This window comes from Monodelphis domestica, chromosome 3 (assembly GCF_027887165.1).
Source record: "Monodelphis domestica isolate mMonDom1 chromosome 3, mMonDom1.pri, whole genome shotgun sequence".
NCBI classification, from domain to species: Eukaryota; Metazoa; Chordata; class Mammalia; order Didelphimorphia; family Didelphidae; genus Monodelphis; species Monodelphis domestica.
This window is the reverse complement of record NC_077229.1, coordinates 287,670,028-287,814,206: the sequence shown is the minus strand read 5'-3', so window position 1 is coordinate 287,814,206 and position 144,179 is coordinate 287,670,028. Positions and strand designations below refer to the sequence as shown.

The 144,179-nt window shown below is 36.1% G+C and overlaps 1 protein-coding gene and 1 long non-coding RNA gene across 2 annotated transcripts; one reads left to right on the top strand and one right to left on the bottom strand.

The window, feature by feature from the left end:
- Positions 1-31,219: 31,219 nt before the first annotated feature.
- Positions 31,220-75,898, bottom strand: LOC100031050 (meprin A subunit beta). Its single transcript, XM_016432610.2, has 11 exons — positions 75,779-75,898; positions 74,964-75,039; positions 66,065-66,182; positions 61,428-61,606; positions 50,596-50,814; positions 49,194-49,346; positions 45,343-45,558; positions 41,761-42,201; positions 37,515-37,700; positions 34,623-34,770; positions 31,220-32,350 (listed from the first exon to the last, which is right to left on the bottom strand). The coding sequence occupies exons 1-11, from the start codon at positions 75,896-75,898 to the stop codon at positions 32,119-32,121; spliced, it is 2,088 nt and encodes a 695-aa protein (XP_016288096.2). The 3' UTR covers positions 31,220-32,118.
- Positions 75,899-76,638: 740 nt separating this feature from the next.
- LOC103106149 (uncharacterized) lies at positions 76,639-84,804 on the top strand. Its single transcript, XR_008917206.1, has 3 exons — positions 76,639-76,856; positions 82,959-83,159; positions 84,184-84,804. It is a non-coding gene; the product is annotated as an uncharacterized LOC103106149 (long non-coding RNA).
- The last annotated feature ends 59,375 nt before the right edge of the window (positions 84,805-144,179 follow it).

Genomic DNA, 144,179 nt, shown 5'->3' with positions numbered 1-144,179 from the left:
CCAGATGTAAATTAATGGAAAACTATTAATTATTTATGGGTAGACTGAGCCAACACAATAAAAATGACAATTCTATCTAATCTACTTATTCAGTGCCTTCCCAATTAAATGATCAAAAATATTTTTGAACTAGAAAAAAAATTCATTTGAAAGAACAAAAGGTAAAGAATATAAAAAAATTTATGAAAATACATTTAAAGGAAGATCTAGCATCATGATGTCAAATCTATGGCACTTATGTTAAAGATGACATGCAAAGACCTCTCTGTGGGTATGTGCACCATCCCCAGCAGAGTTAGTTACTAGAAAGGCAGAGGGATTAGAACAGAGCAGGTCCTTTCCCTCTCTCCACCACCCTTCTCTGCTTTTCTGTACTTATTCTCTCCCCTCAGTAGAGTGCTCAGGCTACTCCCCTCCCTTTTTTCTTCCACTGTCTGGGATGGGGGGCATCATTCAGTCTCTTGGGAGGCACGGCACATGGTCTCTAAAAGGTTTGCCATCACTGGTCTAGCAGTACAAGATTTTAAACTTTATTGTAAGGCACCAATTGTCAAATCTAGCTGATCTTGGGTAAGAAATAGAAAAGTCGATTAGGAAAACAGAGTGTAGTACATAGAAGTAAAAGATTATAGCAACCTTGTGTTTGACATACATAAAGATTTATGCTTTTCAATAAAAATTAAATATTTTGCAGAAAATTCTTGGGGAAATTTGAAAGCAGCATGGCATAAATTAGGTATAGACCTACAGCATTTACCAAAATAAGGTCAAAGTGGATTCAAGACCTAAACATAATGGGGGATATCCTAATTAAATTATAAGATTTTCTAATTTAGAAGAATATAGGACATATTACATATCAGATTTATGATAGGAGAATAATTCATGAATAAACAACAGAAAATACTTTGAATTATAAAATGAATAATTTAAAATATATTAATTTTTTAAATTTTTATAAAAATAAAACTAATATAGTCAAAATTAGAAGAAAAATAGTTTCTCAGAAAAAAATTCATATCTCAAATATATAGAGAATTTTTTTCAAATTTCAAAGGATATGAGTCAGCAGTTTTTTAATTAAATTGACTCTATATATAGTCATATGAAAATGCTCTAAATCATTACTAATTAGAAAAATGGAAATTTAAAGGACTGAGCTATTTCACATCTATCAGATTGGCTAAGATAACAAAAGGGAAAAATGAGAAATATTGAATGGGATATGGAAAAATTAAAACAGTAATATACTACTGGTGAAACTGAGAATTGATATAACCATTTTGGAAAGCAATCTGGAATTATGCCCAAACAGTTATAAACTGTGTGTACACTTTGAACCAGAGATACCACTATTACTTTTCTTCCCAAGGTCATCAGGGAAAAAGGAAAAGAATTGATATGTTCTGAAATACTTAAAGCAGTTTTCTTTGTGGTATAAAAGAACTGGAAATTGAGGAAATGTCCATCATTTGGGGAATGGCTGAATAAATTGTGGTATGTTAATTTGATGGACTACTACTCTGCTACAAGAAATTAAGAGCCAATAGATTTTTTTAAAAACATGGAATGACTTGCATGAAATAAAGAAAAATGAGATGTATACAGTAATAGCAATATTGTTTGAAAAATAACTGTGAATGATTAAACTATTTTGCATATATGTATCTCTTCTCTATTATGACTTTTCCCATCATACCTTTGATATATTGCCAGTTGGCATAAAAACTTATATGGAAGTTTGAGAATTTTGTGGAAGTGGCAGGTGACATGCAAAGACCAACAAAAAACACAGAAAAGTTTAGTAACTCAGAAATGCATAAAATATATGTATATTATTGTATAATATCAACATATTTTATCTTTTAATATCATAATATATGTATAATTTCTTTTTTAAAGTTAAAATAAGTAAAAAGTTAAAGTTTGTGAAAAGAACACAAAAGTCAGCAGACCACACACAAAGGCTAGAAATATAAAGAGATATCTTTAAAAGTTTAGTACCTCATAAATACATAAAATGTACGTACTATTATATATAAATATATCACCTCCATAAAGAATGTATTTTACTATTTAAAAAATTAAATGAACAGCTGCATAATTTTTAAAATTTCTTTTTCACACAGTATTTTTACTTAACATTGACCTATCTATAGCCTATGACCAAATAGTTAACCCAATTTTATAATAAGTCACTGTAAATACATTTTAAAAAGAAAAAAATCAGACTTCTTCTCTGGTACAGAGAGGGCCAAAAAATGTTATGCAGATTTTCCAAATTGCTGGGGTTCCATGGTCCTAATCCCCACAATGTAGAAGGCAGAGCTGTATTGTGGCTATTCAAACCAACTTCAAAGAATCTATGAAGGAAGATACTGTCCTTCTCCAGAGAAAGAATTAATAAGTTAAAGTATGCAAAGTATGATTTTATATATTTTTATATATCTATCTATGTTAAGTAGTAGCCTTTTCTTTTTTTTCTTTTTTGAAAATTTTATTTAGTCAATTTAAATTATTTCTTGATTACAAGAATCATATTCTTTCCCTCCCTTCCCTCCTCCCACCCCTTCCCATACCCAATGTGCAATTCCACTGGGTTTTACATGTATCCTTGATTAGAACCTATTTCCATGTTGTTGATGTTTGCACTAGGGTAATCATTTAGAGTCTACATCCCCAATTATATTCCCATCAACCCATGCAATCAAGCAGTTATTTTTCTTCAGTGTTTCTACTCCAACAGTTTTTCCTCTGAATATGGATAATGTTCTTTCTCATAAATCCCTTCGAGTTGTTCAGGATCACTGCATTGCCACTAATGGAGAAATCCATTACATTTGATTGTACCACAGTGTATCAGTCTCTGTGTACAATGTTCTCCTGGTTCTGTTCCTTTCACTCTGCATCAATTCCTGGAGGTCGTTCCAGTTCACATGGAATTCCTCCAGTTTATTATTCCTTTGAAAACAATAGTATTCCATCACCAACATATACCACAATTTGTTTAGCCAATTCCCAATTGAAGGGTATCCCCTCATTTTCCAATTTTTTGAGTAGTGGCCTTTTCTATTGTAAGGTGAAAATAGAGAAAAGATACCCCAGAATTTAAAATATGACAAATTTAAATTTTATTTTATTTTTTAAATGGATTATCAAATCTATGTAAGAAAATCTAAGTGAAAAAACTATATATTATGCATATTGTTATATGGGCAGGCAGCCTATCAAAAAAGGTGTGCTTAGACATGAAAAGGATAAAGATGGTTGAGTAGGTTGTATTTGTATAATTGTAAAGTATTCTCAATTGTCTTAACCTCCTTGACAGCACAGTGAATATTTTAGAATAATATTTTTTAATGCTATATATCTGCTAATCATGAAGAAAAATGTTCTCTAAAGAATTGGCATTGTAGAAGACACAAATTCCAATGTAGAGATGAAAAGTGGTGACTGCAATATGTCATCAATAATGATATAAACAAAACCAATGCAACCAAGATTAGAAGGACAACAAAAAACTGGGCGGAGGGGGAGGGGGTAGAATGGGAAGGATGCCCATCAATCAGGCAAGGGCTAAATAAGTTGTGGCATATGCTTAAACTAGAAAATTATTGTGCCATAACAAATGACAAACAAGATGACCCCCAAAATGAAGTGATACAAAGTGAAGTGAGTAGAACCAGGAGAACATTGTAAATAGTAACAGCAATAGTATACAATGATCAAATATGAATGACAATGATTATCATGAATTCGAAGATCCAAGAAAACTCCAAGGGATTTGTGATGAGAAAAGCTATCTACCACCATAGATGGAACTGATAGAGTCTAAATGCAGATTAAAGCATACCACTTTTTCCTTTATTTTCTTCATTGGTTTTTTCTTGTATAAGTGATAATGTATCTTCTTTCACAACACAGTAAACATAGAAATATATTGTATTATAGCACATATATAATCTACATCATATTACTTGTCCTCTTGAGGAGATGGGAGGAAAGAAAATATGTCTTGCAAAATGTCAGAAAATGATTATTAATAATTGTATCTACATGTAATTGAGAAAAATATAATTAAAAGTCTTCCACCAAAAAAGAGAAAATTATGACATAGACAAGATTTTGCCCAAGTTAAATAATCCAAAGGAAAACTAAGGAATTGGACAGATATCAAAAGGAAGAGATAACAAATGGACAGTACAAGGATTGTACTTGGAGCCAAAATAATGTGAAGAGATGTAGAGGAAGGCTTCTAGTTTCCAGAAGATAACTCATCTGTGTAGTACTAAGGGGAGGTCACAGACAAGAATCTTATAGAATTAGAGGCTGTAAACTAATTAGTACTCACATCATTGAGCTCAGGGGATCCAAACTGTGATGTTTCCATCAATAACAGTATAATAATTTCATTCCTGAATTGATCAACCCTCAACATAAATTCCCCAGCAAGATAGACAATTTATTCCTTGGCTTCCCACATGTTTATTTCTCCATTTATGTAGTATATAAATATATACACATTCAAACACAACTTGTTTTCAAAAACAGAATATTCAATCATTCAGAATGATAGCATTCTAATTCAGTCTTGGCCAGATAGAGCTACTTAGCAACAATTATTTATTTAATACCTACTATGTGGAAAACATTTGTTGAGGTATTAGGAGATTCAAAGTGTAGATATTCCATGGTCTCTGTGCTCATTAAGTTGACAGTCTTAAAGAGGGTCATGAGATATAGACATTTCAAAACTTTGAATGTTTCCAGGTTCTGTTATTTTATCCATGAGATCATAGTCTTGGGTCACCCCTTTACAGGCTAGTTCCTGGTCTTCTGTAGCTGTTAAAATCATCACTTTGCCAGTGGCCTGATAAAGAGCCTTTTCACCTTTAGCCAAGCTGACCTTTCCATAACAAAGCTTGGTACTATCCTCAATTAGGAAAACTTTCCATCTAAAAAGAATCTGCCTTTGCTTGTGTAGTAATAATATAATAATCTTGGAAACCTGGAGTCGCCTTCACACAAGGAGAAATTAAAGGAAGTTTATTCTGAAGCGACAAATACAAAGGAGTCTAGAAGTACCTAAGAAAGGGATTAAGGGCTCTGTGAGCATCCATCTCATATCCGTCTCACTGACTGATCTAGAACTGGAAAGAGGCTGAGTGATCATGTACTCTAATCCTATTATTTGACAGATAAGGATCCAAAGACTAGAAATCATGTGAAGACTAGAAACCATGTGACTGACCACTAAGTTGGCTGATGAATGAAGCACAGGAAAGAGTAATGGAGCGGGCAGCTAAGTGGCTCAGTGGATTGAGAGCCAGGCCCAGAGACAAGAGGTCCTCGATTCAAATCTAGCCTCAGACACTTCCTAGTTGTGTAACCCTGGGCAAGTCATTTAACCCCCATTGCCTAGCTTACCACTCTTCTACCTTGAAACCAATACTCAGTATTGATGCTAAGATGGAAAGTAAGGATTAAAAAAAAAAAGGAATGGACCTGGAGTCAGAAAGAGCTGAGTTTAAATCTAGCCTCAGACACCAACTAGCTGAGTAACCCTGAGCAAGTCACTGCATTTCTGTCCACCTAACTTTTCTCACCTACAAAACAGGGACTATAATAGCAACTACTTTCAAGGCTTATTGAGAGAATCAAAACTGATAATATTTGTAAGTCAACTTAGAAATTTTATAATACAATTAACTGCTACTATTACTATTATTGTCCAACATCACAAACTTGGTAAGTGGCAGTCGGAATTTAAATTCAAATCCTTGGACTCTATGTAGATACAGCTTTCCTTCTAATGAAACCTTCCTATTTCCCTGATCCCAAGAAAGGGAAGGAAAATCATCTTCCAATTTTAGAACCAAATAGTAAGCATATTTTTAAAATTTGTAAATAACAATAGTTGTATCTAGGCTTCTGGTTACTTAAATGTAATGTACTTGACCAGCCATCTCAATCTTCAATCTAATGAATTGTATATAAGGGCCACATATTTATGGGTCATAGAATTTAGAGGACCTAAAGGAATAGGAAGGACCTTTGTGATCATAGCTTGCTTCTATGAAATCGAACAGTAGAATTAGACATGTGATTTTAGTGCCTGCCTTTTTTTCTCTCCCCAAACCACCCCCATTCTAAGGTTAAAAACAAAAATAAAAATCTGGTTTTGCCTAAAACAGGTCTGAACTCAGTAGCTCCTGTCACCTACAGTACAAATGAGGCCAGAGTCTGGTATAGAGGGTGAAAGGACAAGAATTCTATCCAAAATGATATACCTACCCAAACTATCTTCAAGGAAATAAGGGACGATGTGAGGCCATCTATGTTTATCACCAATAATAGAATTTCTGACTCTCTGAAAACTAAAACAGAATGTGCTTATCCAGAAGGCAGGCATCAACTTGGGAAAGGAGAGGTGTATTTCCTACGAAGGAAAGCAATCCAGGCATATCCCAACAATCAAAAAAATAAAACATTCTTGCATGTATGAATGTGGTTTTCAGTAATTTTGTAAGAGGTCAGGAAGAGAACTGTGTATCTGTAGTACTGATTTGGGGAAGGAAAATTGGGGAAAGAGGCATGCAAAGTTTATGTCTAGTGATGATTATGGGAGAGATCCAATGCCATTGGCAGAAAAATTGTAATGAAAATTATTGTACTCAGTTTGACTAATTTTATGGAAGGTGAAAATTATAGTAAAAGCTCATTAATTTGAGCTTAAATATTTCAGAAATCATGGTAATTCAGATATATGCTGGTTTTAAAGTCTACCACTGCACTGTGAAAATGGAGTTTACTTTAAAAATTGTTTAAAAGGTAGAGCTATGTTTACGGTGGGGTTATTAGGTGGTGGGCCTAGAATCAGGAAGATATATCTTCCTACATTCAAATCTGGCCTCAGATACTTAATAGCTTTATGACCCTAGACAAGTCATTTAATCTCATTTGCCTCAGTTTCCTCATCTGTAAAATGAGCTGGAGGAAAAAATTGCAAACTATTCCAGTACTTTTGCCAAAGAAAACTCAAATGGGGTCATGAAGAATCAGATCCAACTGAAAAACAATAATGAAATATTTATTGTAAATAAACTCTTTCCTAGCACACTTAAATCCTTGTTTTCATTAAACAATGTGTAAACGACTAATAGTTATTATTCATGACTGTTCCTCAAATGGGTCTGATGGTATCTCAATGAAGTATCATTTCTTTAGCTTAGATTATGCTATTTTGGATAAACTCTTCGAGAGTAGTACTATTTCCATTTTTTTATATCCCCAACTCCTATTATGGTATCTGGAACATACCAGAACTTAATAAATGATTGTTAATTAAAAGGCTGATTTCTTGAAATCAATAAAATGGGCCCTTTAAAAGTACTTTCATTTTTAGGCTTTAAAATAAATTAATTAGACTTTAAAGTAAACTAATTTGAACTGACCTTTCTTCAATTCATCTAAATTGGTAAGGTTTTAACATACAACTAAAATCTTCCAGTCTGTCAACCTGATATAAACACAGCAAGCTTCTTTGTAATTGTAATGACCAAGAAGCTTGGTCCTGGAAAAGAATTTTTAAAACATCTCTCTTTCTCTCTCTCTCCCTTCCTCTCACAAGCAGAGCACTATGGGTATGGAAATGACATACACTGACAGATTCAAGTGATGTGTTAGGTATTCTGAATTTCTTTTTTAAAAATTCTGTTATAAATGTAATTAATCAATTGACAAATAATTATTGAGTGCCTATTCTGTGTCAGGAACTGTGCTAAGATCTGGGGATAGAAAAAGACAAAAGACAGTCCCTTTCTCTCAAGGAGCATACAATCTAATGGTGAAAGCAATATGGAAACAAGGATATATAGCTAGGGATAAATGCATATATATGAAGAAAGTAAGGTATATACAAGATAAATAGTAAACAATTAAAAGAAGGAAAGCCATGGAATTAAGATGAGTTTGGAAAGGCATCCTATAGAAGGTTGTATTTTAGTTGAGACAAAAGAATTCAGAGAGGTCAGTACTGGAAGTAGAAGAGTGTTCTAGGTATGCAGGATAGCCAGAGAAAATGCCTGGAACCAAAAGATGGAGTGACTCTTCATGGAAGATCTAGAAATCCAGTGTCACTGGATCTAAGAGTATGTGGAAGGAAGTAAAGTCTAAAAGGACTAGAAAGGTATGAATGAGCAAGGTTACGAAGGGCTCTGAATGCCAACCAGAGCCTTTTATATTTGATAATAGTGGCAATAGAGTTTATTAAGTAGAGTCAGGAATGATTAGACCAGTGTTTTAGGAAAATCACTTTAGTGACTGAATGGGGAATGGACTGGAATGGGGAGAGACTTGAGGAAAGCAGACTATTACAATGATCCAAATATGATGTGTTGAGGGCCCATACTAGAGTGGTGATGGTGTCAGAGGAGGGAAAGGGAGGTGTTTGACAGGTGTTGCAAAGGTGAAATTAATAAGCCTCGACAACCACCTAGATATGAGGTGTCTGTGTAGGGTGGGGAGGGCTGAGAGATGGTGAGAAATTCAGAATGACTCCTGGTTTACCAGATTGAGGACTCTGCAGAGACAGCTTGGTTGGTCTGCTGTGTGGAAGTTTGTAGCTCTTCAGTTCAGATGCCATTCTGAGATGGTTAGATGGGAAGTAATATATTTGGAAATGAGAGAGCCACGTCTGGATAGGGAGGTCCTGGGTTCAAATCTGACCTCAGACACTTCCTGGATACACGACCCTTGGTAAGTCACTTGACCCCCATTGCCCTCCATTATCAATCTTCTGCCTTGTAAGCAATACTTATTATTGATTCTAAGAGAGAAGGTTGTTTGGAGTTTTGTTTTGTTTTTTTTTAATAAGAAAGACTTCTACATACATATATCAAAATGTTTATAGGAGCACTTTTTATAGCACCAAAGAAAAAGCGACAATGTCATTGCTCATAGACTGGGAAATGGTTAACCACATTGTAGTAATGGAATGTAATAGAATATGACTATGCTCTAAGAAATTGTGACTGAGTTACAGAGATGCATATGAAGACTTCTATAAATTGCAACAGAACCTAGGAAACAATTTATATAATGCCTGTAATAATGTAAACATAAATATCAATGCTTCTGCCTCTATTTCTTTGATTCTTATGAACATGATATAAGATGCAGAATCATTGTGAATCAATGACTGAGTGTGTAGTTTCAGATTAATGTTATAAAATTGTTACCCAATGTATATAATACACCATCATATTTGACACCAAATTATTCTACCATCCATTAAGCATATGTGTGTAAAAAGAAATATATGACTGCACAAATATACATATGTGACAATTTAGTTGTTGGTTTAAAGATATTCATTACTTTTAGATATAGTAAATATTTTAAAAGAAAGTATCTACAAGTCTTTGAAATATAACATTACTTTAAAACCAAATTACACTTTCCTCCATATTACCAAATGCTAATTTTGACAAAGTGAAGTAAAAACAAAAACAACCAACTACATTAAAGTCTCTTCGTCCTCTATTTCTTTTCCTTGGATACTTTCCTTTTCCCCAGTCCCTTGGAATCAGTAAGTCTATCCCAAACAATAAATTTTCTTTGCTTGCCCTGAAAAAAAAAGCACTTATTTCATTAACCCTTCCCGATTACCATGAATGAAAAAGCAATGCCTAACAACTTTTAATGCTGCTAGCACCCCACCCACGAAGAAGGGAGGCCCTTTCATTACTTGCTGCTCTCCAGTTGGCTTGTTTCTTTTGCTTTATTTTCCATGTATTTTGAAGCATATGCCTTTTGATTCCTTACCATGCCAGAGACCACAAGAAGACCTTCACAGAGAAGAAGCCAAGGCAAACAGCGTGAATCCATGTTGCATCCCCAGCTAAAAGCTTCAAACTACAAAATTCTGAATGGCTTGGCTTATACACATCCCTAAATTATAAATTAAAGTCTCTAATCTGTGTGAGGCGTCTTACAGATTAGCCTCTTCCTACACCAAGCTGAATACCTTTCTGAAATTGGGAACTTTTTACCCATTTATTTTAAAGAGGCAAGTGATTGGAAGGAACCAGTCTGGGAGGGTAAATATCTTATCTTTATTTCTTTTTAAATTACAATAAATCACACATGATGAAAAAAAGTCAGCTATTAAACTAATTATCTCATTAACTTTGATGATTGACATGAATGAAAAACATGTGATCCAACTTTTCATTTTATTTATAAGTGAACTAAGATCCATGTATCAAAGGTCACAAGTATTAAGCATCAAAGGTGGGATTTTAACAATAATGCTAAGGGAAGGTCATTGCTCTTTCTCCAAATTGAAAGGTTGTTGAGCTGCTGAGATCTGTCCCATGGTATGAGAATATTTGCTTAAAACATTTAGTATTCTTTAGATAATTCTCAACTGGTTGGGAAAACTTCAATCCCCTCTACCTCTTTTAGTTTATTTTTAAACCCTCTAAATATAGTTCAATCTGTAACCTGACTTAGTTTGCCTAGAGTATCTTTAGTATTTTTTAAACCCTTACCTTCTGTCTTAGAATTAATACTAAGTCTCAAGGCAGAAGAGTAGTAAGGACAAAGCAATGAGATTTGTGACTAACCCAGGATCACACAGCTAGGAAGGGTGCGAGGCCAGATGTGAATCCAGGACCTCCTGTCTCTAAGCCTGGCTTTCTATCCACTGAGGTGGGATTTGAACCCAAGTTTTGACTCCAGACTCAGTCCTCTTTCCACAGCACCACACTAATGTTATCCCTCGATCTTCATGAACTATCTAAAATGATGCAATGAAAAGCAAGGCATATTTATCAGTATTGGTCACATTTCAAGCGCTTGTCCAAAAGGGATTAGATAGAATTGAATTGAATTTGACCATCAATCTTTGGCCTTAGCTGGCCAAAAGAGTCCCTTCCAATAACTTGGTGAATGGGAGTATACTTCTTTATATGTTCAATGAATAGGGGTTTTGTGGAGAATTTCTTAAGCCATGTTAACATTGGGCAGATGTAATTCCCTCTTCAGGATGGGCAGAAACTGTGCAATTAAATCCTTATTTTTGGCTTTTGTAGATAAATAGGGACCCCTGGGTTAGACCAGGGAACTGAGACCCATGCTCCAAAAGGTTCTTAAGCCAAAATTCACAAAAGTAAACAAGAAATTTGCAAAAATGATACAAAATATCTTGAAGGGCCCTTATTTGTTCCCATAAAACAGTCATACAATAATGGAACCTTCATTGAAAGAGTGTGAGGCTCCATCCCTGTCCCATGAAAAATATTTGTGCAGAATCCTGGATGTACTTTAGTGTTCATCATTCTCAATCTGCAGGCCCAAGACCAGAGTACTGCCATTAAAGAGGCCACAAAAATGCTCCTCTTCCAGATTTCTGAAGCCACCTGTATTATCTCTACCCTTTCTGTCTGGAATTCGCCTTCATCTTGAGGCTGAGAGATCTCTTCTAATCCGAAGTGTATTTTTTCCATTAATGACCCGCAGGTAGTAAAAGATAGGAGAGGTGACTTCAAAATGATGACAGTCATTTGGGGATATGGAAACCAAAGCCCAGAGAATTGGAATGACCTGTCCAAGGTCACACAGGCATTAAATGAGAGCCCTGTTTATAATTTTTTTTGACTGCACCACAAAGCTATATGTGCTATGATGGTGATGATGAAAAACTATTCTTTGCCTAGATTTTCCTTTTTCTTAGGAAATATTTGCACTTTTACTTGGAAATGTTTTAACTTGTTATTACCTGCATAACTGTATTGGTCCTCTCCACTATTCGCATCCTCCTCTTTAGTTCCATTCCTCAACCTTGACCTTGATTTCTTTTGATCCTACTAACTTTCCAACCTTAGATGCAGAAGAAGTTTCAGGATATTTACCCAATGTCAGCAGCATCAGCACATGTAAAATATTTTCTTTTAACATCCATAAAACAATTTGTAAATTCTATAAAACTTTCTGGTACACTTCATCTCCAAAATGATAAGATTATTGACTAAATTCATTGTTTGCCTTATGACAAGCTTAAAAATGCTTTTTCTGCCCTAACTTCAAATTAATCAACTATAAAATAGGATCTGATGAGGAAATGTTTCTTAGCTTTCTTCTAATCACTGTGTGAGTAACCAACTGGACTTTTTATCTATCTCTACATTTTTTCCTTTGGTGATTTCTTCAACTCCTATATGTCTAATTGACATTGTTGTTTTTTAGTATTTTTTTTATTTATTTATTTAGTATTTTTTCACTAGTCCAATTCATTGCGATCCCATTTGGGAATGTTTTGGCAGAGATACCGGAGTGGTTTGCCATTTCCTTTTCCTGCTCATTTTACAAATGAGGAAATTGAATCAGCACATTAACCTGAATGTCCTGTTTGGCATCTTACTTTTAGCATGACCAATCAATCTTGAATTTCATTACTATCAATCATAGGATCATAGATCTGGAGATAGAAGGAACATCAGAGGCCATGAAGTCAAAACCTCTTATTCTATAAAGGAGGAAACTGTGACCCAGGGTAGTTATTGAACTTGTCTAGCATTATACTGGTAGCAAGCATTAGAGATGAGATTTGAACCCAGAGCCCCTGACTCCTCGGAGTTATATTTCAGTATCAATTTTATGTCATTCTCTGTGCCAGGTGTCAAGGATACGAAGACAAAAATAAAATAATCCCTACCATTAGGAAGCTTTACATTCTAACATGGGAAAACATGCAAATGTAATTGTATGAAATGTAAAATAAATACAAATTAATTTCAAGGGAAAGCAGTAGTGGTTAGAACAATCATAAATAGGGGGCAGCTGGGTAGCTCAGTGGATTGAGAGCCAGGCCTACAGATGGGAGGTCCTAGGTTTAAATCTGGCCTCAGACACTTTCCCAGCTGTGTGACCCTGGGCAAGTCACTTAACCCCCATTGCCTAGCCCTTACTACTCTTCTGCCTTGGAGCCAATACACAATATTGACTCCAAGATGAAAGGTAAGGGTTTTATTAAAAAAAAAAAAAGAACAATCATAAATGGCCTTGGGTAGAAGTTGGTATTTAAACTAAAAATTAAAGGTAGTTAGAGATTCTATGTGGTAAAAGAGGGAGGAGAGTGTTCCAGCATAAGAGGCAGCATATGTAAAGGCACAGAGATGGGAGATGGGATGCTTTGAGTAAGGGACACCTAACAGGCCACTTTGGCTGAACTGGAAAATACATGAAGGGAACAAGTATATGTCTGAATAGGTAGTCTAAAACAAGATTGTGAAGGGCTCAGAAGAGTGTGTATTTGAAACTAGAAACAATAGGAAGCAGGGACATGAAAAAATCAGGCCTGTACTTGAGGAATATCGCTTTGACAACTTCATGGAAGATGGATTAGAGTCATCATCTTATCCCTAAACTTTTCCTGTTTCAAACTTTCCAGTTTGTTGAGGCTCCAACCATTCTTCTAGTAATTGCCTGGCCCATACCATTTTCTGCCTGAGGTTTTTTCAGTTCTATTGATGACTTGTTTTTATATCATTTTCAGTTCTATTTCTGTCCCTCATAATAAAAGAAGATAGTCAAGCAAAAGCATCAACTAGAATGACCACATGCAAATTTTGGCCCTTGTGATCCCACATCTCTATAACCAGTGAAGAGGGGCATATTTTATTATCTGTCATGTGACCAACTTTCATTATTATAATGACATGAATATGGCTTCCCTTTAAATTTTTTTCTGTCATATTTGTGCATAATTCCCTTTTTAAGGTCATATTCAAAGTATTGGCATTGCTCTTTTACAGAATTTCTTTAGCCTATAAACACTGACAAGAGTTTATATCAACAAAGCAGCAAATATAGCTACAATGAATGAAACTGGTACAACTATGGGGTCATGGGTAGAGCTATTGGTCCCACATTTTTCTCTCATCTACCGTCAGCCTTTCCTTGATTAACATCTACCAAGTAAGAAACTTGCCTCTGAAATATTATAGTAAAATGTAGATCCTTGGTTATATTCACCCAGCTCAAATTCATAGTGGTGTTAGCCACTTAACAATTGGGAAGACCATTGGAAACATACATGTTTACTCAGTTGACATTTTTCTTTGTATACCTTCTTACTATAGTATTGGGAGTCCAAATATAACAGCAAGAAAAAGAGAAGCATAACTTCAAATTACCTGACTTTAGGAAAGATATCACAAGTTATAGAATGCCAAAGGAGGCAGTATTGGGGGAAATGGTGAATACATTTGAGCCTCAGACATGTTCCAAAGTTCCATAGCCTAAACCCAGTAATGAAAACCATCAAGATACAGAGAATCAGACAATAAAATTGATCTCCAGTGTGTACTAGGAAAAACTCCAAGGATCCAATAAAATGAGCCCATGAATGAGATGTTATCTGTAGGACACATCATAAACCCACTCCTCCACAAAACACACACACACACACACACATCAATCTGTGTATCTGTTTTATTATTGATGCCTTTTCCCTTTAAGGAAGCAGTGTGGTATGCCCAAAGGAGCTCAGTGTAGGGGTAGAACCACAGAATTTATAGTTAGAAGGGACTTTTAGATAATCTAGTTCAATGCCCTCATCTCATAGAGGGGGAAACTGAGGCCCAAAGAGTTGAAATGATCTGCCCAAGGTAGTATAGCCAATAAGTGTCAGATTCAGAAACTGATATTTTAACAATCCCCTACGGTCCCCTTGTCTCATTATTCTAGTACATTCTACATACAGTAGAAAGCAAAGTGACTCTACATAAGTGAAGACTATGTTACTACCATTCTTATTCAATTCTAGTGCCTTCCCATTACCTTGGAACACATTATAAACTCCACTGTTTAGATTTTAATGCCATGCACAATCTGGCCCCAACCTTTCTTTCCACTTTCATTGGATGATACTCCCCCTCTTGCAGGGTAAATCTCAGCCAAACTGTCATCTCTCTGATCTTCATTAACAATACATCATTTCTCACCCCTGGATCTGTTTTCCTCACTTTGCAAAGGTCATGCCCCAAGCCTATGATCCAACCCCTCTTATCTCCACCTCACTGAGTTGCTTGGGTTGCAAGTATCCCAATTTGTCCCCAAGTTGGTAGAGCATCTTGTTGTTTTAGCACAGTCTCTGTATCTGCATTCTCCCAAGCTTGTTGTTGGGGTGGGAGTCATGGCAAGGATGGGTGAAGCTTTCTGGAATCCAAATGTGTGTGGGAGTACCTGGGGGAGGGGGAGCACAAACAGATTCTCACCCCCAGAAGAGGGCTGGGACTACCAGTGATTAATAATGATATTTTTTCAAATGGCACTTTGTCTGGGGAGTATATGGGATTCTTGTCTTTAAAATTAATTTGAAGTTAGCAAGAGCTTTGGATGTATGGGCTAGGTCATTATCTGTATTAAAGGTTTGGGAGATGCAGAGAGCATACTGCTTCAGTAGTATGGATAGAAGTAAAAATTGGATTAGAAAAGGGATCCAAGGGTATGTGAATGGAGGAGGAACAGCCAAATAAAGGATAATGGGTGATGTCCATCTGCCATAGATGGGTAGGAAGGAGGCCTTTGGGGTTAATGGCAATAGGAGGTGGACTAGATAGTGTAGGTGAACAGATGGTCAGGATTTAACATCTATTCCAAATAGCAATTAATAACATTGATGAAACTTTAGCTGAATCTTCTTTTATTTTCATCTTCATGGATCTTGTCTGTCTGGACTCTCTGATCTATGAAGTCCAGGTTGCTTTGAATACATCTTTCATTAAAATTTTTTTTGTAAAAACGAACGTATTTTAAAACAAATTCTTCTACTTCAGGAGACATAGAAATTCCTGAGGTCCTAACCTTTAATTTAAAATTTTAGATTACATTTCCCTTATAAATAGCTAAATTATACTTGTGACATTTAATTGTAAGCTAATCAGAATCTCAGAAATGCAGGGGAAAAAGATTTTGCTTAGAAAATATACATGTAAAGACTAAGTAGTAATTATCAATAAAAGCAAAGTAAAACAGATGTGGTTATTTTCTTCTTAAAGAACAAAAAATTCCACCCATAATCAATAATACTCCAATTCCAATCATTATCAGAATTGGAAACAGGTTGCTCACATGCTTACATAACCTAGTAATTGCTAAAATATTTACCTCAAATAAGTGTAAGGTCTCACTAACTTTGCTGCATAGAAGCTTTATTTATGCATATGTCACTATAGTGGTGAAAGACTATCTTATCCTATCTTCATCTTTAAAATTAGTATGAAAGAAATGTTTAGTGCTCTCTAAGAATCCTCTTTCCTGCAGTAGGAAAAAGGAGGGGTGTGATGAGACAGGTTGACTAAGAAAAAATAAAATAAAATCTTTAATAGTAGTGTTTTAAAATAATAGGATTTTTTCCCCAAAATTATATGTGGATTCCCATACGTAAGGGTGGATAATGAAATCCCTTTTCCAATGATCAATGAAATTATTTGTAATCAAAAACTGCTTCTGATTGTCAGCCAGTGTATGTTTATTTAACTCTAGCTGTGGGGAGGAAGAAAAGAGATGGAGCATGGACTCAGAATGAATCATCTAATTTAACATTTAAGTTATGTGTTTTTAAAACCTTGATATTAAATCACTACCAATATACTAATTAAAAACTTAACAACTTGCAAATTGACTTTGATTAAAATCCCTTAACAAAGTTTAACCTTGAGTTTTGCCTTTATTACTCTTACTATAAATAGGGGAGAGGTGACTACTTTTTATCTAAATTTAATAACCTAATAATAAATCTTATATGATTTCTGGACTTGTCAAATTTCCTTTGCCAATTTCTTTATACACAATTTGCATGAAAATTAATTTTCTTCACAGCACAAATTCATAAATATTTTGTGTATATCCATCATGACATAAAAAATTATATCTAAGTAGATATAAATCTCTTTTTATTCATAGCACATATTTTCCCAATCAAGAATAACATTGTTTAAAACTTCCAATCTTAGCCATACACCAAATTCTTAATACCTATACAAATTCACATGTTCTGATTACCAAATTTAAGCTTCTAAAATCCCAATGTTAACATGCAATCACTTGTTGCTATTTTTGAAGGACATCTCATTTTAAAATCCAACATTTAAATCTTAGAAAAAGTCTCCTCAGTACACTATAACTGTTGTCTGACTGAATTTTACACATAAAAATCTTATGTTTTATTAAGCATCCAGTATGGTTTTTTGCCTTTTAAAAGGGAAACTTCCCTCTTGGTTTCAAGTTGTCTATTAATTACATTCAAACAGTTCTGAGACTTGTTGCAATGGTTATCTCTTATCAGTCCTAGTGATGATAAACAGATCTCTGGCTATAGGCATAGAGCAGAATTAAATTTAGCTAACCTACCATTTTAAACTGATATACAATTATCACCCTAAAATTACACTTATCATACTACATTTTCAGGTAATTAGCAGTTTTCCAAGATTACATATATAGATCTTTAATATTAAATCTGGGAGAATAGCCAATTTATGGGATAAAAATCAATCTTCCTCCTCTTTTCCTGGATGGGCCCTTTCCAAAATAAAAAGAAGGAAGATTTATGGAACAATCTGTCAAGTTTAGAGTGCCAAAATAAATTACCTCTTCTTGGTGAAGGACTTTGAAGCATTTTTTGTAAGTGGCCAATTAGGAAAATACAAAGACAAGACTTGTAACGCAGACACACATAGAGACACACAAAACAAACATTAAACAAGGACTAAGGGAATCATACTTTTAAAATTAAGGTATTTACTCAAGATCTTGAGGAAGAAAAAAGGAAGAAGAAATGAAAAAATCCATCTTGCTTTTTCCAAGGTACTGTCTCTTAAAAAGTCGTGAGAAGTGAAGAAAGGTTTTTGGCTCTATGAGACTTAAGCATAAACATTTGAAAAGGTGGGTGACAAAGGATTGAAAGATGGACTCTTCTCTGCTAGAGCCCAGGATCTGTGCATCATAAAGGTAGAGGAGGAGGACCCTTCATTCCCATCCATTTACTCCTCCCTCTCTCAGGTGGAGGGGTTGTCAGTGGCTGCCTAACCCAAATGGGAAAGCCCCAATCAGGGTAGTTATAAGATTTTAAGTCAAGGCTAATCTTTTCCCCTGTGTCTAAATCTACCATCCCTACATCAGGGAACAACAGACTGCAAATTTAAATAAAATCCAAGAGCTTAGCCAGCTGTGACTTGCTTACTTTTCTTTTACTCCCCTTTTCTGAAAACTGTGTTTAATTATTTCAGTGAATAGCTTGATTTCTTTTGATTCACTGTACCCCATGGCACCCTTTTCAACTTCTAAGTTCTGAATTCCCCATCCCCTTCCCTATACTTCTGACAGCGGGGTCGCGAGATCCACTTATGAGTGGGATCCTAGCTGCCTAAGTTTGTAGAGAGCCTTTTTGTTTCAGGAGAAGGGCTTACCTAGCCAGGAGCCTCCCTGTGTCAGGTGCCAGACTTATGCCTCAATCTCAGATCCAGCTTAGCTCACGGCTCTAGGGGGTCCTCGGCAGGTGGAGCGGCTAGGCAGAAATGAATGACAGAAGACAGCTGTGTGGGTGTATCTACTTGGGGCCAGGCTTAGAATGGCTGCTTCACCATGCCCAGGTTTAACCTTTATTTTTATACCCATTTTCTTGACACACAGTTACATTATTCAATATACATGTTTGAGTAAAGGTAATTGGATAAGTGATACATTGACTTTTAACAAATCATTTGATTAACATTCTGAGATCATTCTATACACTTATATTGTGACTTTTGATTCTGTCAGGATACAAAAAGGTTTTACACAAGACAAAGGATTTTGTAATAGGTGGTTTAATTTTCTTATTAACTTGTGAGGAGTTTTGGCTTACAAACAAGGAAAATCAATTATTACCTTTAATAAAAATAGATAATCAATCAGAAATCATAAAGACAATTAACAATAAAAGCAGTGAGGTTGAAAGTTCAGAGGGGTACTGGGAACACAATTCATATTTAATGTTAGGCTGATCATTTTTTAGGGTTTGTTAGGGAGTTTTTCAGGGAGGGTTTTGGTTGGTAAAATCAAGTCACTGAGGCATGATGAAGCATGGTATACCAAAGCATTTTGTACAGTCCTCTTTTTATGAATGATTTATGTACTGGCTTTGGAGAATAAATTTCAGAGCATGGGAGTAGGGGATATCTGGGCATGGCTTGTGGGAACAGCTTTTGCTGGGAATTATGTACCTAAGCAAAAGTTAACCCATGATAGTCTTTTGGGTTTGTTTTTTTGAGTCTGGTCTTTTGGTGGTATTTGGGGAAATAGTGTGCAAGTATTTTGCTCTTACATTACTCCTTCTGAGACTAGGGAGAGGTCAATAATCATGTCAATTCCATTAGTAAGGGATGTTGATGAGAGAAGTCATACAGAAGGGACTGAGTGGGCATGTCCATCCTGCCAAGGAGTCACTTTGTGACCTCCTGGCTTCCATGAGTGGCCATGTCAAGACATTGTGACCCAAGCTCCCAGCATCTTCTACCTATCAGATACAGTTCAGATACAACTGGCATAACGCTTTTCCTGATCTTACCAACTGCTACCGACTTTTCTTTCAAATTACCTCCTTTTTTATTTCATTGCATTTATTCACTTTTTAATTACACTGATAATAGGATATTTTATTCTTTGAATTTATATAACTAGCATAGTGCCTGGCATCTAGTGTATGCTTAAAAAATATTTGTTGATTGATTTCTTGATCCTATACTATGAAAATATCCCTCAACCTTCCTTTTTGATAATGAAGTATATTTCTTTCTATAGCCAGCCATATAGTGACATGGCCTTTATTTTGTTAATATTGAAGTTCTCTCAGATGAAAAAGCTCTCTATTGATGGATATCAGCATCTTCTTTAGAACTTAAAGCCATATAGAATTGTCTAGAATCTAGAGCAATGAATGGTTAAGTGACTTGCCAAGGATCATATAACCCCCATATGTCAGAGACAGGACTTGAAAACAAGTTTTCCTGGCTTCAAGGAAAGATCTTTATTCAAAAGGTCACACTGTTTCTCATTCTCCATTTTAAAAAGTGAATTACAAAAACATATGTGAAAACTGGTAAGGTGTAAGTCCTCTGAACATATTCTCCCCATTTCCCTTTGGCTTTAGGACACCAGTAAGTTTCTTAACAAACACAGTCATAGTCTTTATGCTAATCTAAATTGTTTTGTTAAGATTAGGAAAAAAAAAGATTAAAATATGTACAAGTATTGTCTTCATCCTTTGATACAATTTAATATCTAGATTAGTGCTCAAAACCTTCAGTCTGTTTCTGCTTAGCTAACAAATTGTTATGTTTATTAACCCAAATGAGATTTTATCATTGATGAAAAGCTTACCATTCTTCACTTTATTTCCTCCATGATTTTTCTCTAGTGTAAGTGATATGTGTCTTTCACAATATGACAAACAACGAACATGTATTATGTAACACATGTACAATCTATATCATATTACCTGCCTTCTTGGGGAGGATGAAAGGATGGGAGGGAAGGCTAGAACATGAGTTACAAAATGTCAGAAAACAATTTTTAATTATAATTTTAAATACATGTATAATTTGTAATACATGTATAATTTTAAATACATTTTATCTACATGTAATCTGAAGAAAAATTAAAATTAAAAATATATATCACTGGTGAAAGTTTCCACTAGATGGATAAACTGTTTAATATGTTTTAGTGGAACCACTTTATTTTATGTCTTATTGATATAGAGATATGTACATTATGTATGTATATCTAGTCATATGCCTTTAGTAATATTTTGGTATGACTCCTTTGATTTGAAAGCCATACTCAGTTCTATTCAGGAGGAATAATACAGTTAAGATTGCACAGGAGACCACAATAGGCTCAAACATTCTCCCTGAAAATGTTTTACATCAATTGCTTTTGATACATCATTGGGAATAGGTTTTAAATAGTAACCAATTTTCAACATAGGCCTCATATGCCAATTCATTCTCACTCCTAGGGTCTATTATACATATTCATAATACATGAGAAGTCATGCATTCACAACTGAGTCAAAGGTTTTGATAAAATCATCAAAAGAAGAATGTGTTATATATCACTTTTGAATGATTTATTCAATAATTTCTGAATTGATAATGATTTGGTCTTTATTCCTTTAGGACATTTTAACACTTTTTTTTATTCTTCAAGCAGTTTGTTATTTTGTATATTTATAGATGTTTCTAGGTAGGCAAGCTTTTAATACTATGTTTAAAGTGAATGAACTTGTAATTAGCATATATTTAGTGGGTGTGGGTTAGGGTTCTTACCTTTTGGCAACTGATATGTAATATATTTCAATTCAATTAAAATGGGAATGAGAGTGTGTGGAAAAGTAGCAAAGGAGAAACAGTCTGGTCTTGGGCATAGTTTCAGGGAAGAAGAAGTGATCTGTCCCTTCCTCCTTCCCCTCTGTTCCTGCCAGTAGCACATCTTTACTTCTTCCCTACCTTAACTCCATCAGAGTGCATGGATTGATAGGAAACTGTCAGGTAGAAGGCATGGAGATAATGGCCTCTGAACTATAATGGTAAGGAAGTTATCACACCAACACTCATTGGAATTTGGTGCCTGATACAAAGTTCAATTAAAATCAAAGACTAAAATTTAAGCATACCTCAAATGAGAAAGAAAAAATTTGTGTTGTCTTATGAGCTTGGTCATTGTATTATTTAATAGAACGTCAACTCCTGAGATTAGGGACTATTTATTTTTGTCTTCGTATCATCAGTCCATATCAGTATCTGGTACATGGTTGGTTTGTACCTACATATTGTCTTCTGGGATAACATATTTTAAACTCTCTGTTCCTGAATGTACATATGTTAGAATCCTCTTCAGTACTGGTGCCCTGACACCTCAGTCAACATAATAATTAATTTCTGGTTTTTGCTTATTTGTTTGCCCATTCTTCCAGGCTTTATATCTTATGTTAGGGTTAGGCTTTGACATAGTTCAGTAGAGAAGGTCTGAGCTGGTCCTGTTGCCGATTTGTTGGATACCCCAAATATTGTGTATTTTGTAATTTCAGTACCTCAGAGACAGGCTAGGAACCTGGAAGCTTTCAGTGCTCCCTAAAGTAATTTGATACAGGAAACAATCTAGTTGCTTGCCTACCTGTTCTGAGCTCTGAAAGATCCTGACAGGTTTGGGTCTATGCAAAAGTAGACTGCTAGACTCTGCCCCTATTATTTAACTGGAAAGCTCTTTTGGTTCAAAGTGGTAGAATTAGAGGCTTTCCTTAATCTTATATTCCTGCCTGAGTTATTCCTCTTCAGTCTGAGCTAGGTATTAAAAGTGAGATTCTGCTTTGAGCTTAGAGTTTGAAACACACTTCTAGGTTCAGCCTTCTGAATTTTCTCTTTTCTTGGTAAACTGCCTAAGGCCTCCTAGGCAGGATACCTCACTGACTCCTCTGTTGATCCAGATCTGTGACTCAAAACTAGGTAGTGAGTGTCAAAGCTTCTAATTGGCATTTTTCACCACCATGGTGCCCCAGTATGGCTTTTCTGGAGTCCTAATATGGCCTGGTATGATCCTATTACACTGGAGCATAGCCTCTACTTGGGTGCTAGAAAATTCTTCATATGATGTATTCCTGGTGAACCCAGGTCCAATGTCTACATGCCTCCCTATCTGTCTCCCTGTAGTGAGCTTGACTGGACAAGTGACTCACTGTGACTTTCTGAATTTCCCCATAAGAATGCTGTCCAGTGCATTTTCTAGATCTGTTTGAATGAGTTTGTGAAGGGGAGCCCACCATACTGCTTCTAACCACTCTGACATCTTGGCTTCAACTTCCAGAGTGATTTTACTTAGTGCATCCCAGAAACTATTACTAACAGCAATACATTTGGCCTGACCATAGCTGTCCAATCACAGGTATCTCCCAGCTTGTCCATTTAGATTAAAGTCATCTCTCTTAATGTTAAAGGGAAAAACAGAAGTGAAATACTACATGTGCTGGCTGTGTTGCTGCCAACGTGCTATTGTCCCCTCTCTTTTTTTCTTTTCTCATATTCCTTGAGAATTTCAATCTTCCCCCAAACTCTTTTTAGTCCTAGAATAGAATTTGGAACTAAAAAAATATATTAAAAGAATGTAAAAAAAATCCTGGATATAATAGTGAATGACAAGAGTTTATTAATTGGGGGTATAATGGCCAGAAGTAATGAGGAAAATCATTAGGAAAAGTTGTTTTTCCACACTCTGAGTGGAGGGCATGAATGGGAATTTCTCCTCTAAACAATTCATTCTAAGCTCATTGGCACCCTGGGAAAAACATATTGATTGAATCAGTGATGAACCAACTATTTTCTTGGATAAATGATACCAATAGTGTTATTATTATTAGCTAAATAATAGCTCACTCCTTTCACTAGGGGAGTAGCTGTCTTTATCACTACTTGTGATCCTGCATAGGAGTTCAACCTCTCCTGGGTATCATAAGGATTACAACTTAACATGGACATACCCAGTTCCCTTCATAATAGCCATTTTTCCCCCATCTAACACACAACTAGGATTCATGACCACTATTATTATCTTTGTCAGAGGTAGTGAGGAGATACTTACTGATGGATTTTGCATAAGAGAGTGAAATGGTCAGACCTATGCCTAGAGTATTATCCCTTTGCTTCCCCCTCCCCTTCCCTCACTCCTTAGGTCCCAGGATCTTTGGTCCCTAAGTGAGAAAGCCAGCCACTCTCCCTCTTGCTTGGTCTACTCTGCTGCCTGGGAATAGCTTATCCTGGCTGTAGTATCCCTGAAGGCATCAAACATGAAAGCATAAAGCTAGACCTTCTATCACTTGGTTGCTTTCCTCCCTAAATTCAAACTATTCCATTTCTGAAACATAGTTTAGACCACAAAAATCAATAAACATTTATTTTCTCTCTAATTAGTACAAAGAATTGTGCTGGGCTGATACCAAATTTAGATAAGTTACACTGTCTCCCACAAAAAAAGCTCACAATCTAGTGAAGAAATAGAACAGAGACTTTAAAATCAACAAGTACATGATCATTGCATTGGAGTATTGTACAAATAGAAGGCTTTATGAAGTATGAGAAGCAAGGTCACCAATGGATGTGGTGAGGAAGGTTAATTTAAAGCATAAGTATCATAAGACCTGGCCCACAGAACTCCCAAGTGCAGCCTGAACTTGCTTAGAGTTTGATTCAGATCAATTTAACAAAATAAAAAAAAGTACAACGAAACCAATAATGTTGATATGGGGTTTTCTAAGTCAACATGTGGCCCAAAGGGATTCTTATGTATAAATTTAGTGGCCCCCTATTTCTTTTTGAGTTTGACACTGCTGCTCTAATGGGTGGGTGGTATTTCAATAGGTAAAAATGGAGGTATAAGTTGCATTTGAGGTGTAGGAAAGAGCTCAAGCAAAGCTCTGGAGGCATGGGAGTAGAGGGTATACTTAGAGAGGGGAAGAGATGGCTAGTTTGGCTGGAGTGTAAACGCTTAAAGATGACAAATATTAAATGAGCGGAGGGAGCTATGGCAGGGCAGTGCTAGGTTGTAGAGGGACTTGAATAACAAGCAGAGAAGTGTAAACTGTATTCCAGAGAGAAGAAAGAATTTCAGAAGTTACATTCCATATTGATATATAAGAAAAGTCCATTTGAAGTGGTTGTGAAGGATGAATTGGAGGAAGGGGATCTGGAAGGAATTTATTCAATAGTCCAATCATGTGGTTCTAAAAATGTATTGGTCAAGTAGAGGCAATGGGATTAAAGAGGACTCAAAGGATAAAAGGAGTTTTACAGAAATGGATACAAACAGTATGAATATGAAGTGGGAGAGAGTACAATACTCTCATTCTGTAGATAAAGAAACCCAGGCCCCCAAGAGCACTTGCCCAAGGTATAGATTAAAAAAAAAAATAGTAGTAATGGATTTCAAACCCAGTTCCTTTTTCACCAAATCCAGCATTCATTTCTCTCATGGTTCTGCCCAATCCCACATCCTTATTCCACTTCCTATCTCTGGCATAGAAGGTGAATCCAAAGGACACAACAGCTGGAGCTGTAAGGAGATGGCATTCCCCAAACACCAAGGATTAACAACTTGATTTGAAACTTCTGAAGTGTTGTCTTGTGATGGGTAGGGATTTCTCTAATGAACAGCCTGAGCTACCTCTTTCCAAATGCATCAGTACAACTGAAATGACACTGAAATTTCATAACTTTTTTAAAATGTCCATTGACAGTATCTCCAATTATTTGCAGAAGGTATGTTTTCAGCAGAACAAAGTGAATATAGATTATGAAGAACTGTTATTTCCAACAGCTGAAAATTGTTTCTGGGTGAATCCATGAGTAGGAGGCAAGGTGCTTTCCATTCTATTGTCATTGTTGTCATTTGTTTAATAGCTTTAAAATTGGTTTCAGGAAGGTGTATTCTGCTAAGAGGAGAAAAAATAATTCATGACAATTCATAAATGTAAAAGCTTGTTATTTGAATGGATACCAATGAAATGGTCTAATTTTTAAAGGAACTCCCCATTAATGGTTTTCTGGAATCATTCCATCATGGCATCCATCCATACCCACTGCCTCTGAAATTCACCAAATTCAACTGACTGAGTTCAAGGAACATTTGTTAAATCTTTTGAGCAAGGCTTTATATTAGGCATTGAAGGTACAAGGGAAAAAAATCACCTTACCTCTGCTCTCAAAGGACTTACAGTCCAATGCAACATGTTAGAAATAAACATGATGAGAAAGGGACAAACAAGAATCAAATATAAAGAACTCCAGCAAAATTTGAAACAGGCAGGATTGCCAAAATGATTGCTCTGTCCTGCTGGGAAATCTTTTGGCAAATCTCTTGAAAGTCTGACTTAATTATCGCTCCCTGTCCCACTCTTCATGTGCCTTTCAACAGTGAGATGGCAGTGTAAGTTTATACACTGGGTAAAATTTAAAATGGTCCCTCACTTGTAGGAAAGTATTTAATTAAGGTGAGTATCGATATCCAGCATTTAGCCAGAAGTACCTGGATTTTGGTTTACCGTCCTCCCATTAAATATCCCCCCAGAATCTCCCTCATTAACATATTTCTTTCTTTCCAGGCCCTGTTTCCTCAGAGGATATCAGTAGTTGCATTACCTTCCTTCCAAGGTTATGAGAAAATATCTTTGTAAGTCTTAAAGCACTACCTAAATGTGAATTGTTATTCTCACTCCTCTGTTTAAAAAAATCATGTGTTCTTTCTCCCTTTCTCTTTATCTCATCTGTAAAAGAGCACCTTCCTGAAAAGATTATTGTGAAAATCAAAATGAGATGGTATGTGTTGAGTATTTGTCCTAAATTAAAGAACTATATCAAGTCGAGTCAAAAAGCTTTCCTTTTTTAATATTTTATTTTACCAGCTATATGTAATAACAATTTTCAACATACATTTTCCGAAATTAATAAATACTTTTTAAGCACCTACCTACTATATGCCAGATATTGTGCTTCAGCACATTAAAAATACACACACACACACACACACACACACACACACACAAATAACCCTGCTCTCAAGGACCTCACAGATTGGAAGAGATAACATGCATAAAAATAATAAAAATGCAAGATAAATTGATGGTAGTATCCAAGGGAAGGTAATAGTGTTAAAGGGCATTGGAAAGACTTTTTGTTGAAGGTTGGACTTTAGTTGGCACTTGAAATAATCCAAGGAAGCCAGAGACTGAGATAAGGAGGGAGAGTTTCAGGCATGAGGGTCAGCCAATAAAAATTTACAGAGTTAGGAGAAGGAATGAGTATCTTTCATAAGGAACAGCAAAAAGGCCAGTCACTGGATTGCACTGTACTGGGAAGGATATGAAGTGTGATAAGATTGGAAAAGTTAGAAAGAGTCCAGTTATGAAGAGTTTTCAAAGCTAAAGGATTTTCTATTTGATCCTAGAGCTTATAGAGAGTCATTGAAACTTGGTGAATGGGTAATGGGAAGATATAATCAGATCTATCCTTTAAGAAGATCAATTTGACAGCTGGATAGAGTATGGAGGGTGTAGATGCAGGAAGACCAATTTAAAAAATGGTCTAGGTGTGGGGTGATGAGGTCTTGTTCAGGGGGTGGCAATGTTAGAGGAGAGTAGGGAAATATAAAAGAAATATTACAAATATAGAATTATAATAGCACTTGAAAGTTGAAAGGATAGGGGGAGAGAGTGAGAAGTTGAGGATGGCTCCAAAGCTGTGATCCTGGGTAAATTGAAGAATGGTGGTACTTTCAACAGAAATATGGACATTAGGAAAACAAGAGGTTTGTGGGGTGGGGGCAGAATAATGAGTTCAATTTATATGTTTTATAATGATGATGATGACCTGTTTATATTGCCTAGACTATGGTCTTCCCATGTCTTAGACAATATTTTTCACTTTTAATGGAAAATGTCTTGACTTGCCCCATCTGCATAACTTTATTGATCCTGGTTACATCACTTTTTCACTTTCTTCTTTAGTTCCATTACTCAGCTTTGACCTTGATTCCATTCAACCCAACCTACCTACCTGGCAAACTTAGCTGCTGGAAGAAGTTTCAGGATATTTATCAATTGTAGCGAGTGTCAGACAGTGTGAAATTTCTCAACTTCAGATTCATCATCCATAAAACAATCGTAAACTCTGTGAAGCTCTCAGGTATATTTTATCTCCAAAATGATAAAGCTATTGACTAAGTTGGTTGCTTTCCTATGCCTTGCTTAAAAAAAGATCTTTGCAGGGGCAGCTGGGTAGCTCAGTGGATTGAGAGTCAGGCCTAGAGACGGGAGGTCCTAGGTTTAAATCTGGCCTCAGACACTTCCCAGCTGTGTGACCCTGAGTAAGTCACTTAACCTCCATTGCCTAGCCCTTACTGCTCTTCTGCCTTGGAGCCAATACACAGTATTGAATCCAAGATGGAAGGTAAGGGTTTAAAAAAAAAAAAAGATCTTTGTGCCCTAACTTTAGGTTAACCAATTATAAAATGTAGTCTGCTGAATAAATATGACTCAACTTCCTTCTAACCAATGTGTAAGCATGTGAGGGTTGGGGCTAGGATTCTGTCTACATTCTTTCCTTTGGGTATTTCTTCAGTTCTCATCTGTATAATTATCATTTCTGTTTATATGACTCCTCCAAGAGATAGAGAGAGAGAGAGAGAGAGAGAGAGAGAGAGAGATGGATAGATGGATAGATAGATAGACAGACATGTAGACATATAGATCGATGGATAGATATGGACACAGGTATATATAACTTCCTTCTAAATAGCTATGTCAATATAAAATATATATAAATATACACATATTTATCCCTAATTCACCTTTTGCATTAAATTTGTCCCATGCTACATGAAAGTTCACTTGGACATCTTGTTGGCATTTCAACCTCAACTTCAACAGGATCAATCAATATATCTTGAATTCTATTTCTATCATTCATTCATAGGATCATAGAATCATAGATCCAGAGGTGGAAGAGACCCTGAAAGCCATCTAGTCAAATTCCCTCACCTCATAGATGAAAAAACTGTGGCCCAGGGAAGTTTCTTGACTTCTCTGATGTCATACTGGTACTAAGCATTAGAAGTGAGCTTTGAACCCAATATCTCTGACTCCACAGTCAGTGATCTTTAAATTCCTGTTATGTGCTAGGCACTTATTCCAGGGGACCTTTCCAGACTTACATAGTTCTCCCTTTCATGCATTCTCTAGTCCAGCCAAACTAGTCTATTAGATGTCCCTCACTCCAGCCATCTCATTTTCCATTTCCGTGTCAAGCTGTTCCCCATCCCTTGAGGGCTCTCCTTTTTCCTTGTACCTCAGAATCACTCAACTCCTTCAATGGTCAGTTCAAAAACCATTTTCTACCTGAGGTCTTTTCTGATCCTTCTAGTTTCTAGTGCTTTCTCTTTGACATTAACTTGGGTTTTATTTTACATTTTGGGCAATTAAGTGGACATGATTTTCTCATGCTACAATGCAAGTTGCTGGAGGGCAAGGACTGTCTCATTCTTCTTATTTTCTCATTGCCTCCTAATGGTATCTGTATTAGGGCCCAAAAGATCTACTAAGTCTTTTTCAGGCATAATTTATTCATGATATTCTATCCCCTCCTTTGGTCCTCTGTAAACATTGTTCTTTATATCTATAATGCATTCTTTAAATCCATCTGCCTAATAGAATTCCCCATTTAGTGTAAAATGCAACCCGTGTGCTATTTCCTACAGGAGTTCTTCCCTGACGCCCATAGATATTACCTCTCTCTCTCTATTTCTTTGTCTTTCTGTCTCTGTCTCTGTCTCTCTGCTAATCATTTAATCACTTAAGAATTTACTCCATGACTTAAATGCCTTCTTTGCTTAAGACATTGCTCTAGAAACTGGGGATACCCATTTTTAAAAAACAGTTTCAGTTCCCCTTGGACCTTGCCTTCTAATGAAAAATATTCCCACACACATACATGTAAATTGTTGTTGAGTCATTTCAGTCAATTCCAAATCTTTGTGAGTCCATTTGGGGTGTTCTAGGCAAGTATATTGCACTGATTTGTCATTTCCTTCTCCATCTCATTTTAACTGATAAGGAAACTGAAGCAAACAGAGTTAAATGACTTGCCCAGGGACACACAACTTAGTCATTTGACTAAGGTCAAATTTGAACTTAAGTCTTGCTTACTCAAGGCCTGGCTCTCTCTCCACTGCACCACCTCACTGGGTGGGCATAAATAGACATATATGTGTGTCTGCATGCCTGTACATATACACTTGTACCTTGTGTGTTTGTGTGTATTCATGTGTATATGTAAAATGCATTTAAAGTAGATAGGAGGCTTTGGGCAGAAAGAGAAAACTTGAACTGAGTCATAAAGGAAACCAGGGATTTAAACAGTCAAGAGGGGGGGGAAATGTTTCCAGGCATGGGAGAAGGCTAATACAAGAGCCAGGAGATGGAAGGAAAAGAGTCATGTGTGATAACAGCAAGGAAGCCTGAATGATAGAACACTGAGCAACAGGGGGAATAATGAATGATAAAGCTGGGCTGGTCCATTGCAATCAAGATACGAAGGGCTTTCAATGCCAAGGAGGGAAATCTGCATTTGATCCCAAAAGTAATAAAGAGACCATTTGAATTACTACAGAATAGCAAAATCACTTTGGCAATTGTGTAGAGAATGGATTGGAGTTAGGAGACATAAGGCAAGGAGACCAATCAGGAGTGCAAGGAGAAGAGATGACGGCCTAAACTAAGATGGTGGCTAAGTGTAGATAAAGGATTGAATATGAGAGAAAAATGTGGAGTGGAGAGAGAAGGTGGGAAAATGTGGTGGAGAGAAAAATAGAATATTTGTACAACTGAATATAGGAAAAGAGAAAGTGAGGCATCAAGGATTATCCCAATGATGAGACTCTAAGTTGTTGGAAATTTATGAATTATGTGAGTTCCATCATGAACATGTCTGTTTATCCCTTACATCTTATTACTAACTCTGAATGAAGCATTTAGGAATCCCCTCTAGTGGGACAAATTCCCAAGCCTACTCATTCCTGGATTGGGCCAGTGAGAAAAGCCTTTAAGTAGGCTCAGCTATCTCAATTTGGAAGGTGCCTCCAAAGCCATCTAGTCCCATTCCCCCATTTTAGAGATGAGCCAATAGGCTCAAGGAAATCAAGCAAATCCCCAAGCTCCACAGGTTATAAGAATCAGCTACAGGAAGTTAATAGAGCCAGGTTCTCCCATGCTAGTGTTTCCCAGTATCTCACACCTCTCAATACTTAATCAGTGTCAAACCTTAACCCTTTCTTAGAGAAAAAATGAGTCAGTAGGCAGGAAATCAGGGAAAACAGTGGGAAAAAAGACCATGCTCTCTACTCTCTGTATGATGACTGACCTAACGTTGTCTATCCCTTCCATAAGCTGAATGAGAAGCAGGAAGAACAGCAGAAAGAGTAATGGAAATGGCCTGCCTCCTCCTACTGTGGCTTATTGAGTCTGAACTCCTAGGACATCAGATTTATTCATATTTAAATATAAATTTTTAAAAGAACACTCCAAAATCAAATTATTTCCTTTTTATAAAACATTATATAACTTTTATGGGCCAACAACTAAGAACTTTACATTATAAACATTTTTAATAATATCAAGAGTGCTAGGCATTAGGTCAGGAAAATCTGATTCAAATCCTCTTTGACACTAGTTAGTTAATATGAACACATCTCAAACCCTTAAGAGATATCTCAGTGATACAGAAGATAGAGCACTGGGTCTGGAGTCAAGAAGACCTGAGTTCAAATCTAGATTCAGACACTTATTGGTTGTATCTGGATAAGTCTTTAATAAGTCCTGGATAAGTCATTGAACCTTTGTTTGTCTCCGTTTTTTTTCTTTTGTAAAATGAAGATAATAATAGTAATTGTCAATACTTCTTACATATAGAAGAAAAATAAATTGAAGATGGTAGAAAGAAATCCTTAGAGCCCTGTGCTTATCTACTATGTGTAGTACATATAACCTCTGTCTTTCTTTTTAAAAATAAGTTCAGGCTCAGGCGATTAAGAGCCAGGCAAAAAGACCAGGGGTCCTGACTTCAAATTTGGCTTCAGGTACTTGCTAACTATGTGACCCTGGGCAAGTCACTTAATCCATATTGCCTAGTCCTTCTCATTCTTCTGTCTTAGAACCAATACTTTGTATTGATTCTAACATGGAAGGTAAAAATAAAATAAAATAAGCTCAACCAATAACTGTTATTTTCATATCATTATATATGTGGGTATGGGTGTCAATTCAGAATTCAACACCCTTATAACAAAGAAAACCAGATAAAGAAAAGTGAATATTATAACGACAACATGCAACTTTCTGCCCCATAATGCTCTCTGTCATACCTCTCTGCCACAAAAAAGGGTACATATTTCATTATTTATTCTCTGGGATCAAGTTTTGTTATTATAATGACTCAGCAAATGGCTTTCTTTGAATATTTTTGCTCCGTTACATTATTGTATTACATATTGCATACTTACATTTTCTATGGTCATATTTGATGTCCTGGCATTTTTCCTCCTCCCATATTTCTTCTTACCATAATAGAAAGACAAAAGAGATGCTACAACTGCAACAGCAAATGAAGTTACAAGGAATAAAGCCTCTACTGTACTTTGAAGCGAGGCAAACATCTGTATCTGACATTTTTCTCCAACGAACCACAAGTCTTTCAATGATCGACACCTAAAGAAGAAGAAATTGGACTCTGAAATACTATTAAAAAATATGCTTAAAAAGTTATTTTGTTGCCAATCAGTCTAGTCATTTTCATAGAGGTATCAGCTATTTCACAGAAGGAAAGACAAGTAGAAAAATAATATTTACAGAGTGGAAAGTAATGAATTGTGTTATTTCTGACTATAATATTTAAAGCCTAAGATACATCTTCAGAGGAAAGAGAGCCAAATATCATCCTTCCCCTGACTTTGGGGAAGATGAAGGAAGTTATAAGATGCTAAAGTATCCAGTAATGGGAAAAGTAAATAATAGATCTGAACCTAGTACATGCACCCAAGCTTTCATACCCTGGGCCCTTTTATAAAAGCAGTAGGACCATGAAACGATTCTCCAGATGAAACTAGAAATACTCCAGAGCTCAAGTAAAATTAGTAAATTAATGGAATTGCTAAGTGTATCACAAATCCAAAGTACTCCCAACACATATACTCATCAAGTTGTGTATATGTTCTACAGTTGTGACCTTTTGCCTTCAAGGAAGCAGTGTGAAATGAAATCATGAGTTGTTTAATGTGTTTTCAAAGCAACCACATTGTTTTATGTCTGAGGTAGATAGATAAATCAACAGAATTGTCTTGACATTAATGTATTGGTGGAGTGTTTAAAAGAGAAAACATTTTTCTGCATAGATATTAATTGCTATACCATTTTAACTTTTTGTTTCTATTGTAAAATTAATAGTGCATGAGTGAGTCCTAAGCCCAGATGAGTCAAAGGTTTTCATAGCATCATTGAAGGAGGAATCCATGTAATGTATTTAATAAATTCCAGAGATTTCAAGTCAAAGAGAAAATACTTCAAGCAGCCAGAAAAAAAAAAAAACACTCAAATATCACAGTCAGGATTATACAAGATTTAGCAGGTGCCACATTCTAGGAATGAAAGGCTTAGAATATATTCCATAAAACAAAAAAGCTTTTATAACCAAGAATAACCTACTTAGCAAAATTGAGTATAATCTTTCAAAGAGAAAAAAATTTAATTTAATGAAATAGAGGACTTTCAAACATTCCTGATGGGTGGGGGGGGGGAGGAAAAGAAAATGATGTATGTCTTTAACGAATAATGCTTGGAAATGATCAAATAAAATATATTTAAAAAAAAAAACATTCCTGATGAAAAGACCAGAGCTGAATAAAAAATAGAACTTTCAAATAGAAGACTCAATAGAAATGTAAAAAAAAAGATGAAAGAGAAAATATAAAGGACTCAACAAGGTTAAAATGTTTACATTTTTCTAAACAAAAATGAGACATGTATTGTCTAAGAACTTCATCATCATTTGGACATTTAGGATTCTACATAGAAAGAAGGTGCAGTATTGAGACAAGGTCAAGATGATAGACCTCTGGTGAAAAGAGAACAGCAACAAAAAGGAGTATACATTTTTCTTAGCTTCACAAAAATTAATCATGTATTATAGCGTAAAAGCATTTAGAAAAACTAAATGGACCCTTTTCAATTTACAATATAATAAAGATTACATTTAACAAAGAGTTGTGGAAGCTCAGATTAAAAGCTAGTTGAAAATTGATAATATTTTCATAAAGCAAAAATTAAAGACCTATTCAAATTAAAACAGTGAAATGGGGTAGAGTTAAGTGGTTTGGACTGAGAACCAAGATGTGAGGTCCTGAGTTCAAATTTGACCTCAGACACTTCATAGCTAGACTTACACCTAGACTCTGGGCATGCTACTTAACCCCTATTGCCAGCCCTTACTGCTCTTCTGCCTTGGAACTAATACACAGTATTGATTCTAAGATGGAAGGTAAGGGTTTTTAAAAAATAAAATAAATAAAATAGTGGAATGCTTTTCATGATTTCATAAGCAATAATGTTATTTTCATTGAGCCCTTAGAGGATACAAAATAAATTACAGTTTAATGGCACTAGCAATGAAAAAACTCTATTTGTAATCAAAGCATTTAGGGTCAGATCAGATCCTTGCTGCTCTCCTACCTGTCAGATCTCTCTGTTCTTTAATTTCCTCATCTTTGAAATCAGAGGGTTGGACTCAATGACCATACAGGAACTTTCTGTCTAAGCCTGTGATCATAAGATTATATGAATATTCTTTGAGCAACACTGGGAGGGTTATAAGCAGGGGAACATAGCTTTCATCAACTTGTAAACCCATTTTTTTGCAACTGAAGAAACCTCACGAAGAAGCCATATAGATCAAAATATGCCTAGAGATAGTAAGCTGTCTTCTTACCTGCATTCTGCTTTGTCCTTGTAGATAACACAGACACCATCATTCTCACAGTGGAAATTTTCACAGAGATCTGCGCCAGAATCTCTTTGAAGAGTTGGCATCTTTAGAGGGATATGTGATGATTTATTGGAACGGAGATGTGATATATCTACAGGAAAAAGAGGTACATAGGTAGAGGTTGGATTTGATTTCAATAATCACGGAGTCTTAAGTTTAGTGATTGTGGGTGTGGCAGGACACTTAGAACCTCGTAGAAATTTGGGTGAAGTCAGTCAATAATTTATCAATATTAAGCACCTGATATGTGCCAGAGATGGCGCTAAGAGTCAAGGATACAAAGAAATGGAAAAAAAATTGCCTAGCCCTGCCCTCATTCTAAAGGAATAGGTAAAATTAAATAACTATGTAGAAAATATAAAAAGAGTAGATGGGAAATAATCTGAAGGGTGACCTCTCAGCAGCTGAGTTGCCCATCAATGGCAGTCTTCAGGGGCAGGCCAAATGACCACCTGATGGCAACATTGTAGAAGCTATGGACATTCCAATGCAGAAGCACATGCTCTGTATTTTGGGAGGTTTCAGAGTGGAGGCACTGGCAGAAATAATGTGCATTTGCTCAGCACTAACACTTATGTTTGTCAGAAAGCACCTGTTTCTTAAGTACCTACAATGTGCCAGCACAGGGGATACAAAGATAAAACTACAAATGGGCAATGAATGCAGGACCTGGCAGAATTGATGAAACTGTCACTTTTATTACTGATTGAAGTTTTTCCTCTCTCACCAATAAGAAAAAGACAGTGCAAAAGCATGAATGCCAAGGGATATTAATCTGATTTTTACTTCTATCAAATATACAAAAGTCAAACTTTCCTAATACTTTGAATTGGGCCACCTACTATCTTAAGACATTCTCAGGGGCAACTGGGTAGCTCAGTGGATTGAGAGCCAGGCCTAGAGATGGGAGGTCCTGGGCTAATTTGTGGCCTCAAACACTTCCTAGCTGTATGACCCTGGGCAAGTCACTTGACCCCCATTGCCTAGCCCTTACCTCTCTTCTGAATTGGGACCAATACACAGTAGTGATTCCAAGACAGAAGGTAAGGGTCTTAAAAAAAAAAAAGACATTCTCAACTCTTAAATTCCTAAGGGAGAGAGATCAAAGACTAGAGCATTTTAGCCAGGTACTTTCAATTACAGTTTATCCTATCCCCTTTATTAGCTGACACCCAGAGAGAATCAAAGGTATGGTAGGTCATTTGGTGTAGACCTATAGTTTCATAAGTGTACAGGACTCAGAGTGAACTAACTCCCTCTACCAATACAGATTGACAACTTTTCTTTACAGATGAGGAAACTGAGGCCCAGAAAGGGCCAAGAATGAAGTGGATGGTTTGGTGTAGATTGTAGATCTTTGTTTCAAGTTTTAGTCATTTTGTTTGCTTGTTTGTTTTATTCTGATTTAGACATAAAATATATCATAAAATCTGTTTGACATAATTTACCTTTTCTTCTGCATCTTTCTACAACAAACCTCAGACAGTCCCTTTCCGTCATTATGAGTGTTCTCAGCAACAAGATAATCAAGAGTCATAATTTAATTTGCTACTGAAATAAAAATCACAGAATTTTACTGGTAAAATATACCTTATAGATCACCTTGTTCAACTCTCTTAATTATACATGGGGAAAATAAGGCTTAGTCCTAGAAAAATATACTATTAAATTACATGGAAAATTAATAGCAGAGTTGAGTCTAGAACCAAGAGTACTGACTCTCAGGCCAGGGGTCATATTAATATCCAGTCCTCTCCCCCAGTTGACTGGGTGGAAGATCTGAATAAGCTGGACAATATTCTTCCATACTTCCATGACATCTCAGGAGTAGATGGAAATATCTCTTGTCTTCCTCTCCCCACCTTTTTGTCCTAAGACTATACCTTATATAGTTGAAAATAGAATACAGAAACTACAAATAAGTCACACATTTCCCACAAAGAAAAATATTTTCCCAACAAAATCCATAAGCAGAATGAGGTAGAAAGAGAAATTCCATTTAAAATAACTATAGACAAAATAAAGTACTTGGGAGTCTACCTGTCAAGATAAACTCAGGAGCTATATGAACACAATTACAAAATATTTTTCACACAAAGACAGAGCTAAAAACTGGAGAAAAATTAAGTCCTCGTGGGTAGGTTGAGTGAATAAATTAAAATGACAATTCTACCTAATTAATTTACTTATTCAAATTGCCAAAATTATTTTATAAAGTAAAAAAGTAACACTTATCTGGAAAAACAAAAGGTCAAGAATATCAAGGGAATAAAATGAATAAAATGTGAAGGAAGGGTGCCCAGTAGGAGCAGATTTCAAAATATATTACAAATTACTAATCATGAAAACAATCTGATACTAAGAAATAGAGTAGCAGATCACTGAAATAGATAAAGTACACAATACACACTAGTAAATGACCATAGTAAGCTAGTATTTGATAAATCCAAAGATCCAAGTTTGGGGGGACAAGAACTCACTATCTGACAAAAATTACTAGGATAACTGGAAAGTAGTTTGGAGAAAACTGGGAATAGACCAAGATCTCACACCATATACTAAGATACTGTCAAAATTACTAACTATTTGGGCATAAAGAATGATATCAAAAGCAAATTAGAGAAGAATGATGAATTTTGCCATCTACTCTAGATAATGTAGAAATGCTTTGCATGGTTTATCATATATATTTGATAGGACATTTCTTGCTTTCTCAATAGGTATGGAAGAGGCAAAAAGGAAAAGGAGAATGCAGACCTAAAAATTGTTTAAATGAATATTTAAAATAAATAAGAAAAACATTCTCAACAGAAGAGCAATCTTGTGTTGACATACCATCCACTGTCAAAAGAATGTAAACATTATCTCCTTTGGCAAAATCTCTTCTTTGCATCCATTTGTGGATTATGTAGTCTTTGATTCCAAATGCTGGACCTCTACTGTATGATGTTCCATTAGGGAAAGTTGCTGTCACTCCTACTTTGGAGGGCTTATCCCAAAAAAAGGTTTCACTACTATTTTCTGAAAAAGCAATTCATATTCATGGGTTATGTCAAGTAATGTCATGTCTTTGTAAGATAAAAAATACAACTGATGGTATAATTATCTCAGCATAAGGTTAAGAAGATCAAGCAACTAAATGGTGCTTATGGCCTAAGATATTTTCTCTGTGAGATCTTTGGACCTTGTTACCACATACTTGATGCTAGAGGAATACATGGTACATAGAGGCCAACTCTGTAAGTTGAGTTGGTCATCTCCAGTGTATGTAACCGGAAAGTTGCCAAAAATCCTATCCCAAAATATCTGCTCCAGGGACCTGCTATAGTCTCCACCATTGGTATCAATTTTTCAGTGCTTTCTGGGCATGTGCTCATTTTAAATGTGCTAAGAACATATGATACCTGGATACGGTAATATATTCATATAGATTAACTTAATTTGTTTAAGATTTTGTTGTTGTTCAGTCATACCTCACTCTTTATCACAGTATTTTGGGTTTTCTTGGCAAAGATTAGTGGTTTGCCATTTCCTTCTCCACCTCATTTTACAGATGAGAGAACTGAAGCAAAAAAGAGTTAAGTGACTTTGATAGTTCTGACTTTGCTCTTCCACAAGATACATTAAAAAAAAAAAAACCACAGAGAGCCCATTCAAGCTTATGGAATCTACTGATGAAATAGGAGACTATTCCCTACTTAAATCTCTGTTTAAGATCCAACTGAGGGAACTTCTGAAATAGATTCTTATGCTCAAAAGAGAGTTAACTCTATGACTTATTTTTGTGTTCTGGCTAGATCCTTTTTCAAACAGCACCAGGACCACCTTGATTCCTACAACATGTAATGCTCATACAATCATACAATACTGGAACAGAGGTTTTGGTATTTAGAACCAGAAGGGATGTTAGAGAAGATCCATCCCAACACCCTCATTCAAAGAATGAGGAAACTGAAGCCCTATAATGTAATGTCATTTGCCCAAGATCATACAAGAAAAACTCTTTCCAATATGTCATATGTTCTGAGCCCAATATTACCTGTTTTGATTACTTAGCACCACTCAAAATGGGTTGAGGAAACAGAAGAGGAATCAGTACTGGCTGTGGAAGATAGTTCCATTCCCTTCTTTGTGGCTCTAAATATGACACAATCTACTTAAACCATCAGCTTACCACAAGGTGAGCTTGCCCCCCATATTTAGTGTGCAGTGCTCAGGAGCATTGAATTATGAGAAGAGTATGGGAGAGGCACTGCTTTATGGCAGAAGGTGGTAAGTGTGGACAGGAGAGAGACAGTATGCATTGCAAAGACTTGATTTACAAGGAAACCTCATGCAGGAAGGAAATTAAACTTTGCTGACAACGGGGGATGGGGCTAGAATCTCTAGCCAAGAAAAGCAGATGGACAATTGGATAGGAGTTCTTTTCCCCTTCTGAACTGAAAAGGAGAAGAGCAACTTACTGAGCTTAACCTGCTGTGATCCCTCACTGATAAGAAGAAATCAGATTAGCCATCCTTCCTCAACAGTGGTGGATAGAGACTTTTTCCCTTTGAGGAAGATAAGAGACTATCCACCCAAGAAGATTTTCCATGGATACCTTCAATAGCTGTATCTCTCTATATTCTGAAACCAGCCTAACTCCACAATGTCCTCAGGGACCCAGGTTCCCAGACCTGAGCCCTCAACCCCTGAAGGGAATTTAGGTTGAAATAGAATTAGGGACTTCCTATTTTTCCCTCTTCCCTAAATTTATCAATCCTGAATCTCCAAATGATAAATAGATCTTATTAATTCAGAAGAACTGAACATCTCATTCTTCAAATGTACTAAGGGGATCAAGATAATATCCGTCCAGGGAAGAAAACAAAAACCAGAGACTGAAGATTTCCTTTTTACCTTTCAGCTCTGGACATTGATCCAATCTCACCTTGGGCAGCTCTGCCTGGAAGAAGTGATGCTTCTATTTATCTGTTCCCTCCCTCTCTTAGACCTTTCAAGCTTTGGTTCCTGATCCCCCGCTAGTACATAAGTCAACATCTCTGAGCCATTCTTCAATGTAATTTGGATGAGAATGATTTCATAACATCATTTCATAAGGGGCCTGAACCATGTTTACTTCATTCCTATCTCCCCAAACTTTTCTATCTCTTCCCTAACCTAACTTCTTGTCTGCCTGGGATCCTTCCCTCTCTCCACTCCCCTTTCTAGTTCTTTTTACAGTATTGTCTTTCTTCTTTAGAATGGAAGCTCTTGGCAATGGGGACTTTGCTGTTTGCTTATATTTGTATTCCTTGCTCTTAGCACAGTGTTTGACATGATTGATGTTTATGTGTTCTCTCTACCTATCTATACATCTATCTTTCTATTTACTAATCTAGCTTTCTTTCTATCTCTCTCTCTATCTTTATCTATCTACCTATCTCTATGGTGAAGAAATCTTCTGGATTGCAGTTCATTGCATTCATCTCCCTCTAAGATTACCATGTCTTTTACCTGCTCTATCACAGAAGTCTAGCCTTTTTATAATAACAAGCTAAGAATAATCCTTTGGGATAAGATCTTCCTTTATCTTTACAAATGACCCATAGTTTACAATTTAAAAAATGATAGAGTAAAAAGTTCATTCTCTAAATATTAATCCTTTCCAATAATTAAAAAAAAACAGGCATGAAGGTCAAAATCTTTGGCAATTTTTCAATGAATAAATTATATTGATATATAATTTAAATTTAAATTATTTTTAGTTCCTCTCCTTCAATATATTTTTTCTCTATTGCTCTTGTTAAGTTCATTCATTCATTCATTCATTCAACAATAATTTATTGAATATGTCTCTTCTATTAAAGAATTTAGTTATGTCAATAATGTATTGAACCCTGGTAGAAACAAGGTAGCTAGATAGCACCAAGAGTATCCAGAGAAGGGGGTAGCTGGGTAGCTCAGTGGATTAAGAGCCAGTCCTAGAGACGGGAGGTCCTAGGTTCAAATCTGGCCTCAGACACTTCCCAGCTGTGTGACCCTGGGCAAGTCACTTGACCCCCATTGCCTAGCCCTTACCACTCTTCTGCCTTGGAGCCAATACACAGTATTGACTCCAAGACGGAAGGTAAGGGTTTATTTAAAAAAAAAAAAAAAGAGTATCCAGAGAAGAGAAATTACCAGGAAAGAGGAGGGGGAAATAAATCAGAGGTTGAGCATGAATTGGGGAGAGGAGTTACCCTTTGAATCAGCACATAGTTCTCATTTGGCCATCCTTCTTGACATGGGCACTGTACCCCAGAAACCCAGGCCAACTATTATCAGGGAAAACTCCTTTGCCCTAGCATCCTTGTGACTCTTAACCTAGAAGCACCCAATGACCCCACCCAGGGTCCTGAGATGTTTACCCTCTTTTGTCCTCTAGATTTAAGGTGGACAAAGAAATGAATCTTTATGCCTCCAGGCAGACCCCAGTCAGATGACCACCTCACCCCACCAAATGCCTGAGGGACTAACACTCACTCTGGTCTTGTCCACACCAGGACATAGCATCTAAAGAGTATATAAACCCCAGAACTGATGTGGTAGGGGGGACAGCCTCTCCATCCATGCTGTCCCCATGGAGGAACAGCCTTTCCTTTCATGCTGTCCTCCCAGGGAACTGCTCCCCACCTTGCTGTTCTACCTTGCTATCCTCCTGGCCACTCTCAACATTACTTTCTAAATTAATAAATCTCTTTTTTGTTTTTAAGCTAAGTTTGGAGTCATTGCATGCTTGCAAAAGGTATGGTTCCATAACCCAAAAGGGTATCCTTCCATGCCCATAACACTTCTCATTCCATGTTTCTCTTTTGGAGCTTTTGCTGTTCATCATTCTTGACACTCACCTTCCTATAACCACTTCAATACACCCTCATAAACTCCCTTCTTCCAAAGAGTCCGGAATCTTGTGTCAGACTCATTGGTGATCATTATAAAATGATTAGCAATCTGATTTTCACTTCTTCACCCCTTCCCTCTTTTCTCTTCCCTCCCACGCTGGCTTTCCAGTAAAACAAATATATTGTGTCAGCAATAAAGGGGAAGAAAAGACACAAACCAATTTTCTTAAATGGATCTGTAGTCACACTCCTCTGGTGGGACATGGACCGACGAATATCAGGATTTTGATCCAATAGGGTTACCGTGGCTTGTTGCCATGGACACGGCCACTCTAAATATTCATCATTGGCTCCAGAGATCAGAGAGAAATATATCCCTATCTTATCCTCATTTGTTAAATTCAAATGAACCTGAAAAGCATAGCCTTTAGGAGAGTAAAATGGAGGGCTAAAAATTATTTCCCTTGAGCTATTGAGTTTTGTAAAATTGCTTATCTTCCAGATGTGTTGAGGACACTGTGTTTCTGAGAGGTTGAGATCATCAATGGAGAGACCACCAGCTGATGTGCCAAAACCTCGAGTTCCTTCAAATACCACCCTGAACTTTTTGGTAACATTCAATGGCACATAATAGAGTTCCCAATTCCCAATGGGTGGATCTGTAAATAGAAGAGAAATGTTGGCTTTTTTAAGTCAGTCAAATACTAAGTCAATTACAGATGAACTAGAATAGTTCAAGCCCTCCATAATTAAAAGGTACTTTATGAATCAGTAAAGTGCTATGTCGTGGTTCTAGCTTACTCCTTGATATTCATGCTCCATTACATGATCTGATAAAATGTTTAAGCATTTTTCAGTAACCAATTAAGTAACCCACATACACCCCAGCTTTTTTAGAACTAGAGAAGCAACCATATTCAGTTATCAAGTTTTACCTCTGTTCTACTCACAAGAATATGAGAACTGGGGGCAGCTGGGTGGTTCAGTGGATTGAGAGCCAGGCCTAGAGAAAGGAGGTCCTAGGTTCAAATCTGGCCTCAGACACTTCCCAGCTGTGTGACCCTGGGCAAGTCACTTGACCCCCATTGCCTAAAAAAATTTAAAAAAAGAATATGAGAACTAATACCATTTACATAGTGCTTTAAGGTTTACAGAGTATTTTTTTGTTCTTCATTTGATCCTCATAGCAATCTGGGGAAATAGGTACTATTATCATTGCCATTTTAGAGAAGAGGAAACTGGGGCACACAGAGGTTAAATGACTTGCCAAGGATCACACAACTGGCAAGTATTTGAGAATGGATTTGAAATCAGATCTTTAAGTTACCACACTAAGTCAGATCAATGGTCTTCTATCCCTGTACTTACCTCTTTGACAGTTACATCAAATATTGTTTTGAAGGACAGTGGTCTGATAGGATCATCGATTAGAGGTAGAAGGGACTCTACAAGCAATTCATTCATTTTATAGATGAGAAACCTAAGGCTCAGGGGGTTAGGAGGCTTTCCCTTAATATTGTGTAGTAAGTAGCAATGCCATTATTTGAACCCAGGATCTCAGATTCCTAATACATAACACTTTCCACTACACTTTGATATTTCCCTCCTACACCATTATCTTCAAAGTCTAGTGATAAAATCATTGTATTCCTGGCTCCCTATCTATAGACCTATCATGTCCAAACTTGGCTAAATATTCTATGAACTTGTTAATTTTTTTTAACCTAAGAATTCCAAAATTCCACTAACTCAGAAATCATACAGATTTATTAGTTCCTTGGAAACAAACCTGACAAGGTTACTACCAGCTCCTCGTTGATAATAAATGGAGTCTATCCTTAGATTACTTCCTGAAATCGTATTCCTTAGAATTTCTCTCCAGTCTTGATATTTGGGGAATTTACCTATCCTTTCAGTGTAGGGAAAGAGAGAACAAGCATTTATTAAACATCTCCTAAGTGCCTCAAGAGGATTACTTTATGACCATTTTAGAGCTGAGAAAATTATAGCATATTTTGCCCAAGATTACTCACTAACTAAATATTTCAAGTTGCATTGCTACTTGGGTCTTCCTAATTGCAGCCTCAGTCCCCTATCTAGTGCTCTCCTTCTCACTCTAAGTATATGTAGATAGAAGCAGTCATCTCTATATAAAATCATAAACTTAGAATGAGAAAGGAGTTGATGGATTTTCTAGACGAACCCTGTTCATATCATTCATTCTAACTTCAACATCCCCCAAAGTAGTCATTCAATATCTGCTTCAAGATCATCAATAATAGGACACTTATTATTTGTACACTCTTCACAAGGTCAATAGGTAGCATAGTGGACAGAGTGCCAGGCCTAAAGTTAGGAAGAATCATCTTCCTAAGTTCAAATCTAGCTTCAGACACTTACTAGCTGTGTGAACTTGGGCAAGTCACTTAACACTGTCTCAGTTTTCTCATCTATAAAATGAGTCAGGGAAAGAAATGATCAACTATTCTAAGATAGTTGCCAAGAAAACCACAAATGGGATCACAAAGAGTCTGACATAATTGAAGTGACTAAAAACCACGGATTACAAACCTTGAGACAGTCCCTAATTGTTAAAAAGGATTTCCTTTGTTTCCTCAAAAATCTAGCCCTTCCTTGCTAATGTACTCTGCCCATCTCCTTTGATACCACCACATACTTTGACCTTTTACTTCATTCTTTCTCACCACATCCCCAAGAGCAGGAATGGAAGAATGTATAAAAAAGGCCTCCCAGAAGTCCCTATGTAGTCAAAAACTGGACTGAAGGACTTATGTCAAACACTGAACAGAAGTGATAACTATAAAATAGGGAGGGAAAGGAGGCATCATGGCATTGCTGCTGCAGAGCCAGCCTCAGAGTCAGGAAGACCTAAGTTTCAAAACCTATCTTCAACACATACTGGATATGTGGCCCTGGGCAGGTTCCCCCCACACACACACACACACCTCCAGGGTCTTGAACAACATTGCTAAGATTAGAAATTCAGTATAGCAGCTGATTTAGGTTAGTAAGGATTGGGGGTGGGGGGATCCCTCACTAGATGTTCCCTATAAACAGTAAAATTACATAAACCAAAATAAAAGGATATAACTAATATTTGATAAGTTGGTGTGTGGCTCCTATCTCAAAGGCCATTGGAGTGGGACTTTCTCTTTATCAATGGAGATGAAGGCACTTCCACAAGGAAGGAGCTGAGTAGAAGTGGCAAGAGGCAAGAACTTTGGTTCTCAGTCAATCTCCATCAGGTTCCCCATTTGGGCACTCTTCAAGGGGGAGTCCTTTTTCAGGACTCCGTAGCAGAGATTATCTTAGCATTGAATCAGCTTCGAAACCTAACCAAACTAAAGGTCTTTGACTAAAGGAATTTCTAGAGCCCTTCTGGTTTTAGTGAAACTTAAACCCAAATTATTGGAGAGGCAGTGGTTTGAGATTTAGCTTAAACCTTCAAAATAAAAGTTCAAGAAAGGTTCTTTTAACAAGGCTCTTGTTAATTCCAAGACCTATAAGTCAAGTGCTTGTTCTCTAATATATAAAATTAGCTGCCATGAAATGAACTATCCAGGATCACAAACCAACACAAAGAAAAGTAAAAATAAAAATGAAGGCCAAGAATGAGGTGAATTCTAGGGTACTCACCGGAGGAGAATTTCATGTGTATCCCAAACCATCAGAAGACCAAAATCATAACATTACCAAAGAGGAAAGCCCCTGATAAGATGAAGAGTCAGAAGTTCTTAGCCCAAAGCCAACTTTGATTGCCCAAGGATGGAATCTCTTACCTTTCACTTCATGCACCAGAGTAAGAGAGTCATTCAAATTGGCTGAAGTATGCTCCCTGACATAGATCTTGAGCTGGTCGTTTTTGTTACCACCGTTGTAATAATAAAACTGCAGGCACTGAAATGCTCTCCTAGGGTGAAATAATCTGCTTTGCAGGACTGCCTTTTCCCCTTCCTTCACAGAGCTGCTGTTAAAGTGCATGAAGAAACTGCAGCCTGGGAGAAGACAAAGAAAAGGCGAGATTTGAAGACCTCAGCTTCAGAAGGGAAATTTCACAGGTGGATCTACTTAGCATTACTACATGAAGCCATCATAAGATCAGAGGAGTTTTTTCCCCCACATACTATAACCTAAGCCATCTAGTCCATCCCCTTCATTATACATATGAAGAAAATTAAATGCAGCAAAGTTAAGTGAATCCCCCAAAACAGGTAGAAATTGAACCAAGGTCCTCTGACTTCAAATAAGCATCTCCCCATATTATGTTGCCTCCCTTGTGTTCCATCTTCAAGTACCAATGGAGAAATGTAGGCTTAATACAGAATGTGGGCCTTCCTGAGTTATTACTCCATACACAGGGGAAAGTCTGCCTTAGTATTTCCCTGGTATACAATACCAGTCCAGAGGGTCCAAATTGTAAGAATCATTTCAATTTTCTGACCATTAATTTTCTCATTTGTCAAAATCCTCTGATGTATATGGGTGTGTAAAATGGGCTACCTGTCCTCAAAGGTCCTTTCTGCTTTTATATTCTGTCACTATAGTTCTAATTATCCAACCTTCAGAGTAAAAGTTGCCTCAAGGAGACCATTTCCTCCTTAATTAGCTAGATTTAGTTTGGCACCCCCATGTTCAAAGTGAACAGTGAGACATATAAAATATGGCCCCTACTATCTAGAAGTTCATATTTTGTAGAAAAGATAACATAATTGTAGAAAAAAAATAGAAATTCAAAGCCCACCTCTGACACTACCACAGTCACCTTGAAGAAATCATTTATCTCCCCTCCATCACAACTGGCCCCTGACACTCCTTCTAGCTCTGAACTTCTAGTCCTGTGTTTCTTTCTGTCTTGGATTCCTGACCAAACCTACATTTTAGCATCTAGTTGTTGTTGTTTTTTAATGTTCATGCCAGTGTAATATTAGCAACATGGTGGTTTCAGACCACTTTAGCCCAAACAGATCTGCAAAGGAAAATATGCAGCAGTTAAAATAAATGAGATGTCATCTGCCTAGATTTTTCCCTTGCTTTGATTGCCTGATTTGTCAGATTTTTCAAGGGCGAAAAAAAACCATAAATTTAGTCACTCACATACACACACACACACACACACACACACACACACACGCACACACACACACACCAAAGCTACATCTTTCTCTGTAAAATTACATCCTGTCCATTGCTCCTCTTGTCACTCTAAAGGGTCTTTTGCATTATCCTATGGAACTGCAAAGAGCAGGATAAAAATTCTTTCAACCGTCCATCCTTTCTAAAACACTTTATTCAAACTGGGACCATTGTTTAATACTAACAACTGCCTGCCTACATAGGCAGACCAACGGGCAACTAACTGCAATTTCTGATTCAAATTGAATATAATAAATAGAGTTTGATACTTTGGTTCCCCTCCTTTTCCCTGTCGTCCCACTGAAATAATAGTAGGATTTGGGGGATGGGATAGGATATTACAATGTAGGGCCAAGATCAGAAGAATAAACTTTGGGAAGGCTATCTGTGACTGACAGATCCAGTCCAGGCTGAGCCTGTCCTGAGATAATAAATAAAGAACACTATATATTATAACATGGACAGTTTGTTGTATTTAATAAACCAGCGAAGGTGAAAGGGGGATTTGGGAAAATCTAAACCAGTGGTTCTCAACCTTTCTAATGACCCCGCAATACAGTTCCTCATGTTGCAGTGACCCCAAACCAAAAAATTATTTTGGTGGCTACTTCAAAACTGTAATTTTGCTACAGTTATGATTTGGAATGTAAATGCCTGATATGCATTATGTCTTCTTATTGCTACAAATTGAGAGGTTGAGAACCGCTGGTCTAAAACTAAGGTCAATCTCTTCATAGAGATTTCTTCTGAGTGAACTTCCTACTCTAATTCTCCCTAACTACCCAACTCCCAGATCTCCAGTCCCTGATCTTAATTAAAACCTTTAGGGGGCAGCTGGGTAGCTCAGTGGATTGAGAGCCTGGCCTAGAGATGGGAGGTCCTAGGTTCAAATCTGGCCTCAGACACTTCCCAGCTGTGTGACCCTGGGCAAGTCACTTGACCCCCATTGCCTAGCCCTTACCACTCTTCTGCCTTGGAGCCCATATAGAGTATTGACTCCAAGATGGAAGGTAAGGGTTTAAAAAAAATAATAACCTTCAACTAAACCCCACCTTAGTTGGATTTAAGGAAAGGGTCTGTGTAAGGCTTTTCTATGGCCAGGGAAGGTCTTAGATTCCCCAAAGGATCCAGACTCACTGCAGATGTATCAGGTTCACCAGAAACTACCTCAATGAAATAACAGCAAGCAAAACAGCAAACAGGAAAGGACCAAGGAAATTTGCAGCCACCACCACCTCCAGAGATTCTCTAGAGACACAGCTAACAGCCCTAACCCTCCGCCAAAGTTCCAGAATCTTCCTGCTGGTCTCATGCCACTTCTCTCTGCAAATTTACACACTTTCCTTATAATACCACTCACATATTACCAGTAGGAATCCTGGAGAATAGGCAGTCTGAAGTCAGCCTCACTATCCTACACTCTTCTCACCACCACACACACACACACACACACACACACACACACACACACACACACATACACACACCCCTTTTAAATCATAGAAAAGTTGTTTGTTTGTTTTTTTAATGGATAGGCAGGTCCTCTCTGTCATATTCAATGGCATCATCACTGCTTCAGAGATACGGTTATGGGCTGTTCAGAGACAGAGGTTTCCAGGCTCACCTGGTCTGGGCTGTTTATTCCCACAGCCAAGACATATTCAATAATGAAAGCTGGGAAAGTAGGGATTTAGAACATTAGTATGATGTGGAGTGTCAGGCTGTAGAAATTCTGTATGTAACCAGCACAGCTTTTTTGTAAAACATCATGCTTCACTGTTTTCACCTTAATTTATATGAAATAAATAATTGTGAACTATTAAGAACACACACACACACACACACACACACACACACACACATTCATTGAAGGCATCTCTCCTCAGGCTAGAAGCCTGGGATCTGAACTATTAATTGAAAATTTCGAGATGGAGATCCAACCTTTTCATTTGTAAAATGAGGAAACTGAGAATCAAGGTGAATACGTGACCAAACTCAGTGAGATATTGCAGTTGCAAAAGGATAAGGGAAAAGACTTTAATCATTTTAATTTGCTAGAGTAAAATTTCACATTCCCAATTTGCATTTAGTATGAATTTAAAATTAGATAATAAATCTAATAGTCCTGAAAGAACTTGGAAGTATGTCCCATTTTTCCTTTAGAAAACATTTAACTTCTGTTAACATTTAACATTCTGTTAAAACACCAACCTAGTAGAGGAAATAAACTTCTTAGACTGGGAATCAAGACCTGGATTCCCATCAAAACTATGGCACTTGTTACCTCTGTGATCCTGGGCATATCACGAACTCTGAACTTTAATTTCTTCATCTGTAAAATAAGGAGGTTAGGATAGATGTCCTCCGAGATTCCTTACAGCTCTAAATCTTTAATCCTAGGGCATGACTAAGCTGGCAAAGACAAATGCTAAAAGGACAACAGAAGAAAGCAAGGAAAGGCATGGAAGAGCCATCTGGTACCACTGCTGGTAGTTACCTTTGCACTTGCCCAGGTATGTCTGATCAGTATCAGGCCCGCCAGGTACCTGTGAAACTCTCTGCCAGTCAGCATTGTCTTCTGAACTTTGAATCATGCCACAGATATCTTCCTGATCAAAATCACATGAATCCATAAAGGTTTTGGAAGAAGCTACAGGAGGCAAAAAACATTGAATGACTCTCTAATCAGTGAATAACTTATTTTAAGGTCATTGAATAACTAAATTGAAAAAGAAGGAAGACAGTGAGAGGGAAAGGGAGACCAGCAAGATTTGGGTAGTAAGTTGAGCTCTGTTTAAAGCCAGCCCACATCACAAAAATTGAAAGAACTCAGCAGTCAAGTAAAGCTACCATAACCTGGAAATGGTATTAGTGGTTATGTTAAGTCAAAGTCTATTTCTTTCTAATTTCCTCAATTTATTAAACTAACTGAGCAATAATCCAGCTTCTTCCATCTTAGCTCCTCAGGAATCGGCACATTTCATTGTCATCCAGGTACTATTTGAAAATACTTTTCAATGTGTTAAATATACTTATTCCTGCCCTGTAGCAGTCCTTTGGAAACCTGTCTGATACAAAAATCCTGATGCCAAATTTTCATTTCCATGACCAATGTAAACCCATATCCCACAAAGGACCAGATATTTTCCAGATCAGGGAGACGTTCCAGTAAGAAGATTATCAGTGAATCTTCCTTGTAGACAGACACATAGTATTTAAGGGAGTCAGTGTGGTATAGTGGTGAGAGAGCTAGTTTTGGAATCAGGACTACCTACTGTCAAGTTCTGCTTCTGTCTTGTAAGGCTTGTGTTTAGTCAGTCCATCAACTAACATTGATTGCTACAAAGCAAGAAAAGAAAAATTCTCTGACCTTAAGTCAAGAGGAAGTTACCTTAGGCACTCAGTTAGCCTCTTAGTACCTCTAAGAAACACTCTATGACCATAGATTGCAGAGTAGGCTTCAAGCTATCTATATAGACAGTTTTCTTGCTAGTAGGTCGCCAATGAAATCTCATTCCAATAATCATGATCCAATAATGGGTCACAATCATGTGATGATTTATAGTTTACAGAATTTCCTCACAATAAATCTGTGAAGATGCTAGTAAAATAGTACTTCTGTTTCTAGGGAAAGAATTGAGGCAAGTGACTTGCCTAATAAATGTCAGTCACAACTTGATTCTTGGTTTTATAACTTCAAGCTCACCATTCCAAATTGCTTGCCTAAAACACTAGGGTGCACCAATGCAGATTTAATTCTAATTATTCTTCCCCTGTTTTTCATTACAACTAAACTTTTCCTAATTGCAAGGAACCAGCAAGTGGATTATTTTATTTATTTATTTTTGCTACACAACAGGAGGAAACAGCCATAGTTCTTCAGAGCCTAGGATACTTACAGCAGTTGTAGAGTTGATTCAATTTTTCAAGGTCATAATCACTGAAATCTATTCGTTGTCCAATCACATCCATAAAGTTAGGGATTCTTTCTACAATTGTAAGTTCTGTCCCTTTTTGGAAGGCATTTTTGCTGTAGTACATCATAAATTTATAGTCATAGGGATCATTCAGGGAATCTAATTCCTCCTCATTAGCACCTTCAAAATTAATCTCAGTGTCTAAAATAATAATAATAATAGAAATAAAAATACAAATGTTAATTTTTTCCCAGATTAATATTTACAAAACTTAGATTATCTTACAGAAAGTGCAAGGCAGCTGCAAATAATATTTTCTTACATGGTTCTGTTTTGTGTATCTGATTTTATTAGTAGCAAATAGGATGTATGCTTTAAAAAACAAGCTATATGAGGTAGATTGTTTCATACCCAATCTTATTTTTATGTCTTTTGAATATCAATTTTTATACTATTGATGACTATCAAGTTCACAATATAACTTTTAATGAAGTATCTGATATGAATATATTCTGGCACTAAATAACTGCCATCTATTCATTGTGCTTTAGGATTACAAAGCATTTTCAATACATTATCTCATTTGATCCTCAATGACCTGGTGGCATACATAGTATACATATGCCCATTCCATGAATGAGGAAATTAAAGCTGAGTGAAGATTACAAGGGCCCATTTCTGGTCACTGGGTACAAGACATGCCCCTATTTGTGAGCTTTTTACCCATTTCTACGTCACAGTTTCAAGGGAACAGGGACCATGGAACTGAGTAGTAGTTCAGCAGCGATTCTCAACCTCTCAATTTGTAGCAATGAGAATACATAATGCATATCAGGTATTTACATTCCGAATCATAACTGTAGCAAAATTACAGTTTTGAAGTAGCCACCAAAATAATTTTTTGGTTTGGGGTCACTGCAACATGAGGAACTGTATTTCGGGGTCCCGGCATTAGAAAGGTTGAGAACCACTGGCATAGAGAGAAAATGGACCTAGGCTTTAGTTGTAATTCAGGGCAGAGAAGAGTACTAACACCTGTTATCACATGGGGGCAGAGAACTTTCCTGGGTAAGGATTATAATCTAGACCAGGAGAGCAGTAACCACACCTCTCTAAGAATCATACTCCCTTTAAAGCACTGAAAATTTGCTGTGAAGGGCAAAAAACATCAAGATTGGTAAGTGACCCCAACCCCCAGAGGTGACCAGAATTCAACTCTAAAATAAAGTTTAAAATGTAATTCAGGCTAGAAAACTGAGCAAACAACAAAAGAACCTGATCATAAAAATCCACAAAAACTCTGGAAAAGACAATGGTATGAAAACATCTACAAGCAAATTCTCAAAGAAAAGTGTAGATTTGAAACAAATCCAATACAAAATTACTAAAATACCTACAGAAAGAAAAGGGATATTATAATCAAATTCCAGAACTCCCAATTCAAGGAGAATATACCATAAACAAACAGGGGGAAAAAAACATTGAAATACCATAGAGCCAGAGTCAGGATCACACAAGAGTTAGCTAGTGTTACAACTAATAGTAACTTCACCAAGGGGAGGTAGAAAAATTGGGGCCCTAAAAAACACTTGAAGGAGTTTGGTTTAACCATTCTGGTGAATCTATCAGAACTATACCCAAAGAGCTAAGAACTGTGCATACCCTTTGACCCAGCAATACCACTACCAGGGGGGTCTATACTCCAAAGAAACCAAAGGAAGGAAAGGGACCTATTTATACAAAAATATTTAGAGCCTGTCTTTTTGTTGTGGCAAAGAATTGGTCATTGAAGGGATGCCCACCAATAGGAGAAGGCTAAAAAAAAGTTGTCCTTTATGGTTATGACAGAACACTATTGTGCTATAAGAAATGATGAATGGAGTGTTTTCATAAAAACTAGGAAGACTCATTTGAACTCATGTAAAGAAAGGGAGACAAACCAGAAAAAAATATACACAGTAAGAGCAATATTGTAAGGATGATTAACTGTGAAAGACTTAGCTACTATGACCAAGATAATGATTTAAAGACAATTCCAAAAGAATCCCTGATGGAAAATATTCTCTATCTTCAAGCTGATGAACTTTGAATAGAGATTGAAGAATGCTTTTATAAATTGCTTAATTTTGTGTTTTAATTTTTTCTCTGTCTTCTTTTGCAACATGGCTAATATAGAAATATGGTTTGCATGACTTCACATGTATACTTGATATCAATTTCCTTTCCTTCTCACAAAGATGGAAGGGAAAGAAAGAAGAGAGAATTTGGAACTCAACATTTTTAAATGAATATTAATTTTTACATTTAATTGGGAAATGCTTAATGAATTTAATGAAAAATGTTTTTTTTAAAGAATAACATCTCCAGGAAAACTAAGAGTATATTAGAGGAGGGAAAAATGCATTTTAATGAAGTAAAGGACTTCCAGACATTCCTGATGGGAAAAAAAAGTACTGAATGAAAATTTTGACATTCAAACAGAAAAAAATTGAAAAGGGCATTAAAAAGGTAAATGAGCAAGAAATCATGAAAGTAAATAAAGTAAATAAGGTGAAACTATTTATATTCAAATGAAAACCCCAGCAACTTTATGGTCTTTAGGACAGTTACATGGCATCTTCTTGGACAGAAGGCATGGGTTTGGATCTATGATTTGGAGATAATCTCAAAAGAAAAATAGAAAAAAAATAAAAAGCTGATATACTTAGAATAGAATAGAAAGGGATATACTAGGAGAAGGACAGAAGGGAGAGGAAAAATATAAATATATATAAATATAAATAAATAAAATATAAATATAAAAGAAGTGTTCAACGAAGAAATTTTATAATGGAAGGGGAAATGGGAGGAGAGGGAAGCTAGCAAACTTGAACCTCACTCTCATCTGAACTTGTTCAAGAGGGAAGAATGTGTGTGTGTGTGTGTAGAACAGTAGAACATAGAAATCCATTTCCCAACAGTAAAATAGGTGAGAAAAAAAAACTAAAAGAAAGCATTGGGCTAGGGCAAGGGAGACACACAGGCATCATAACTATGAATGTGAATGAAATTAACTGATCCATAAAATGGAAGGAAATGGCAAAGTAGATTAGAAACCAGGATCAACAATAAGTTATTTACAGAGAACACACAAAATAGAATGACACAAAGTTAAAATGAGAAGTTAGAGCAGAATCTATTATTCTTCACTGAAGTAAAAGACTTGGGATATTGATCATGATTTCATGCAAAGCCATAATAGTCTTAATTAAGAGATAATCAAGGAAGCTACATTTTGCTACAATGAAATAATATTAATACTAACATATATGCATCAAATATCATAGCATACAAGCTCTTAAAGTAGAAATTTAATGAGTTTTAGTGGAAAGTAAACATCAAAAATAGACCTCAAATTTCACCTCTGTGAACTAGGTAAATCTAGTCATTGAATAAATAAGAAAGTTAAAGAAGTGAATAAACTTTGGAAAATATGGACATGATGTACCTCCTAAAGAATGTTGAAGGGAAATAAAAATGAGTATAGTTTTTTCTCATTTGTTCATGACATCTTCAAAAAATCTGAGCACGTATTAAGACATTAAAAACCTCACAAATAAATGCAAAAAAGCACAAATATTAAACACATCCTTTTCAGAATATAATGCAATAAAAATTACATTCAATAAAGGGTCTTAAAAGTATAAATTAGAAAGTAAAATCCTTGAAAGTAGAAATATTTTAATTTAATAAAGATATTTCATAATTGGAGAATTATTAACTGCTCATGTATAATCTGGGCCAAAACAATAAAATCATAATTCTACCTAAGCAAATTTATTTATTCAAAGTCATAACAACAAAACAACTAAATACTTGTTTTATAGATTAGAAAACAATTACAAAATCCATCTGGAAGTACAAAATGTCAAGACTATAAGAGGAATCAATGAAAATATGTGAAGGAAGGCAGCTTACCAGTACCAAACTTATAAATATATTACAAAGCAGCAATCATCAAAACAATATGATATTGATTAAGACATAGAGAGGCATTAGGATGAAAAGGTATACCACCTATGAAGATGAAAGTAAAACAACTATTACAAGTTACTTTTCTCAGTTATATGCAATCAAATTTCATAAGGTGCGTGAAATTGAAGAATACTTAAAAAAAAATAAACTGCCTAGATAATCAGAAGAAGAAATAGAATATCTAAACAAATCTATTTTAGAAAAAGAAATTGAACAGGCCATAAATGAATTTGCTAAGAAAAAAACATCAGGATCAGATGGATTTACAATTGAATTCCCTAAACATTTAAAGATCAATTAGGTCCTATATTAAATTATTTTAAATAAAATATTATAAAGGAGTTTTGCCATGTTCCTTTTAGGAAACAAATATGGTGCTAATACCTAAGCGAGGAGGAACAAAAATAGAGAAAGAAAATTATAAATTTTAATTTCATTTGGGAATATGGATGCAAAAATCCTAAATAAAATACTAGTTAGAAGACTACAAAAATATATCACAAAAGATTATGCATTGTGACCAAACAGGATTTAAACTAGGGATGCAGGGATAGGTTAGTATAAGGGAAACTATAAACACAAATGATTATATTAATAACCAAAGTAATAAAAACTAAAAACTATCTGATTATATCAATAGATGCAGAAAAAAAAACATGAAAAAATACATTAATTCCTATTAAAAAACATGGAAAGCATAGATATAAATGAATTTTTTCTCAAAATGATATGAAGCACCTACCTAAAACCGTTAACAAGTACTATTTTAATGGAAATTATCTAGAAGGCTTCCCAATATGAACAGGAGTAAAACAAGATACCAATTATCTCCAATATTATTTAATATGACAAAGGAAATGGTACCAATAGAGGGCAGCTAGGTAGCTCAGTAGATTGAAAGCCAGGCCCAGAGACAGAAAGTCCTGTGTTTAAATCTGGCCTCAGACACTTGTTAGCTATGTGACCATGGGAGAGGCACTTAACAGTCATTGCCTAGCCCTTACTGCTCTTCTGCCATAGAATTAATACACAATGTTGATTCTAAGGCAGAAGGTAAGGATTAAAAAAAAAGAAAAAGAAATGCCAACAGTAACAGTTGGAAAAAAAGAAATTGAAGGAATAAAAATAGTTCAAATTGCTTTTCAGAATGGTTGAATCAGTTCACAACTCCTCGAACATTGCATTAGTGTCTCAGTCTTTCCCCCCAACCCCTCCAAATTTTGCCATTTTCCATTTTTTTGTCATGATAGCTAATCTGATTGGTGTCAGTAGTACCTCAGAGTTGTTTTAATTTGCATTTCTCTAATTACTAAGGATTTAGAGCATTTTTTGTATGACTACAGAGAATTTTAATTATTTTGTCTAAGAACTGCCTGTTCATTTCATTTATCAATTGAGAAATGACTTGTATTTTTATATACTCAACTCTTTTTATATATTTGAGAAATGAAGATTTTATTAGACTTGTAAAATTTTTTCTTTCAAAATTATGATTTTTGTGTATTACTCTCCATCCAATCCCCCATTTGTCCTTTTCTCTCCTTTCATTCTTTCCATTCTCAAAATTGTTCAGCTTCTAACCACCCCAGCCCCCAATTTGCCTTATTTTCTAGCAACCCACCCCCATCTTTTATCTCTTTCTCTTCCTAGTTTTCTGTTTGGGTTTCATTGTGTGTGTTCTCTCTTTGAGCCAATTCTGATGGAGAGGTAAGATTCAAGTGCTCCTCTCCTCACCTTCTCTTCCTTTCCACTGCAAAAAGGTCTTTTGTATGAGATAATTGACTCCCTTCTATTTCTCTCTTCTTCCTTGTCCCAATGCATTCCTCTTTCTCATGCCTGATTTTTATTTTTTCAGCTCTCCCATCATGTTCAACTCATAACCTTGCCCTCTGTCTATGTATACTACTTCTAACTGCCCAAATAAAGATAAAATCTTAGGAGCTACAAGAATTATCATCCCATGTACATATGTAAAAAGTTTAACCCTATGAAATGTCTTTTGATTTCTCTTTCTTGTTTATCTTTTTTATATTTCTTTTGAGCCTTGTATTTAAGTATAATTTTTCTATTCATCTCTGGTCTTTTCTTCATGAATGTTTGAAAGTCCACTATTTCAATAACCAGTTGTTTTTTTCCTCCTGAAGGATCATGCTTAGTTTTGCTTTATAAGTGATTCTTAGTTGAAGTCCTAGCTGATATATATTCCAGGCTCTCCAATCTTTTGATGAAGAAGCTGCTAAATTGTGTGTTATTCTGACTGTGGGTCCATGATACGTGAATGATTTCTTTTTAGCTATTTGCAATATTTCCTCCCTGACCATAGAGTTCTGGAATTTGGCTATAAGATTCCTGGGATTTACCCTTTGGGAATTTTTTTCAGGGGGGGTGATCAGTGAATTCTTTCCATTTCTATTTTACCCTTCAGTTACATAATGTTTTCCTTGAAAAAATTTTAAACATTTTATGTTTTGCTCAAATAAAGTGAAATAGTATGCCTTCATCTTCATTCAGAGTCTGTCAATTCTTTCTCTGAAGACAAATGGTGTTTTTCATTATGAGTCCTTGAAGATTGTCTTGGTTACTAAGAATATCTGTCATTCATAAATGTGTATCATATAGTATTACTACTACTGTGTACAGTGTTCTCTTGGTTCTACTAACATCATTTTCAACAGTTCAAGCAGGTCTTTCCAGGTTTTTTTAAAGTCATCTTTCTCATCACTTGTTAGAGGACTGGTGTATTCCATTATAATCATATACCACAACTTGTTCAGTCATTCCCCAGTTTCCAATCCTTTGCCACCACAATAAGTGCTCCTATAAACATTTTTTTACGAAAAGGTCATTTTCCCCTTTTTTAATAATCTCTTTAGGATATAGACCTAGTAGTGATATTGCTGAATTAAAGGATAAGCACAGCTTTAAAGACCTTTAAGTGCCAGATAATTGCTTGAAAAATAATGTCTAAGTTCCTTTTTTGATAATGGCTTTTCCAGTAATTCTTAGATTATTCAATGGATTTATTTTCCAGGTCAATTGTTTTTCCCATGAGATATTTCACATTTTTTTCTATTTCTTTTTCATCTTTTGACTTTGATTGTTTCTTGCTGCCAGTTGCCTGATCCTATTTCTTCAGTGCACTTTTATGCCTTTTTTTGGCCAATTCTACTTTTTAAAGAGCTCTTTTCATCAGTTAATTTCCCCCTCTTTTTCTATATGGTCAATTCTGCATTTCAAAAAGTTCTTTTATTCAAGTGATTTTTGTGTGGCTTACCAATTGACCTATTCTGTTTTTAAGGTATTATTTTCTTCAGTATTTTTGTACTTCCTTTACTAAGTTGTTGACTCTTTTTTTCATTATTTTCCTGTGTTGCTCTCATTTCTTTTCCCAATTTTTCTTCCATATCTCTTATTTAATTTTTAAAATCCTTTTTCACCTCCTCAAGTAAGGCTTTTTTGGGTTTGAGAGCAATTCATATTTTTCTTGGAGGCTTTGTTGTCTTCTTCTGAATTTGTGTTTTGGTCTTCCCTTTCACCAAACTAGCTTTCTACTTTGAGTTTCTTTTTTGTTGTTTGCTCATTTTCTGGACTTTTTCTTTTCTCTTAACTTAAAAATCTATTAAAATTGGGCTCTGTTGTTGTGGTGAAGGGAGCACTGTTTTAAGTTTTGGGTTCTTTGTGTAGCTAACTTCAGAGCAAGCTTAGGGGATATATAAGTTTTTAGTTCTTCCAAAGTAGTATCATCCTAGGAGAGATGTTTTTAATATTCTCCCAGCCTGTGAGCAACCACAAATATTATTTTCTGTGTTGGAACCATGACTAGCATCCCTTGCTCTTCTTTAGCCACAAGCTCTGTTGTGTGTTAGTTTCTTTTGTGTGTTAGTTGTTGTGTGATAAATTGGTTTTGGTTAAAAAATTATTTTGCCCCATCTTTTTGTGGGTTATGATCCTCCAGAATTCATTTTGAAGAATTATATCATAGTTGTTGTGAAGGTAATTTGGTAGAGATCAAATGAGTCTGAATAACTTCTTGGCTATGCCCCTAACTGGAGAACAATTTGGAACTATGCCCCAAGGGCTATAAAATTATATATGCTTTTAATCCAAAAAGACTGCTACTAGGTTTGTATCCCAAAGAGATTCAGAAAAGGAAATGAACCTTTATATACAAAAGATATTTTAGCAGCTCTTTTTGTGGTAGCAAAGAATTGGAAATTAAGGGTATGCTTATAAATTGGGGAGTGAATGAAGTTATAAAATATGATTGTGAAGGAATAGTATTGTAAAGTAAGAAATGATGAAGGAGATAGTTTCAGAGAAACCCAGGAGAACATATAAACAGATGCAAAGTAAAGTGAGCAATGACAGGAAATTGTTGTATACAATAACAGTAATATTATAATGATAATTAACTATGAAGGACTCACTATTCTGATCAGTACTATGACCCACAATAACTCCAAAGGATTCATGATGAAAAATCCAGTTTCCCCCACCCCAAAAAATAACTAATGAATTTTGAATGCACATGGAAGCAGATTTTTTTTTGCTTTATTTTACTTGGGTTTTTTTTTTTGCAACATGAGTAATATGGAAATATTTTTGCATAATTTCATATATGTAATAGATACTATACTACTTGTTTTCTCAATGATTGGGGAGGGCTGGAGAGAGTTTTGCAATAAAAAATAAAGTAACTTTTTTTAAAAATCACAACTTAACATTAAAAAGGGGGAAGGGGAGAATTTTTTTAAAAATCCTTGCCTTCCATCTTAGAATCAATTGATTGGATAATAAGATCAGTAAAGGCTAGACAATGGCAGTTAAGTATCTTACTCAGAGTCAAACAGCTATGAAGTGTATTAGATGAGGGTGAGGGCAAGAAGGGTTGGGGAAAGGGAGATAAAAATTGTCTAGCTTGATAGCCAGTAAGCCTTCCAGAATTTTTGGTCCTTTTGTATGGCCATCAGTAATGTAGAGTGACCACAATATCACAAAGAAGCATTGAAGTAAGACTTTAGTAGCATATACATATATTTAAATTTATCCACACTTAGAGATTAAGATACAATTATTCAAGATTTTAAATTCTCTTTAAAATGGCTTATTAATCTGAAGTTAAAGTCTAATGTAAAATTTTCTATTAATTTCTTGATCAGTTAATAGATATTTTTATGAGGACATCATGACACTCATAACTTCAATAACATCCAGAGCAGATGGAGGAAAACCTCCCTAGCAACAAAGCAGGGAGAATGCTATCATCAGTCTCCAACTTGAAGTATACTCTCACTGAACTAATGTGACCTTTTTCCTTTTCTGTCACCCACTAAAACAGTTTCCCCTGACAGCTGGGCAAGAAAAGCAAGAACATGGTCACACAGTATATTCTCATTACATTATATATTTATGTCTAAACTGCATTTGGTATGATTATGTACATAAATAATTTATACTAAATACATGGTGCATTATACTAAATATTAAATTAAAATGCTATCTATATATGGAAGGTAAAATAGTATAGTGGAAAGTTCCATAATTCATATCTAATTCTGCCTCAAAGATTGCTTAATTGGCTATGTGCCCCTGAACAAACCTATCAAACACTTTGAGAGTCAGTTTCTTCATCTCACTACACAGTTGCCAAACTGACTTTTTCTAAACCTCCACTCAATCATTTTCAATTTTTTTCTATCCAGTGATACTTCCTTGCAATATACAAACATGTCTATATTTATCAACTTCATTTGATCCAACCATTCAATCCATCTCTCTCTCTCTCTCTCTCTCTCTCTCTCTCTCTCTCTCTCTCTCTCTCTCTCTCTCTCTCTCTCTCACTCATCTGTCTCTCTCTTGCTCTTTCTCTCATTAAATTCTTATAAGATCTGTCACCACTTTCTTCTCATTCTCTTCTTAACACTAAATTTTGGCTTTTGACCTCATCATTCAACTAAAACTACTTCTCAAATTAATTGCCAAATTAATTTTAATCACCAAATTTAATGTTTTTTCTCAGTCCTCATTCTTTTTTAACTTCTTCAAAGCCTTTGACTCTGTTGATCATTCTCTCATCCTTGATACTCTCTCATCTCTGAGATTTCATGGCACTGTGCTTTCTTGCTTCTCCTCCTGACTCTAGGACTACTACCTCTTAGTTCCTTTTGCTGAAATATCATGAATATTATGGCCATCAAATGTGATAATCCCTTGGCCCCTCTTCTACTATTTTCCCTCTATACTATTTTTCCTTGTTGATCTTATCAGCTCATATGGATTCAGTAATTATCTCAAAGTAGGTGACTACCATATCTAATTATCCACCTTCCTGTTAACTTAAGATCAAATATAAATCCCTTGCTTTTCTCTTGAAGTTACTGATAACTTGTCCACTTCCTACCTTAACAGTCTTCTTATTCTTTCTTCCCCTTCATGTCCTCCAGTGCCTCAGTAATTCACTGACAATGGTCTTCTTGTCAGTCCTTGAACAAGACCTTCCATCTCCTAACTCCATGCCTTTTCACTGGCCTGGCTTCCTTCAAGACTTAGGTGAAATCTTCATTTCTATAACTGGCCTTTCTCCCTCACAGATGCTTTCCCCCTAAGAGTACTTTCCATTTATATTGTATGATTTTTCGTTCATTTGCCAGCTGTTTGCATGTGGTGAACTCCATAAGAACAGACACCACATTTTTTGATTCTTAGTGTTTGGTATACAATAAGTACTTAATAAAACTCTCTCTTGCCTCTAATGCTAAATTCTCTTATACAAAAAAAGAAAACAATACAGGAAACCATACCTGGCTTAATTCTGTCCTCCATTATTATAATATAGTCATCTCGATCTGAACGGGCCTGCTGATGATAGAATCCAAGGAGATATAAGAGCTGGTTTTGAACTGAACCAACTTTGCTGCAATGGTCTCCTATGGAAAGTAGCTGCTGGCCAAAACGTTTATTTCCCAAATAAGAAAAGCACCTAAAAACAAGACATAAATTGGTAAAATGACTATCACTGTAAAATATAGGTTATACCCAGATCTTTCGAGTTTCCATTTTCAATCATTAGTTTCAAGTTACTCCCCTCCCCAATCTTTTAACAGACAGAAGGCTAACAAATGGCAGTTTGATTGATGCCAGTTTCACCTGCTCTCCCTGTTATTGATCATTCACTGGTGAAAGCACTGATAAACAGTGAAATGGGTGAAAGGAAGATGGGAAGGGAAAAAAGAGAAGCAATGAAGAATCCCAATTATCTGCAATCTGGATGATTAACAGCAGAATGAATGAGAGCTGAAGAAGAGAGAAAGAGGACAAAATTCAATGAGTGAAACAAAGACATTCTGAATGAGACTGCTCATGCCAGAATAACAGGCCATGGAGAAATTCATACTGAATTAGCATGATTCTGCCACAATTGGCTTCTGTGGAAATTGTCTGTCTGTCAACATAACTATTTCCTGCTGAAGAATAGCACTGCAAAGCAAAGCACAATGAGCTAAGATGACTGACATTAAACTCAAAAGTATAACACTTCTGAAGATGACACTAAGAAGCGTGGCTATTTGTCATGGCTATTCACTAAAAATTAGTCCTCCAATAAGAGTTCATCAGAGCATTAGTAATATGTCCAGAGACAGACCAGAGATAACTGTAGTCAGTAAGGCTCTCTATCTGAAGGTAAAAAGATCTGGGAACTCTGATAGGGAAATGAGCAAATAGAAGACAGACAATTAAGAAAGGATTATATATCCACAGACACCCTCAAATTCACACTACAAAGAGATAATATCTTCATACAATTAGAAATGAAGAAAGAGATAGAAAATAATGTGAAAATTCTGGAAGAATGAATTAGAACAATAATAAATAGCTTAAAAGAGACTCTGGTAAGCTATACTCCATAACAATTAGAATCATCAAAAAGAAATCAGTGACTACAAGAAGCAGGTTAAAATAAGAGAGCAAAATTAAAAGATTATTTAAAATGCAAAGAAAGTTCAAACTTCTTGAACTAAAAACTGACCTAAAAAAAGGTCAAGGAAAGATAATATATCACTGGACTCCCAGAAAACTATAATCAGAAATAAAAAAGCCTGGACACTCTATTTCAAGAAATCATAAATGAAAACTGCCCAGGTCACCAAGTGACATAGAAATGATAGGCTCAAGATGCAGAGAATATATAGATTTTTTTTTACAAATATAGTGTGAATTTGTGGGGTTTTTTTCATTATGCCTTTTTATGGGAAGGATTAGGTTTTAGTTTTATATTTAATTGATAAAGGGAGAAGGCGAGTTAGCAATGGTGAGACCAAAAAGAATAAAGAAAAAAGAGAAGAAACATTGACACATTTTTTTAAAATGCAAAGAGCTTAACAGGAGGATATACAGAAGGAAGCCCAGATAAATAGGAAAGTTTTAAACATAAGATATTAAATTTAATGTATACTTTTCAGAAAAGCAAGCAATATGAAATATAAATTAATGGTTTAATATAAAATCCTATTTTATGTTCTACTTTCAAATTGGAGAATAACAAAAATGTAATAGGATAGCTAACCTACTGAAAGACAGAATCAAGAATCAAAATAATATTGCCAGAACAGAGCATTAGGATCAATCTAATAAATTAGATAGGAATAGATATGAAGTTTTATGATTTGAGTTCAAAAGAAATCAGTTGCACGAGTAAAAGTGCAGTTTGGAAGGGAAGGATATAGTGAGGGGAAAGTTTCTTTAAAAATATTGAGGAGTTAGAGTGACCTACAATGTCAATATGACTTAGTAGCATAATATGGAGTACCAAAAAAAAAAGGCATATGACTTCCAATGTATCCAAAAGTGATGAAACTATTTCAGACCACATATGCTAAAACTATTTAAAATCAGGAAATGGGATGATTTAACCTGGAAAGAAATAATGGGGGGAAGGAAGTAGGAATATGAGAGCTGTATTCAAGTATTTGATGGTGTATCATGTAGAAGAAACCCAATATGTCTAATTGGCAACAATGAGGGGAAGATGCAAAGAAGTAAATTTAAATTTGATGTTGGGAAAAACTTCCAAAGAATTTAGAGTTGCCTAAAAGTGCAAAGAGCTGCCTGGTGTCCTGAGATAGTGGTTGTCCCTCATTGAAGGTCTTCAAGAAGAATCTGAATGACTACCTGACAAGTGTGTGATAATGAGGATTCCTCTTGGACTGGATGATGAGCTGACTGTAGAATTTCCTTCCAACTTCATATTCTATCATTCTATAATTTATTTTCTGAGTTCTCAACTATGTGTTATGAACTAGTACCTGCACAGTCACATACAGAGTGACAAGTAAAGTAGTCCTTGCTAGAAAGGAGCTTATATTCTAAGAAAATGTGCAAAATATAAATAATACATGCAAAGTAATGGGAGGAGAGCAGCACTAGCACCTGGGGGAATCAGAAAATGCTTCACAAAGGAAGTTCTAACTTTGAAGGAAATTGGGGATTCTATGAGGCAAATGAACAGAAAACAGCATTTCAATATTTGGAGAGAATCTTTTCAAAGACAAAAAAGACAAAAAAACTGGAGATGGGATTCTGCATAGGATGTAGAGCAATTAAGACAAGTTTGGCTTAAATGTTACATGCCTGAATTGGAATATGTAATAAGCCTGAAAAAAAAAAACAGAAAGAAATTCAGAGAGATGGAATATTATAGATCTCATCAGATACAGTGTGCTGGACATTTTTGTTGTGTTTTTTTCACAAGGGAGGGTTGGATATGGAAAGGCAGTGAAATGATTGTTTTGTGATGAGAAGAGAAAATGATTGACAAATTATATTTTAGAAAGAAAAATAAATGGAAGTCAGGAAGGAAGGATGAAAAAAGGAAGAGGGAGGAAAAGAAGGTAGAAAGGAAGGAAGGATAGAAGTTAGAGAAAGGAAGATAGTAAGGAAGGAGTAAGGGAAGAAGAAAGGAAAGAAACAAGGAAGGGAGGGAAGAATGAAGAAAAGAAAGGAAGGAGAGGAGAGAGAAAGGAATGGAAAAGTAATCTAAAACCGTATCTTAATTGCCTTCAAAGGTTTAGTAGAGGACTTTATAATTATTCTAGATGTAATAGGGAACACTTCTTAAAAGAACTCAGTGATGTCATGTAAGAACAAATATGAAATGAGCCTTATACATTTGTAAGAATTGCCAGGATAATTAAAGATTAAAATTATCTGAATCTTTAAAAATAATGCAAACCATGATAGGGTATTTGAATATAGAAGAAGAAATAGATGAAGCTCACTGGTTAAAGTTTTTTGCCTTCTCCTATTATACTCTAAGTTCCTTAAAGACAGAGAATATATATTTTTTCCTTTTTTTGCATTCTCAGAACTTTGTACAATGCATGGAACATAGCAGGTGTTTAATAAATGTTTATTGAGTTAAATGTTTACTGATTGTTAGCTCTGGAAAATGCCATGACTTTAGTATCATTAATTTCAGCAAGTCATCTGACAAAGCCTCTATAAGAATATTTGTGGGATAGGAATAGAGACTAGAATTGTCATTTCATTAATCTAGAGACCTCTCAAAGGAGAAAATTCTCTACTCCAATACAGGTAGAAATAGAGGACAATGAACATACAAAAAACAACACAAACTGACTTAAAAAACCACATATTAACATTGTCTGTGTCGTATTGTATATTACTTCACATTTTTATATATTATTGTATTACATTTTAATCTGGTTCAGAAACCTCCACTGACTGGAGAGAGCCCAAAGATATGGTTTGTGTTTGACACCATCAGCTTAGAGCACTCTAAGTTAAGTGAATTGCCCAAGGTCTCAGCCAAACAAGGAATTAAATCTAGATCTTCTTGGCCTCAAGGTCAGTTCTCTTACTCCTACACCACACTGACTCTTGAGGACAAAATGTTGAAATAGTCTAGTCAATTCAATAAGAAATTACTGAATTGAATTGAAGAATGTTGTCTGGTTATATTTATATGGTTTTAGAATTGATTGAATGACAAGGCCTAAGAGTGGAATGATGTCAGGTTTTATGAAAAGATGAATTCAATCTTCTTCATCTTTGTATTCTTCCCATGTCTTGTACAGTGCTTTGCACAAAATAGGTGCTTAAGAAAAGTGTAAAATCTAATTATATTAAACATCAGTGCCAGGCAAAAATATGTTAAAGAGAATCAAGGAAAATCTCATTCATTATTTCCTGGTTGACAGTTTGGGTGTTCGGGGCTCCAGGTATCAGATGTAAGTGTATAATAATCCTCAGATCTTGTGGTTCCTTTTTAAAATAAGACTTGGGCTACTTCCTCTCCCTTACCTCCCTGAATCACTCTCCATACATAAGGCAAAATCTGAGCCACATGTAGATCAGTGCCCAACATGCAAGGGGCCCTTTGTTTTCAGGAAATTTTTAGAATATCAGATCTTTCTCTTACCCTTTTCCTTTGTAAAATAAAATATAGTCTTCTTCCTCTTCCCTGGGTTTAAAGTCAATGCAAGTTTTTAAGCGAAAGCGTTCAAATGCATTCAGGATAACTCCTTTAGAATCCATTTCTGAAGAGAAAGAAGAGACAAAAACAGGACAGTTTAAGCCCCAGAAGGATCCTAGATTTAGAGCTGGTCTTTGCCCCTGTGTTAAAATCTCTCTCTCGAAGGCCCCCAGTTGTCAAATTCAAGTCTTTTGTTGAGTCTCCTCTTTCTTGGACTCGCTGAAGCTTTTGACACTACAGATGGCTCCTCCTTTTGCACACTTTCTCTTCCCTTGGCTTCAGACACATATGGTCCTAGTTCTTATCCTATTTCTCTAACTTCTCCTCTGTCTTCTTCCCTTGTTCTTGGACTGTATCTTAATCCTTTAGCATAGATATTCTTCAAAGGTATCTTGATTCTCTTTCCTTTAGCAGACTCATTCAAATCCTTAGCTTCGATTTCTGCCTCTATGCAGATGAGTCCTAAATATTATCATCATCATAAGAATGAACATTATATTGTACTTACTACATGCTACATTTTCACTATTCTCTAATTTGATCTCTAATTTGTAACTGAGAAAAGCAAGACAAACAGAGGTGACTCACCCAAGATCATAGAGCTGGTGTCGGAGTCCAGATTTGGTCTATTTCTATCCACTGAGCCACTTAAATATCAACATCTGTCTTTAAACCAAATCCTTCTTAGTTAGACTCATATCTCTGTCTACAGATTCTCTACTTGAATATTTCACCTGTACCTCCTACTCCACATATGCCCAAAATGAGCTTATCATTTTCTGTCTAAACCTGTGCTTCCTTCTTGCATCATTCTTTCTGCAAAGGGCATGATCCTTCATCCTCTTACCCATTTTGTAACCTGGATTTCCTGGAGGTTATCTCTGACTCTTCCTAGTCCTCCATCCTTCAACTCTATTCACTTTGAAAGGCACTCTGAAACAGTGGCAACGGAGCTGGCCTCAAAATCCAAAGCACATGGTTTAAAGTCCAACATGTATTGATATGTACTGACTGAGGGACTCTGAGCAAGTCATATAGCCTCTCTGGGTTCTAATGAACTCTCTAAAACAATAAACTGCAAAGGAAATAGCCAAAATTCATTGATAGAAGGAGCTTCATTATCTGGAAGGTCTAAATCAGTGAAATCCCAGGACCAGTCCTTATTCCTATCTCAGTGCTCTCAATTCCACTTCCAGAATATGTCTCAAATCTTTCCTCTACTTTTTGGGCACTATTACCTCCCTAAAAAGGAAAGGAACAAGCATTTATTTGGTGCCTGATACTATGCTAAGTGTTTTACAAATATCATTTCATTTCATTTCATCCTCACAATAGCCCTGAGTGGCAATCACTATCCCTATTTTGCCCTTGAGGAAATTGAGGCAGGTAGTAGCTAATTTCCTTGCCTCAGGTCAAACAGCTAGTATGTGTCTGAGGTCAAATTTGAATTCAAGTCTTCCTCACTCCAAGCCCAGCAATCTATTGCTCCAGCCTTACCTAATTACCTTATAAAGACTTGTCATGGATATCATGGATGAATTCAACAAAGGTAGGCTGTGGCACATTTTCTCCAAATAGTATGACATTTTATTTACAAGGTACAAACTTGATAATAGAATGTATAGATACCTGCCTCACTTAAGCCAAAGACCCTGGGCAGAAGATCAGTTCTTGATTTATAGTTTGATGAGAATATGGAACAAAGAACAGGACTTCTTAGGCAAGAAAGGAATTCAATTGGTTATAGCATTGGCAGTATCATGGAGGTTAGAGCAACATGATTACAGGTTACAGGATTGAGGCATGGAAAACAATATGATTTTTTGAATACTGAGAATGAGGGGCTAGCAATAACCCTCTCCTTTCCTTTTGTGATGAAAAAAAAAAGTCATTGCTTAGTTCTCCTACACCATCAGAGATAGTTGCCCAGATTTCTTTGGATAGGAAAGCAGACATCCTTGAAGGATAGCTTGGTGATGTAAATACATACTAGGTAGAATTCCCTGGTGTCCTTTCAACATCTCTCTTGGATAACAGATTTCCTTTAGGCAAAAATAGCAGTGATTATTACCAGAAGAACTCAGTTACTAAACTTAACTAATTAAAGATCACCTGACTTTCTGAATTCAGTTCAGAGACAAAGAACTGTGAAGTAAGCAGTTAAAAAACAAAATCAATTAATTGTAAATTAATCAACTTTATCTTCGCATGCACCTACACCATGACAATAGATTCCTTTTTTTTTTTTAGATTTCCAACTCAATCTTTTTAATTTTAAAATCTATTGAGGGGAGAATTACCCTGTGCAGTCACATAATAATAGAGGTGTCCATATTTGTTCCAACTATTTAAATTAGTTCCCTCTGTTACATGTACAAGACTCCTTCAAAAAAAAAAAAAAAACCTTAACTTCTATCTTAGAATCAATCCAAGGCAAGAGATCTATAAGGAATAGGCAAATGAGGTGAAGTGATTTGTCCAGGGTCACACAGAAAGGGCATGTCTGAGGTTAGATTTGAACCCAGAACCTCCTATCTCCAGACTTTGCTCTCTACTGAGTAACCTAGCAACCTAATAGTCTTCTAACAGTTCTTGTACTTTCCATTCAAGGTTTTCTCCAATCTGTATTTCCTTCAGATTAGTATTGATTATTTCTCAATCTTCTAATAGACATTATTCTGTAACTCCTTTCCTGTGATTTTTCTACTTTGAATAAGTGAATTATGAGCTCCTCGAGTATATTATAAATGCCTTGAGGTTCAATACTGTCCAATCTGTTGAGTCCAATTGAATCCATTGCTGGTTGGTCTCCTGGATTATCCCACCCTGCTCTGATCTATACTCCACCTAGTCGCTGAACTGGTTTTTCTGAAACCCACATCTGACCAGATCACCTCCCTACTCAATAAACTCCATTGATTCTCTTCACAATCTGACCTTTCCTTCAATCCCAATCTTCTAATACTTTATTCCCCGATAGATCCTCTAAGATCCACTGATACTAGTATCTTTGCTGTTTCTCATCATTGACAAACATCTCCTTTCTTCTGTCTCTCTCTCTCACATATTCCCACCAAACCTATAACTAGAAGGCTCTCCATATTTGTCCCTAATTCTCCACTGCTCTGACTTCCTTAAAGACTAATTCTTCAGATCCCTTTTTTGCAAGAAGCCTTTAACAATTCCCAGGCCTTCTAACTCACCTATGGTTAGTTCCTTCCCTCTAAGATCACCCTTCATTTAGACTGTATATACCTTGTATGTAGATTTATTTTGCATATCATGAACCCCTCCCATTACAATGTAAGTTCTTTGGTGACAGGTACCAAGTTTTTCTCTTTCTTTGTACCCTCTGAGGTTAGCACAGTTTCTGTCTTCCTTAATTTTAGTGCCTTCCCTCTACTAATTATTTCAAATTTATACTGAATAGAGCTTGATTCTATATAGTTGTATGCATGTTGCCTCTCCAACTCAATGAATAAAGTCTTGGAGAAGAGTGATGGCCATTTGCCTTTCTCTAGATTGCTAGAGCTTAGCATATTGCCTAGAACATAGTAGGTACTTAATAAATGTTTATGGAACCAATGCAAAGTAAAGTAAACAGAATAAAGGGGAGCATTATATAAAGGAACAGAAATATTGTGAAGAACTTCCCTATTATCAGCAATACAAGGATCCAAGACAACTCCAAGAAGTTCACAATGAAAAATGTGAGCCACCACCACAGAAGGAATTATCAGAGTTTGAATCTAAATCAGATTTTCACTTTATTTCTTTCATGAGTTTGTTTTTGTACGTGTGATATATATCTTCTTTGATAACATGGAGAATTTGAAAATATGTAATGCACAATAACCCTAGTATAATCTATGTCAGATTATTTACTGTCACGGGGAGGGGGAAAGGAGAGAGGAAGAGAATTTGGATCATTAAATGTAAGATAACAATTGTTGAAAATTATTTCCACATGTAATTGAGGAAAAAATAAAATGCATTAACCTATAAAAATTTTTATAAGTGACTGGCAAAAAACATGAGCTAATGAAAGCTTACTGACTATTATTAAATTGCTCTTCCCAAATGCCTCCTTATATTAAAAAGTGGTATTGAAGTGTTCTTTTTTTAATTACTAATGCTTAAACAATGCTAAATTGTGATTTCTTATAATGATCCATTCATTATAGACTTAGAGAATAGGTGACAAAATGCATTTCTCTAATGTCATAGAAAAGATGAGGAGGCAGAGCACATGTAGAATTTTGTATATACTTTTAGACAAGCCCTGCCTGTTCATTAGTTTTGTTTATCATTTTTTTTATGGGAGTAGAATCTCAATGTAGGTCATAAAGAAGGAAATTTCACAAATAACAATGACCCAAAAAAGCATCAATAATTTTTTAAATTTTAATTACATTACTGTTATGTATTGAGTAAGAAAAGAATAAATTATTTTTTCTCATCTAGAGGACAGAGCCAAGATGACTGAGAAGGAACAGGGACCTCCCCACTAATCTCTCCCAATTACCCTCCAAACAACACCTCAAAATGAATTATGAAGTGGCAAAACCAATAAAAAGATTGCCCAAGGCTGGGAGTGGAATATAGACTGGTGATAATTCTGAAAGCAGCTGGGCAAGGAACCAGAAACTTGGGACAATGTCCATTTCACCACAGTAACAGAGACTAACTTTAAAAACATTTTTAGTTAAATATCAAGGAAAATGAGCAAAAAACTCAACATATAAAATAATTTGGTGAGAGGGAAGACCAAAACACATAATCAAAAGAAGACAACAAAGTTAATACTGCTGCATCCAAAGCCTCTAACAAAAATATGAATTTCTCTGAAGCCCAAGAAAGAACTCCTGGAAGAACTGAAAAAAAGATTTTTAAAATCACGCAAGAGAGGTAAAAGAAAAATTGAGAGAAGAAACGAAAGGGTTGCAAGAAAATTATGAAAAAGGAGTTGACAGCTAGGTAAAGGAAACACACAAAAAATTTTTTTGAAGAAAACAATAGCTTAAAAACAGAGGCCAATTAGTAAAAGAGGGCCAAAATCCACTAAAAAAAGAATTCCTTAAAAAGCAAAAATGGCTAAATGGAAAATGTTATTCAAAAATTCATTGAGAAAAGAACTTCTTAAAAAGTAGAGCTGGCCAAATGGAAAAGGATGTACAAAATCCTCATAAAAGAAAATAAGTTCATAAATGAAGGCAATTATGATATTTTGTCCTAGGGTAATTCTTACCCCTTTTCTATTGGTTATGATACAAAGACAAAACAGAAAATAGCAAGTAAAAATTATCACAGGTTTTTAGATGATCTGTGGACTGCTTAACTATTGGTCATCAAAATGGGAATCTTTATTCAATATCCAGTGAGAATATAGACTACTAGAATTTAATATCACAGTGAATCAAACTAGAATAACAACGAAATCACAACAAAATTGAAGGGCTGCCTACAGATTCTCCTTATAGAGGACAGAAGCTAACTAGCAAGCAGTGTTCTTTTTGCTGAGCAGTAAGATTTGAGAATCAAGGATAACACCATGTTAAAGGCATAAGTTCATTTGCAAAACACTATGAAGTCAAATATTATACAATTTAGAACAAAGTGAAATTCAGTGGAAAGGAAAAGAAGTTTGCAGAAAATTTGACACAAGATTGAAGTAAACCCCAAAAATAATTAGGAAAGAGGACAACAAATAGTTACGACCAAGTACAAATTTGACAATATTTCTATAGTATTCTATTGTCATCATCAGTGATGATAGAACCAACATATTTGGGCCCTAACACCTCAGTACTCAATGTGGCATATTAGGAATAATATTTAAGAAAATCGTCAAGTATGGCTAGACTATAAATACATTCAGAAGAAATTTATGCTGAAAACAACACAATTTTGAAAGCACTGAACGATTGGTTTTTGAAATATCTCAAATGGGAGAGAATATAAAAAGAAAAGAAAAAATTATTGACAATATTATTGCCCACAAAAGTCAACCAAGAAGATATTAGCAACAACTGGCCCATATGTTTACTTTCTCCTCTCTGTAAAATCTTTATGAAAATATGTTATTCCCTTTGTTGGAAACATCAAATGGGGATAGGCAGACATTCATAGTTATTTCTTATGACAGCATACATCTCCATAATCTCATAACATGTGCAAAGATATAGAAATTATAAAATCTATTTTGTTTATTTATTAACTACAACCCAAAAGGTCTACCAATACTTGACAATATAAAATAATTTTCTAAGCATTCTTCTAACAAAGTATCTCCCTTTCAGATGTGAAGATAATATAAGATTCTGAGATGGATATAATAATATCCATAGCTATTCCAAAAATATAAATTATAAAATACACAAGAAAATCTAAGAGAAAAAACTATGTACACCCAGATATGGAGTTGGACAGGTAGCCTAGTAAAAAGGACAACGAACTAAGTTTACAACTGAAGATAAATATGGCAGACTCAATTTAATTTGGAGGATTGATTGTACAACACTTTCAATCATACCCACTTTCTTTTCTTTTTTTTTTTTTTAATTTAAAACCCTTACCTTCCGTCTTGGAGTCAGTACTGTGAATTGGCTCCAAGGCAGAAGAGTGGTAAGGGCTAGGCAATGGGGGTCAAGTGACTTGCCCAGGGTCACACAGCTGGGAAGCATCTGAGGCCACATTTGAACCTAGGACCTCCCATCTCCAGGCCTGGCTCTCAATCCACTGAGCGACTCAGCTGCCCCCTTATACCCACTTTCTACCTGACATTATAATGAATATTTGAGAATCACATTTTTAATCACATTTTGATACTATATGGATATTAATCATGAGTCATCCTGGTCTCTAAAGAATCAAAATTGTGGGTGATGCAAATTTCAAAAGTGAGATCAAAAGTTCATATGTAAAGTTCATAACTTTATGGAAAAAATGTTGTTTGAGATATATCATTCAAAAGAAAAGCAAGGTCAGTATCAAAAGAAAGAGATGGTAGAAATATTGTACCTGCATCAATATAATGTCAGGAGATCTAGAGGAATGATTCTAGTCTACAGAGGGTAGCTCTTCTGTACAGTACTAAGGGGAGGCCATGAACAAGAATCTCCCCAAATGAGAGGATATAGAGAGGTTAGAACCCACATTAGTGAGTTCATGGGATCCAAATATGTGATATTTTAATCAATAACAACATAAAAGCTTCATCTCTATAATGATCAATCCTCAATATAAATTCTCCAGCAGAATAAATGTTAATTTCTCCAATATCTACCTTTTATATATTATATAAATATACATGCAAATAGATATTTTACAAAATTGAGCATTCTGCCCCTTAAAAAGCAAATATCTTGATTGGCATAGGGCAGATATTAGCTACTTGGCAACACAATTACTAAGCAACTATTGTATACAAAATCCCCTTTGAGACTGAAAGAGATAAAAATTGTAGATAAACTATGGTCTCTACCCTAGTGAAACTTGTATACTAACTAATAGAGGGTTATGAGATATAAAAATGTATGTTAAAATGTTAAACACTTCCAATTTCTGTGCTTGTCAATGAAGTGAAACCTAGCATAGACTTGGGTCACATTTTTATAGCTTAACTAGCTAGTGGTCTTCTGTGACTTCTAAGTTCATCCCTTTGCAGTTTTCTGATAAAGAGCCTTTCCAAACTTAGCCAGGTTGGCCTTTATATGTCAGAGAGTCTGTTACTATCCTCAAATAAGATCCACCTTGATAGGATCTACAATTGCTTATGTAGCACTAATATAATCTTTGAGGACCTAAGTTCCACCACAAGGAAGAATTGAAGGAAATATTGTCTGAAAAGACTAATCTAAAGAGATTAGAAGTACATAAAATAAGTACAATTGACTCTGTGAGCATCCATGTCACATCCACCTCACAATCTAGGGCTGAAATGGATCTAAGTGATCATGTTTTCCTGTTTGGCAGATTAGGATCTGAGCACCAAAAAGGTAAAGTGACTAACCACTAAGTTGACCAATGAATGATGAAGGGGAAAGCTTCATTGGCCTAGAGTCAGAAAAAGCTAATTTAGAATCTGGCCTCACACACTGACTAGTTTGGTTATCCTGGGTATATCACTTAATTTCTGTCTGCCTCACTTTCCTCGCCTACAAAATGAGAATTATAAAAGCAAGTGCCTCTAAATGTTATTGTTGAGATCAAATGGAATAATATTTGTAAAGTAGAACTAACTACTATATTTTGCTCAAGGTCACATAAATTGTAAATGACAGTCAGGATTTGAACTCAAAACCTTGAATTGTGGTTTCAGCTTTCCTTATTCTGCAATCTTCCCTGGTTCCAAAGAAAGGTGAGGAAAATTAATCTCCAATTTTGATAAGTTCCATCAATGACAATAACCAAATGTTCAGTAGGCTATTCTGGTAATGGTGTTGAATGAGTAACAAAAATATTTTTAAATTTTCAAATAGAAATATGCTTGTATCGAGGCTTCTAGGTATTTATATCCAAACTGCCTGACCAGTTATCTCAATCTTCTACTTTACCAATTCTAGAGAAGAGCCATATTTCTATAGCTCACAGGATTTTGAGATCTTAAGATTAGGAGGGGCCTTGGCAAGCCAGCTTCCTTTTGCAAAATCAAACATTAAAGACAGATCTATGATTTTTATATCTGCTTCCATTTCCCTACCCAGACTACCTTCATTTTAAGGTGAAAACAAAAATTGAAGTCTTTCTGTATTCAAATAAAGGAGTCTGAAGTCCATAGTTCCTGGCACCTATAGACTGAAGTTTGAATAAAACTAGAGCCTGGGGTTCAAAATGAAATACTTACCTAGACTATCATGAAGGACATAAGGGACAACATGAGATTGTCTATATTCGTCTCCAACAGCAGCATTTCTGTCTGTCTGAAAAACATAAAAAACACAGAATGGCTTACCCAGAGGTTAGGTAGCAACTTAGGACAGGAGAGGTGTTTATCCCAAGAAGGAAGGTCAATCACCATTGGCAGAAAAGCTATAATGAGTATTTTTGAACCCAGTTTAACTAAGTGATTATCTGTAAAGAGAAAATTAGAGCAAAAGCTCATTTATTTAAGCTGCATTATTTCAGAAGTCATGATAACTCAGACACATGCAGGGTTATAATCTACCACTGCATATGAAAATAGTTTAATTTTTAAATTGTTTAAAATGAACAGCTTTGTTTATGGTAAAATAAACTGTTTTCAAGCAATCTTAAACCTTCTATTAGCTGAACCGCTTTTCATTAAACAATATGCCAATTATTGATGATTATTATTCATGACTGTTCATCACATGGTTCTGGGAACAGCTCTATGAAGTAACATTTTATTAGCTTAGAATATGTTATTGTCAACAATTAATTCCTTGATGGCAGAGTTATATTGGGGGGGGGTTCTTTTTGTTTACCCAAGTCCTAGGATGGTGCCTGGAGCAAATTAGGACTTAATAAATGCCAGCTGATGGACAGATAGATTACTTAAAATTAGTTAAATATGTCCCTTCAAAGTACTTTCATATTTAGACTTTAAAATCAACCAATTCAAAACCAACCTTTCTTAAATTCACCTGAATCAGTGAAGTTTTATCAAATAACTAAAACCTTCCAGGTTGACAACCTGACATAAACATATGAAGCTTGTAAGTAATTATAATGACCAAGAAGCATGGACTCAAGAAAACGCATTTCCCTCTCCCTTCCTTGAAGAGGTGGGGCATTAGAGGTGTGGAACATGGCATACATTGTCAGACTCAATTGATATGTTGTTTAGGTTTGCTGAAGTTTTTCTTCTTTGTTACAGAGTAATGAATCACTTGACAGCATCAGGTATTAAGTGTCTATGCTCTGTCAGGAACGTACTAAACACTAGAGATACAAAAAAAAAAACTATCTCTCAGGAAGCAGCATGCAGATGGCAGGAGGGGAAGATAGAGAGAGAAACATGGAGAGAAAGAGAGACAGAGATGGCTAGATAGATGGAGAGATGAATGGATAAATGTGTATTAAACAAATTCTATACAAGATAAATAAGAAGTGATTAAAAGGAGGGAAGCACAGGAATAAAGATGGAGTCCTAAAGATTTCTAAAGGTCAGTAATTGAACTGGAAAAGGGAGAGTGTTTCGAGCATGGGAGATAGCAGAGAAACTGCCTGAAGTCAAGAGATGGAGTATCTTTTTCATGGAACGATGAGGAGATCTGTGTCTTTGAAATAAAGAATACATAATTGGGAATAAGGAGTAAGAAAACTGGAAAGGTAGGAGGAGCAATATTGTGAAGGGCTTTGAAAACTAAACAGCATTTTGCATTTCATCCTTGAGGCGACTAGAGATAATTGAGATGGATGGGGGGAGGGGGGAATGATGACATAATAGGACTTGTATTTTAGGGAAATCAATTTAGTGGCTGAGCAGAGAATGGATTGGAGTGAGAAGAGACTTGAAGAAAGGAGACACATCAGTCATCTATTCCAATAATCCAATTGTGAGGTAATGAGGGCCTGCACTATAGTGGTTAGCAGTGTCAGAGTAGAGATGGAGATGTATTTGAGAGATGTCACAAAGGAAAGATTGACAGGTCTTGCCAGCAGCATGGACATGAGGTAGAGGGAAGGAGTTGGTAATGGTGAGGAATCCAGAAAGATTCCTAGCATGCAAGTCTAAGAGACTGGGAGAATAATGCCCTCTACAGAAATAGGGAAGGTAGGAAAAGGGTTTAAGAGGGAAGATAATAGACATCTGTTTTGAATTTCATTGAATTTCATATGTCTTCTGGACAAATTCAAGATGTCTGAAAGGCAGGTGGAGATGTGAGATTGGAAATCCACTGAAAAACTGGAATAAGTTTGAGAATCATCACCATATAAATGGTAATTAAGACCATCATTGTCAAGAAGAGCACCAAATGATATAGTTTAGAGTTAAGAAGGAAGGTCCAAGGACAGAATCCTAAGGCATACCTACAATTAAAATACATGAGCTGGAAAAGGATCCAGGGAAGGAGAAGAGAAGTACATAGATACATGGGAGGAAAATCAGAAAAGAATGCTATCTCAAAAACTAATAGAATATCAAGGAGGAGAGAATGACCAACAGTGTTGAATGCTCAGACTCCAATTCAAGAAAATAAGGATTGATAAAAAAAAAGGGGGGGGGGGAATTGGATTTGGTAACTAAGAGATCATTAGTAACATTGGAGAAAATGAGTAATTTTAGTGGGATGACAATATGGGAAGCCAGATTATAAAGAGTTAAGAAAGTGAGAGAAAAGAAAGAAAAATGTAGCATCCCAAGCATATTCACATCTATGAAATATAGATGACTGTATTATTACTGTGTCTCCAAGCATGAGGCTTTACCGATAAGGTTTGTGAAGGTAACCTTGACCTGATCACGAGACCTATTGCCCAACACAAGTCCATTAACATGTTCGGAGACTTGCCCGGGAAAGCGCGGTTACGTCCCACACGCCCAAAAGGTGTTCCCTCCACTGTACCACCCAATCATGATTGTCTAAGATATGTGATGTAATTGTTACGTGATTAGAGGCATCCCTCTGCCTCCTCATCAATAAAAGCAAGGCAACCCTTGGAATTTTCTCTTTTTAGGAAGGTTCTTTACCTAGATAGGATTACCGTTTCTCTCTCTCTCTTTCTCCTCCAAGTCCTTTCCTTCCCCGAGGCTGTGACCATCTCGGCCTGCATTCTCTATCTTAATCTCCTCAACCACCTTGTATTCCATTATCCTCATTTTCCGCCTTAAGGAAAATCATAGGGGTTGCCTGCCCTATCCAACCACTGACTTGTCCGTGTCTTTCATTTCCACCCTGGTTCTCGGTTCCTACCTCTCCTTAGGTCCCATCACAAAGGTGAGCCCCTTCCCTTGTGGGACCCTGCTGGTCAGGGAAGTCCATTAAGGAAAACCCCACAAAAAACTCCCTACTACAAAGAGCCTTTTTGAGGAGTTTAGCTACAAAAGGCACAAAATATATAGCATTATTATTTATAGGGATGAAAAAATTAAATGGGAACTTTTTCTGTCAGTCCAACTGACAGGAGTTTTACCAAAGCGACAATAACAATAGAATTGGGTTGATATAGCAGGGTTTATTGGAAGTGGCAAGGGGGCTCAAAGCCAAAAAAGTTGGTGATTGAGACCCACCTGAGTGAAGAAAGAATAGGGGTAAGGTTGGGGGGGAGGCGGAAGGAGGTACAGTAGACAAGGCAACTTGAATCAATGTCATTGGTTGTTTCAGGTTGGAGGGAGAGTCTCAGGAATGGAAAGTCCCAATGTTCAGCCATGCAGGATTTGGTCAGGTTCGTGTTAATGCATTTGTCTCAGATCTTACAGACTGAAGAACAGAAAGTCCCAATGTTCTGCCATGCAGGGCAGGTATTGCTGGGGTTTTGTGTCCCACAGTTTTGGCAGGTATTGATGGGGCTTTCTATACTGAGGTCTGTCATTTTCCAAGAAAAAGAAGACATAAACATGTTTGTAGATAGTAAGATATGAACCCTTAAAAATAGAGAAACTGAAAATTAGTGAGTGTGTTTACAAAGTGGGAAGTCTGTTGGAGGAGATCAGATTGAAAAGAATCTCTGCAATAAATAAAGGAATTAGTCTTGGTAGTTAATAAGGTCACTCTATCATATGAAATAGAGGTGAAAAAAGAGAAAGTTGCAAAGGAACTTTAGTTATAGAAGATGAGGAAGAGAGAGAAGGGGATACTCAAGGCAAAAGGTTAAATTTTTTTCTAAAAATATGAGGCAAGACTCTAAGCTGAGAGAGTAATCGGATGGTAGGGGGAGCATGTGAAGTTTGAAGGATGGTAAAAAACATTTAGAAGAGTTGCTAGGAAGAGTGGCATAGTGAATTAATAAGGAAGGTATAGCAGCAATACTGAATGAGGGAGGAAGGGAAAGAATATAGAAGTAGTATTGGACAGGAAGGAGTATTCAATTTCCCTTGCTTCAACATGTGAGCAAAATGAGTGGAGATATAGCTGTAACAGTAAGAAAATGATAAGGGAGGCTATGTTAAAAAGGAAAATCCAGGTTTCAATATGATCTAATAGATGAAAAGAGTAAAAGAATAGATTTCAGATGAACAGAAGTTTGGTGCCTGTGGCACAGAAATTCTAGGGGGTGTAGTGGAAAGACTTGGTGGAATCAGAGTAGAACTTTGGAGTATGAGGGATGAGGAAGATGAGAATGAGGACTCCAAGATTAAGGGATGTGGGTGAGGTTTAGCTGATGATCTCCAGGAACTCAAATTCACTGGAATGTGAATGGTATGGACAGGTATAAGAATGTTCATCATTGAGTGAAGGGTGATATTCTTTTATACCCAAAGAACAGATGCTGCAGGAAGAGAGGCCTGAAGTTGAAGGGAGAGTTACTCTTCTTTGCACTTGAGGTTCACTACATCCTACTTGGGAAAGGGCTAGGAAAATATTTGGAAGTGAAAGGATTGTAAAATATGCAAGTTATCAATAGAAAAAAATTAAATCAATAAAGTCAGACATTACATCATTAATGATGACGGCCTTGGTACTAATTTATAATAAATCATAGTAAGGGAAAGATGACAATGTCATTTAAGTCAAGTCAGTTTTTCATAACACAATTATGAGGATTTGTACAAATGCATTGCTAAGTAATTCCCAATGATTCTGTGTCACCTCCCTTATAGGTAAATGAGCTTCAGAAACAGTATTTTAGCTTGCTTTGGCCAATAGGAACACTGACATCACTGCAGCTTGGCAACTCACCCCATCACTGATGATGTCTCCTTCCACAAGGTTCAGTCCCAAACCTAAGTGGCAAGATAAGATCTGATATTAGCAAATGGGTAAAACCCTTAACCTGAGGGTAAGATATTCAAAAGAAATGAATCCACAAACCCTTCATTAATTTCAGGTATGTCCAAATTTTTGCCATTATCTACATCTATTACTAAAAAGGCAAGAGAAACAAGAAAGCAAGGGTTAACTTTAACTCATGTTTCAAAGGCAAGAAAATCTCTAGGTTATCTCATCATGAAACTGCAGCCTGTCAAACTAGGATCAAATTCTGTATTCTATTTTCCTATTTCCCTTGATCACTGAATGACTCTAAGAATCAGTCCATACAGTTGACAACAAATGGCTCATTCTGGGCAAGATGGAAGCCAGACTTGGAAGGCACTCCATTCACGCAGATAGGCTGCACTGAATTGGACCCAAATTGGAACTAAATGCTTCAGGCTGATGTAGTCAGCCTTAACTTGTCCGTATGTAGTTACACTGAAGCTCTCAGTAAATGGCACAGACTAAAGCTTCCAGGTTAAGCCTGAATTCCTTTCTAAGTTCCTAGGAAATAGAACCCATGATTGTTCATGACTTTAGATGAAGACAAGTGAATAGGAGTGGAATGTCATATTAAGTACATTTAATCTGGCAGAATCCATCTTTCCAGCTCCAATTTTTTTCTTCAACTGTTGCAGATGGACTTAAGTAACAGTCCATTGAACACAAATATTTTACAATTGATAGAGAAAAATCTGCTGTCATGATATATACTGGTAAGACTAATCAGGGATTTCAAGGGGTAGGTGACATAATGGGTGGAGGATCAGGTTTGGGGGAGACCTGGATTCAAATCCAACCTCATACACCTAATGACTGTAAGTAACTCAGAGTATTAACTGTCATAAAATATGATATTCTAAACTGGATTTTTACTTGAATAATTTTTTTCATTAAACTAACAAACCAAAAAAAAAACAATTCATGGAGTACATTAATGAGCCATTACTTGATCCATGATGTGATCCAATCATTCAGGGAGTAATTTGGAATTATGTGAAGAAAGTCACACAAGTATCCATAGCCTTTGACCCAAAGATCCCCCGGTTAGGCAAATAACCTAAGGAGATCAATGAAATAAACTATATGACTTTAGACAAGTTTCTTAGCCTCCATGAGCCTCAGTTTCCTCATCTGTAAAAGAGGGGTAATAATAACATCTGTCTAATTCTTATTATGTAGATATTATTATTAAATTAATTAATATCTATAATGTGTTTAGCATATTGTCTGTCATATACTAGGTATTATAAAATTGCTTACTCTCTCCCTTTTTCTCCTACATCAAAAGGTAGTTGTGAGGATCATATGGTACCACATATGGGAAGTACTTCACAAACCTTAAAATATTATATAAATGCAATGTGTTTTTGTTATGATTCACATGATTATTGTTATTGTCACCATTGAATTAGTGTTTTTATTCCAAATCTCTCTCCCTTTTGTAACAGAATTATATGGAATTAGCTTATCATAGGTACAGATAAAGTCTAGAAATATAGAATAAAGTCATTCAGCTTCTAGTTACAGTGCTTACATATTCAGGCTATCTTGGTGGCACCATGGATAGAGCACTGGCCCTGGTGTCAGGGAGACCTGAACTAAAATCTAATCCTAGACCCTTCTAACTGTGCAAGCTTGGGCAAGTCATTTAATATTGTTTGTCTCAGTTCTTCATCTATAAAATGTGCTGGAGAAGGAAATAGCAAACACACTCAAATATTTGCCCAGAAAATCCCAAATGGGGTCATAAAGAGTGGGGTGTGATTAAGCAATAACAACAACACAAATATTCAAGGATGATGATGGTTGTAATATATGAATTGTTTTCTTATTTATCTAAGACAAATGAAACTAGGACTTTGTCAACTCAACTCCTACTCTGGAGTCTCCTTATTGTCTGAATGTTACACTGGGGTCTCAAAGGCTCTGTTTGCAAGCCCAGCAGTCTGTGATTAGGGACCAGCCTAGCTAAGTTTGGAAAGGCTTCTCAATGGGGTTGGCCACCTGATTTTGGATTGTGGTTGCCATACCCACCTATAAAGCCATCCACTTAGATGCAGAGGCTTTAAAATATGTATCAGTGGAAAAATAATAATATTACTACCACTCATAGAGTATATTAAGCATTTCAAAGTGCTTTATATATTTTATCCCATTTGAGCCTCACTATGAGACTATGAGGTGGGTGATATTCATTCTATTTTATAGGGAAAGCCACCAATTTGGAAAATTAATCACACAAGTAAGAATTATCTGAAACAAGATTTGAATTTGTTTTCTTGTATCCAAATCCACTACTCTACCAACTTCACCATGGAGCTTTCCCATTCATAGATGATATCATGAATCAATGGAAGTACTGAAAAGAATAGAAATCAATAGATGACTCACCAAAGTGTTCTGGAGTTGGCTAAGGAACAAAAAGGAGAAGAGAACATATCATGAAAAACAAGATCTATCAGTCTTTTTCTTGATCTTACTGTCCTATTTTGTACTTACTTATGACCTTACTGATACTGGTTCTTTACCATCAGAGAACTAACTTTGATAAAATATGAGAATCTAACTGAATTATTACTTGAATTATTTTCTGTCATTAAAGAAACAAACAAACAAACAAACAAAAAAACCATGTGACACATCAATGCGCCATTAGTGGAGCTTTTAACTTGATGCAGTCATTCAGGAAAGTAATTTGGAATAATGTGAAGAAAGTCAAGAAAATGTGCTTGTCCTTTAACCCAGAGATCTCACTGCTAGGTTTATACCTCAAGGAGAAGAAAGAGAAAAAAAAGATCCCCACAAGCATATATCAAAATATTTGTAACCACACTTTTCATAATACCAAAGAACATGAAACAACATAAATGCTAATAGCCTTGCTGGCCAAGTTGTAGACCCAGAATGTAATAGAATATTTACTATGCTCTAAGAAATCTTAAATATTATCATTCCAGAGATGTAAAAGAAAATTTCTACCAATGAAGACAAAGTGAAATAAGCAGAACCAAGAAACAATCTACATGAGCCTAACAATGTAAATATAAAGATCACAAAAGCAAAAGCACTTGTAACCAAGTACAGAGAACAGTTATAATCACTAACATTGGCCTCAAAGAAGTGAAGCAAAAAGAAACTGCCCCACTTTCTTTGTAGAGGTGAGGAAGAATCAGAGTAGAATACTTTATATAATATCCAACTTTTTGTTGAGTTCTTCTTAAATAGCGAATTGCTTAGGTCTCAGTCTTTTTCTATGATCCGTATAAACATGGCAGGAGATACAAAACCATTGTGAATCTATGGATGTTTTGAGTTGGTGATTTCAGGTTAATGCTATGAAATGGTTGCCCACAGCACACAATACACACCACCATATTTGACACCAAAAGCTGTCTCTCACATTAAGAATATGTCTGAATGTAGATATAAACCAATTTTTTATTCTATATATTTATTCAATGCATTTTAGTAATGAATTTTAATTCTTTGACTATAACATATGCTTGAAAAGAGACCATCATTTCTTCAGCATTTTTACCTGCTATTTCTAATTTAGAACTTCAGGCTTCTCTCCAAGCCTTTGAAATATGATTTAGTGCTTTGATTTTGTACAACTTTGTACACATTCACCTGATACAGTGTACAGCTACACCTGTACAAGGTTGGGCTAAAGCTAACCAGGAATCAGAAAAGAATTCTTACTCTACTAGGGCCTTCATAGCCTATAGCCCATGCACTCATATTAAGATTATTATTCAAGTAACTTGTGGGAAAAAAGTGTCTGAAATCAGCCAATACCAAAAATTGAATTAGGATTAATTTCTCTTTTTCCACATGACCAAAAGCTAATTTTGAAACAGCCAACTAAAACAAAGTCCATTGGTCCCCTATTCATTTCCCTTGGATCTCCTTCCTGTTTTGCAGGCCCCTGAAACCAACCAATTTATCACATACACTAAATTTTCCCTATTTGCCTCCCCCCAAAAAGCATTAATTTCATTTACCCTGCCTGGTTCACAAGAAAGAAAAACAATGTTCTAAACAAGTTTTAATGATACTTCTACTCCACCTTTGGAGGTAATACTATAGTTGATATTACCTGCTGCCCTCTAGTCAGCTTATTTTTTTTCTTCATTTCCATATATCTTATAACATATGCTTTTTTATTTCTTACCAATCCAGAGACCACAAGAAGAGCCTGACAGAGCAGAAGCCAAGACGAACACCATGAATCCATGTTGTATCCCCAGTTAAGAGCCACAAACTATGAAATTCCAAGTGGATTTTACTTAAAGATAGGCAAAAATCATAATTAGAGAATTTGATTTGTGTGGGGCATCTTACAGATTAGTCTCTTCCTAGAGTAATTCTTCAAATCAAAGTGGTAAAAACCACCAACCCGAGAACCTTTTTGAAGTTGTGCTATTTATTCTATTTATTTTCTGGAGGCAAATGGCTGGGAGGAGCTAGTCTAGGAGGATAAATATCTAGTCTTTATTTCCTGGACAATGGCAATAAATCATATGATAAGAAGGTCAGCAATTAATTTTAACTATGCAACTATTCTTCATTCAACTAGTCATGAGAAATTGTTGATCAGGACAGTGTTACTGAATACCTATTAAATAACAGTCCAATGATCACCTGGATGAAGTTACTGAGGATGTGAGCCCATTTGGATCTTTGATTGCATCTTCCTTCCCATTCCTATGCATCCCTCACTTAGAATGAATTGGTTGTCTCAGTGTTAGAAGATGTAGTCACTTTTCTGCACTGGGTTTAATAAAAAAGGGATCCCTTCAAGACTTGGCCTTTCTTTTTACCTTTCCAGAAATATCCAGAGGGAGAGACAGATAAAGCCAGAGCCATCCTAAAACATAATTTGTACAGTGGAAGAAAGCTTAGAGGTCAGGCTAAATGTCTCACATTGCAAGTTTGGAAAGTGAGGCCAAAGGAAGTGAAAGGAATTGCCAGAAGTTACCCAAATTGTGAGTAGCAGAGTTGGGAATCAGCCCAAGCTCTACCAACTCCAAATTCTGAGAGGCGATTTTGATTTCTAGATAGATGGGAAGTTATGGGAAAAGAGGAAAAAATGAAAGTGAAAGAAGGGAAGGAATGACTGAGTAATGAGAAAACTTATTTGTTGCTTCTGAGCTTGCCTTTATTACCTATTATTTTATGAGAATTTTCAGAAATGAAAGAGGCTAAGAATTGCTACCCCCTATTCTTGAGTCTAAAGACAAATTGTGCATTATTCAATTTTATCAGCCAGTAGCTAAGAAGCATAGTTGCAAATTTCAATAGTGAATGATATTATTCACAAAGAAGTTGCTTATGAAGGGGGTTGATCACAAAATTCCAAGATCGCTATCATGGAGTGATAAGGAGGAAAAGGTTTCTTTGATCTGATATCCCTATGGAGACTGAGTGGTTCAATAGGGAATGAATTGGTTGCATGAGCTGTGGTGGGCCAAAGCTATCTCATTATCCTGGGCCTGTAAAAAATGGGGTAAGTACTGCCAGCCTTTTTTCTCCCTTTGAGGAAGATCCCCAGGGGAAACAGGATCAAATCTGAGAAGACTTGGTCTCCAAATGAACTAAAGCTCTACTAACTAAACATTCTCTCCCCCTTTGATCACAGAGATAGCAGTAGATGGGAACAATGATGTAAGAAATGATCCCAAACAAGGAGTGGCAAGTATCTGGATCCAGCCATGGAGAGTAGTAACAGAGGCTTATAGTGGCACATAAGCTCAACCACATGTCTTGGGATAAGAAAACGAAGTGGCAAAGATGGAGCACCTGAATCCCAACCTTGTAGAAAGGGGAGAGAGAAAAGGAAATTAGGTAGCTCAGTGAAGCTAGGCCAGCAGATGGGAAGTCCTGTGTTCAAACATGGCTCAGACACTTCTGTGCTGCATGACCCTGGGCAAATCTCTTAACCACAGTTGCTCAGCCCAATCCCTCTTCTGCCTTGAAACTGATATTTTGTGATCATTCTAAGATGGAAGGTAAGGATTTTTTTTAATAAAAGAAAAAAGGGGAGGTTCCCTTGTAATATCAGCTTCCTGTTTAGAGAAGGAAGAGTGATTTGAAAGGTCCAGCCTCTTAGAGAGAAGAGAATCTTGGAGTTTGTGTTGTTCAGAGAGAAAGAGAAACTCTGGACAGTCCAAGCCCCTTAACCAGCAGACCTAGGAGAAATCCATGGCAGCATTAATGTTCACCAGCTACTTATTTCTATCATTGCCTACACCTATGGTTGGATACTGGAATTTGTCCCCTATTGCACCCAAATGCTATAATCTTCTGGACCAAAAGGCTTCCATCTCTAGGGCAGTAGGAGTAGGGCAGGGATTAGTCAGCATGGATCCTGGGGAGAGAAAACAACAAAATTACTTAACATTTATATAATGCCTTAGGTTTAAAAATACTTTACAAATGTTAACTTATTGGATCTTCACAACAACCCTATCAGATAGGAGATATTAAACAGGCACATAAGAAAAAGAAACTGAGTCTGCAGTCGGTCCTATTCCCTGTTTTTATAAATTCTTGATATGCCCACAGCCTCCACGGGGATCATCAACCAAAATCCCAAACAAAGCACACTTCCTTGCAACCTCATCAAGGTGAACTGGCAACTCCCAGATACTCCCCTTTCTTTAACAACCCACTGAGTGCATAATATCCTTCAGCTTTGATATTTCTAATATCATTCATTGTTTATTCACTGTGTTATAAAGTCATTCACAACGAGTCTCTAGAACTTGAGATATGAGGCAGCACATAGTAGCACATTTCATTTCTGAGCATCTCCTTTGCCCAGCTGGAGGCACAAAGGAATTAGTGCAGAGCCACTGGTGAATTTTCTAAATACCTAACCATTCTTTATCTTTTCCTCATCTTTTTCTTCTTGGCCTATTGCTACTCATCTTTTAATTCAGGGATTCTAACCTTCTGGTAGTCTCCTAAAGTCTATGAGCATCAGAATAATGTTTTTCAGTGCATAAAATTAAATGCATGGGATTACAGAAGAAATTAATTCTCTTGAAACCCAATTACCCTATTAGAAAAAAGTGAACAGATATCCTAGATTAATAACATTCTTTATCAATTCAAAATTAACATGTAGCTAAAAGACCTAAGAAGGTTGTTGGCAGGAGACTATTGAAGGAGCCAGATGAATTGTGGCTGAAACTCAAAACATGTAAATCCTTATAGTATCATGACAGAAGCGTTTTCTCTTGGTTCATTCAGTTTAGAGTAGACAGGAAATCAATTTGTTACTGGGCTATGAAGGAACCAGATTTCAGTTTTAGTGCTCCAGAAGCTGTATGTGAATCATCCAAAAGTGGCCTCCAGCTCTCTTCACATATATCTTGACCCTGGGAGACATTCCACAACTGCCAAAATGTCTAACTCTGGGCCATGTCATGTGTGATAAGATACTAAGTAATCTCTCCAATGGCTTGGTGCCAAGTTATAAAGCTTCCTCTGATCCTAATACCCAATGCAATCACCTTGGTAGCATGGATGGACAGTGGGGTAAAACCAATGTTCCCAGTTCTAACCTTCAAAGTCTAGTCACTCTGGAAACTGCCCAAGCTACCAGGGGAAAAAACAATTGTGCTAAGTAGCCCTGTAGCTATTGGCTCAGAAAAGGGGCTTCATGTTCAAAAATGATGTGTGACTGGCAAATAACTTTGACTCAAACAGTTTCAGGGATTGGGACTGGACCTGTGATATCACTGATGTAGAAGCCCGAGAATGATTCCTTTCAAGAAAGATTCAAACCATCTCCACCATTTAGAGTTGCCTAGACAAATGTCAACTGTACCACAAAGGGAACACAAACAAATGAGAATTTGGACTCATCCGGTTAAATATGTAATTGGAAAATAGAAAAATGTTATCAAGCATAGTAATATTAATCTGTATTATAGGTCAAGATGAAGCCCAAAGAGATTTTTATTTATAATTTAGTGACTTCCATTTGTATTTGAGTTTGAAATTAGTAGTCTAGAATGCTAGTAGAGTAAGTGGCATGCCCATGTGGGCTGCAGGACTTGGCTTGTTCTGTGTCCTTTATGAGGTTGCTCAGATGGAGCCCTGTCAAGCTTCTGAAGCCATGTATCTTATCTCTGCTCTTTCCACGTGGAACTCCTCTTATTGATGAGGTCTCTTCCACCCTCAATGTATTACTTCCATAAAATAAGTAACAGGTTGTAAGAGCAGGGACCAGACAGGTAGCTTCAAAAACCTGGCAGCCATTTGGAGGATGTGGAAATTGAACTGACTTGCCCAGCATCACATGGACATTAAACAACAGCACTAGGGTGCCAGGTTTTTTATTCCTTGCCCTTGAATCCATTAAACCCTACCAACATTCCAACTTCAGCTGCAGGAAGAAGTTTCAGGACATTGAGTCATTCTATCCTGGATCAGTACATATGAAATCTCTTGTTTTAACAGTGATAAAACCACCTGTAAACTCTGTATAAACTTTTAGGTACATATTATCTCTTAAATTATAAGCTGGTTGACTATTCCATTACTGTGCTATTGCCTTATGATAAGCTGAAAATATCTTTCTGCTGTAGCTTGAGACTAATCAACCATAAGATTCAACCATAAGATGATGAATAAATCTATGTCTAATGAATAATTATGACTTGTCTTCCTTCTGGCCACTGTGTGAGTATGTGAGTGAGTTTCAAGGCTGGATTTTTTATCTCTATGCTCTTACCTTTGGTGATCTCTTCAGCTCCAACATGTTTAATTAGTAGTTCTGTTCACATGGCTTCTCCCAGACACACACACACACACACACACACATACACACACACACACACACAAATACACAAATATATACAATATATCTTATAGATATATAGCTAAGATTGGAAGGTTGCATATATATACATGCATATATGTGTGCACATATATGTATGTATATATATAAATATATATTCATCCCTAATTTATTTCCTGAACTAAAGTTTCATGCTATTAACAATTTCACCTGAATGTCCTATTCACATCTCAACCCCAACATAACCAATCAACTGATCTCAAATTTCACTTCTGTTAATTAATCACAGGATCACTGGATCAGGGAATCATGGATCTGGAAACAAAAGGGACATCTAAAACCATCATGTTAAACCCTCTTATTTTACAAATGAGGAAACTGTGTCCCAAAGATGTCTCTTAACTTGCTCAAGGTCATAATGATAGTAAGCACTGGAGGTAAAATTTGAACCCAAGCTCTCTAACTCCCTACTCTCTGATGTTTGTTCCTATTATTTGTCAGCCACTGTAACATATGCCAGGAATAAAAAGACAAAAATGAAATAGTTCTTGCCCTCAAGGAGCTTACAGTCTAATATAGGAAAAACAGGTAAACATAATAGTACAAAATATAAAATACAGGTTAATTAGAAAGGGGAAGTCCTAGAAGTCAAAAAATCAGAAAAGGTTGGACATGCTTCTTGATCTAAGCATTGAAAAAGATCAGAAATTCTAAAGGTAGAGGTGGAGGAGAGCATTTCATGCACAGGGGACAATCTTTGTAAAGGCATGGAGATGAGAAAAGGAATGTCTTGGCTACACATATAATAGGAGAGAGCATGAAAGGAAGAAATATGTAAATCTGGAAAGGTATTCTGGAACAAGATGAAGGGCTTTGTAAGTCAAGCAGAGGAGTCTGTGCTTAAAACTAGAAGCAACAGGGAGCCCCTGGAGCTTGTCAAGCTCTTTTGTGTATGTGTGTTTTCTTTAACTTCATGGTAGAAGCCCTAGAGTCCCTCCTAAAATAAGCAGACATTTATTTGTGACTGCCTAGGATGAGATACATCACTAGGAAGACAGGAGCACCTATCCCCAGCAGCAGTTCTGGCCATTCTGGGCATCTCCCACATTCTTCTCCTATACTGTTCTTAGCTCATTCTTAGGACCCAGCATCAGGTCAGCCTCTAATTCTGCAGGATTACCTGGCTCCTGGTCCACTAGGGTCCATATCCTGGATATTGAGATGGACATGCAAGCCCCATCTTGCAGCAGCTTCAGATGTCACTAGGACCTTCTACAGGGACCCACGTGTCACCTGCTGGATTTATAGAAATAGGACTTAAGGGCAATGAGGACTTGGTCAGTGGCCATGACTTTTAAGTGGTAGGTGGCATAGATCTTGAAACATGGTGAAATAAGGTGGATAGTCTTGATGGTAGTTTGGTAGAGGTGAGATTTCAAGGTTTGATGGCTCTTGATAACCCACAGTGAAGATAGGCCTTGCTGGCCTCCCCCACAGGCCCAGTGCACTTATCTGACTCTTTGACCAGTTAAAAAACAAGGACAGGGCCTTTTGATCCAGCCATACTACTGCTGGGTTTATACTCCAAAGAGATAATAAGGAAAAAGACTTGTACAAAAATATTTATAACCACGCTTTTTGTGGTAGCAAAAAATTGGAAAACAAGGGAATGCCCTTTGATTGGGGAATGGCTGAACAAATTGTGGTATCTGTTGGTGATGGAATACTATTGTGCTCAAAGGAATAATGAACTGGAGGAATTCCATGTGAACTGGAACAACCTCCAGGAATTGATGCAGAGCAAAAGGAGCAGAACCAGGAGAACATTATACACAGAGACCGATACACTGTGGCACAATAGAATGTAATGGACTTCTTTACTAGCAGCAATGCAATGATCCAGGACAATTCTGAGGGACTTAGAAAGAGCACTATCCACATCCAGAGAATAACTGTGGAAGTAGAAACACAGAAGAAAAACAACTGCCTGATCACATGGGTAGATGGGGATATGATTGGGGATGTGGACTCCAAGCGATCACCCTAATGCAAATAATAATATGGAAATAGGTCTTGATCAATGACACACATGAAACCCAGTGGAGTTGCTCATTGGCTACAAGAGGGGGGTGGGAGGAGGGGAGGAAAAGAACATGAATCATGTAACTATGGAAAAATATTCTAAATTAATTAATTGAATAAATTTTTTCAAATTAAAAAAAGAATTAAAAAACCAAAAACAGGGTTTTACTTGAATCTCAGTAAGCTGGATGGGAGGATTAGGGAATAGAATGTCCTCAATCTAAATTTTCTAGCTAACCCAAACCCCCTTCTAAGACCCCCTGCAAATGGGCATATTCTGGTCTTCCAGCTGCCTAATTCAGTACTCTATCTAAGATTTTCCCCAGCTATCTTACTCCCTGCCAAAAAACCTCCCAGATAAGTTTGGTAAGGTATATTGTTCTTTAGATCAGGTAGGCTGACCCTTTATCTCAGGGACCAACCCTGCCAGTTAGGACCAAGATGGCTGAAGGCCTTCTGGTCTTCCTTCACTGGTTGGCTGGACGCAGAGCTCAGAGCAACTAGAAACACTCTCTCAGCATGTTGGAATCTCAAGTAGATGAAATAGTGGACAGGTTTGTTCAAACTGGACACCAGGATCAGTAACTTTGGCTCCACGGGGACAATAAACCAAACCCCCACTTCACTCACACAGATGGCAAGCACCAAGAAGTTAGAGCTCCCCCCCCCAAAAAAAACAGGAAACCAAAAGCCCCAGAGTTCTCTCTGTGTCCACTTTTATAATGTCCCAGATTCCAGAACTGAGCTTATATTGTTCCATGGCATGCAGCAAGGTCCCTCTTTGCAAACTCTCCTCTCTGCTACCTGTTTGCAAGCCATTTCTTTCCTTTGCTCATTATAATGGGTTGGGGAAAAATGAAAACTGAGGAAGAATCTCCTGATTGTCCATCTACCAGACACACATTGAAGTCAATGACAACATGGAAAGAGACAGAGGCCAGGTTTGGGATCAAGGTGGCTGCGCAGCTATCTACAAAGACCCTCAAGGACATAAGGTAGCCAGTGTAGAAATCAGCCTGTAAATGGAAGGAGTCTCCTAGCTGGAAGTTTAAAGAGGTCCTCTATGTATTCCAGACATCTGCCATGAAGTATAGGAAAAATGTGAGCTGCTGCTCACTGGGCAGGGTAGAATGGAACGGATGACTCTGCTGCTCATATTGTGACTCCTGGGGTATTGACACTGCATGGAGACTAAGGGCTGCTTCTGAGGTCCAGCAGGCTGTAGGAAAGGTTGGCTGCTGTAGATCACAAGGTCAGACCTTGAGCTCTATAGCTTTGGCAGCTGTATGGAAGATTGACAGGGCTCATCATTTTGCCCCTAACTTTTTCCAGCTTCAAATTTCCTCATTTCTTTTGAGGCCAACGCCATCCTTCTCATCTCTGTGGCTTTCAATATTTGAACCATCTTAAAGTCCACATTGCCTTATACCCAAACAGTTGCTCAGTCTTATTGAAGCTACCCCTCTAACATCTCTTGAATGGATAACTTTCTTCTCTCACATTGACTGCCCCAATTCAAATCCTCATCACGTTAATAATACTAAAAGCTGGCATTTATATAGAATTTTAAGACTTGTGTTTTTAAAAACCCCTACCTTCTGCCTTAAAATCAATATTATTTTGGTTCTAAGGCAGAAGAGCAGTAAAGGCTAGGCAAAGGGGGCTAAGTGATTTGCCCAAGGTCACACAGGTACAAAGTGTCTGAGGGCAGATTTGAAGCCAGGACCTTCTATCTCTAGACCTGGCTCTCAGGCCACTGAGTCAACTATCCACCCACCTTGCACTGTGTTTTTATGAATATTTTATGATTTTATCCTCATCCTTGGAGTTAAGTACAACTATTCAGATGGTGAAACTGAGACAGAAAGAGGTTGGTTGACTTATACAGGGTCACATAACTAATAATAAGTGTCTGAGGCCATACTTGAATCCAGGTCTTTTGGTCTCCAGGTCCAGGTCTCTATCTGCTGTACTACTTTAGCCAACTTTCACCTGGACTCTTGAAATGATCTTCTAATTAATATACCTTTTAGTTTTCTTCCCCCTTCAATTCATCCTCCACATACATTTTAATACATATTGTTGACACAGAAACTAACCATTCCCTGGTTCTTATTGCTTCTCTAAAATCTTCAATGGCTCCCATTTGCTCTGGTATAAAATTCAAAATACAAGGCATTTGAAATACTTCACAAACTAGCTTTTGGCTTTTCAGTCTTATTTCAGACTCTTCCCCTTTAGGAAATCCCTATTCTAGGCAAATTTGTCTGTTAACTCATCTACATTCATGATTCTTATAGCTCTTGCTTATGTATCTTTGCACAAGTAGTCTCCCCTGTCTGTAATAAACTTTTTACACATTTGTGCCTCATAATATTGCTCCTTTGGTATAACACACAACTCAGGTAGCATTCTTGTTCTGAAATTTCTCTTTTATTACTATGAACTTGATAAACAATAACAAAATGAATGCTACCACATTCAAAGAAAGTGCCTTAACTAGGTGTCTTTGGCGAAGTTGTTCTCATATTTTTCTCCCTGTGCCACCAATCTTTCCCTGATTGACACCTGCAGAATAAAAAATTGAATGAAATATTATAGCAAGATGTATTTTTAAAGATATTTGGTCATGTGCCCATTTTCCCCACAGAATATATATATATGTATGTACATATATATATATGTATATATATATATATATATATGCCTTGGTTATGTTTCTTAGGCTATTCTAGATGCTGGATGTGAGACACTCCTATGAATTATGGCCTCAGATACACCACTGGGGCATGCAGCCTTTGGAACTTTCTCTTTTCTTGGTAAGCTCCCCAGGGCATGCCAACCAGGGAACCCCACTACATGCACAAGACTCCATCAATGTTGATTCTGAAATTATGACTCAGAATAAGGTAGTTAGAACAAAGTTTCTAGTTAGAAATTGTCACCATCCCGTTTCCCCTGTATTGTTCTGGTAGTGCTTTGGCATAGACTGGGATCTCCTCTTGCCCTCATGCATAACCTCCTTCTGGGTGCTGGAATGTCCCAAATGCAGCAGGCTCTTGGCAGTCCCCAGAGTCTACATACTTATCTCTCTTCCAGTGAAAACTGGTCTAGACAAATGACTCATTGTTACTTTGTCTGGAATCCCCTAGCTAGATTCTCTCTGGTGATAGAGGGAAGCCCACCATACCGTATCCTCTCACTCTGTCATCTTGGTTTCACTTTCCAGAGCAATTTTCTTTATTGCATCCCAAGAACCATTACTCTCAGGAATGCAGTTTAGCTATCATTGTCCAGTCTATGAATACTTCTTACTGTGCTTATTTTTGGGAATGCAAGGAAAATTAAAAGCAACTATACAAAATATATGGTTTAATGGAAGGCAATTTCAGAGGAATATCACTAGCATTGTCTGTCAGAGCCTGGAAAAGGTCTCTTGAGGATGAGGGATTTGAGTAGAGTTTTGAAGGAATCCAGGGAAGACCAAAGGCAAACATGAGAAGACTATTCTAGACATTGATGACTGCCACAGAAAAAGCATGGAATTGGGAAGTAGAATCTTATTGTCTTCAGGAAACAACAAGTAGACTACTGGGACTAGACTGAATACATGGAGTAAAGTTAAATATATGAAAACTTGTCAGGTGCTCTGATATCACATCCAGCACTCATTCCACTCATTTTCCCTGATAGCACATCCTCAGTCACAAAGATAGGCCCCCTCAAGCCAAAGGTGGCTTAGGAGATGGTCAAACAGCATAGTGGCTGGAGTTGTGGGGAGCTTTGGAACTTGATATCCCACTCTGAAGGGTTGCAGAGCCTTATAATAAGCAGGATGTTCCCTCAAGAATAGCCTGAGCTTCCAAACACTTCAATGCAACTGATCTCACAGAGAAATCGAATTACTTTCACACACATAAAAATTTCATAGACAGTATTACCAATAATTGGCAGAGGGTATGTTTTTCAGCAGAACAAAATGTGATTATAGGTTACCAAAAAACTGGCATTTCCTTCAGCTGAAATTTGTTAATGCGTGAATCCATGATGAGGAGGCAAAGACATTTTCCAATCTTTTCTATTATCAGTGTTGTGGCAGTTTAATTTTTTCAGAATTGATTTCAGGAAGGAATATTCTGCTAAGAGATAAAACAGTTTATTCTTATTTAAATTAATCTCAATGAAATCCTCTCATTTCTAAATTAACTTATCATCAGTGGATTTGAGGAATCATTCCATGGTAGCATTCATTTCAGTGGCTTCAAGGAACATTTCTTATATCATGTGAGCAAGGCAATATGCTAGGCGGAAAAAAATCACCCTTACTCTGCCCTCAAGAGACCTATAATCTAATACAACCTGTAAAAAAGAAGTACAATGTGAAAAGGGCAGAGAAGAAACAAATGTAAAGAGTTCAAGGGAAAATTGAGGTAAAGAGAGTGAGAAATGAATGATGATCCCAAGGATATGATGCTCCTGAATGGGAGAATGGTGACATCATCAACTAAAACAGGGAAGTTTGGAAAACTGAGCTTCTGAGGGGAAATAGAGGTCCAGTTTATGAGTGTGGAGATGATGATAATGATAATGATTACCTGTTTTTGTTGTCTATACCATATACTTTCCACACCTTATATAATATTCATATTTTTACGGGGAAATGTCTTGGCTTGTCCCATCTATAGAACTTTATTAGTCTTCTTTTCTTTGGTTGGAAACATCCCTCTTTTTAGTTCCACTCCTCAACCTTGACCTTGATTCCATTCCACCATAACCACCTGGCAACCTTAGCTGCAGGAAGAATTATCAGTATATTTACCCATTGTATGTAGTGTCAGCCAATGTAAAATCTTTTGGCATCAGATTTAACATCAGTAAAACCATTTATAAACTATAAAACTTTCAGGCACATCTTATCCTCAAAACAACAAGCCTGTTGGCTAAATTGGCTATTTTGCTATGTTTTCATTTATGATGATCTTAAAAATATCTTTCTTCCCTAACTTTAGATTAATCTACTGCAACAGGGAGTCTAATGAATAAATATGACTTATCTTCCTTTTGGCCACTGTGAGAGTACCCATGAGGCTCAGGGCTGAGTTTCTGTTCTCTCTCTACATTTTTTTCCTTTTGTTGACTTCTTCAGCTTTCATTTGTGTAATTATCATTTCTGTTCAGATGATTCCTCTCAGATGTAAATGGATAGAAATAAAGATATCAAGATATATATATATATTTAAGCTTTATCTCTATAAATCTTTATCTATACACATACATAGAGATAGGTATTTAGACAGATATTTAGATAGATATTTAGATAGACAGATAGATATTCATTCCTTATCTACCCTATAATTAAAGTCTCATGTAACAAACATGTTCACCTGGATATCCAGGTGGCATCTCAACCACAACATAACCTATCAATATTTCCCAAAAATTATTTCTATCAATCAGTCATAGGATCATAGAATCATGGGTCTAGAAAATGAAGAGACATCAGACACCAGGTAATCAGATTCCCTATAAATGCGAAAAAATGTGCCCCAAGTTCTTGACTTGCCCATCTGGTACTCAGGCTATCCTAGTAGCAAATATCAAAGACAAAATTTGCAGCCAAAGTCTCTGACTCCACACTCAGTGATCTTTAAATTCTTATATGCCATGCTCTATACCTGGTAGCTAGGAAAGAATGGCAAAAATGATACCATCCTTGTTGTCCAGGAGCTTACAGTCTAATGTGGGAAAACATGGATATTTAATTGTACATCATATAAAGTAAAGGCTACAATTTCAAGGGGGAAGCACCAGCAGCTAGAGGAATCAGAAAAGACCTCAGGTACAAGGCTGTTCTTGAACTGAGTATTAAAGGAGTCAAGGAACTCTTAGAAGTAAGAGGGGAAAATGAGAGCATACTAAGCATGGAGGAAAATCTTTGCAAAGACACAGAGATGGGAAATGGGATGACTTTGGTGAGAGACACCTAATAGACCACTTTCACTAGATTGGAGAATGCATGAAAGAGAGAATTATGTAAGTCTAGAAGAGTAATCTGGAACAAAATTATTAAGGGCTTTGAATGTGTTATAGGGAATTTAAGGGAAAGGTTGTAGGAAAGGGAAATTAATAAAGGAAGGGAATGATGGGGGAGCAAAGGGGATGGTTGACCATCTAACTGTCACCCACCCAGACACTTAACCCAATAAGTTCCTATAATAAGCTTAACCTGTCTAAACTAAACTAAACTAAAGTTAACTAAGGATAAGACCAAACAAGGAGCCCAGATTCTCACACAGAGTCCTTGGTGGATCAGACTGTAGACATCCAGTTTTAAAGTCCTTAGAAGATCCAAGAAAGAGAGAAATTCTCTTCTAAAATCTCTCTGTCCGCCAGAATGAATGGTGAACTTCCTCTCAACCTTTTCTTGGTGTTAATCTAAGGCAGGCAGTTTGAAAGGTGTATTGTCCAGGGAGAATCTCAGAGTCACAGCTTCAGTGTGGAGATCCATCTTCAGACAGATAGTTGAAAACTGCTCCAACCCTCTTAAAATCTTGACCCAGTCAGCTCTTATAGAATCCTTGACTTGAGAGCTGTCAATCAATCCTTGCAATCCACTTTGCATCTTCCCTTTGTAATGGATGATATTTGAGGGTGTATTTTGATGATATATTAAATAACTAATGGATCAAGTTTTGCCTACCCTCCTCCCTTTTCCTCCCTCTTCAAGAAGCCTTTCAGCCTCCCCTGCCCCCTTCTTCAGTCCCTTCAAGTCACTCAGTGTGAACTGCGGGGTTTCAATGAAATAGTTCTTAATCTTCTTTGTTAAGCAAGGGGTTTATTTGGGGAAGACAGGACAAGGGTGGAGGATAAGGTAAGAGGAGTAGGATATCCCTATTCTTTTTTTTTTTTTAAATATATTTTATTTGATCATTTCCAAGCATTATTCGTTAAAGACATAGATCATTTTCTTTTCCTCCCCACCCCCACCCCCCATAGCCGACGCGTAAGTCCACTGGGCATTAGATGTTTTCTTGATTTGAACCCATTGCTTTGTTGATAGTATTTGCATTAGAGTGTTCATTTAGAGTCTCTCCTCTGTCGTGTCCCCTCAACCTCTGTATTCAGGCAGTTGCTTTTTCTCGGTGTTTCCACTCCCATAGTTTATCCTTTGCTTATGAATGGTGTTGGATATCCCTATTCTTTACAGTGAGTGTTGGACTGGAGGATATTGAGAGTATTGGCAATTTGATCACTAGCATGAAACACAAGCAGTCAGAGAGATAAGAGGACAACTGTCTTTCTTCTTCTTCCTTCAGATCAGCACCTCCAACTTGATTAACTCAAGTCCCAGAGATACAACTAGTTTCTTCTTTCATATCAGCCAGAAGCCAAAAGCCTCTCAGCTTCAGTCACCACCATCAGCCAAAGACCCTCCAAACAGTCACTGTTGCCTTGGCTCCAAACTGCTTTTCCTGGTCACATTCCAAATGGAATCTTCATTTGACTGACAGATGCTCTATCCTCTACTTTCTGTGCCTTGCATGAATGCCTCCTTCACCATACCTTGCTACAGTCCTACCTTTGCACAAAGCTGAAATCGTGTTGAAAACACTATTTTGGCATTTGTTCACTAACTTACTTATATATTACTTAAACTAAAATATCTACCCAAAGTAACAATCTACACTCAACTATCTTAACCTATCTAATACTATCCAATTCTAGGGATGTAATCAAAGGAAAAGGAAAAGGGAATTAAATAATGAACAATTACAAATTTCAAAATACAGATCAAACATATGCAAAAGCACAATAAGCAAATAACATCAAAATCAAAAGATAAACACAACTTTCATGCAAAAAAATTAAATTTATAAATACTACTCTTATCAACTAATACAGAAACTTATACTACTATTGTAATGCATAAACATCAAACTTAGAGAAAAAAGCTTTTGAAAATTATAATAAACACAACATTGCATAAGTTTTGCAAAGAAAATTAAACCAAAACATCAAACTCCCTTATGCAAATTACATTTAATAGATAAAATTTAACATAAGTGATCTATTTACCTATATTTTACATACATAATACATACATACAATACATGTGTGCTGTACATATGCATGTATACTTCATATTTACACATATGTTACATCTATACATACACTTTAATATAATTAATTTATAATCCTAACTATAACATATACTATTTACATATATTTACATATGTATTTATAATTTTGTGTGATATGTGATGTTATATGTCTTGTGTGCTATGTAATGTATGTTGTTATGTATGTTGTAATGCAATTTTATAATGTAAGTCAGTATCTTATCTTATCTTATCCATCTTATATTCTAATCTTTTCTAACTAAATCCCTATCTTCAAATTTTTCCTGTCTACCTATATTCCTATACTAAACTAAGCATCTAACTATTTTTGTTAGTAACTAATTTAGAGCTAATTATAACATTGTTAGTACCCTAGCTATACATTGTTTCACTCATTCAAAGAGTGATTCAATGCAACCTAACCCAGTGTAACCTGTTTATGTATTTGTGTTAATGTGTTTGTTATATTGTTATTTTTATGTTGTTTTGTTAGTATTATATCAGTGTTACTTTTGTGTTAGTGTTGTGTTACTGTTGCATGTAATATACTTACCACTCCTTCAGATTTTCCTTCTCTTCTCATCTCATCTTGATTGAAGAATTCTTCTTCTCCAAATCCATGGTAGCAAATGTATCTATGAATCCTTGTGTGAATATGTTATGTTGTTTTTTTGTTATAATACATTAGCCAAAATTTTAATCCATTAGTCCATTGATTACTTAATCCTCTTCATTGCAAATTTCCTCAAAGTCTTTGTCTAAATATTTATAAGTCCTTACAGTCTTTTAACAATGTCCATTAATTTCCTGAATTCTCTTCATCTGCATGGTCCTCTTCCATCCAAATGTCCTCTTCCATTGGAATGTTCCTCTCCTTACTAATCTTTCTGACTGCAGCCTCAATTTGACTGATGATTCCCAATTTTCTACAATCTCATCTTCTTCATTTTCTTCTTCAATAATTTGTACATTTTCATTATTAATGCCATATACTAATTTTATATGTGAACAATGATACCATGAATCTCTCCCTAACACTTCTACAGAAGATGGAAAAACTGACACAATTGAACATTGAGTGGAGCCCAAATGGAATCCTGGAGGGAGGGAAGGGAAGTAGATTGTTCAGAAAAGGAAATTTACTTAAATTAAGAATTCTATGCTATTCATTTAAAAAATGAAAAACAGAGCTCAGTAAATAATATGGAGTTTACCAACAAAATGGTAAGAGGTTATTTCCTATCTGAAGTAATTTCTGAAATACACTCTGATGCTGTTTGACTTAATGTTTTTGCCCTGACTAAATCTTTTTTGCAACTTCACCAAGACTGCCCATATTCCTACAGCACAGAACGCTTTTGCTGTCTTTCAGTTTTGGAGCAGAAAATCCTAAATTGACAATCAGAAGGGGCTTTAGAGAAGGCCTGTTGTTCCAACACCCTCATTCTAAGAATGAGGAAACAGGGGCCCTGGGATATAATGTAATTTGCCCATCATCATACAAGGGGAAGTTTCCTTTATACCTTATGTTGTGATCCCAATATAACCTGTTTTGGTCACTTAGTACCTACCACTCAAAATGGATTGAAGAAATCACAAAAACTTCAGTACTGATTCTGTGGAAGACAGCCCCATTTCCTTCTCTGTGACTCTAACAGTGGCACATTCTGTGTCAGCTCACTGTTATCTTGCCCTTTACTTAAAAGTCCAGTACTCAGAAGCACTGGATCATGAGAGAAGTATAGAGAAGACCCTACTTTCCAGCAGAATGTGACAACTCAATTTCTCTGGACTATTTTTTCACATGATTTGCAGAAAGATGATTTCTGAAGAATGATTTCAGAGCATCATTTCCTGGGGAGCCAGAACCATACTCTTTTCACTCTTATCTCAACTATTTCTCAAAACTTCTCTACCTCCTCTTTAGTCATCTTGTCTACTTGGTTCGCTTCCTTCCCCATCTATCCCAACTCTAAAGTTCCCCTTTCTATGTTGTCTTTCTCCATTAGAATGGGAGCTCTTGGTGGTAAGGATTTTTTCTTTTGTTATATTTGTAACCCCAATCTTCCTAAAAGTGCACTGCACATAATAAGTGCTTCTCTCTCTCTCTCTCCCTCTCTCTCTCTCTCTCTCTCTCTCTCTCTCTCTCTCTCTCTCAGGAGACTTCTGCATATGGGTTCTGTGCAATTATTTCCATCTCAGATTAGTAGGTCTCTCACCTTCTCTGTCATTAAAGCCTATAGCCTTTTCACGATAGAGTTCAAACTGCAAGCTAACTAATTCTTGGTGTTGCCCTCTTCCTTTCTCTTTACCAAGTCCAAACAAAAAAATAATAAAATCAGAAGTCCATCCTCTAAATACTGTTCATTTTCAGGATCTAAAAGAAAAGATATAATGGTCACAACATGAAGCAGTACTAGGGAATTTTTCAATGAATAAATAACAATTTGTTCTTTGCTCTCCAATCCCTTCTATTTCCCAGTCACCCTTGCTTAAGCCACTTCACTCATTCAATCATTCTTCCAGCATTCAAAGCATAAAAAGGAAACATGAAGGAGAAATCATAAGGGACTTAATATGGTTAAAGTGCTTATTTAAATTAATTTAAATCTATTCAAGAAAATAATACTTATAATAACTAAGAACTTTATCATTATTGAGGCAGTTTGAAGGAATACACATAGATAAAACATGAGTATGAATTGACTATGACAGGATGATCTAAAAAATAAAGGGTAAAAAAGATGAACTGGGAGAGAAAAGAGAAGGAAAAAGAATAATGGGGAAATTATTTTGATAATAAAGAGACACACAGGAAGAGGTTTTACATTGGAGGGGGAAATGGCAGAGATGTTGGAAAGTAACACTTGAACTTCACTCTTATTGGAATTGGTTTAAAAAGGGAATTACAATGACACTCAGTTGAACATATAAATTTATCTTCACAATAGGAAAATGGGAGGGAGATAGGATAAAGAAGTGGGAATGGCTTATGGAAGGGAATGGTAGCTCAAGGAAGACTGATTAGAAGCAAAATATATTTTTAATGTTTATTTGTTTATTTTTAAGTATTTTTCCATGATTCCATAATTCATATTCTTTCTTTCCCCTTTTTCCTCCCCCCTCCCAGAGCCAACAAGCATTTCCACTGGATTCTAAATATATTCCAAAAATATACTTTTGAGGAAGGTTAGGAGAAAAAGGGAGAAAAAGAAGACAAAACACAGGGAAAGTAGGATGGAGGGAAATATACAATGAGCATAACAGAATCAGAATGCAATGTAATTACAAAAAGCATACTTGAAACAAAGAGAAACATGTAGAATAAAAATAAGGGTTTAAAACAGAAGCCTTTACACATTAGTTGAAGTAAAAAAGGTAGGGGTAGAAATCAAGATCTCAAACAAAAAAGAGCAAAAAAAAAGACCTAATTAAAAGAGATTAGCAGGGAAACTATTTTGCTAAATAGTACCATAGAAAATGAAGTAATATCAATACTTTAAAAGGGATCCAAATGGCATACCATCCATATTCTTTTTTCATTTTTAAATATTATTTTTCCAAATTGCATGTAGATACAATTTTAATATTAGTTTTCTTAAATTTTTGTAGTCCATGTTCTTCCTCCTCTCATGCCTCCCCCACCCCAAAGAAGGTAAGTAATATGATATAGGCTGTGCACATATTATCATATAATACATAGTACAGCTTTCTATTGATTCATATCAGTTCATGCAAGTCTTTCCAGGTTTTTTATGAACATGTTGTTTGTCATTTCTTATGGCAAATAGTATTGTGTTATAATCATATACAATAACTTGTTCAACCATTCCCCAGTTGATGGACCTTCAATTTCTAGTTCATTGCCACCACAAAAAGAGCTGTTATAAATATTTAGAACATATAGTTTCTTTTTCTTTTTCCTTGATCATCATAGGAACCAAATCTAATAGTGGTATTATTGGGTCAAAAGTGATACAGTTTTATAACGCTTTGAGATAATTCCAGATTTCTCTCAAAAATGGATGGATCAGTTCACAGTTCTACTAATATATTAGTGTTCCTCTATTTTCCACATACCATTCAATATTTGTCATTTTGACCTTTTATCATTTTAGCCAATCTGATATATGTGAGATCATATCTCATAGTTGTTTTGATTTGCATTTTTCTAATCAATGATTTAGAGCAATTTTCACATAGTTATATATGGGTTTGATTTCTTCATCCAAAAACTGTCTTTGTATATCTTTTGACCATTTATCAATTGGGGAATGGCTCATATTCTTATACATTTAATAAAGTTCTTTCTATATATTCAGGTATTGTAAACCTTAAAATTTCCCAGACCCTACTTTATAAGATTGGATTAAGACCATTCCCCATTTGGGCAGTGAACTCTAAGTAAAGCAGGAATGTGAGAGTTCTACTTTACCTACTTGGGTCTGCCCTAGGGGAAGATAAAGTTGTAAACTCTTTTCTGAACAATGAAAAGTACTTAAACCCATACTTTTCTTAAGCTAAGTACCTATAAAGGTCAAGCAACTTGTGAATTTACAAGGAACAAAGAACTGGAAAACTTACTCAGAGCTTTCCTGGTGTGAATTACTCAAAAATCCACACCTTCTTAGGTGTGGACTAAGAATGGGTGGTCCTTTAGAAACATCTACAGTGATTGGTAGATGTAAGGACTTAGGGGAGGTGACAGAGGAGATTTTGCCCTTAAAAAAAAGAGCTCAGGGAAGAGCTGGAAAATCATTCTGAAACATTCAGATTGGAGAGACTCATTCTGAGGAGACTGATTCTGAAACATTCAGATGGAGGAGGGAGCTGGTGAAAGCAGCTGAGATGCTGCTGGCCTGGTGTCATTAGAAATCCTTACTTAGACAGATCTTATGGTGAGTTATAAAAAAACTGACTGATTTCTCTTTTAAGACTCAGGTCTAGGCCATATTGGCTTGAGGCCCTTTATACTTATTCCTTTCTTACTCTCTCTCTCTCTTTTTTTTTTGATTACTCATTGTATTGTTAATTAAAATCTCTATAAAACCCAATTGACTTGGGTATTTGAATAATTGGGAATATTTCCCTGGCGACCACCTTATATTTGATTTTAAACCCAAGACACTGTAGTGAAACATATTTCTGCAGTCAAATTTACTCACCCTCTCTTATATCTATCACAATTTATATCTTTCCACTATTTTAATCACTACAGTTTAAGACCTCAACCATTTTAAATCTCACAGTATGAAACCTCTGAGAAACTGTCTAAATATTTTTTCCTAATTTATTGCTTTTTTCTACATTAGTTTTGCTCATACAAAAGAAAATTTTCAATTTAATGTATTCAAAATTATCCATTTTATGTTTCACAGTGTTTTCTATCTCTTGTTTATATATATATGTACATATATATATATACATGATATATACATCTCATATCCATTAATCCATAAAGGTAATGTATTTTCTGTTCTTCTATTTTGTTTATGATATCTCCCCTTACACAACAATTTTTCCCAAATATTGAATTCTTATTCCAAAAACTTAGATCTTTACTCTTGACAAATATCAAGTTACTTATTCCTTACTTGTGCTCATATTCTTTTTTTTTTTCCAAAATCCTTACCTTCTATTTTGGAATCAATACTGAGTATTGATTACAAGGCAGAAGAACAAGGATGAGGCAACTGGGGTTGAAAGATTTGCCCCTGGTCACACAGCTAGATGGCTTATGAGATTAGGTATGAACTCAGGACCTTCTGTCTCCAGGCCTGGCTCTCTATCCATTGATCCATTTTGCTGCCCTTTTTTACATGATTTATGTTTTCTCCCTCCTCTTTTTTCTCCCCCTTCCCAGAACTGACAATCAATTCTGCTGGGTTATACATGTATTATCACTCAAAATCTATTTCCATATTATTCATTTTTGTAATAGAGCAATCTTTTAAAAACCAAAACTGCAAATCATATGCCCATATAAACAGGTGATAAATCATATGTTTTTCTTCTGCATTTCTACTCCTACAGTTCTTTCTCTAGATGTGGTATATCTGTAGTCTTAAAGGAAAAGTTAAATAGTTACAGGAGGAAATAGACAATAAAAATATTCTACTAGACATCCTGAACTTTTCTCTCTCAGAACTAGACAAATAAGAAATAAGGTAATGAAATTAATGGAATTTGAGAAAAGTTAACTATGATAGACCTCTGGAAGAAAACTGAATGGAAATGGAAAGAAGTACTCTTTCTTCTCAACTATAAATGGCACCTACAAAAGATTGACAATGTATTGTCTCATAAAAACCCCACAAAAATATAGAAAAGCAAATATATTAAATGCAAATTTTTTCTTACCATAGTAGAATAAAACTCACATTCAATACAAAGCCAAGGAAGCATTAAAAAATAATTGGAAACTAAATAACCTAAACCTAAAGAGTGAGAAAGTGAAAAGCAAATCATAGAAACAATAAATTATTTCATTGAAGAGAATAACAATAATAAGACAATGGGATGCAGCCAAAGTAGTACTTAAGGGACAATTTATATCTCTAAATACTTATATCAATAAATTGAAGAAAAGGCACATCAATGAGTTGCTTGTTTGATTTTAAAAACTAAAAAAAAAAAAAGAATTTGAAAATCTCCAATTAAACTCAAAAGTAGAAATCCAGAAAACCAAAGTAGATATTAATAAAATAAAACTAATAAAATAAAACTAGGAAGTTTTATTTTTAAAAACTAATAAAATATATGCACAATTGATTAATTTGATTTTTAAAAGAAGAAAACCCAAGTTATCAATATCAAAAATAAAAGAAGTGAATATGCTAACAATTAAGATGAAATTAAAGCAATTATTAGGAACTATCTTGCCCAATTATATGCCAATAAACCTAACAGTCTAAGTGAAATGGATGAATATTTACAAAAATATAAATTCCCCAGATTAACAGAAAGAGAATAGAATATTTAAAACACCCCATCTAAGAAAAAGAAATTGAACAAGCTATAATGAATTCCCTAAGAAAAAATCCCTAGAGCCAGATGGATTCACAAGTGAATTGTATCAAACATTTAAAGAACAATTGATTCCTAGTCTATGTAAACTATTTTGAGAAATAGGCAAAAAAGGAGTCCTACCAAATTCCTTTTATGAAACAAATAATAGCATTTATACCTAAACCAAAAAGAGCAAAAAGAGAGTGTTAAACTCTATACCAATTTCCACAATGAATATTGATACAAAAAATTTTAAATAAGATCCTAGCAAATAGATTATAGCAATATATCACTTAACTAGGAATTAGAGTATAAATGCAAGGTTTGTTCAATATTAGGAAAACTCTCAGCATAATTGGCCATATCAACAAAAACAATTAAAATCATATCGTGATCTCAATAGATGAAGAAAAAGCTGTGACAAAATGCCATTCATCATTCCTTTTAAAAACACTATAAAGGATAGGAATTAAATAGAGCTCTCTTTAAAATAAGTAGTATCTAGCTAAAACAATCAGCAAGCATTCTCCCAAATGGGAATGAACTAGAAGACAAGACGTCCCAGTAAAATGAGAGAATCGAGGATGTCTTATCACTACTATTTTCAAATATTGTATCAGCTAGCTACATCAATAAAACATGAAACATTGGAAGAATTAGAATGGGCAATGAGAAAATTAAACTCTTTGCTAACAATATAATGTTAGACTTAGAGAATGCTAGAGAAACAACTAAAAAACTATTTGAAAAAATAACTTAAGCCAAAGTTGCTAAAATAAACTCAAGTAAATCATCAGTATTTCTACATATTATTAACAAAATCCAGCAGGAAGAAATAGAAAGAGAAATTCCATCTAAAATAATGGCAGACAATATAAAATACTTGTAATCTACCTGCCCAGACAAATCCAGGAACTATATAAACACAATTTAAAAACATTTTTCACACAAATAAACATAAATCTAAACATTTAGAGAAATAATAATTTCTAATGTGTAGGCCAAACTAGTGTAATAAAAATGACAATTCAATCTAAATGAATTAATTTATTCAGTGCCATACACATCAAACTACCAGGAAGTTATTTAATAGAGCCAGGAAAAATATCTAGTGCACTGTTGGTGGAATTTTGAAATGATCCAACCATTCTAAAAAGCAGTTTAGAACTATAGTCAAAGGATGGCAAAACGGCACATACCTTTTGAGCCAGAAATACAATTAATAGGTCTATACTGTTAAAAAATCAAATGAAAAGAGTACTGAAAAATACTTATAGTACATCTTTTTGTGGTGGCAAAGAAATTGAACTTGAGGGGATGCTCATCAATTGGGAAATGGCTGAGCAAGTTATAGTATATGATTGTGATGGAAAACTATTGTGCTATAAAAAATGATGAGCAGGATGGCTTCAGATAAACCTGCCAGGATTTATAGGAATTCATGCAAAGTAAAACTCATATTGTACAGTAATCAGTTTTGAATGATTTAGTTATTCTCAACAATACAGTGATCCAAAAAATTCTGAAGGACTTAAGATGAAAAGTGCCATCCTCTGCCAAGAAAACCTCAGACAGAGTCACAAAGAATCAGACATGAATGACTGAAAAGACTGAACAATGAAAAAATGTCAAAAAGCACTTCCTTTGACTTTTTATAAAATCAATTTTAATGTCCTAGTGCACTAGGCTCATCTCCCTTGGATACCACCACACATGATGTCCCCATGGGAGGTAAAAGCATAGCGTCATAAAGGAAGAAAGCCTCTGACATGTTGTATGAATGGAAGATCTCTACAGATCTCATATCAAAGTCAAGTATAAATTCCCGAAGATGAAATCTCATACCTTTCACTTTGTCCACCCTCAGAGTAAGAGTCTTTATCATGAATTTTAGCATACTTACTCACATAGCTCTTGAGCTGGTCATCTTGGTTATTATTATTATAATAATAATAAAAGAGCAAGCACTGAAACCCTCTCTTGGGGTAAAATATTCAACCCTCCAGGGTAGCCTTTTTTCCCACCCTCACAGTTGAAATACATAAAGTAACAGGAACCTAGGAGAGGACAAGGAAGATACTTCAGACTTGAAGACTTTGACACCTGAACGGAAATTTCACAGGTGGCCATAGTTAATATTACTACATAAAGTTATCATGAGCTCAGGATTTCTTTCATATCCTACAAACTATGGTAGAGAATCATAAAATGGAAAATTACCACATTGAGTTAATGCTAAATGAAATATAAGTCAAGTGACCACATATGTATAGAAAAAAGCACACATTTATATTAGCAAAACATTCTGCTTTTACATGATTCCATGCCTAACCACATTTGACATAAGGTACAGGGAGATTACAAGGGCCAAACACTATGTCATTTCAAATGGCATTTCAAATCCTGCCAAGGAATTTTGCCCAAGGGTCTTTAAAAGAATGCATGACCTTTGATCCAGCATGGTTGTATAAAAATATTCATAGCTGCACTCTTTGTGGTGGCAAAAAAATTGGAAACTGAGGGGATGTCTCTAGTCTGTGGGATGGCTGAACAAATTGTGTCATATGATGGTGATGAAATACTATTGTGCTATAAGAAATGATAAACTGCTATTTCTATATTTCCTGGAAAGACCTCCATGAACTGATGTGGAGTGAAATAAGCAGAACCAGGAGAACAATATACACAGAGACTGAAACATTGTGGGATGATCAATGATCCAGGACAATTATGAGGGACTTGTGAGAAAGAACACTATCTACATCCAGAGAAAGAACTGTGGGAACAGAAATGCAGAAGAAAAACATAATATTTAGAACATGCTTATATGGGTATATGATTTGGGGTTTTAGTTTAAAAGGTTACTCTATTACAAAAATGAATAATATGGAAATAGATATTGAATGATAATACATGTATAGCCCATTGGAATTGCTTGACAATTCTGGGAGTTGGAAGAGAAGAGAGGAGGGAAAAAACATGAATCATGGAACCATGGAAAAATATTTTAAAATAAACAAATTAATTTTTAAAAATAAAATCCTACCAAGGCAGCCAGGCAGAATAGGGCAGGTTAGGGAAATTTTCTGGTAAATATTTAACACCTAGATTAGGGGGAGGGACGAATCCATATGCACGACACATTTTTAAGTTTAAATTCTTTTTTGTCACCTTTTTCCTAAGTCTAGACATTCAACAAAACAAAAAAAAACCAAACTGATTTGCAGTGTTTATTGATGTCTGAAGCAGGAATGTTCACACTGAAAATGTGATGACAGCCTCAAGATCCTTCCAAATCTGTACACACTCTCTCCCATTCCTTTCATAGCAAGAAAAAGGGGGCTTTGGGGAACATACCTTCAAGGGAACATCCATCAGAATGTGAGAAAAGAAGAGAAAGCAGAGGAAGAGAGGCTCTCATTATACCAATTAAGAACTGCAAGTACTAGGGTTAAATCAAGTCAAGGATTAGAATATCTTCTCAGGAATTTAAATGCACCTCAGTTCTGAGGATTACAAAAATAATGATGGAAAACAAAATAAGAGCCTTTGTTAGTTGACCTTGATTGGCACTCTTCCAGAATTCTTGAATTTTACTAGCCAGCAATGTTGGTGAAAATAACAATGGCTAATATTGACACACTGTTTACTAAGTTTACTAAGCTATGCACAGAGCTAAAAACTTTACAGTTACCTCCTTTGGTCCTCACAGATACACTGGGAGCTAGGTGCTATTATTGTTTCTATTTTACAAATAAGGAAGCTAAATGAAACAAATTGAGCAATCTGGGAAGTGTTCTCATAGTTATTAAGTATCTGAGATGGATTTGGATTAGCATCTTCCTGACACCAGGCTCAGGACTCTATCCACTGTGCCACTTGGATGATGAAACAATGTACAGATCTAAAGAAAGAAGAAAAGAAGGTAACAGAAGGACTTAGAGATCTAGAACTGAAAGGTACCTCACATGCCATTTAGTCCAGCTCCTTCATTTTACAAATGAGGGCAGTTAAGTGAATTCCCAGAGTTAGACTTTGAACCTAGGTCCTCTGATTTCAAGGAGGCATCCCCCTGTACCATGCTGAGTTCTACCCTCAGGTAACAGTGGAGAAATGTAGCTGATAAAGGATATAAGCCTTTAGGAATTATTACCCAATGCATGGTGAAATGTCTGCCTCAATTTCCCTAGACAATCATCCAGGCCAAAGGGATCCAAATTGCATGAATCATTTCTCATTTCTAAACCTCAGTTTTCTCATTTGTAAGGTTCCTTTTATTTATTAAACTATAAAACATGGTCTAGAAGTTCTTGAAATTCATTTCTGTTCTAATATATCATCACTATAATTCTAATTACTAAACCTTCTTAGTAAAATTTACCTTAGAATCATCATGGGGCTGGTCAGGGTGAAATTTTTACTCCTTTAGTAGCTACTGATGAATTTCTTCACAAGTTTTTGTTAGAACCTCCTATATTCAAAATGAACTTCAAAACATATAAAATATGGTTTCTACCATTTAAGAGGTCACATTTTATGGAACAGATAATAAGTTTGAAGATGGAAAAACAGATCTTAATAAATCAGTTCTGATTGCAAATAAAAACCAATTCTAAATCACATTTAAAAGGGAAAAAATCTAATCTAAGTTCATATACGTGCTTCAGCCTGGCCCCCTCCTCTTTAACCTTCCTATTTCACCCTTCCCCTCCATAAGAGAGCAATATGCCCTTTCACTTATTATATTCTTCCCCAGCTATCTAAAGAAGCTCCCAAGGTACTCTCTTTAGACCACAGTTTAGGAAAAACTAATTCCTTCTCACTTTACAGTGGTAAGAATGTTGTCTCAGTGGCCAGAGGACACAGATTTAAATCCCACCTCTGACATTATCCTTGTGGCTTTAAAGAAATCCCTTATCTCCCCTGTACCACAGTTTACTCAATTGTAAAATGAAGGAGTTCAAGAAGGTGGCCTCTGAGATCCCTTATAATATATATAGTCCTAAAATTCTTTCTCTTTTAATGTCCTCACCTAACCTTTCAAACCAGAAAAAGCCTAAGTTTTAGCATCTGGTTTTACATGTTTGTTACCAGAAACAGAGATGTCAAGTGTGAGACTAGTAATGTGGAGTTTTAAGACCACCATAACTCAAATGTAACTGGAAAAGAAAATATGAAGCAGTTAGAATAAATGATGTGTCATTTGTCTAAGTTTTTCCCTTACTTTGATCTCCTGAGATCATATTTTTCAATTTTAAAAATGTATTGTTTAAACACACACATATACATGTTTTCCCCTAGGAAAGTACATCCCGTCCATTTCTCTCTTTTGGCTCTTAATGGGTTTATTGAAATAACCTACAGAATTGCAAAGAACAAGATGGAAATTTCCTCTACCATATACCCTTTCTCATATATTTTATTCAAATTCAGTTTGTAGCTTAATGCAAAAGAATTGTCTAATCTAAATGAACTGCAATCTCTGGTTTCTCCTGAATATAGAGGGCTTGACACTATGGTTTCCTTCCTGTTCTCCTGTCTTGTGACCTTCTGTCCTTCCCACTCACCTACCACCAGCAGAAATCCTAGCAAATAAGGAGAGTCCAGCCACTCACACACACACACACACACACACACACACACACACAATTGATGAAGGCATTTCTCTTCTGATTGAAAGCCTGTTGGAGGGGAGGTGTAATTTTCATACGGACTAAAACATACTATATTTCACTTCAGTTCTTCATTTTTCATTCAAGTTCTCTTCCACAAAATGACTAATATGAAAAAATGTTTTATATTATTATTTTATATATTTATTTATTATATATTTTAATATATTATTGCATATGTAAAATCTATATCAGATTGCTTGCCATTGCAGGAAGGGGAGAAAGGAGGGAGAAAGGGAGAGGAAAAATTTGTCTCAAATTTTTTAAATGGTTAAAAATTATTTTACATGTAATTGAGGGAAAATAAAGTATTATTAAAGAGTTAAAAAAAGAAAATGAGCAAAAAATATCTGATCTGTATCACAAGTCAGTGCGTAACATCAGAACTACTTTATGAGCCAAGATACTCAAGAGTAAAGGGACAATAGACTTGAAAAGATGCATCCCTTAGCTCCAAACCCCATGGACATTTCAATATTTCAGTTCTTCTTTTCCTAGCTAGCACATATCCAGTAAAAGGGAGGTCTGACAGAGAGGAACCAATAAGAGATGTTAACAGAAGTGGAGTCCTGGGAACATAATGATGAACAGTGAAAAGGAAACTACTGAAAACTGGAAAAGAGAACATATTGGAAAGTCATATTGGAAAACATCTGATCATTGGCAAGTAAGAGGGGTATGAGGTAGCGCTGATAGAATATGTAGGACAAAAAAGGTGATGAGAGGATAATGCATCAGAAAGGAATGACAGGTTCAAGAGGGTTTTACAGTAAACGAACAGCTTCTAAAATATGAGGGATACAGATAAATTCACTTTAGGGTGAGTGGGTTCATTGGTTTAGGTTCTCCCTCTACTATCATATCATAAAACTACATAATTATCTAAGTATTTGTTTTTCATGAGTGGCTTGTAGTAGGAAAAATGCTTGTCGGTGGACAACTCTAGTAATCATAGCATCAAATATTTCATTGCTAACATACAATCATTGACAGGGCCTTACTCAAGAACTGTCTAACTTGAAGTGGAGCCAAGATATCATATAATAAAGGGAGCATTTAAGTAAAATTCTCTCAAAATTCCCCTCCAAACAATTTTAAAACAATCCATTAAATTTAATACTGTAACAACATAAATAGAAAAAGGTCAGGGTGAGACATTTAAGAACTTAGACCATCAGGAGAATTCTGTGGCACTGGATTTGGGAGTTGCTTCAAGTACAGTGCAGTGGGGACACCATCTGTTGGTCTTAGAGACAGCAGCAGTTCTAATTAAAGCAGCAGCAGCAGAAACCACAAAAGCAAGAGTTCCAGGATCTTTGAACACCTCATCAGAAAGAAATATAGGAACCTAGTTATAAGCACTGGACAAAGGACCTAGTACCATTTCCAAACCCAAAGGCCATTACACGGTTCTGGGTAACAGTTCCAAAGTGTATAGGAATATGTTTGGTTACAAGGGATCTGGGGTACTAGTTCCAGGTAGCAGTTCCAGGGCAGGAGAATAAAGCACTAGTTCCTGGTCAAATACAAGACAGAGAAGTGCTCCTTATGCCTGTCATCATAAGGGAACACGGACCTTTCCTAGATAGGAACTAGAATCTAAACTATGGAGAAGAATAACTATGCCTCTTCTTAAATCAATATGGGAGTAGTGAAAGCATACATACTTCTAAAACTAGCTTTGAAAATATTAGAATAAAATAGTCTAAGAATTAAGAAAGTGGCACAAAGTCCCAAAGGTGAGCAGAGCCCAATTCTAAAATAAAGTTCCAAATCAAGTAAATACTGGAAGAAAAAAATCAAATAATAACAAAAAGTACCTAATATTTTTTTAAACTCTACTATCATAATAGAGAAGCTCAAGACTGTGGAAAGGAAAAGTGAATCAAGCTCTGGAATTTCTGCCACTGAGTTGGAGCAAACAGCAGTTGGAAGGTTAGAGTGAAATTAATGGACAGCAATGACAGTTGGTGGGAGGGAGGGGCACTTGGAGTGACAGTTGCTCTCGAAGGACACTCTCTTTTTCTGGCCCTTGGACTGGAAGGAGCCTCTCTCCCTGTCTCAGGATATAAGTGCCTTTATTCCTGGATATTTCCCAACTGTGTGCTCTACCTGGATTCCTATGATCATGGCATCAAAAAAAAAAAAAGGATTTAAGGGGAGCAGATTGAACATAAGGACAGTCTTTAGGGGTGTTAGCCTAAAGAGACAGGCCCAACCATCTCTGAAAGTCAGAACTTTTCTTCCTCTTGCTGTCTACTGCTAAAGACTTTGAACTTAAGAAAATTAGCACAGATTAGCATAGACAGGAATAAAAAAAACCCTCTACCAGCCTGCGAGGCCTGGCTTCAGCTCAACAGCTGAGAGAGATTCAAACCTCATCGAGAGAAATCCCTATTCCCACTTCCCTGATACCTTCCCAATCCAAACTTGTTATTAAATGTCATTTTTATTTAAATAAACTGCAGTCAGATAAGAGGACTATCATTTCAGGGGAACATAGAGCAAGCAGAACCTAAAGACAGCCATTCAACCATAAATGGTCCTTATTGGACCCCTGCTGGGCAACCTTAATGGGGAGGAGGCTTGTCCCTCAGGGGGGTCCGTGCTTACCTGCTCTGGGGTATCTTCAACATCAATCAATAGAGAAGATATTCCCTCAGGGTATCATAGTTGGCCCATTTCTAGGGAGCCCCATTTTTCAAAGATAGCCTCTCAGCAGGGGGTATCTCTCTCCTTTTTACCTCACCAGCATCCATATTCCCTCTATCCCTTCAACTCCTCCATTCCCTGTTACAAAACCTTCCTTATCACCTGTACCTCTTCAATTCACAACAATCCATTTAACTATTACAAGACAAAAAAAACGTGAAAGATGGTAATGATAATGCATCTACAAGCAAAGTCTCAAAGAAAAAATCAAATTGGTCTTAGCTATGTTCAGCAATAAAATGATGGAAGACAATTCTAAAGGACTTATGATGAAAAATGATATCTACCTCCCAAGAAAGAATTTATTGTGTCTGAATACAGGCTAAAGCATATTTTTTTAAACTTTATTTGTCTAGAAGTTTTTTTGCCTATCTTCTTTTGTAGTACAGCTAATAAGGAAATGTTTTACATGACTGTACATGTATAATTTATTTCAAATTGCTTATCTTCTGAAGGAGTGGGGAAGGAAAGGAGAGAAAGAATTTGGAACTCAACATTTTAAAATATAATCGTTAAACATTTTTTTAAGTTATATTTTATTTGATCATTTCCAAGCATTATTCATTAAAGACATAGATCATTTTATTTTCCTCCCCCCTACCCCCCACCCCCCATAGCCGATGCGCAAATCCACTGGGCATTACGTTAAACATTTTTTACATACAATTGAGAAAATAAGAAAAAATGATGGGGCAAAATGGTTTTATTTTAAAAATGGAAAAGACATATATGAAATCATGCAAAAGTGAAGTAAATAGAAACAGAAAAATATTGTGCCCAATAACATCAATATTATAGCAACAATCAATTGCAAAAGACTTAACTACTTTGATCAGGACAATGATTGAAGACAATTCCAAAGGATTCATGATGAAAATGCTATCCAAACTCCAGAAAGGGAACTGCTGAACTCTTGAGTACAGAGTGAGGCAGATTTTTCACTTTATTTACTTCATTTATTTTTTGCAACATGGGTGTTATGGAAATTTGTTTTGCATGATTTCACATGTGTAATGGTTATCACTCTGCTTGCCTTTTCAATAGGGAAGAAAAGGGCTGGAAAGGGAATGTGGAATAAAAAATAAAAATAAATGCTAAAAAAGGCAAAATGATGGAGAAAAAAATCAAAACTTAACATTAAAAAAGAAAGAAGATAGCCAGTGAGTCTTCCAGAACTTTCAGTCCCCTGGAATAGTCATGAAGAATTCGGAGTAAACACCACATCCAAAAGAAGAACTCAAGTAGAACTTTTGTAGCCTATAAATATGTGTAAAATTATCCACACTTGGAGATGAATCTGGTTGTTCAAGACCTTATATTCTCTGAAATGTGTTTTATTATTCTCAAGTTAAAATCTAATGTGAATTTTAAAATTATTTTAACCAAATTGTAAGTCTTTTTATAAGGCCATCATGGCACTCATAACTCTCAAAACAACCACATGAAATGTAGGAAAGTTTCCATACAAACAAAGCAAGGAGAATCCTAAGTCACCAGCCCCCTTGTTAAAGTTAAACACTCTTCTCACTAAACATATTCTTTAGAGTCCTTGTTACTGCCAACTAGGCAAGAAAAGAAAGAACACTGCCACATGTTGTATATTCATAATGTTATTTAATTAATTGACATTTATATTGTATAGTTATAACATATATTATTTATACTCCATATATAATATGTTAAACTAAATGTGATTTTAAGGTACTATCTCTATATGGAAAGCAATACACTATAGTGGAAAATGTCATAATTAATTTCTAATTCTGGCTCTGCCATGGAATAGTTAGTTAAAATAAATTTATTACACTAAATCTATTAAAGACTAAGATTCAGTTTCCTCTTCTCTCTACACTGCTACCAAAGTGATTTTTTCTGAATTTTCACAAAAATTTTCCATTTTTCCATCAAATGTCTATTCCCTAGCTTCCTACAAATGCATTTTCATCTCTCACTCTCTTGATCCAATTATCTTCATTCATTGCTAAATTACTTCTATACCTCTCTTTCCTTTTGTCATTAAATTATTTTAAATTCTGTCTCTACTCTCTTTCTTCTCATGCTCTTTTAAACTTTGTAGTCTGGCTTTTGGCCTCATCATACAACTCTGTATGACCAAGAGCAGGAAGAGGAGATTAAGTCACAAAAAAAGCAATTCTATTATTTGTTAGCATTTCTGCCTGGAAAAAAATGTTGGGATGGGGAATAATTGGAAAGTAATGATCGAAATGAAGCTTAGAGATATGGGGAACTGGATCATTGAGGACATTTAGAGTTATAAAGAATTAGTAAGCTGTAAATGTTGGAAGGGGAAAGGTTGTCAAGATTTTAAAGCCAAAGAAAAATATTTTATTCTGAGGTAAAAGGAAGCTAGCTAAATATATATGGGAATCATCTGTTTTGAGATAATTGCTGAAACTATATTTTTCCATGGAAAATGCATTTTCCACAATGACTATGTAAATATCTATGATGTGGGCTGAGAAATGTCCCATAAACCCAGATGATAAAATCGCTCAATGAAAAAGTCCATAAGAAGAAGAGAAAAAGAGGTCAGATCTCTGAGGTACCCTCAGAATTGGTGGCCATTATTTGCATAATGGTCTAGGAAAAGAGACTAAAAGAGAGCAAGCAGTCAATCAGTCAGGAGTAGAACCATGAAAGAACAGTGTCAAGAAATCTCTAAGAAGAAAGTTTATCAAGGATAAGAGGATGATCAGTAATGCCAAAGGTTTTAAAGAAGTCAAAAAGAACAGAATTGAGGGAGGGAAACCCTAAAATTTGTCAGTTAAGACTGAATTTGGCAATTAACTCTGGAGGGCAAACAGAGTGAATCATGGGTAAAGTCACAAAAACCAAATTGGAGCTTGGATAGAATGACACCAGTTCCTTGGAGGCAACAACTGCCCAAACAAATGATTCCTTCCTAATCAAGATAAAAACTAATCAAGATAAAAAGCATTCCTGAAAACCCCAACCCCCTTTTATTCACTCTTACTCTTACTTTTACACTTTATCTTTCCTTATGTTACTTATTAACTTACTATACTAGTTACTCTGTTACTGTATTCTCTTCTAATAAAGCTTGTTTCCTCAAAATGGAGTCAGTTTGAGCAGTCAGTTCATTGAACAAGACCCCAATTAGCATTGCCTACATCATTTCAAAGAAGTAAAATGATATAAAAAATGATATGAAAGCTTTGGAGGAAGGACTTAGAAGAAGAAAAAATAGTGTAAAAGAGAAAGAAGCAAACTATTCACATATATAAGACTCCCTATAGATTAGGATTCATCAAATGTAAATTAGTGACTCAATAAAACACACACACACACAAATGAAAAAGAGCAAAATCAAAAGATAATCAGAAAATAGAAAAAAATTAAAATTTCTTAAGTGAAAAACTGACCTGTAAAAAAGTCAAGGAGAGATCATTTAAAAATCAGTGAACTCCCAGAAAACTATGAATTGACCAAAAAAAAAAAAGTCTAAACACTCTATTTCAAAAATCATAAATGAAAATGCCTACATTACCAACTAACAGAGAAGTGAAAGACTAAAAGTGAAAGATATAGAAGAGATGGATAGAGGGTAGATTAGTTTTCATTAACTATGTTTATTTGTTGGAAGCGTTGACATGTTTATTATATTTTTAATTGGTAAGGAGAGAAGAGGGAGAGGATTAGCAATAGGAATGACAAAAGAGAGAGCCTGAGTCATTTTTTAAAGTATTCAGAGTAGAAAAGGAGACTATATAGAAAAAAGTACAGAGGCACAGGAAAGTTTTGAATGTAAGGTATTAAACTTAATATATACTTTTTAGAAAAGCAAGTAGTATGAAATATGAATCATGGTTTCATATAAAGTCATTTTTTGTGTTCTACTTTGTGTACTCAAATGGTCAATTAGTTTTATTTTGTTTTTGTTAAGTTCAAAATCCAAAGCTACAAGTAGGAAATGAAGATTTTAGGAAATTCCTAGCTCAAGGTCTTACACATTATAGCAAATCAATAGCCATTTATTTAATTAATTGATTAAAGTAAATGTACAAAACAAGCAAGGGCAGAACCATCTGGATTTTAGGAAAACATTTAATAAAATACTGTAATTACTGGTTCATATCAACTTGGCATAAAGTCTCCTTTGGAGTGTTCTAGGGATTGGTGGTATACCATTTTATGTTTTTATCAATTCCTTACGTAAAAGCAAAGGTGGCATGATCACCAAATTTGCTGGTGACCAGAAAAAGACATGAGGAATAGCTATCCCACTGGATTATTGAGACAAGATGCAATAAATTCTTCCCAGACCAGAATATCATACTTAATCAAAAAAAGATTAAGTTTGATAAGGAGAAACATGAAGTTTTATACTTGGGGTAAAAAGAAATCAATTTCACAAGTAAAAATGGAATCAGGGAGAGAAGGACCTAGTTAGATATAAGTCTGAATTTAACAACTATTGAGGTGTTAAAGTGGACTGTAGTGTCAATAGGACTTTGCAGTATGATATAGCAGACACACACATACTCTCTCTCTCTCTCTCTCTCTCTCTCTCTCTCTCTCTCTCTCTCTCTCACACACACACACACACACACACACACACACACACATACACACACACACACACACACAGAGGACATTTTGGCCTTCATTAAGAGAAGCATAGATGCCAAAGAATCCTGCCAATCAGAACAGTGACATACATTGAATCTATTTCATTATAGAAAATGGGAAGGAAAAACCTTCTGAGGGGCAAATGAGAGCTCTATTCAAGTATTTGAAGGGGTGTCATGTAGAAGAAAGTGTCCTAGAGTATTTACTGGAAGCAATGAGAGCAAAAAGCAAAGAAACAGATTTAAGTTTGATTTCAGGAAAAAACTTCCTTAGAATTAGAGCTGCCCTGAAAAAGTGTTCTAAATCTCTTATAATCAGAGAGATGCAAATCAAAACAACTCTGAGGTATCACCTCACACCTAGCAGATTGGCTAACATGACAGCAATGGAAAGTAATGAATGCTGGAGGGGATGTGGCAAAGTGGGGACATTAATTCATTGCTGGTGGAGTTGTGAACTGATCCAACCATTCTGGAGGGCAATTTGGAACTATGCCCAAAGGGCGATAAAAGACTGCCTGCCCTTTGATCCAACCATAGCACTGCTGGGTTTGTACCCAAAAGAGATAATAAGGAAAAAGACTTGTACAAAAATATTTATAGCCATGCTCATTGTGGTGGCAAAAATTGGAAAATGAGGGGATGCCCTTCAATTGGGGAATGGCTGAACAAATTTTGATATATGTTGGTGATGGAATACTATTGTGCTCAAAGGAATAATGAACTGGAAGAATTCCATGTGAACTGGAACAACCTCCAGGAATTGATGTAGAGCAAAAGGAGCAGAACCAGGAAAACATTGTACACAGAGACTGATACACTGAGGTACAATCGAACGTAATGGACTTCTTTACTAGAAGCAATGCATTGATCCAGGACAATTCTGAGAGACCTGTGAGAAAGAACACCATCCACAATCAGAGGAAGAATTGTGGAAATAGAAACACAGAAGAAAAACAACTCCTCAATCACATGGGTCAATGGGATATGACTAGGGATATAGACTCTCAATGATCACTCTAGTGCAAATATCAATAATATGGAAATAGTTCTTGATCAGGGACACAAGTAAAACCCAGTGGAATTGTGTGTCAGCTATAGGAGGGAGGTGGGGGTAGCAGAGGGAAAGAACATGAATCTTGTAACCATGGAAAACTATTTTAAATTCATTAAAAAAAAAATTTCCAAAGCTTAAAAAAAAAAAAAGAATTGGAGCTGTCCAAAAGTGTAAAGAACTGTCTAGTGTCCTGTGATGATGAGTTTTTCTTCATCGAAGAGATTTAATGATTACTTGGCAAGTGAGTGATATTGGGGGTTCCTTTTCAGTATGGGTTGCAGTAGATAGCTATAGAGGTCTCTTCCAACTCTTAAATTCTTTAATTCTGTGAAATGACTGGAAAAGAAAATGGATGAAAAAACTGTGTTTTAGAAAGAAAGAGAGGTAGTGAAGGAGGGGAAGGAAGGGGAAAATGAAAAGGGAAGAAGGAAGAAAGGATTAAAAGAATGAAGGAAGGGAAAAGAGAGAGAGAGAGAAGAGGGAGGGAAAAGTGAAAGTCACACCATAATGAGTTTAAAATGCCAAGTAGAAGACTTCATGGTTATTCTAGAGGAAATAGGGAGCATCTCTTATTAGAACTGAGTGGTGGCATATAGAAACAAAAATTAAAAGATTTTAACGGATTTTTAAGAATTACCAGGATGGTTAAAATGATGAATCTTTCCAAAAAATGCCAAACAAGACAGGAAAGTTGAATATACAACAAGAAAGAGATGAAACTCCTTGGTTAAAGTGAAGAGACTGGATGCTAAAAAATGACAAAGAAAAAATGAACTATTTCCTGCTTTCTTCCATTTTCTCAACCATGGAGATTAATTTTAAAGAGAGGCAAAAAGGATAGAAAGAAGTTAAATTCCAAGATAAGCAAGACTATTACATGAGCATGTTCAAAAGCTGAAAATTGTCTTAGGGAAATTTTGGTAAACCAGAAAAGATGACACTGAACTACAAATGAATGCTTTCTCTTTTTCTAAGGGATAAAGGACAGATGATAAACACCATAAACTAACAAGCTAAACATCAAGATCTCTAACAGATGCAGTTCTAAAATGAAATCTTTAATGTGTGGCTTGAGAAAACTTAGAGAAACTGATCAGTATGGGCCAATATGGGCTTATTACAAACAAGTAATGCAAAAATAACCTCATTTTCCTTTTGAACAGACTACTATTTATTTTATATCAGCAACTCTGATTGGTTTGAATTCCAAGGCCCATGATGCTATAGGGTAAGGTACCTCATGGAAATGCCCCTCCATATCCTTTTCCAGTTTCCTTGCCTCCATCTACATTTGTTACTAGAAAGACAACCATATAATGAGAGAAAAGACTAATGGTTACTAATGTATTTCAGAGGTCAACTCATCAAAAATCTGTAACCTATGATAATAGGGTTACATTATGTACTCTGTTTTCCTGTTTCCCTTGAGTATTGACTGACTTTTGGAATAAATCAATATAGTTCATAACAAATGGCTCATTTTGTATAAGAAGGAAACCAGATTTGGAAGATTTGTTGATACAGGCAGAATTTACTGAATCAGAACCACATTGAAAGTAAATGCTGCAGGCTAACATAGTCAACCTTGACTTGTCCATATGTGGCCATTTCAATATACAGTAAAGTTTTTATAAATGGCACACAGCACATCTCTTATAATCAGAGAGATGCAAATCAAAACAACTCTGAGGTATCACCTCACACCTAGCAGATTGGCTAACATAACAGCAAAGGAAAGTAATGAATGCTGGAGGGGATGTGGCAAAATAGGGACATTAATTCATTGCTGGTGGAGCTGTGAACTGATCCAACCATTCTGGAGGGCAATTTGGAACTATGCCCAAAGGGCAACAAAAGAATATCTACCCTTTGACCCAGCCATAGCACTGCTGGGTCTGTACCCCAAAGAGATAATGGACACAAAGACTTGTACAAAAATATTCATAGCTGCGCTCTTTGTGGTGGCCCAAAACTGGAAAATGAGGGGATGCCCATCAATTGGGGAATGGCTGAACAAACTGTGGTATCTGTTGGTGATGGAGTACTATTGTGCTAAAAGGAATAATAAAGTGGAGAAGTTCCATGGAGACTGGAACAACCTCCAGGAAGTGATGCAGAGCGAGAGGAGCAGAACCAGGAGAACATTGTACACAGAGACTAATACACTGTGGTATAATCGAACGTAATGGACTTCTCCATTAGTGGCGGTGTAATGTCCCTGAACAACTTACAGGGATCCAGGAGAAAAAAACACCATTCATAAGCAAAGGATAAACTATGGGAGTGGAAACACCGAGAAAAAGCAACTGCCTGAATACAGAGGTTGAGGGGACATGACAGAGGATAGACTCTAAATGAACACTCTAATGCAAATACTATCAAAAAAGCAATGGGTTCAAATCAAGAAAACATCTAATGCCCAGTGGACTTACGCGTCGGCTATGGGGGGTGGGGGGGGGAGGAAAAGAAAATGATCTATGTCTTTAACGAATAATGCTTGGAAATGATCAAATAAAATATATTAAAAAAAAAATAAAAAATAAATGGCACACAGCAAAAATAATCCTGAATTCCCTTCAAAATTCCTAGTGAGCAAAAACTCTGATTAGTCTTATGTCTCTATATGAGTATAGGGAAATAGAAGTTAAATGTCATTTTAGCCTAGCTGATCTCCCAGAACCCATGCTTCTAGCTCTAATTTTCACCCCCAATAGATGAGTTTGGACTTCAGCAACAGCCCATTCAATTTATATTCAATTTATATGACACAAGAAAATCTATTATCTTGACATATAAAACTTGCCAATGATTTCAAAGAGCAGCATGGCACAATGGCGGGAGGACTGGACTTGTAGTTAGATAGACCTGGGTTTAAATCCAACACTAAGTACCTAGTACTCTGAAAATCCTGAAATCTGATAATCTAAACCTAGTTTTTATTTGTATGATTACAAATAATAGATGGATGGGTAGGATTGGAATCAGGAAGACCTGAGTTCCAATCTGCAATCAGATACTTACTAGCTATGTTACTCTAGGCAAGTCGCTAAACCCTGTTTGTCTCATTTCTTTATCTGTAAAATTAGTTAGGGAAGAAAATTGCAATCCACTCGAGCATCCTTGCCAAGAAAACCCCAAATGGGCCCACAAAGAGTCAGATATGACTGAAAGGACTGTCCAACAACCATATTTTAATAGTCAATGATTATGATTGTAAGGTATGGATTATTTTCTCACTCATCTAACAAAAATGAGACTAGAATTCCTTCAACACACCTTATACTCTGGGGTCTCATGACATACACGTGGTCCAGGAGTGACCCTCAATCCCCAATTGTTGTTTCCAGGCTCAGGAATCTATGCTCCAGGGACCAGTCCAGCTAAATTTGGAGGTTTCTCAATGGAATTGGCCACCAAGTGATCAACTGTAAGTGCCATATCCACCAATGAAGCCATTCAGTTAAACGTACAGGCTTTTCTAATATATGTACCAGTGGAGGTTGGTAAATTGTTGTCCTTCATATTGAAAGAGAACCAAAATAACATCCCTTTTGGCTTGCACATAAGGTCTTTTGGCTTGCACATAAATTGTATTTAAGTGAGTCAGCGAATAAATAAAAAAATAATAACTAGCATTTGTGTAGTATATTTTTGTTGTTGTTTAGTCATTCAGTTATTTTCAGGTCTTTGTGACTCTATTGGGAATTTTCTTGGCAAAACTACTAGAGGATTTGGAATGTCCTTCACCAAATCATTTTGCAGAATAGGAAAATGAGGCAAACAGAGTTACAGAATTTGTCCAGTGTCAAACAACTATTAAGTGTCTGAGGCTACATTTGACCTGAGGTTTCCTAACTCCAGGCCTAGCACTCTATCATACCCTGTGCCACCTAGCAAGCTCGTATAGCACATGAACTATTTCAAAGTGTTTTGTATATTTTATCACATTTAAGCTTCAATATAACCTTGTGAGGCAGATACTATTATCTCCATTTTATTTGAAAAAGGACATTAATTTGGGGGAAAAAAATCTTGCCCAGGGTTGCACAGGTTGAATTCAAGTCTTCTTGAATTCAAATACAGTACTCTACCAACTATATCATGGAGCTCCCTAACAACAAGAGATGAATGATCATTAGAAGTACTAAAAGGAAAAGAAATCAACAGAAGACTCACCAAAGCTTTTCAGGGCTGGCTGAGAAACAAAAAAGGGAGGAGAACATATCATGATAAAAAAAAAATTTATCAGTGCCTCTCTTGATCTTAACTGTTCTATGTAATAATTGAGTCATTTATTACAACTTCACTGATATTAATTCTTTACACTCAGGAAACTAACCTTCACGTAATTCAGTAATCTAAACTGAAGTATTACTTGGATGATTATTTGTCATTAAAGAAAGAACAACAACAAAAACCCATGGGTCACATTAATGCACCATTGGTAGAACTCTAACCTGATCTAGCCATTCAGGAAAGTAATTTCAAGTCATTTAGAAAAAAAGTCATGAAAATGTCCATGAATCGTTGACCCAGAGATCTCATGACTAGGCATATGCCACAAAGAAATGAAAGAAAAAAATGAAGGCCCCCATATAAATGCATCAAAATATTTATAGCAGTCTTTTTTCATAATCAAGGATGTAAAATAACACTAATGCTCATAGTCTGAGTAACCAAGTTGTGTAACAGAATAGTATTGTAGAAATTATCTAATTATTATTAAATTATCCACAAATTATTGAAATAAAATATGTAAACTGACTAAAAACTGTTACTGCCTGAACTAGAGAAAGGTAAACTGAGGAGAACCTGTTTCTCCTGCAATGACTGTTGTTCTCTGGCTGGCTGTGACTTGAGAGGGCTGCTACAGGAACCTGAAGCTGCTTATTTGTAATGGAGGTAGAACAGAAATGCTGAGGTACAAGGATTCCACCACACAGGAATACACAGGGGACACTGCTTATAAGGGACTGCCCTAGGGTTTACTCTGGAATTTTGCCTATTGATCCCTACTGATTGCTAATGGACCACTCTATTTCCTAACCTCCTTCCTCCTTCACTCCCTCCCTTAACCAACCTCTCCCTTTTGCCTCCCTCACCTCCCAGATCTTATTGAAGCCTTTGGCTCCTTCCCTCCCTCCTGAGTTGAACTATGATGATAGCCTAGTTGCTTTCTCAATCAAGGGGTTTATTGGGATAACAGGATGGGAAACTGAGGTAAGAGGGATGAGGAATTTCCCTAATCTAAATGAGATAAAATTGAGGGTTTGGGGAATCACAAGTGTGACTCTTAGACAGTTAAAAAGATGGAGGACAATAGCAGTTCAAAATCTTCTTTCTTCTTCTTCACAAATCAGCCAGATCTCTCAGCTTAACCCCAGAAAGAAACAAAGTTCAAAGTCTCTCCTTTTCTCCTGGCCAGCTCAACTCTCTTATAGACCACCAACTCAAAAGCTTCTCCCCTGATCAGCTTCCACGGCTCAGAGCCAAAGAGAACAGAGACCAAGTCCCCAAAAGCTAAGTTTCTCTTCTCAGTGTCAACTTGAACTGCTCATAGTCAGAGAAAACAAAAAATCAAATCAGCCTCACAAAAGTTTTTCAGCCAAAGCTCCAGGGAGAGAGTGTGTGTCTCCCAGTCAGAGACAAAGTCCCAAAAGCTCCAGGGAGAGAGTGTGTGTCTCCCAGTCAGAGACAAAGTCCCAAAAGCTCCTCCCCCCATCAGCTCAAACTGCCAAGCACTGGGGACATTCTGTTGGAATCTTCTCTTGACAGGCATCTATAGCTAGATCTCCAGCCCTGCATCTTGGTCCACAAGTCCTGCAAAACCTCTCTCTTCATGTCTCTATCACATTATCAATATGACAATTTCTATGAACTGTGGCAAAGTGAAGTAAACAGAACCATGGAAACAGTCTACATGATGACCCTAACATTGTAAATATAAAGATCATAAAAGGAAAAGCATTTGAAGCTGAGTGCAGAGAAATTATAATGACCAACCTAAGCTTCAAAGAAATTACATGACAAGAAACACCTTCTCTTTCTTTATAGAGGGTAGAGGGAATCGGTGTGGAAAATTTAATAAAATATCTAATCCTTTTGTGGCGATGTCCCCAAATAGCAAATTGCTTGTCTCAATCTTTTTCTTTGGTTAATATAAACATGTCAGAAGACATAGAATTATTGTAAATCTAAGCTTCTTTTGAGAAAAAGAAATGATTTGGTGGCTTCAGGTTAATGAAATAAAACAGTTGCCAATAAAACATCATATTTGACACAAAAGGTTGTCTCACATCTTAAGAATATGTCTGAATACAGAAATACAAAACCACAATTACACATATGCAATACATTTTCATAATGGATTTTAAAGCATTCTTTACTTTAGATATAAGAAATACTTTAAAAGAGAAGGTCATTTGTCAGAATTGGACATTTATTTTAATCTGAGATCTTCAGGTTTTTTTCCAAGTCTTTGAAATATATTTTAGTGCTTTGTCTTTGTAAATATTCACTTGGACAGAATACCTCAGTAATGCATAAAATTTGGATAAAACCAATGATAAATCAGAAAAAAAAATATTCACTCTGCTAGGCCCTTCAAAGTCCATAACCCATGCATTCACAATGAGATTATTAATCAAGTAATTTATTTAAAAAATCTGTATGCAATCAGCCAATACCAAAAATTAAATGAAAATATATATCCCTTTTTTCCATATTAACAAAACTTAGTTTTGAAACAGAGAAGCAAAAGCAATCAAATACACCAAAGTCCCTAAGAACCCTAATCTTCTCCCTTGGATAGCCTTCACATTTCCCATGCCCTTGTAGTCATCCAATCTGTCCCAGACATTAAATTTTCCATGCTTGCTCCAAAAAAAAGTGCTTATTTCATTTCACATGAAAAAGAAACAATGGTTAAACAAGTTTTAATGCTACCTCAACTTCACCCTTGGAGGTAACACAATCCTTAGTGTTACCTGCTTTCCTCTAGTTAGCTTGTTACTTTTACTTTATTTTCCACTTATCTTAGAACATATATATTTTGATTCCTTACTATGCCAGAGACCACAATGAGAACCTCACAGAGGAGAAACCAAGGCAAGTATCATACATCATAAATTATTATTTTTGATTTGTGTGAGGATTTCTTGTAGATTAGCCTCTTTGTAGAGTAATTCTAATCAAGTCCATTAAACTGAGCACCTTTCTGAATTTCAGCAATTTGTCCTGTTTATTTTCAAGAGACAAGTTCCTGGAAGGGGCCTGCCTGGAAGGTTAATATTTAATCTTTATTTCCTGGTGAATAACAGTAAATTGCATATGATTTTTTTAAAGTCAGCAATTAATTTTAATCATATAACTAGTTATTATGAATTATTGATTAGTATAGTATTAATGAATGCTTATTGGCTGACAGACTGATGATCACCTGGATGAAACTATAGAGGAAGTGAGCCCAATTGGATCTTTGATTTCATCTTCCCATGGAGGCTATGCAGGTCATCACTGGTTGTTAGCATGAGGTCTTGGGAGATAATAGTTACTCACTCCTTTAAATTGGGTTTATAAAAAGGGGGTCAGTTGAAGAGTTTGTCTTTCTTTTTCCTTTTCAAGGATATCTAGAGGGAGAGAGAGAGAGAGAGAGAGAGAAGAAACCAGGAACCTCATAAGAAATAGATTTGGAGTACAAGAAAGTTTAGAGGCCTATCTAAATATCTCATTTTATATGGTTAGAAAATGAGGGTCAGGAAGGTGAAGGGACTTGCCCAAAGTCACACACATAGTAAGAAGCAGAGCTGTGGATCATCCCCAAGTCCATGGATTCCAAATTCTGAAAGGGGGATTTTTAGATACTAGATAGATGGGAAGTTATGAGAAGAAAAGGGGGAAAATGAGAGTGAATAAAAGTAAGGAATAACTGGATGATTAGAAAACCCATTCTAAGGCCTAGAGATGGGAGGTCCTAGGTTCAAATCTGATCTCAGACACTTCCCAGCTGTGTGACCCTGGGCAAGTCACTTGACCCCCATTGCCTAGCCCTTACCACTCTTCTGCCTTGGAGCCAATATATAGTATTGACTCCAAGACGGAAGGTAAGGGTTTAAAAAAAAAAGAAAAGAAAAAGAAAACCCATTCTATAAAACCTGCTGCATGCATAATACCATTCAACTCTGACATTTCTAATTATGCTTTTTGCTTACTTACTGAACTATAAAGTCAATAATGCCCAATGAGTCTCTAGAGACTGAGAAAATAGGGGAGCAAATAATAGCATATTTCGTTTCTGAACATTTCCATTGCCCAGTTGCAGGCAGAAAGTCATTAATGTAGAATAAATAGTTAATTTTGTAACTATCAAATCTTTTCTAACCCTTATTCTTACCTCATATTTTTCTTTTTTTTTTGTACATTTTATTATCCATCCTTTAACTCTACTCACTCTGTTATTCTCTTAAAGACTATGGATATCAGGAAAATGTTTTTTGGTGCTGGAAATAAAATGCATGAGACTCCAGAGAAAATCAATTCTCTCAAAAAACAATTCTCCTTTTTTTAAAAACAAGTCAATAGATACTCCAGATTAGCAGTCCCTACTTCAACTCATCTACAACCACTACCCTCTTAATTTTGCACTCCTCTCTCTGATCTGAGGAAATCTAATTATATTCTTGACCTGAAAAGCATCAGAGAAGGTAGTAAGAAGTCATTAATGGAATGCCTTGCATCACTAAAAAACTATGATGACAGATATGTACTTGAGCATTTTTTACTTTATAAACTATGAAATACCCTGAAGAGGGGTATGGTCAAAAATCGATTCTTTATCAAATAAAAAATAAAAATGTTGGGGTGTAGCTCAATGAATAAAGTCATGCCTTGAGATGAGAGGTCCTGGGTTCAAATGTGGACTGTGAGATACTTTCTAATTGTGTGACCTTGAACAAGTCACTTAACTGCAGTTGCCTAGCCCTTATCACCCTTCTGCCTTGGAATAGATACTAAGTATCAATTCTAAAACAGAAGGTAAAAGTTAGAAAATAATAATTAAAATGATGCTGAATGAACTAAAATGGTAGATGGCAGGAGGCTAATGAAAGAGCCATATGAACTGTGGGTAAGACCCAAAACATAATGCTTATGTTTTAGTGGAAAAATTGAAGTGCTTCCTCTAGATTCATTCCATTTGGAGTAGTCAGGAAATTGATTTTTTATTAGTGGAAAATTTCAGTACTCCAGAAGCTAAATCGGTATCATCCAAAAGTGAGCCTCCATCTCTGTTTGCATGAATCTTGGCAATAGGAGGTATTGACAGACTGCTAAAATGTTTATCTATAGACTGCCATAAAGCCCGTAAATTTCCATAGCATCTGGAATAAAATACCAAGTAATCTGTCCTATGGCTGGCTAATGTCCAATCACGTCCAACTCTTTGTGACTGCATTTGGGATTTTCTTGGCAGAGATACTGGAGTGGTTAACCATTTCCTTCTCCAGATCATTTTACAGATGAAAAACTGAAGCAAATAAGGTTAAGTGACTTGCCCAGGGTCACCCAACTAATAAGCATCTGAGGCCAGATTTAAAATTGAGAATATGTGTGGTCCTGGCTTCAAATCCAGCACTCTATCCACCACAGTACCTTGCTGTCCCCTCTGACTGACTGCCAAGTTATAAAGCCACCTCTGATTCTAATACCCAAGGCAACAAGCTTGCCAACAAGTATGGCAGGGTATTAAACTCCTTGGCAAACCCAAAGTGCCAAATTCCAATCCCCAAAGATTAACCTCTCTTAAAAATCCTCAAGGCTGCCAGGGAAAGATCAGTTGTTAGAAGCACCCCTATAGCTTTTGACTCAAATAAGGGACGTTATACGTTAAAATTATTTCAGACTTACAAATGACTTTCAAGCAATCCAATAAAAAGGGATAGAAACTGGGCCTGTGATTTCACCAGTGTAGGAAGATTAAAGGTATCCTCTACCTAGACAAATTCAAACCATATCTGCAATTTAGAGTTGCCTAGGGCAGACTCATCAAACCCATCACAAAGGGAGCACTGCCAAATGAGAATTTCTTCAGAACCAAATTAAATTGTAAGTGGAAAATATTTTACAAAATGAATAAAAAATACAATAGAACATAGATAATGTTTATATGTGGTTTTCTAAATCAAGATGCAGCCCCAAAGGATCTTTATCTTTATGTATAATTTAGTGGCTTTCATTTCTATTTTAGTTTGACACCAGTGGTATAGAGCATTGAGAGATGAAGTAGCATGCTATATGAGTGGCAGAGCTTGACCTTTCCTGTGACTGCTGAATTGGACCTCTGCCGGACTCAAAAGCCACCTACCTTGCCTCTTTTCATCTGGTATTTATCTTGCCAATGAGGTCTCCTCCAACCCTCAATTTATTGCCTCCATAAAATGTGTAACAGGTTATAACAGCAAGGATGAGTCAGATAGGTTCAAAAGCCTGGCAACCATTTTGAATATGTAAAAACCAAAGCCTAGAAAGTTGAACTGACTTGCCCATGGTCACACAGGCATTTAATGACAGCATTAAAATTTTACTCCAGGATCTCTGTTTCCAAATTCTTTTCACAGCATCACAAGTTTATATGTACTATGGTGATGATTATAATGATGATGATGATGACAATGATAACCTGTCTTATAGCCTAAAGCAGTGGTGGTGAATGTTTTAGAAACTGAGTGCCCAAATTGCAATGCTCACACTGTATATGAGCCCAGCCCCCCACCTTACACCAGATAGGAGAGGAAGAAAGCATTCCCATTGGGCTGCTGGGCAGAAGGCAGGTGATGAGAAAAATATCCTCATGAACTTGTGAAGAGAGGGAAGGGAATAGCCCCCTCCAGCACATGTACTATATAGCTTCACCAACACAAGCCTAGACTATAGACTTTCCTTGCCTTAAATAGTGTTGGCACTTTTACTGGGAAATGTCTTGGCTTGTCCATTGGTATAATTTTAGTTATTGGTCCTCTCTTTCCTGGTCACATTCTCTCCTCCTAAACCTTGTCCTTGATTCCTTTAACCTTCTAACCTTCTAACCTCAGACCCAGTAAGAAGTTTCAGAATATGATCTCTTAAATGATAAGCCAGTTGACTGAATTCCTTATTTTGCTATGCCTTGCCTTATAATGAACTTAAAAATACCTTTCTGGGGGCAGCTGGGTAGCTCAGTGGATTGAGAGTCAGGCCTAGAGACAGGAGGTCCTAGGTTCAAATCTGACCTCAGACACTTCCCAGTTGTGTGACCCTGGGCAAGTCACTTGACCCCCATTGCCTAGCCCTTACCACTCTTCTGCCTTGGAACCAATACACAGTATTGACTCCAAGACCTTTCTGTCTTAACTTTAGATTAATCAACTACAAAATGATGAATAATTCTCAAGTCTGACGAATAAATATCTCATCTTCCTTCTGGCCACTGTGTGAATGAATGTTCCCTGAGGCTCAAGCCTGGGCTTTTTGTCTCTCTCTACACTCTTTCCTTCTATGACCTGTTCATCTGTCACCTGTCTAATTGGCATTTCCGTTCAGGTGTCTCCTACCATCTAGACACAGACACACATACAGAGACACACACAAACACAGATGTATATGAATTTGTATCTGAATAGAAGATTGGAATATTGTACATATATACAAACATATATATATATATATACACATACATACACATGCACATATATACACCCTTAAAATATCTTCTGAGCTAAAGTTCTATATTACCAACAAGTTCTCCTGGATGTCCTCTTCACATATCAACTGAAAGCCAGCTAATATATCCCAAATTTCATTTCTACCAATCCATATTAGCAACATAGAATCATGGCCCTGGCGATGGAAGGGACCTCCATGCCACTGAGTCAAACAGAAGAGGAAACTGTGGGGCAGGAGGTTGCTTGACTTGCCAAGATGTCACCGACTGGTAATGTGACACTTACTATGTGTCTCTTCCATAGGCTAAAAGAGAAGCAGGAAATTCTACATCAGAAGAGGAAGAAGATTAGTGGAAATGACTCATTCTTGCTACAGTGGCTTTATTATTACATCTGAACCCCTAGATATCAGATACATCCATGTTATTTGTTGTTGCTGTTCAGTTATTTCAGTTGTGTTTGACTCTTCATGATCCCATTTGGCGTTTTCCGGCAAAGATTGTAGAGTGGGTAGCCATTTCCTTCTCCAGCTAGCAATCAAGGCTAAGTAACTTGTCTAGGGTCAGGGTCCAGGGTCAATTCTGTTGCCAGAATTGAACTCAAGGAGATGAGTTTTCCTGATTTCAGACCAAGCACTGTATCCTCTGCAATAGCTAGCTACTCCATATTATTTATACATTTGAAAACAAAAAACATTCCAAAACCAAAACCAAATTATTTTCTTTTCTAAAAAGTGCTGTGCAACATATAGGGTTAAACTATGAGAACTGTCTTTACTGATTTTTAAGAACAGAAAGAATGCTAGCTTGGAGTCAAGAAGATAGAGGTTCAAATCCTGCCTTTCATAATAGTTAGAAAGTAAGGTTTTTTTTTTTTTAATGCCATATAAGACCTGCTTATATTATATGTCTTAAAAATCAATATTGTGGATTGGTTCCAAGGCCAAAGAGTGGTAAAGGCTAGGCAATGGGGGTTAAGTGACTTGTCAACAGTCACAAAGCTAGGAATTATCTGAGGTCATATCTGAACCAACTTTGGGTCTGGCTCTCAATCCACTGAGCCACCCAGCTGCTCCTTTTTTGGTCTTAAGAGACAACTAGTTGGCACAGATAATAAAGCAAACGTCCTGGAGTTAGAGAGACTTGAGTTCAAATCCTCATTCACACAATTATTAGCTGTCTGACCCTAGGCTACTTGCTGCCTGTCTAACTCAAGACTCCACTTTTATAAAATGAGGATTTTAATACAACCTATAACAATTTCTTACAAAAAGGAGGAAAAAAAGGTCCCAGAAAATAAAAGGAAATCTTTGCTCCTATTATACATATAAGTTGTCTTTCTTCTCAAGTTTCAAGGATGATTTTTGTTTTTAATTAAATTTTTTACATATCTCTGTATCCCTTCAGAACTGAATTCTTTCTTATAATAAAAAAAAATAGGCAAAAACAAACACTATAATGACCACATGAAATATTCTGCCTTGTATTCCAACACCTCAGAAGATTAAGATAGTTTTCATTATCTATTCTCTGGGAGCAACATCCTTTATTGCAACTCAGATTTTGTTGTTGTATAGTTGTTTCAGTAGTGTCCCACTCTTTGTGATCTATTTGGAGTTCTCTTGGCAAGGATAACATTTTCTTCTCCAGCTCATTTTATAGATGAGGAAACTGAGGCAAACAGGATTAAGTGATTTGCCCAGGGTCACACAGCTAGTGTCTGGGACTGGATTTGAATTCAAGTCTTCCTGACCCTAGGTCTAGCCCTCTATCCACTGTGCCACCTACATTTTCTGAGATCATATTCAAAATATTGCCATTGATCATTTTACTGCATTTCTTCCTAACCTGGTAGACACTCACAAGATTTATTGTCTGCATAGAAGCAAATACATCTACATTAGATGAAAATGCTATAACTATGGTGACTGGGATTTAGATCTCCATCTCATATTTTTCTCCAAGGTACCACTGCTCCTACCTGATTGACACTTACAGAATAAGAAATTGGAATGTGAAATATTGTGGCAAAATGTAGTTTAAAAGCTATTTGGTTAACATTCAGTCTGCTTGTGTTCAGAGCAGGGTCAGCCACTCCACAGTCTAAAACACAACCGGAAAAATACAGATTGGCTGCGGTGAAATCGTCGAATTGTGCATTTTCTTTCTACAGCACTGGGAGGTCAAGATATATTGTTGAGAGAACGAGAGCCATGTATCACCCCTCCCCTGACTTCGGAAAAGATAGAATAATTTATTGGATTCCAGAGCAGGCAGTAATGGGGAAGGTGGTGAATAGTCCTGAACCCAAGACATGGCTCAAAATTCCATAGCCTGGACCCTACCATAGAAACCACAGAAATATAGTGCTCTCCGCTGGTACTAGAAAAACTTTGACTCAAATAAATTTTAACCCATGAGTGAAACTTCTCTGTATAGCATAAGCCACAAACACTCTCCCAGACCACACACACACACATCAAGCTGTCTAGATGTTCTACAGTTGTAAACTTTTCCTTCATGGAAATAGAATAGATTGTACTTGAAAGATCTCATGGTAGAGGTAGAATCACAGAATTTAGAATTAGAAGGGATTTTGAGATAATCTAATATAACTTCCTCATTTCATAGAGGAGATAACTGAGGTCCAAGGATTTGAAATGACTTGCTCAAGGTCACATAGCCAGTAAGTGCCAGAATCAACCTGATATTTCAACAGTCTCCTTATTGGTCTCCCTGTCTCATTTCTTTCAACCCCTCTCCATACTGGAATGTTTATTAATTTTATCTTAAGCCATGAGAATATCCATTCTCCTTCCTTTTTGAAAAGGAAGCATTCTTTTTTCTATAAATGCCTTACAGAAATGTACCCTTTGTTTTATTGATATTGAATTATGGATGTTTTAAAATTTTGTACCCTGGAGACTTCATTTCCCAGCATTCTTTTCTCTTCCCGAGGTTCCCTTGTCTTGTGTCCCTGTGTTGCACCCTGTCTTAGGTTTGTTTATAAATTTGCTGAAATCCACACTGCAGGAGCTTTGGGGCTTTTGCTTTGGCTCCTGCGTGGCAGGTGTGGGTCTCTGGCTCTTTGCTCTGCTCACTTGGCTAAGGAAATCCCTGTCTCTCCCACTTTGTTGTTATTAAATCCTACATATTTAAATAATAGGAGTATTCATTTATTTTTAGTCTTACAATTGTATTGTTAACACTGTATCAATGCAGTATGGAGGTTGTTTAGATACTCCCTAAAGCTGTCATTCAGAACTGTTTCAACCATTCTAGAGGGTAATTTGAAACTGTGCCCAAAGGGCTAAAAAATGGTGCATAACCCTTTGATCCTATAATACCACTACTTGATGTGTATCTCTAAGAGTTAATGAGGGGAAAGGCCCTACTTATACAAAAATATTCATAGCAGCTCTTTCTTTAGTAGCAAAGGATTGGAAATTGAGATGTCCATCGATTGGGAAATGGCTGAGCAAATTAGGGTCATGTTGGTGATGGAAGAGTAGTAGTCTCTCAGTAACGGAGGATGACGATTGTCTTTGTGTGCTTTCATCTGTGATGTAGATGAGTGTGCACAAAAACACTTGTGCGTGAAGGAGATTTAAGTGGAAAAGCCGATGCACAGAGACAGTCCCACTCTCTCGGTGTTGGAAGCCTAGGTCCAGTGGCATGAAAAATCGTTACACCTGGAGACTTCCTCAGCTGCATTGGATGGCCATGTTGTCTTTTGTGCTCCAACACGCCCTAAGCATTCCACAGTGATTTGCTGCGTCGCCATCTCAGCCGTTGAACCTTCTTATTGGTTTCTTCCGCCTGTTCCGCCGAAGCAGTCTTCACATGCTGGGTGAGCAAAGCCCTGGTTCACCAGGGAACGACAACCCGATGGCTACCCTCACAAGGTTTAGCCGGCCTGTCGAAGCCGTTGCCCGGGGTGTGGCCGCTGCCGCATGCTAGCAGCTACTGGGAGCCACAAGTGAGAGCTGGGTGTCAGGTGAGGGTCAAAGGCTGGAGAGCTGCCCTAGGAGGGCATGACAAGCCCTCCATACCAGAGATACTACTCCTCCCTGAGCACCCCATACACCCCAGTGATGGAATACTAGTGTGCTATAAGGAATGATAAGCAGGATGATTTCAGAAAGAGCTAGAAAGATCTGCAAGAACTGATGCAGAGTGAAATAAACAGAACTGGGAGACCATTGGGCACAGTAACAGCAATATTGGATGATGATCAACTGAAAACTTGGCTACTCTCAGCAATACGATGATCTGGGACAATCCTGAAAGACTTAGGACAGGGAATGCTTTTCACCTCCAGAAAAAGAATGGTTGGAGTCCAATGGATGTGGAACAAAGCATACTATTTTTCCCAAAGTGTGTCTGTGATTTCATTTGGGGGTTTTGGTTATGTATGAGTATGCTTTTACAATAATGTCCAATATGTAAGTGTGATTTGCATGATAAAAAATTAAGAAATTAAAAATATATACATACACATTCATCGTCTTTGTGCTCAATTTAAGACTAACTTAACTAGTTAAAACTAAGGTAGTCACAAGAATTGCCTATATCCATTGATTCAACTTCATTTCTTCATTCAAGTTCAAAACCTTCAGTCTCTATTTTTGTTAAGCAAACCTTAAAATTGTTATGCTCATTGAGATCACTGAAGAAATATCTGTGAAGAAAATTTCCATGAGATGAATAAGTATTTTTAGTGGTACCACTTTGATGTCATAGGGGTGTGTTAGTATATTATACACGTACATATATGTCTAGAGTGATTATTTTGGTATGACTTCCTCCTTCATTTGAAAGCTATACTCAGTTCTATTCAAGAGGGATAATAATACTTTTGACACTAACAGGTTCCTAATAGCCTTATCCCTGGCAGTGTTTTACAACAATTATTTTTGAGGTTATTGTGTGGGTGGCATGTTTCAAAGAGAAAACAATTTTCCATGTAGACTTCAAATCCATACCATTCTCCATCTCCTCGAGTCAGTTTTACATTTTTGTAGTTTGTGACTAAGGCTTGAGTGAAGGACTGATAATATAAATAAAGGAAGAATACATGCTACATCACTTTGGGGCAGTCTGTACAATAATTAATGAATTGATAATAAGTTCTTTATACCCATGGAACATTTTGACACATCCTTTTCATTTCTTAGACAATACGTTATATTTTGTTTAAAGTATATAAATTTGCAGATGGTCTATATTTGAGGTTTGGGGTTAGGATTCTCATCTTTTAGTAATAGCTATGTTATGCCTTCTATTAAGAAATATGGAATCGTCCTTGTCTCTGAGAGGTAATACTATATGTGTATGTACTTTCCACTCTACCATGCTGTCTTCCTGGCTTGATAACTGAAATCATGGTGTGGGTATACCCTTCATTAACAAAAATGTCAACAAATCCTCTACAGTTTTATAGAGAGCTTTGCATGAGTTTCTGTAGCCAAAAATGATCGATTGGTGAACAACCTACTGGTGATGTTTTGCTGAAGCTAGGTTGTTCCTTGAATACATACTCCATCATCAGACCTGCACTCACTCATACACACTTCAAATTTTAAATTTTATTTGTAAGAGTTTATATATACATATATATGCATACAAATACAGTTTGTTTACATATATAAAATTCCCGTATATAATAATAAGTAATAAAAGCACTTGTGTTCAAATCTGACCTGACACTTACTATCAATTCCCTTGACAATCTTGAAACCTTGAGTACTTCATCTATAAAGCAAAGTAACCTCCAAGGTTCCATCCAGCTCTAAATCTGTGATAGAATGATTCATTTTCTCTCCATTAAACATTCTTATCCCCTCTAATAAATATTTTATTCTTGTAGGGAGCACTTCCATCCTCTCAGTTACCCAAACATTGAAACTTCATTGTCATCTTTGATTCCCCACTTTCATTCATCCTACATATCCATCACCAGATTTTATTGGTTCTCATTTTATATCTCTCCTTTTTGTCTGTTTGTGATTCATACAGTCACAGCCCTAGTAAAAGCCATCATCACCTCTCTGCAATAGCCATTTAACTGGTCTCTCATCCCCAAATCTCTGCCTATTCTGACCCATTCTCTAAGCTACTGAGATTTTTTTTTCTTATAAAATACAGTTCTAATTATGTCACTGCTCAGCCTACCCCACCTCCTCATCCCCATCACCTCCAAATTTGGGCCCCTTCTTGCCTTTCTGATCTTCTTAAACTCTCCTTCCATGTACTTTGTGATTCAGCTACACTGGCCTACATGTAACTCCTCAGACACAACAAACACCTCTCCGATTTTTTATACAGATTGTCTCTGATGTCTAAAATGATTTACCCCTTCACCTTTGCCTACTAGTTTTCCTGGCTTCTGTTCTTTCCCAGTTCCATTCACTGCTATGATTTTTTTCTTTAAAATTACCTTTATTTACTCTTGTAAATATTTCTGATAAGTAACTAGGTATTTACACACTGACTTCCCTTAAAATGTACTCTTTTTGAGGGCTGAGGCTATTTATTGCCTTCTTTGTATCCCAAACATTTATTATCATAGTGCTTAGTACAAAGGGAGTGCTTAATAAATTCTTTTTTGTAAGCATGAAAGCATAGATTTTTATTTTTATATATGATGCAATTATGATAATATAACAAATGATTGGTAACAAATATGCTTATCTAAGAGAAAAAAATTCTCACATTAGCTATGTCCAAAAATCTATGTCTTATTCTTTTTCCCCCTTTTTCCTATCTATCCTGCCTCCCAAAAAAGGTGGGTAATATATAATCTCTACTCTCTCTATTATATTATCATATAATACACATTTCCCTGTTCATCATTATGTGCAACAAACACATTGCTTACAAGAGAGAAAAATTCATGCAGAAATAAAATGAAGAATAGTACATCTCAATCTGAATTCAGACTCTATCTATGGTGGTCAATATCCTTTTTATCATGAATCCCTTGGATTCTTGCCTTGTTGAAAATGATTGTCATTCACAGTTGACCATCATACATTGTTTTTGTTACTATGTTCAATGTTCTCCTGGTTCTGCTCACTTCACTTTGCATCACATATGTTTTTCCAGGGTTTTTTTACACCATTTCTTATAGCACATAATATTCCATTATAATCATATATCACAACTTGTACAGCCATTCCCCAAAGGTTGGACATCCCTTCAGTTTCAAGTTCTTTGACACCATTAAAAAAAAAAAAACCTGCTACAAATATTTTAGACCATATAGTTTCTTTTCCTTTTTCCTTGATCACCTTAGGAAACAAATCGAATAATGGTACTACTAGGTCAAAAGGTATACACAGCTTTATAGCTCTTGAGTAGAATTCCAGGTTGCTCTCCAAAATGGTTAGATCAGTTTACAGTTCCACTAACAATAACAAAATGTCCCTATTTTTTCCACATCCCTTCCAACATTTTTCATTTTGCCATCTTATTTTTTTAACTAATCTGATAGATATGAGTCGATAGCTCATAGATATTTTGATTTGTATTTCTCTATTCAATAATGATTTTGAGCAATTTTTCACATAGTTATATGTTGCTTTGATTCCTTCATCCAAAAGTTATCTGTTCATATCTTTTAACTATTTATCCACTGGGGAATAGCTCATATATATATATATATATATATATATATATATATATATATATATATATATTTGACAAAGTTCTCTACATATTTTTGATAAAATGACTTCAGGTCAGATTTGACTTCTGAGAAACTGCTTACAAAAATTTTCCCAACTCATTTCTTTTCCTTCTAATCTTGGCTATATTTGCTTGCTTTGTTCAAATTTCCCCATTTTATATTTTATAATGCTATCTCTAGTTTATTCATAAATTCCCCTATTAATAAATCTGATAGGTAATATGTTCCCTGTTCTTTCTAATTAGTTTGTAAAATCTCCCTTTACACTGTAAAAGAGAGTATTTGCAACACAAAGCAAAGGACATCCTCTGTCAATCAAAAGTAACATTCCAATTTGGAATGTTCCCAGGAGAAACAGTTGGGAGCCAAACCAGCAGCTGAACTGAAAGACTGGCTTTTGGGAGCTAGACTGAGAAGTTTCTGACTGGACTCTACTTACCTTCTGTCCTAAGCTGGGGGAGACTTGCTTTTGAGCCAGGCTGAGAGACTTCTGACTGGACCCCTCTTAGCTTCTGACTTGAAGCTGAGAGACCCTGGTGACTTCTGGAAAGGGGAAGAAGCTTTGAACAGGACCCCTGTTAGCTTCTGTCCTGGGCTGAGGGACCGGTGTGGCTTTGGAAGCTGAGGAAGAAATTTGTGAACTGACTTTTGGCTGGTGGCTGAGTGTGGTAAAGAAGATATTGGTGTCTCTGAGACTTGAGTTTGAAGGAAGAAGAAAGAAGATTAAACAGTTGTCCTCTCATCTCCCTGATAGACTTTTGTGTCACAGCTGTGACAGAGCTGACATTTCTCAAAATCCTCCTAACCCTCATTATAGACTAGGGATAACCCCATCCCTCTCACCTCATCTTCCATCTTTGTCCTGTCTTTCCCAATAAACCCCCTTACTTGAGAAAGTAGGGAAAAGTATCTTCTCTAAACCTCACAGTTCACCTTGAGTTACATAGAAAGGTGGCTGACTAACAGGGGGGAGTGGGTGGAAAAACAGGGTCGCATTTTGAGGGAGGAGGGTAGGCAATATCTTGATCTATTAGCCATCTACTAGTGATCAACTGAACCCCCAGAGTATCCCCTCTAGTATCTCTCTATCTCCAAGTATCTTTTTTATTATAACACCTAGGTAATTTTGATCTTATCTTGGTAAATAGTTTAAGACATTTTATATCTAATTTCTGCCAAACTGCCTTCCAGTTTTCAAAAAAAAAAAACAACTTTTTTTTTTTAACCCTTACCTTTTATCTTGGAGTCAGTACTGTGTATTGGCTCCAAGGCAGAAGAGCGGTAAGGGCTAGGCAATGGGGGTTAAGTGACTTGCCCAGGGTCACACAGCTGGGAAGTGTCTGAGGTCAGATTTGAACCTAGGACCTCCTGCCTCTAGGCCTGACTCTCAATCCACTGAGCCACCCAGCTGCCCCCTTACAAAAAATTTTTTAACAAAAAGATAATTACAAAAACTTGAAACTTCACATTTGTCAAATACAATGTTTTTACTATAATCTTTTATGACTGTTGCATGTCTATTCTGTTCCTATGATCTTCTTTTCTATTTCTTAGCCAATACCAGATTTTTTTTGTAGTTTTGATAATTCCTGCTTTGTAATGTAGTAGTTTGAAATCTGGTAGTGCTAGATCTCCTTCCTTAACATTTTTTTAATTATTTTTTAATATTCTTGACCTTTTGTTTTTCCAAACGGATTTTATTATTTTTCTATTTCAATAAAATAATTTTTCAGAAATTTAATTGAGACAGCATTGAATTAGTGGTTTAGTATAGGTAGGATTGTCATTTTAATTATATTGGCTCTGCTCACCCATGCATAATTAATATTTATCCAGTTACTTAAATCTGATTCTATTATATAAAAAGTGTTTTATTTCTGACATCCTAGAGAAAATTCTAGTTTATCCATGTTATGGATAATGGTTGTTGGTGGTTTTAAATAAATACTTATTAATCTAAGGGGAAATCCATTCATACCATCACTTTCAAGTGTTTTTAATAGGAATGAGTGACTGTTGTATTTTGTCTAAAGCTTTTTCTGCATCAATTAACATAACCATATGATTTTGTTACTTTTTGTTGTTGTAATCAATTAGCTAATAGTTTTCCTTATACTAAACCATCCCTGCATACCTGGTATAGATCCTATTTGGTCATAATGTATACTCTTTGTGATATACTGTTATAACCTCCTGGTTAATATTTTATTTAGAATTTCTACATCTATATAAATTAATGACATTGGCACAAAATTTTTTCCCTCTGTTACTGCTCCTCTTGGTTTAGGTATCAGCATCATATTTGTTTCATAAAAGGAGTTGGTAGGATTCTTTATTAATTGTTCTAAATGGTTTATTTAATATTAGATTATCTTTAAGTATTTGGTAAAAATTTTTTACATCTTGTCTAGTCATGATGCTTTTTCTTAGGAAATCCTTTTATAATCTGTTCAATTTTTTTCTCAAATGCATTTATTTAAATAGTCTATTTTCTCATGTTAGTCTAGGCAATTTATATTTTTGTAAGAATTCATCCATTTCACTTAAGCTATTAAATTTGTTGGCACATAATTGGGCAAAAAACTCCTAATAATTGTTTTCATTTCATCTGCCTTAGTGAGAAATTCACCCGTTTCATTTTTAATGTCAGTTAATTGGTTTTATTCTTTCTTTTTAAAATCATATTAACCAACGATTTGTCTATTTTGTTGTTTTTTTAATAAAACCAAATCTTGGGGGCAGCTGGGTAGCTCAGTGGATTGAGAGCCAGGCCTAGAGACGGGAGGTCCTAGGTTCAAATCTGGCCTCAGACACTTCCCAGCTCTGTGACCCTGGGCAAGTCACTTGACCCCCATTGCCTAGCCCTTACCACTCTTCTGCCTTGGAGCCAATGACAGAAGGTAAGGGTTTAAAAAAAAAATAAAATAAAACCAAATCTTAGTTTTATTTTTTTACTTAATGGTTTCTTACATTCAATTTTTCTAATCTCACCTTTAATTCTTAGGATTTTCAACTTAGTATTTAATTGGGTACTTTCAATTTGTTCTTTTTCTACTTTTTTAATTGTATAGCCAGGTCATTGATCTGTTTTTTCTTCCATTTTATTGCTCTAAACATTTAGATATATAAATTTTCTCTAATTACTGCTTTTGCTGTATTCTGTAAGTTTTGGAATGATGCTAATTACTATCATTTCCTTTAATAAATTATTGTTTCTATAGTTTGTTCTTTAACCTACTCATTCTTTAAGATTCACTTGTTTGGTATCCAACTTATTTTTATTCTATGAATCCATGAACCCTTATTATATATAATTTTGTTGCACTTTTATCTGAAAATGATGTATTTAATATTTCTGCTTTTCTGTATTTATTTATAATTTTCATGTATTAATATTATGTGGAGAGAAAAGAATTAATTTGTTCTTCTTAGAGTGGACCTAGACCCCATTAGGGAATAGAAGCTTGTTTCAGAAGGGTTTCAGAATAAGACCTCAAAGACAATCTGTTATTGCCACAGACCTAGTGAGTCGAGAGACTTCTTATCTCAAGAAAGCAAACTATTAGACTATCCTATCTCCTTATCTCCTCTGACCTTTAGGAGTCAGACAAGTCCCTCTGAAGAACATAGCTATTTCTTCATAATCTCCCCCCTAACCCCACCCAAGTTCCACACACCCCTAACCCCACCCCAGCCTGATGAAACTCACATTATGCAACCTATTCTTTTCTAATTGGCTAGACTTTGAGCCTAGATTGTAAATTCTGCCCCCAGATCATGGGGGTGGGGGGGAAGGTCCTTGCATCAGGAATAAATAAAATGCTTGTATTTGCACCCATGGGTTGGCCATTGTCATTAGGATGTGTCCACTTACTCGTGAGTAAAATTTAAATATTGCATCTTCTACTATCCACTCTCTACTGCATGTTTGTAATTATAATTTGGATGGGTAGTCGTTTTATTTCATCCGACATAATATGGTCAATTTTTGTAAAAGTACCATGTGCTACTGAAAAAAAAAAAAGGAATACATATTTCCATTCCTATACCTTTCTCTCCAAATAGCTATCATATCTAATTTATATAAGATTTCATTTCTCTCCTTAACTTCTTTCGTATATGTTTTATGGTTAGATTTATTCATCTTTGAGAGGGGGAAGTTTAAATCCCTGCTATTATAATTTTGTTATCAGTTTCCACCCATAATTCCCTTAACTTTCCCTACAAAAATTTAGATGCTATAACACTTGGTGAATATGTGATTAGTGCTGAGAATGCTTCATTATCAATGGCACCTTTTAACATAATATAGTGTCCCTGTTTATCTCTTATAATTAGATCAATTTCAGCTTTAATCTTGTCCGAGATTATTATTTCTACCCCCACTTTTTTTTTTTGTCAACTGAGGCATAATATATTCTACTCCATCCCTCTGTTATCTTTAGCTGTGTAACCCTGGTCAAGTCATTTAAATTCTCTAGGTTTAGTTTCCTCATTTGCAAGGAATTTCCCTTTGCAAAAATGGAGATAACAATAGCCCCTGTCCCACAAGTCTATTGTGAGGATCAAATGAGTAAGCATATATAAAGTGCTTTGGAAAGCTTACAATGTTCCATAAATGTGAACTATTATTATTATCATTAGATAAGAAGGTTTTTTAAAAAGTGCAGAATAGCCTTGCTTCTTTCTATGAATACTTTCAAATGAAACTGAAAATTTA

Bases quoted from the DNA above. Each gene is read 5' to 3' on its own strand.
- LOC100031050 (XM_016432610.2), bottom strand. From the start codon at position 75,898: ATGTATGCCATGTTCCACACCTCTAATGCCCCACCTCTTCAAGGAAGG. The intron at 45,559-49,193 runs GTAACTACCAGC...GTCTTCTCCCAG, and splicing joins ATACCTGGGCAAGTGCAAAG to GCTGCAGTTTCTTCATGCAC. The intron at 37,701-41,760 runs GTTTGTGTCTTT...TTGCTTTTTCAG, and splicing joins AGATCCATTTAAGAAAATTG to AAAATAGTAGTGAAACCTTT.